Consider the following 144,179-nt stretch of genomic DNA (forward strand, 5'->3'; position numbering starts at 1 on the left):
GGCCCCCCTATCGACCTCAAATGCCTTTCAATACTCAATTTCCATTCTTGGCTACGCTGGAATTGTTAGATGTGTCTAGACTCACGAATGAACCAATTCTTCATTCGCCATACTCGCGTCTAGTTCCATCCAATATTCTGAGCAATTGTCCAAAGTTTGAAGGAAAAGAAAAAGGAGATCCTCAAGCCCACGTGATGGCATATCACCTCTGGTGCTCCTGGAATTCTTACGTCGATGACTCCATTCATCTTTGCCTTTTCCAAGGAACTCTTACAGGGGTTGCAACCAACTGGTATATCGAGCTACCTCAGAATACCTATCATGACTTTAACACTCCCGCCATGGCCTTTCTCACACATTTCTAGCTGTCGGTTCACTATGAAATTAGCACCCATCTATTAAAATCACTCAAGAAAGTCACTGCCACTCACATCTTAGATCATGTCCATGAATGGAGACGTAGGCATCGTCTGATTATGTTTGAAATTGCTGATAAGTTGTTGACTGAGTGGTTCACCAAATCATTCATCAAAAAAATTGTTGAGGACATTGTAATCGGTAGATGCGTCACTAAGGAACAAGCCATCGCGCGTGCCCAGTATCTAGACCTTGTGTGTTGAGAGTTTGGCACATTATATGATGTGTTACATGATTCCTCCAGAACATCATCTGATTTGACGACATCTAAGTCTCTTGCTACCCCTCCTGTTGATGGAGTAATTGGTTCAGTGACTTAGACCCCTGCAAAATATTCTTCCAAACATAAGTCGGTCTCAAACACTGCTCCCAATGATTCCTCTCGTAATGCATCCGAACCTGGTAAAACCTCAGAGGTTCGACTATCTAGTCTACCACGGCGAATAAATCCTCTAAAGGTAAGAAGAATGGAAAATGAAAGGGTAAAGTCGATGCCCCAAAATAAGGTCCTCCTAAGTCATCTGGTGGTGAAGCTTCCCAATGCAAACCCAAGTATCCATGCCTCATTTGTGAGGAGGATCACTATACTAAGGATTGTCTTAACAGTCTAAAGTTAGTTTTTTACTCAAAGGGACCCCAAATGTCTTGAAAGAGCCCTTCTCATCCCAACAGACTCAAATGTTATACTTCCCTTAGTCATCCACTTCCTCGGGTTCACAAGTGTTCATGATGAGTACCTTGATCAATGTGGCTACTAGGTCAAATGATTATCAAACTCCTACCCCGCCGGCAGGGAAAGAGAAAGAAGATACCCCTTCTTCTTCCGCCCCGTCCAGTTCTGGTCCTCTCCATATAGTGCGACCTAATCCTAATTCCACCATTCACCCACCTTCTCGAGGTGTGCTTTGAAAGTCATCGTACAATCCCATTGCTCGAGCCGCTCACGATTATAACATTGTTGAAGATTTGGCTCAAGTTCCATCAACTATGTCTGCTCTTGAGGTCCTTCAAAGCTGTCCTTCTCAATGAAAATCATTACTTTTGACCATTGGGGGTATTGATCCATCTGACTCTAATCTCATCTGTTTTGACCTGGAAAACCACTTTCTGCATTTACCTTGTCAAATTTCCTTTCTCATTCAGGTAAATTATAAATGAGAAAACCATTCATAGGATTGTCATCGATGAAGGTGCTTCTACCTGCATCATGTATGTCACTTGTTGGAAGGAAATTGGTTCTCCTACTCTGAACCAGTCCCCTAACATTCTTGAAGCTTTTGACGAGTGTGATTCATGACCATTCGGAGTCCTTCCCAACCTTTCCATTATGTTGGAGGGAAAGATGGTACATGTCGAAGTAGAGATTGTTGATGCTAATCTCAACTACAATCTTCTACGCGGATGAAGCTGGACACATGGCATGCATGCTGTCGCCTCCTCCCTTTTTTGCGTGACTCAGTTCTCCCATCAAGGGAAGATAGTCACAGTCAACCAACTGTCCTTATTTTCCTCTTCCTCCTCGGGTGGAAATGTTCCACATGTCAAGCACACAGGTTCTCCTTATGAGAGTGTGGGTGCAAGACTTTTCAAAGATCCTGCCTTGATGGGCATATTTCTGCTCCCACCTCTTCATGTTGCCTCTATCAACATGATTTCGGTCAAGTCTGATTCTTGGGTCATTCCTTCGATAGATCTTGTTGACACATGGGGTGAGGTTACGCCGTTAAGTCCGACCGAAATTGATTACATGGAAATTTTTTGGGCTTCACCATTAGTATCCTCTGATCATCTTGTTTCGAGAACATATCTCGATACGTATTCTCAGTCCCTGAGGCTTGGTTCTTTAGAATCTCTCGATCCCTTAGCCGAGACATTTCTTTCTGATGAGAGTATCATGGAAGCAATGCCTCTGGAGAAAGTACCTTCGAAATCCACTCATTATTGTTCCTTGTTTCTTCTTGGCCTGGCGGTCATGTCTATGTGTCTTGAAAATTTCTCTCCTCCACTGCCTATTGACATGTCATTTTCTCCTGACATTGTCAAGATCTTTCAACTACGGGCACCTTTATCTCTTCATGGATTCAAGTTTTTTCTCCCTCCCTGAGTTTTTACCGATTTTCCATTCTCACAATGGGGTTGTCACCTGACTCGTAACCCTCCCTAGACCAGGGGAGATGGGGGCACAACCTTATATGAGCTCCACTCTATTATTTGGCCGAGTTGATGCTTACTCATCCTGATAATGGTAAAACTCTGGTTTTAATTTGTGTTGATTGATTACCCAAGTCGGATCATGGGATCCCTCAAAAAGTACTATGGTTAGGTCATCTTGCATGGTTACTTTTGTACAATAACATGCTATTCATTTTTGTACAGTGTGGTTTGGTGTGTTATTTTGCAAGCAACTTTCCCGTTTATTATGTTTTTGCCTGCTTTGAAGATTTCAGTGTCTCCTCACATAGGTTTCGTTGATGGTGCTTGCCGTAGTACCTAGAATCCGTAATTCGTGGCATGGGCCATTTATGACCCCCATGCTAAGTTGATTGATCTTCAAGGTATATGTCTAGGTCGAACAACTAATAACATCACTAAGTGTAGCGCGGTTATCGAATTGTTGTCAGAAGTTCTCACTCTTGGCATATGGGAATTGGTTGTCAACCTTGATTCACAGCTTGTTGTTCTTCAACTTAACGGGAAATGTTCCGTCAGAAACCCTTAGATATTGATAAATTGCCTACATATTCATCTTTTAGAAATAAATTTTGATTACATTAGATATCATCATATTCCTAGACACATGAATACATTAACAGATGCATTAGCTAATTATGTGCTCGATAGACATTTGTGAAACATGTAAAAAATCAAAAAACAAAAACATTTGTACCATAGTAAGAAAGGAAGTACAACATATATATATATGTGTGTGTGTGCCGGTAATGTTTGTCATACATCAAAACCTCAAAAAATAATATGTGTGTTCAAAATACATCAGTGGCTCGCAGGCCTTATACATTCGTGGATTGCAAGCCTCAAAAATATGGAATGCTAGACCTATGCACTAAACAACATGATGCTCATGATAGCATGTAACTTCTTGGACTACGTAAGTCAACAGTTGGTGGATCCGATATGACACCCCCACCGTCTGCCTCTAGTACTGGCGTGGGACATCACCCATCCGGGCATACTCTAGGATCCCATGGGTCAAACCCTCGAGATTCTGCACGATCTCCTCCTCGTTGTCACTTCCCTCCTGATAAGGAATGATATCTAACTACTAAACAACGCGCCTGGAAATCGGGGACATCCCGGCAAGGCGTTATGGTCCAACATTTGCATTCATAAAATAAGAATGTAATGAACACATATATCTCAAAAACAATAAAAAACATCAACACTTAAAATATGTTTGCTTTCTACCTCCATCATCATAATACTCCCCCTCTGAGAGCGGCATATCTAGATCTCCACAGAAGTCAGAACTGCGGTAAGGCCAATCCTCCTCTATGATCAGTTGTCATTGTAGCCACGAGAAAAGGCAGTCTTATATGACATCTACTGGCCCGCGGTAATCCTAGGCATCAACTCACTCCAATGGACTATCTGTAGGTCTCGTGGCATCGGCGGGTCCACCTTAGCTAGTTGGTAGTGAAATAGTGGAACCCTCTCCAGGAAGAAGGTCACTAGTACAAACCCGAAGGAAAACTTCTTTAGGTTTCTCGCCTTAGTTTTTGATAGTCAGCGCTTCATGTTGACTTTCATAGCTTCAACCCAGTTGAAGATAGTGGGCACCGTGCAGTCAATAGCATACTGAAACTTCAACTTGTTGGTCTCATGCAGTGCTTGGGACCCAACCACTTTGTTGATGGTCAACAATAATACTCTCAACACAATATCTCAAACTGTCATAATCTTGATCTTGTCACCTTTTGATTTGAGAGCTTCTGGGCAATGTTTGGCAAGTAACATGGTCACACTTTCCGTAATCGGCCTCGACCCATATAGATTGACTAGCTCCCCTCTCCGGTATAGTCCTGTGATGAAATAAATGTCTGAAGTTTCCAATTCCAGCTCTTGGTCACCAATGATGAAAATTTCTTGATTCATGTCCCAGAGACTGATCAGGGACTGTAACAATTCGAGTTGAGCCTATAGACCTAGTGTACGGAAGGATTTGAGGTTCCCATAGTTCCTCAAATCATCCAAGCAATTTGGGTCAGCCATTGCTTGAGTGTCAATATCCTCATGCTCGCGTTCCTTCCAATCCACCATTTTCCACGATTTTTTCCTTGCAAAAACCATATAATCAAGTCAATAATCATCTTTGGCAAGAAAAATTTGGTTTCAAACAATCGAATTGAAAAAAATATGAAAATTCTTTATTCATGGTGCTAGTGCAACTGTTTTAAAAATAGTATCCCCGATGGCGTGGTTGAGAGTCTTAGCAACCCTTGATCCGCACGATTCCATCCCTGGAAATCACGCTGACCGAGGGAATTTTTTTTCCTAAACCACCCCATGAAATTCAAAAAATGGATAAAACCAGGTGAGACAAGTATCAAAATGGAGCTTAAGGTCTTGGCTCTTACCTGCAACTGACGGCTCGGTGAATGACCTCTCAGATCTCCCGCAATATGCTTAGGAAAAATTAGGACACAAGTGGGAAAAAGGCTTTTCACACAAAGGTAAAATGGTAAATCGTAAAAAATAATTACTTTTGCCTCATTTTACTCATTTTTTCATGAAATATTAGGGTTCTTGAGCATTTCTGACCTATTTTTCCTTAAAACTATATAATGCATTTACCTTTTTTGTGCAACGATAGGGGACAAATTGTCAATGATGGTACTGGAGTCACATATCCTCTCTTTTCTCGACTGGTAAAACTCGAGTGAAAAGATCGCCATGTATTGTTCCCTTTTTGACTCGTAAAAGAGAATAAAATGGGGGGTCTGCTTTCAAGCTCTTTTCCGACTCTTTAAACATGAAAAGGTTGCCAAGCTCTTGTCATTTTGAACTCGTTAAAGGCTGCGAATTGTTGTTCACCCAGTATACGTTTACCCCTTTTGCGGGCTGGGATGCACTATTTACGAAAATGGTACTCCTTGACTAAAATGTTCAAGCAGTTATCTCAAGTATCGTTTTCTACCTTTTTGGGCTCGGGAGACACAAATATACAAAAAGGTACCATGTGGAGTTTTATTTTCCGTGTCTTTTTCAAACTCTCTAAAAATGAAAAAGATATCAAGTTACCCTTTTATCGGACTATTTAAAAAATTAAATGACATTGGATTCATCGCCATGATGAACGTGAGCTTGTCCTTGCTAGGGTTCATTAAAGTTACTAGGTCGGATTCGTCCGAAGGATGAACTTACATGGAAAGCATATGCTATCCCCTTCAAGCTTGCAAATAAAAAATAATTAGGGTACCTGCTAGAAAAGGTGGGGGAAATTTTGGAAATTTTATCAGTTGTGTTGGCAGCTCACTCTTGAACATGAGGCTTTCTGCTTCATGACGGGTGGGGATATCCTACTATTCATTTGACCTTCCTGGGTTGGGCCGCTCATTTTTTCCTTCCATTTGATCTTTGCCACATCATCATGACCACCGATCCTATGGATCCAATAACTGCCAAACTCCAGAATCATGTCACTGATATGTTCAAGAGTTAGTCCCTTTGCAGTTACACTTACTCCTGATTCTCTGTGTCATTTGAAATCATTTGCATCCCTTTGTCTTGTGTTAATAATGTGGGATACATCATGGCCCTCCTTTGACACAATTGCTTCCTATCAACTCCAACTCATAATCCAAGAAGTTGATCGAGAGACTCCCTTCCACTACCTTAGATCTTGCATGCCCTAATGTCAAGTTCTTTCCACTCGACAACAAGCTCACATCATTGGCTTTCGATCGGGTGATTTCATGGGTGTTCGACATCAATTCCTTTATTCAAATTTCATGAAATGTGCTGCCAGTACCTTGAGAGCCATTGTCATTATTGGTCGTTTCTCTCGCACTTGTTAATGGTTCACATCATTGACCGATAATCAAAGTGACTTCCTAGCATATTCAACTTCAACACATTCATTCACATGTTAGGATTTGTACTTTGATCGGGTCGTTTGGAGCGTAAGACCCTGGGCTAAGATTACACAAATTCAGGTTGTGAGGCGATGTGACATGGTCATGTTAATATACATGTCCCTTTCAGATTGACGGCTTCGACCATACCATGAGTTGTTCTATGTGATCCTTCTCATTATTGGATGTTTGTGACCATAACTTGGTTTCGTTATGATCCTTTCCACTAGATGGTTGCGCCCATGCCTTGGATCCATTTACATGATCATTCTCTAGATGGATGCATCCATACCACGATTCATGTATCATTATTCAATGTTTTCAGAGATGTATATATATCTATGCTTCGTTTTAGGTTTTCTGATGACAGACTCTAGTTCTCCGCATCCACTTGTAAAGCATTTCACCCCTCACTCTAGTTCGGCCTTCACTCTTTACGGGGCATCTCTTACACAACATTTTGTCATTGTCCCTGTACTCCCCATCTATGATCTTGGAGGACCTCTATAGTGTACCCGACATGCTTTCCCATCATTAAGAAACTCCCAGTATGTGCCTCTTCATGAGAAGAATAATTCCCCTTTACATCATTTCCCAAAAATATTCCTTCTATCCCAGTTTACAAGACCCTCACTACTGACCAGTTTTCTCTTCAAGCCAATTTACAGAGGTTAATACTAGTCCTTGTGCCATTCGGATTGACTGAGCCCTTTTCCAGTCCCTCCAATCCTCGTTTGGAAGGTATTTTAAATAAGGAGTCGACGCTTCTATGTCTAGAAGCTTTGTAATGAAAGTATGGTAGATGGTTGGGCCAAGTAGAGCTGAGGAAGTTAGTTTGGGCTCCTTTCCCCTATTAGGATGGAAAAAACTTAGGATATAAGACCTTCTCCTATGATGAAAGGAACCATCTCCTATCGATACAAGATATATAAACCTCTCTTTTTCCCAAGCAAAAGCTAGCTGGGGTTTTGGAGCAAGTTTGAATAATCAGTAAGTCATCTATAGCTTGTAGCTTTCTAGTGTATGTTTTAGGGAGAATAGTGTGATTTTGGTTTGGTTTGAAACTAGAGGGAAGGAGGCCTTAAAAATTCTATTGTTAGGGCTATCCATGAAGTGCTAGCAGAAGTGTGGCAACCCAGATATGTCAGAGGAGACCAACAACATCAAGGCAGCAGTTGTAATCTCTTTCTGATTTATATAAATGCAACTATTTATTGATTTCCTACATGAAGTGTAATTTTATATCTTTATGGCTTAATGTTCCATGACCTATTAAGTAGGTTGAATACAATATTGTATGTTATCACGTTTGTTTTTTTTTGTTGTTTGCTTGTTTCAGGTATTCGAAGGAAGGAAACGGAACATAGCTAGAGTGAGGAAGTAGGATCATCACCAAGCATAATATCATTCTAAGAGGTAGCCCCTCTTAATTGATTATAGCTTAAGGAGATTTTCCATAGATTGTTTGTTTACGGCTAGACCTGCTATCTCAGGCTAGAGGAATTGTTTGTGTCCTCATTGATAATTTACTTGCACCACAAGGACCCATAGTGTGCCACATGGCTTCCTAGTGAGAAGGTGGGAACCAAAGCCTCAAGTATTGAAACCTAGCATTCCATCATTGGCTCATTTCCCTACAAAGAAAAACGAACAAAATAATATTAAATTTCAAAATAAAACTAAATTATTTAAAAATATATATATAAGCACATAACAAAAATCATATATATTAAATGTGGTTATAATATCCAAATAAAGACAATACATTATAAACCCCATTTCCAAATAACCAAATACACTATTGAAATTATGAAATGTTTATATATTATGGGTCGTTACAAGACATATGGTTATAACTAACCATGGTGCCAAATTAATGTGGTGCCTAACATATGTTTGAAAAAGAGAGGTTCATGGGTTTGACCATGTAAACTCCAACCACCAAGTACCAAACATACCATGGGCCAGCCAATGAGCCAATGAATCTTCTTGTAATATTCACCCAAATGAATTTATTTAAGGTGATGAAATTCGACCATGGATGGAGCATCGAATCATAGAGGGGCACGAAAGTTTAATGTATTGGAACAATGCATGAGTGAACAAAAAGCATTATGGAACCATGAACATTTGTCTTCTTGGAGATCATATTTTAGATAATATTGTAGGGGAATATTTTGAGAATCTTTTTTTGCAGAATCATGAGAAATCTAAGAGATTCCCTTAGAGCTGACTTTTTACTGTGGTAGAATCATGAGAACATTATACTCATTTTACTCAGAATTTTTCCATGAGCCTAATGGTGTTGTTGGTTTTCTTATTTGAGCAACATATATTTCTAAGATAGACTGATGAAGGCAGAACCACGATGCAAGAATCTGCATGGAATATAAAAGATTCCCTTAAGGGAAATTTTTTAAGGTTACAAAACCATGTCGAATTTGTACTCATTCTTCTCAGTTCTTCATAGGGAACATGATGGTAGAATTAGTTTCCTCATATGTGCAGTAGAATTTCATTCAATATATAGAACATATTCTTTGTGGAATCATGAGGAATCTAAAAGATTACTTAAGGGCTAATTTTTTATAGTTTCAGAATCACAACAACTTTATAGTCCTTTTACTTAGTTTTATGTAAGGAGCATAGTGGTGAAGTCATAGTTTTCATATGACCAGAAAACTTCCAGTCAAACAGCGAGATGGAATCTTTGAGATTCCTGAGGGTCTAGATTTCGACCGAAGTAGGAAGGGGTTGAGTTTATAGTCATTTCACATGATTTCACACCAGGAATTCAATGGTACAGTCCATTTCTTCAATAGAGGTATGAATTTTCAAGCCATCCCTGGAATTGTAGGTATAAGGTATCTTTTGTACATGTATGTAATTTGATTTCGCTGAATATTAATGAAAATGCCTCCCCACATTGAGCAGGACTTGGAGACATAACCCACACTAGGTGAAATCCATTATCAAATTGTTGTGTCTTTGTTTCTCATGGTCATATTTTATTTCTACTTATTTTATGTGTATTCATATTATGGTTACATTCTCTTTTAAATGCAATTACGTATGCATCTTTGAAGCAAAAAGATCTGGATCAAGTTTGGTAGTAGAGTGGGTCTTCTCTTGATGTGAATTGCAAGTGTATGATAACCAAGTAAAAGCTACAAAGAGGTGAAGGAAAACATAAGTTCTTTAATCCAGAAGCGGGGTGTGTAGCACGAATAAAGAAAATGGCAGATGAAGGTGCTCGGTTGGAGGAAGAGAAAAATTATCGCAAGGCCTTCTATGAAATGAAAACAAAAGTGGGCAAATTGTTTCCAGAGTATGAGAGGATAATAGAATAACTAGAGAAGAAGGAAGGACCACATGATCATGCCTCAGTGAATCATGAAGGAGGAGGAGAAGAACCTCCTAAACCTCCCTCTCCATCTTCTAGTGGAAGATATTTTTCTTCCTTTTCTCATCATTCTAGAGGTAGAAAAACTCATAGAAAGTCCCTTTTCAAGATGGATGTCAAATTTAATTTGCATGTTTTTAGTGGAGAATCTAATCTAGAAAAACTAGGTAACTAGATCAGATAGGTTGAGGTATGTTTCTGCATACAATGAATTAAAGAGGATGAAGCCAAGATCCATCTATTATCCCTTTGATTGAGTGGAATTTCTCTCATCTTGTGGGAAGGAAATATGTAGAAAAGTGGTAAGAGTAGTCATAAACTTCTTTCATCTTGGTCTAAGTTCATTTTTGCTTTAAGAGGACAGTTTTAACCATTGTTTTACAAACAAAAGGCGATGATGGAATGGAAAAATTTGAAAAAAGGTAAGGATCAAAATGTTTAAAATTTTATGGAGGAGCTAAGGAGACAAGCATTAGCATTGAATGTTCCAGTAGAATCTATCAAAACATTGATGAAATAAATTTTCTCTTTGCATGGTTCTTTTCATCATTCATTGTTATTATTTGAACCTAAAACTCTTAATGAAGCTAGTGTGAAGGTTGTACATATTTAAAGCAAGGGAAATGATGACCAAGATGACCACCTAAAGAGGGAAGTAGTAGCTAAGAGAAAAGAAGAAAATCCCTCTTTGTACTCATTGTGAGAAAGAAGGGAATGATGAGGAGCATTGATGGAAATTGCATCCAGAACTGACTCCAAAGAGGAATGACAGAAAGGAGAAGTAGAAGAGAGTTGCAACAATGCAACAAAACCAAGAATATGAATCAAAGGATGATGAGAAGATCACATCTGCAATATTTGCAGGTGTTGGACTAGTTGACCTAGGTTCAAACTTAGGTGGTGAAATGAAGATTGTAGATCGTGGGATTGAAAAATATGGACCTATCAACTTGGGTTCTGATTTGGACAACGAGATAAATATTTCAACAAATGTTATGCCAAAAATATGAAGGGAACCACATATTGCATGGCTCCAAGAAATCGAATAAATCAACCAAAGAATTCAAGAAGAGAATGTTGAAGTAAGACGACTCCTACAAGAAGCAAAGGAGGAGAACAAAGGTTGTAGCGTCTGTTACAAGCCAAGGAGGAGGCCTTGGAAAAGTTGTAGCATAAAACGTCTCAGGTAAAAAGATATTCTTCAATTTCATCTTCCTTTTATGATGATCATTTCACTAATTTTGAGAAACATACTACAATAATTGGATCAAAGTTATTGAGGAATTTGGGGTATCAAGGAAAGGCCCTCGACATTAATGGTGAGGGAATTGTGAATCCCATCGAAATGGAGGAATTGCCTCCTTATGCAGGACTTTGGTATATCATAAAATAGGATGGATAATTCTCCAAGCCAACTAGTGACCAACTAACGACATATGATGGCAGCACCTCATCACATTCCAATGATAGTGAGGATTTCATGGGCACTTATTAGAGGCACACTAGGAATAAGCATTCCAAGATGATCTACAGAGTTTGGAGAAAAAAGAATCATTGTAGTTACTACAACGAGGATGGACACCAGAGATCCACGTGTTAGATAATCGATGCCCAGAAAGTACCTGTGAAGAGACTAGCTGGTGAAGATCTTCTACAAGCAAATTAGCCACAGGGAGATGACCCATTCATTTTGTTGAGTGAGAGATGATTTTATTGGATACAGTAGCTTGTCATGGCCACATTTTGTAATTGATATGTTGTAAGATGATTGTAAAAGTGATGATGTGTTTTCCATCATTTATGATATTTCAGTATTTTTTTGATAGCTGGGATATTGGGGTTTGTTATGATGTAAAATTGACCAAAGATTGTGTTATAAAATCTTGGCAAGTATGGGGTTCTTTGATTCATGTTTGGCCTTGTAGTATAACATGTAGTTTGTAAAGATTGTACTACAGGTGTTGGTTTGTCACTTATGGATTTCAAGTACAAAAAAGGAAGTGTGACTTAATAGGAAACGTGCAAGATGTAGATTGTGTTCATACTTTTGGAGGACCAAAATGTCCTCACTGGGGAGGAATGATACAAGAGGCTCCGAAAATGCTTAGAAATCAAAGAGGGATTAGGAAAGTCTCAAACACATATTATTATTATTATTATTATTATTATTATTATTATTATTATTATTATTATTATTATTTTATGGAAGCGAAACCAAGACCAAGTTCCAGTGCTCATTGATACCATTTGAGTGGTGTAAACAACACTCAAATCCAAGTTCGTATGATCAACTTATTGCAGTTTAAATTTTGACAAGATAGGGAAAAAACAGGGCCCATAGTGTGCCACATGGAATCCTAGTCAGCAGGTGGGAAAAATGTACATGGAAGCCCATCAAGCATGGACACTGAGCACTATATCATTGGCTATGCATAAAAAAAACAAAATAATATTAAATTTTTAAATAAAAAAAAATTATTTAAAAATACATATAACCACATAACAAAAATCATATATATTAAATGTGGTTATCATATCCAAATAAAGACAAAATTGTAAACCCCATTTCCAAATAACCAAATACACCATCGAAAATATGAAAAGGATATATATTATGGGTCCTTACAAGACATGTGGTTATAACTAACCATGGTGCCAAATTAATGTGGTGACTAACTTATGGTTGAAAAAGAGAGGTTTGTGGGTTTGACCATGTAGCCTCCAATCAAGAAGTGCAAAACATACCATGAGCTAGCCAATGAGCTAATGACTCTTCTTGTAATATTCACCCAAATAAATTTATTTAAGGTGATGACATTTGACCATGGATGGGGCATTGAATCATGGAGAGGCACAAAAGTTTGATGTATTGGAACAATGCATGAGGTAGCCAAGAGCATGATGGAACCACAGACATTCACATATTTTAGAGCATATTTGAGAGAATATTGCATGGGAAGATTATGAGAATATTGTTTTTGCAGGATCATGAGGAATCTAAAAGATTCCCTTGGCACTGATTTTTAACACTGGAAGAATCATGCAAACTTTATGTTCTCTTTACTCAAAATTTCGCGAGGAGTTTAATGGTGTTGTCGGTTTTTTGATATGAGCAACGAATTTTCCTAGGACATATTGATGAAGGTGGAACCATGAAGGTGGAAACATGATGCAAGAATCTGCATGGAATCTAAAAGATTCCCTGGAGGCCAATTTCTGAATGCGACAGAACCATACATATTTTATACTCATTCTTCTCAATTTTTCACAAAGAACATGACGGTAGAATTCGTTTCATCATCTGAGTAGCAGAATTTCAGTTGATCTATCAAACAAATTCTTTGTGTAATCATGAGGAATCTATAAGATTCCTTAAGGGCCAAATTTTGATAGTTTAAGAACCAAGCTGAATTTATACTCTTTTTACTCATTTATTCACATGGAGCATAGTGCCGAAGTCAAATTTGTCATAGAAGCATCATAATTCTAGTCAACCAGCGAGAAGGAATATTTGGACAATATTTGAGATTCCCCATGGTCGATATTTTGACCAAGGGAAAAAGGGGTCGAGTTTACAATCATTTGGCATGATTTCACACTAGGAATTCAATGGTGCAATCCATTTCTTCAGCAGAGATGTCTGCTTTTAGCCGTCTCGGGAGGTAGAGGTATAAGGTGCCCTTTTTACATGTATGTAATTTGATTTCACTGAAGGTTAATGAAAGAGACCTCCCCACATTGACCAGGGCCCAGTGGCATAGCCCACACTGGGTGAACTTCGTTATCAACATGTTCTGTCTTTGCTTATCATGGTCATCATTTATTTCCACTTCTTTTATGTGTATGTATATTATGGTTATATGCTCTTTTAAATTTAAGTATGTACACATCTTTGGAGTGAAATGATTTAGATCAACTGCAATTTTATATTTTACATAAAAACCCTTGGAGGGTTGGTGCATTGCTTGAGGTTTTGAAAAACACTCCTATGTACGGACTAGGATTCCAGGAATTCTTGTCATCTCAAATATATAGAAACTTTTCTTTATACGCAAAGTTTCATTGTGGTAACCCCAAACTTGGGGTTTGATATCATAATTGTAATAATGTTGATAAATGTTTTCTAAAACTTTATATATCAATAATAATATTTTTATTTTTGTTCATTTTACTTATTATCAGCTTGAAAGCTTTCCTTTGTTTGTTGATTTTGGGGTTCAACCATGTTCTTTATGAATGTATATATAAATGGCCGATATTCCTTTGTCTTAAGTAAAGCTTAGTTTTGTGGTTGAAGTGCAATGCTCTTAATTATAGTAATTCTGTAACTAGTGTTGTGTTAGGGTTTATGCTAAATTTTTTTGGTGAAATTCCTATTACTGTTATATGTATGTCTTTATCGTCATTCTTAAGCTCTTTCTTTCAGTTTATTTAACAACTAATGTTATGTTTATTCTAGTTATACCTACTTTCCTAATACTTCGACTAGTACTGCAAAGCAGAGGGAACCTGACCTTCGTCAGGATTTGTCCCACCTAACCCTTGGTACATTTGGTAATTATTAAGAATTGGGAGAGGGACTTCTCTCTGTTTTGGGCCTTACTTCTGGAAGGAAATCTAACCTGCTTCCACTGAGAAGTACTTCACCAACACCGACTTATCTTTCCCAAATTTTCTTGATTATGACATTGTTCAAATGCTCACTTCACTTGTTCCAATTTTGTATTTTCTATTTCCCGAAATAAATAAAATTATTAACTTCTTTTCGAGAGTCCTTACCCTGATTCTGTTTAGTTTTTTGTTCTACAATGATGCATAAATGATTTTTACTAGTAGGGTCGAGGTTTCCTACCTTTTCTTAGACCTGTAAGATTTTATCACTCCGATATCAATTCTTTGATTATTGTCCCTCTTTCCTTAGCATAAGGGAGTTAACTAACATCTATTCGATAACCCATCATACCGATTTTCTTTATCACAAGAAGAATATATATACCAGTCAACACTCATCTTGTAACAATAACATTTCTATTTTCTGTTCACATAGGAATATTAGACTATAACATTCTTTCTTCATAACACAATGGTGATGAGTTAATAAACACCAATATTATTTAAGAGTAATAGTAAGTCACTATAAACCAACATGATTTCTTTTAAACATAATGATAACATATCTAAAACCACAAGACACTTATCTCCATCATTTAACTTGTAAGGGAATTAATCATGAAAGAAGACTCCTCCACCCAACTCTGAGATTAGAAATTACATCCAATTCTCGCCCCCAAGTCTCTTTAATTTCTATAACTGCTTACAGACAATATTTTGTTGTTCGACCTCACGAGTCCCAGTCCATTCAAGAATGTTAAGCTTCAAGGCTTCCACTGGCTCTTTGTCTAGCTCAAAAACACCCTTAGAAGTTTTCAACTTTTCCTTAGTAGCATCTGGCTCAAAGTTTCCTTCCCTCCTCTTTCTTGCCTCAGGTCTCTCTTTAGGTTTCATTCTCTCCTCTTTCTTGCCTCAGGTCTCTCTTTAGGTTTCATTCTCTCCTCTTTCTTGCATGAGGCCTCTCTATTTTTTTTCTTTCTTTTCTCCTACACTGAAATGTTTTATTCTCTAAGGAAAGAGAAAATAACCATCTCAACTACTTTGAAATTAAAATTATTTTTTTTAAAGTGTTCTCCCGTAATTCATGACTTAGTATACTAACTTTTTATATATATAAAACATTCAAACTAATTTTAACTTTTAAGTTTACCAAATATTACCCAATAAAAATAAATGACAAATATTTACGCTATCTGTATGGTTGTTACAAAATTTTTAACTTGAAATACTATATATACATACAATATTTAGATCATTAAAATCATAAAACATTAGGTTAACCGTTTAACTATTAAAATAGTATTTTAATCATTCAACAATAAAACCTTCCTATCTTAACACAAAAGCATATTTGAGGTATTAGTAAAGCCTTCCCGTACTAGGTATCTAACATACGTAATGCATCATTTAACGTAGATTTGTTTCTCACAAGAATTACTTTTTCTCTCCCATTATATATAGATTTTATTATGCAAAGGCGAACTAAAACAACATTTTCTCTTATATTTTTGTTTTATTTAATAAGAAATATTTTCACACTTAATAACTTTGACCTATTCATCATCACTAATTAAATCTTAATAAAATAAATATCTTTTTTTAATACAATATGATGTAAAATAATTATTATAAAAATATGACTCGCCTGTAGTCACAATATATAATAATTTTGAATATTATCAATATTATATATTTTATGAATAAATTAAAAATCTATTATTTTTGAAATATTAACTGAAAAATGGTTTAATGTGATAAATGATTATATTTTAAATTAAAGAAATGAATTTTTATTTGGAATTTTATTATTTGAAATTCTACGATAAGTTTTCCATAATTTAGGATATAAACTTCATTTTACTTTCTTGGAATTTTGTTAGGGGATTGATTTAACTTTTAATTATAATTAAGTTTATTTTATAATTTTAATTTATTATTAATAATTAGATGAAAGACAAATAATATGTATTTAATTTTCATAAATAATAATTAAAATAGAAATTGATATTTATTTTAAGATAATTATGGTTTTTAATTCTTTTATTTATTATATATATATATATATATATATATATATATAATATTTTTTTGACGTAATATTGATAATTTATAGTTTTTATTAATAATTTATAGTTTTTTTGGGTTAAAAATGGTATAATAAAATAATTTAACTATTTCTCTAATAAAATAAAAATAAAATTCTATAATTAAAAATATCATTACATATTTTAAACAATATATTAATAATTTTATAATTAAAAAATAATAATTTAAGATAAAATTATAATTATGTTAATTTTTATGGCTTTTTAAATTTTAATCATATGAAATAACCATGTAAAATATATTATAAAATATTTTAATTTTTATTATAATTAATTTATAGTGACTTTTACGAACCATCCATTTAATTTAAATAATTAAATTAATATAAGTATAAAGTATAAGATATTTAAAATAGTGTTATATGCTCTCCACTTAATACACAACATTAGAAATTCCAAACTGTTATTCAATTTGTGATTATGAACACAATCTGATATATACATAATTATATTTTATATTTATAAAAATATTTAATCTATACAGAATTACATTTAGATAAAAATATTTAAATAATAGAAATCATAAGTGTTAGATAATATATTAAAATAATTCAGAAAATTATAAGTTTTACGCTCATGTATATAATTTTAATTGTTATCGTACAATAATTATGTTTATGATGTTTAAGTTTATATATATATATATATATATATATATATATATAATAATGTAATAGTACCTTTTTTTAGTTTAATAAGTGTATTTATAATTGTAATATTTTATTTTATTTTTACGGAATATATCTACTTTTAAAGTTATAAGTTATTTATGTAATCATGAAATCTCAGTAAGTCATACTTTGAAGCTGATAAGTTATATTTGAAGTTGGCGTTGCCAAAAATAATGGCTCGACTCTCAGTTAAATTACCTTGTCATTACCATTTGAAATTAAACCGAGAGATATGCCCGAGGGGAGAAGAACTCGTGTGACTTGCACAGTGTCAACATGTTAGGCATTTCTTAAGTGAATCATGCCAAATTTTGACAAGAATAAAATTGGTTTTCAGTCAATCTTATAAGAAGGAAGGGAAAAGATCCCCCAACTTAATTGGAAGTATAAACATCTCCTGCTCTTATAATCCATAAATATTGACTATGATTGAAATATTTTGCACCTTCACATTACCAAGACAAAGTGATCTTTATATAAACAAGGGAGGCTGCATCGCAGCTAGTCCTTGCCTTTTGCCTGGTGAGGTTTATGAAGGAAAGAACATATGACGTGCTTTACTTAACAGTCTAAATGCACATAAGAATAGGTTTTTAGCTAGATTTGCTTAAGATCATGAAAGTAAAATAACTTTGAACATCGAGGAATAAGATATATACACTTCATAGCATGCAGTGAATAAAACCGTGTTAGCTAAAGTATCCAACAAAAGACGAGTTACTTTCACAAAATACCTCAGAAAGCTTTGTTTCAACTGATTTTCGTTTAAAAACATATCATAAAAGAGATAAAGAGGCTCATCTCTGCTACAACCAACTTGCGGTGAACAACTTGTTTTCTTGTTGCGTACCACTCTTCATCCTTCCTCAGCGAAGTAAGGGCTGGAATCAGCCTTAAGTTCCCAGTATTGATATAGGTTGGGCACAAATTGATAAAAGTTAAACATTTGAATAGGATTTCCGAGTGTACTGAGTTTCCACTCTTCCGAAAGTTTTTAATAGAGATGCTCAACAACTCTATTCGGAGGAAGCAACAAGTATTGTTGAGATGTGGCGGGGTAAACCAGGGTGGTGTATTGCGATCCATCAATAGTCGGTTTGCAACTTTGCATGATGGCCACCATTGTAGATGAACGGCTTAGAAGATAGTACGAAGAACGTCCACTCAAAGCAATCTCTATGTTAAAGGGACAAAGTACAGAATGCATAAAATAGTCAGGAGGAATTTACAGAAGGACGAGAGGAACAGAAAGTAATGCAGGCGCTTGCCCTTGTTAAGACAACCAATTAGAGATCTTAGTGTACTTTCTTCGGGGAGAATACTGATATAAGAAAGTAGAAAACACTTAGTTTTGCTGAGTCTAAGAAAGGTTAGTAATATTTGAAAAGCACTGTCCTGAGAGAGTAGAAAACACTTAGTTTGCAGAGTCTAGGATAAAGTCATACTATATTTAAAAAGCACTTGAGTTTAGCTCGGCCAAATTTAGGAAAGCTAAAGAACCAAAGCATTCAATCTTCACTTGCAAGAAATTAGTTGTTACCAAAACAATAGAATTGGCCGCATACTTAAATTTGTCGGCTTTCTTTTTTAGGCTTCTCAAGCTAAATTTTAGCGGAAATTTTATTTGTCCACCATGTCATGAAAGCCAAATGAAAAAGTAAATGAAATCTACATGCATTGTCTCTATCTTACTTTGTATTTGCTCGCAGAGTCCATACAAAGATCTGCCCAAAAATGGAGATTAAAGTTTTCAGATAGTTAGAAAAGCAAGAGAAATCCGTCTTAAACCAAATAAGAAACGTTAAAAAAAATTATTAAAAGCATTTTATTTTATTAAAGATTATTTATAATTTATATTTATTCCTATCATATATAAGATTTTTAGTTATCATTTAAACACAACCCGTTCTTTATTGACATTCTTTTTTAATATACTCTACAAAACTTTGCATAGTGGCAAATATATGTAAAGTATCAAAGATTTCATGTATGTCGAGGAGTGCGTTAATAAAGTTAAAAAAAACCAAGTAGGAGTTTGCATGCATTTGACATGTCAGTAGCAGTGCATGCATTTCCCACTAGGCCAAAGTAACCGGAATTACGTGTGATTGCATTTGAATCCCTTGAGTCTGCATTCCGGTAAGCAGGATAGGATCCGGAGGCATAGGAGTTGAATTAAGACCAAATGCTAGCGAGCACGAATCCTTTGTTTGTTTAGTCACGAATCCCCCTTTTTTTGTGTTAATTGTGAATCCCTTCTTGAAAGCCTTCTTCCCTGCTTCCTCAACCTAGAAGAGAGCAAGAGCTGCAACAGAGGGTTCCAAAAGGGGAGGGTGGCAACCCTTGAAGAAAGAAAGCATGTTGATGTAACCATTCTTAATCAAAGCAACCAGATCATGCATTGTCAGGTGAGAGCCATTGCTTATAGTTGGAGTTGTTAGGTCTCGATTTTGTATGGGGAGAATAGCTCAGTTCAGAGGGAATCGCTCTGGAATGACATTGTATCTTAGGCCTCTGTGGTGAGGGGAAATCCATTGATGATTACTGGGGATTTTCATGCTATCAGAAATCACAACGACAGAGTAAGTGGGTCGAGTGATTGAGAATGAGCCGGGCGAGAGGGAGGGTTGTTAGCAAGTTAGGCAATTATGGGCCAGTTGTGGATCAAGCAATAAAGAAAGGGTTGAAGGCGGGGCTGGTATTAGTGCTTTAGGGCATGGTTACAGGTAAGCGCACTTCATGCATGTGTATCGAAACACTACAATGGTATAATGAAGTTCTGGTTCCTCAATTTTATATCCAGTTACTGTATATATCCATTATTTTAATAATATAAATTCCATTAACAAATTTTATTGTATATATCCATTACAACATGCATAGGACAATATCAATTTGGGTTATGTACTGGTTGGTGTACAGCGGACTGTTCCAATATTAACTCAAAGTAATTGACTGCCTTTTATTCATATTGATCGATTATGTAGCTGCGAAACTATAGGTAAGTAAATCTAAAAGAAAACTCATTTAAATGTTGTAGGAATTAAATGTAGATCCCAATTTTATTAAATATTAAAATTTAAAACTTCTTTCTTTCACAGCTGCTTACTGCTTCTACTAAGCCGTCTAGCGGATGAGATACGGGCTTGCTGAGAGGATATGAAAGGAGATAAAAGAATAATAATGTGGGAGATATACCTGAAGGTTTAGCGAAGGCAGGGCGGCAGCGGGCGGTATCTGTGGAGATGCTTATACTGTATCATTTGCCTTAAAGAGTTTCACTCATAGAAGTCAAGTTTCACTTAAAGAGTTTCACTCATAGTAGCCCGTCTCGGACCGCCGATTGCCAGAGCTCAAGAAATGGCTGGAAGAGGCTCGCCCCTCTCTCGTCAGGGGCTTATGCAGGAACAATCATAAAAGAACAGGAGTACAACCATTATGCGCTGACTTCCACTTCCATACTAGAGGATACGGTTTCGACAAAGGCAGGGGTGTGGGATTTCATGAATAAGTAGAAAGACTCTCTGTCTCATCCACTCTGCGTAGATTGACTAAACGCAAAAAACCTGATTTCGTACCTGTAGTCTTTTTATCTCATTAGTAAGGGATTGGACATCTGGGAAATGGCAGTGTGACCACCATTATTTCCTGATCCGTTTTCATTTTCTTGGATAGACACAAGCAACCCAGGCAAGACCTCAGGATGCAGCTCAACTCGTCCATAAGCAGCATCAAATTCCAATCACATTCGTGCGAAGCATAAGTAGATAGAAGTCGTTTGGTGCCTGGAAAAGTTAAGCGCTGCGTTCGTCCAGTTCGGTGCCCGGTGTAAGTCCTACCGAAGCGTCCTAGCTTCTGTAATAAAATGAATTACTGTGCTTCCTGTTATCTCTGGCTTATATCTTAGCAAACAGGTGGTGGCATATTAAACAGGCGGTGGCATATCGATGAATGTATGACACATATACGACACATGTTTAGATGTAAACGAAGTGGTGGATGTAAACAAGTGCAGGCATGCGTACATGCAGTGGCAGTGCATGCAGTGGCGGTGCAGTGGTAGATAATATAGTTACATGTATTGTTGCATATTCATAACATTTAATGCCTTAAACTAATATTAGAATTAGTTTACCTCCCTCAAAAATTCTCAAAAATGCGAAAGGAACATACTAATATATGATATGATTCTAGCCTCCCCGCCTCAGGAAGAGGCTAAATAAGATGATTAAATCGATTGCCTTATAAAAATACACGGTGATCCTTAAAGAGTTCAGATAAAGTTAGGTTATCCATGAAAATGACCAGCTAGAACTAATGCTATCTCACAATTTTCGATTGCTATAGTCCCTGGCCATTGCTAGATGGCAGGGACTAATAATCGATCTTTTGTTATTATTTTCAATGATTACTATTATAATCGATACCGTTGCATACTTCTAACTTCGAAAAATTATCAACGTGCACAGTGCAGAGAGTTGGGTTTTCCTCTCGTTCCAGTGACATTTTCCACTGCATGTCGATATCTTGTTCATGGGAGTGGCACTTTCTTTTATTCTCCTCGCTATTTTCCTCGCGTTTCTCCTTCATCGATTCCAGCGGCTGGCCTTCATCCACTAGTTTTGCATCATCAACACGTGGGCTCTTTTTGTTGCAATAAAAAAAAGTATAAAACCATCTGAACCAACCCTGAAGGCAGTCGTACAAAGTTTGGTGCCTGCTCAGTATGAAGTACACGGACAACAACAAATCATTAAGTGAGAGATTCAACGATATATCTGTTCTTACTGGGTGATATAAAATAATCACATATAGCCATATGTTAAAAGGGAAGGTAAAATAATTAGTAAATATAGCTATTCATGAATATTCGTTAGAGAAGGTAAAATAATTAGTAAATATAGCTACTCATGAATATTTATTGGATTTTGATGATGATGAATTTAGTGAAATTGAATATTTCAAACATTTTTACAATTACAGTGTGGTGAAAAGTCTCCATATGAATGGTTGTGTGGATAGTTTAAGTGATGAAAATTGTAATTATTTTATTTACTGTAGTGAGACAAAAAAAGAGATATTATTATTATTATTCGACTTTATGGATTTAATATTTTATAAGTTATGAATGAAACAATTATGGAGTGTTAACAAATCTTGTAATTCTCTCATATCAAGTAACTACTTTCTAGAATATGAATTCTCCAAGAAATGGATAAAGAGGGTAATCTTTGAGTACCTGACATAACAAAAGTAGAAAAACGGGAATGTCTTCCATGTTGGAAGATTAGACCATTCTTGTAAGGTCTTCGTTTATGTCGGGCCGCATGACGGTTGAACGAGGGCACAGGCACGAGCGCGGGCATGGGCGAGCACGCGGGCGAAGGCGCGGGCGGGCCTGCGAGTCGGGCTGCACGTGGGCGGGCACGCGGGCTGGCGCGTGCAGCGTGGATGAGCTAGCCTGCACGACGGTGCGACGTTCGGGCGAGTTTTGTGTGACGAAAGTTTTGCGATATTTACGACACTTGTAAACAACGCTTGAAATGAGGACGATAGAAGGGAGCTTATACCCAATGAAGCATCGGCACGTTGGAGGGCTGGCCGACATATCCTATGGGTGTTCAAGCCTTGTGAAAGGGGTGTGTAAACACAGTTTAGGTGGTCGGCTGGGCGAGCCACCACCCACACTTGCATGCGTATATATTGGAGCGTGTAAGTTCATTTGGCATAACGCAATTCGATCAAGATTCTTCACTCAAGGCGCAGAAAAGAGTGCGCACTAGAGACAAGAGGAAAAGTGCACTCCTCATGCACTTAAGGTTGTCTTGTGTGCAGGTTTAAGATCGCACTTGAGATGAAACGAAGGGTGGGCAAGGTGTGCCCGTGACTTGGTGGAAGTGTAGATTTGTGTGAGAATTGAGGAGGGAGTCTTGGTGACTCAGGTGAGCACCCTCCTACCGTGCAAGGTGTGCACAAAGGTTTTAAAAGGCTGTTTTGCCTCTATTGTAAAATTGGCTAAGTATAGACTTGGATTTTGCCAAGGATATTTGTGAAGCTTGTATTATTGAAGAAAGATTGATTAATATATATTGTTGGGTAGACTCATTGTTCAGGGAGTTGCCTCTCCCTTTATACTGTGCAATTGTTATTCTCTTTTATAATTGGTGATGATAATGAATGAGTATGGGTGTTCATTAGTATAAAGGTTATGCATAATAATACTTGGTTGCGAAACACAAACTAAGTAAGAGAAAGTGAATTAGGCGTAATCCATGAACATTAGTATTGGTGAAAAGAAAGTGTTCAGTGGTGCCGCACCTCGCCAAGAGCGGTTGGAAGACTACCGCAGGCCTGGGGGCGTGACAATTTTGGTGGCGACCAGATAGTTGTGGATGTTGTGACTTATAAGTCTTGCAAGAAGGGATATGTCTTGTGAGCAAAAAGCTTGAGGGAGACTTGGACTTGAAAGCAAGTCTCATGGTTTAGAGGATAAATCTGATAAATTATAGTTGTGACTACAACAACCTACTCTCATGAGGACTGATTTAAATTACCATGTTTATTTTGGCTGTGAAATAGTATAGGAAAAAACTGAAGGTTGAGGAATATTAACACGACCAAATAAATAAGCGTGGACTGTGGTTTATACACCTACATATTATAGGAAACAAACATAAACTTTGTGAATAGTAGAAAAAGAAAATAGTGCAACTTTTAAATATGGAAAACACTAAGCGAGGAATTAAGAAAGTCTTTTTCTTTAGATACATTTATTTATTAATTAAGAAAGAAAGTATTTTTCTTTAGATACATTTATTTATTAAAGAAAAACAAACTGCTAAATAGTGGCTTTCTGCAAAATGGTAATGGAGAGTTAAATATAATTTCTCAATTAAAATACACTTGCTCCAATCCGGGTAACATTGTATCAAACAAGAAAATCATTTAGTCAAGGGGACACAGTGGCCTCAAAACCCTGTAATTGCCAAAACTGGATTAAATACACAAAGAACCATAATAATCACTTTATAGGTACAGGGCGGGTTGCTATAAATAGAGTAAGCAAAAGGGCATGCCAACCTCAATTTACCTGCACCCCAAGAGATTGAAAACCCTCAAAACTTAAAACCCATTTCCATAAGGATAGCAATACCAAATACTTAGGACTTTAAACCCATTTCCATAAGGATAGAAATACCATATACAAGTCGAAAACACTCTCGTCGAAACGAATATTAGACTGCATGACGGAACTAGAGCCCAGAAGTAGAACCTCCACCAGAATTTTGAAAAACTAAATTGATAATTGCCAAAGGAATTCTACAAGAACAAACGTAAGAATCTAAAAGACAGATTGCTAACTGAGATATAAATTCAGAACACAGTAAGCTAGTGGACCATCAAGTCTCAAATGCATTGAATGAGTTCGTTAGGGCCTGAAACAAAACTTAATCACTGTACGGGAAAATCTATAGCAATAACTATAAATGGAAAATTCATCATCTGCACAAGGGAAATTGCAACAAGAAGTCCCGAACTGAAATTATTAACTGTATATGCAAATTTACAGTGCAAACTTAGAATTGGCATGCCATAGCTTGTAACAAATAAATAACGAGTTCAAAAAGGGTTTGGAACTCCATTAAAGCAACTTTAAGGGGTTTAATAGTTAACAACTTCACTATGAACCTGAAGAAGAACCCTCGATACTGTTACAATAATTATAACTTAAAACATCAACGCAGGCTTGCCCAGAAGAGCGAAGCTATTCCACATAGAGAAAAACTTCATTAAGAATTTTAACAATGTAATGATTAGGCATGAACTCTGCGGAGGGTACTCAAAAAGAGTCCAAAGCTAAAGAAAAATCCATAACCAAGTCCATTCACACTATGTCGCCTATAGGATACCAGAGGAAGAAAAGATTCTTTCACATACCCAAGGAACAATCCTTCGCTAGAACAAAAAGCCATGACACAACACGGGAAGCGGCGCCTTGCAAAACTAACTTTAGCACCAAGGTGCCTCCGGAGGAACTTGAAACAAACAAAAGAAAAACATTACCATGATAGCCGAAACACGAAATAACATTTCATTGTTGGGTATTTTAGATGGGGAAAATACCAAAACCAACAAAATATTCACCACAGAGACAATGCTCTGTTTCTTCTGTCCAGGATCTTTTGCAGAGAACCTCTTTAAAAAAAACAAATTAACTCAGAACACAGTCCATTACACAGTCACAACACATTTCTATTGATTTAAAACAAAAAGACTGATACATATTTCATCCTCTGTGCAGAGAGGGATTTACAAAACAAACTCTGTCTCTTTCTCTTTTTTTTTCCACTGCTGTGGATGTTACATAAACAGCCCTCTGTTCTTCAATGGCTAAATCAAGACATTACATTCCAATTTCTATATCGCACTGCTGTGCATTTACAAAAGAAAATCGCACTATCGTGCGTAGCCACCACTCACAACACAAAAAAAATTACGCAGAACTACTGCTGCACACCACTTACATAACATATATATAAAAACATATATAAAAAAATAACATATGGGACGTATGCCCATCACCACATTAAAAGCCGCCACCTAATTCTACGTAGACACATTAAATTTCATGACCTTTCTTCCGCGGCGGTCAACCAAAAAAAATTTCATTTTGACGCGGGCGGGGTCGGCTGACGTCACTTCGGTGCCACGTGTCGCCACCTCATTCGTCGGGCCCGGTCGTTAAAGTCCGCGCAGCTTCGCGCAGATCCGAGCCTCCTGACCCGATCCAACGCAATTCGCACGTCAAGGTCGCGCAAACAAAACGACCTTTAGCGGCCGGGGAGAGGGCGGTTTTCGGCGTCGTACTAGGGACGCGTGGCGGAGTGTGATTGCGGCGGCACCCCCGCTACGGAAACCGCCTTCGCCGAAAGGTGGTGCGGGGAGACCGGGGTGGTTTTCCTGAAGCCGCCGCGCTGTTCAAAATTAGAATTTAACACTCCCCTTTAATTTTAACAGCCGCGCGTTCGGTCATTCCCAAGCATTTTCTCAAAAATTCAAAACTCTTCTGAACCAGTGGCTTTGTCAAGATGTCTGCAACCTGTTCCTGGGTCCTGCAATGTTCTAGGACGATTTCGCCATTGTTCACCAATTCTCTGATGTAGTGAAACCTTGTATCGATGTGTTTCGTTCTTTTATGAAACACAGAATTCTTTGACAAAGCAATAGCTGAGCTATTGTCACAAAAGACCACTGTCGCTTTTGCCTGCTCTTGGCCTAAGCTTCTCAACATCCTTCTCATCCATACTGCCTGACATGCTGCTGCTGTCGCTGCCACATATTCTGCCTCTGCTGTAGATAATGCTACAATGGATTGCTTCTTAGAAGCCCATGAAATGGCTCCTGAACCCATATTAAAAACATAACCGGAAGTGCTCTTCCGATCATCTACACTTCCAGCCCAATCACTATCAGTGTATCCTATTAAATCTGAACTTTCTGAGGCATTATATAAAATTCCAAACATTTTGGTACCTTTGACATACCTCAAAATTCTTTTTGCTACCTGCCAGTGTGCCTCCTTTGGCCTCTCCATAAATCTGGAAATCAAACTAACAGCATACATAATATCAGGCCTAGTTGCTGTTAAATACATAAGACTGCCTACAACACTTTTGTACAAACTAGGATCAAAATCCTTGCTGCTGTCCTCTCTGCTGAGCTTTAATCCCATCACTGTGGGAGTGATGGCTGCCTTGCATTCTTGCATGTTAAATCTGCCCAAAACTTGATTTACATATCTTGCTTGAGATATAAAAATTCCTTTTTCATTTTGATCTACTTCTATGCCTAAGAAGTATCTCAACAAACCCATGTCAGTCATTTCAAATTCATCCTTCATGACTGATTTAAAATTCTCAATAAGATAAATATCATTTCCAGTGAAAATAACATCATCTACATACAAGACAACAATTAAAATTTTACCATCCTTTTTCTTGATGTAGACTGTGGGTTCTCCTTCACATTTGTCAAATTCATTATCCAATAGATATGAATCTATCCTGCTGTACCATGCTCTTGGCGCTTGCTTCAGCCCATAAAGAGCTTTCTTCAATTTGCACACTTTGTGCTCTTCTCCTTTCTTCTCATATCCGAGAGGCTGTTCCACATAAACCTCTTCCATTAACACTCCATTTAGGAATGTTGATTTCACATCCATTTGGTATACTTTCCATTTGTTTTGAGCTGCTATGGATAGCACTGCTCTCACTGTTTCCATTCTTGTAACCGGTGCGAAAGTCTCCTCATAATCTCTCCCATATTGCTGCTTGTAGCCTTTGACAACCAGCCTTGCTTTATGCCTTTCAATCTTGCCTTCAGCATTGCTCTTGGTCTTGTAGACCCACTTCACACCAATGACTTCTTTGCCTTTTGGTAACTCAACCAAATCCCATGTTTTGTTTCTCTCTATGGCATTGATCTCCTCATCCATAGCTTCTATCCATTTCCTATCTTTGATTGCATCCTCGAAATGAATAGGATCATCAACATGACAATACAAGGCAAATAAGGAATTCATTCCTTCATCATAAATATCACTTAGATTTCTAAACTTCTTACCTCGTTCATTTGGTGTGCAAGTGCTTGAAGATGCACTTGAATTTCCTCCTTGTGGTGTGCTTGGAGAAGCACTCTCATTGATCCTCAATGGTGTACCTTGCTGTTCTTGTGTTGGTGCTACTGTTTGGGGATTCATTTCAGCCACCTCCTCTTCATCCTCATCATGAGACAAACAGTTTATAACATTCACTGTTTTCTCTATGCTTCCATCCCAAGCTTCCTCTTCAATGAATTGAACATCCCTGCTAACAAAAAACTTCTTGGTGGATGGGATATACAGCCTGTAGGCTTTGGATTCCTCACTGTATCCAATGAAAAGACATTTCTCCCCTTTGCTGTCCAACTTCCTCCTTAGCTGATCTGGAATGTGTGCATAGGCCACACATCCAAAAACTCTCATGTGGGTGACTCCTTGGTTTCTCCCACTCCATGCCTCTTCCGGCACTTTGTTCAACACTGCCTTTGTAGGACACCTGTTCAAAATATAAACTGCACAATGTACAGCTTCAGCCCAATACTCATTTGGCAAATGCTTTGCCTTCAACATGCTCCTTGCCATCTCCATGATGGTTCTGTTCTTCCTTTCAGCAACTCCATTTTGCTGTGGGGTGTACCTGGCTGTAAACTATTTATGAATTCCATTTTCTCTACAAAACTTTAGGAATTCATTGGAGATATACTCACCTCCTCTATCAGTTCTCAAAACTTTTATATGCAGCCCGCTTTGGTTCTCCACAAGTGCTTTGAAATTTTGGAATTTCTCAAACAATTCACTTTTGTTTTTAAGGAAATATGCCCAAGTTTTTCTTGTAAAGTCATCAATGAATGTTAAAAAATATAGGCTTCCTGCTAATGTTGGAGCTTGCATCGGTCCACATAAATCTGAGTGGATGATCTCTAAGGGTGCCTTTGCCCTTATGCTTTTACCTGATGGAAAACTTTCTCTATGTTGTTTTCCCAATATACAACCTTCACATAGGCTGTCCGGTTTCTCTATCAATGGTAATCCTTTCACCATTCCTTTCCTGCTCAACAAATTTAGACCTCCAAAATTTAGATGCCCGAATCTCAAGTGCCATAACCAATTTTCATCCTTTGGCACGCTTTGGAAGGCCTCTTGGGTGACTGCTGCAATTTCTCCTTTGTTTTTCAAATCTGCCCTGATCCGGAGAGGGAACATCCTGTTCCTCGTCATCTTCACTTCAGCAATGCATCTTTTGCTGGGTGGTATATCCATGATGGTGCATACATCATTCACAAAAAAGACATTGTAACCCTTTTGAATAAGTTGTCCAATACTCAAGAGGTTACATCTCATTCCGGGGACATAGTAGACATCTGCTATGGTTTTCCTTTCTCCTTGTTTTGAAAATATTTTTACTTCTCATTTTCCCATAACAAACACTTTACTATCAGTTCCTAGTGTGACCTCTGACTTCAAGTTTTGATTTAAGGCTGAGAAGAGGGCAATGTTTCCTGTCATATGGTTGCTGCAACCTGAGTCTAAAAACCATATGTCTTCACTATGTGTTTCAGCCATGTTACAAGCTAACATGACATTTTCATGACTACTGTTTTCTCTTGTAACATTTGCATTTTGTCTACTGTTCATATCATGCTGTTTCTTTCTACAATCACTTGCATAATGTCCATACTTTTTGCAATAATAGCATTGAACATTAGATTTATCATACCTTTGTCCTTGAGCATGATACTGTTCTCTTTGTTGGCTGTTGCCTTGGCCTTGGTTCTGATTTGTATTGCTGCCTCTTCCTTGTGCATTTGATGGGCTGTTCCTTCCACCTCTGTTCTGGCTTCTGCCTCTTCCTCTTCGGTTTCCTCTTCCTTGACCTCTTCCTCTTCCAAAGGACATCTGGGTCTTGAAGGCTTGCTCAAGAGATGAGTTTTCATTCCTACTCAACCTCTGCTCATGTGTTATCAGTGATGCATGTAGCTCATCAACTGAATAGTTTGAGAGATCCTTTGTCTCTTCAATGGTGGTGACTATGGCATCAAACCTTGAGGGCAAGACCCTCAATATTTTCTCCACAATCCTTCTATCTTCAATGGTTTCTCCATGAGTTCTCATTTGTGTGATTACACCAATCACATGAGTGAAGAATGAGTCAATGTTATCTGACTCCTTCATGTTCAAGTTCTCAAAATCCTTTCTCAGCAATTGTAGTTTTGTTGTCTTCACTCTCTCCATGCCTTGATAGGCTGTCTTAAGGGTTTCCCATGCTTCATTTGATGTCTTAGCTGCTGCTAACCTTGGAAACACACTCTGGTCTACTGCTAGATACAACAACACACGGGCTTTTGAATCCTTCTTCCTATTGCTCTTCAGCAGATCCTTCTCTCCTGGAGTTAATCTATTAAACTCATTTTCATCTGCTGGTTCTTCAAAACCATCTTCAACTATTTCCCATAAATCTTGAGAGGCAAACAGGGCTTTCATAGTTATTGCCCAATACTCATAGTTTTTCCCATTAAACTGTGGGAGCTGGGTGTTGAACATACCCATGCTTGTGCTTGCCATTCCTTGCATTCTGAACTATGGCTTTAAATCCTTGACTGTGGTTTTTTTTTAAAACAACTAACTGTCTTCAGCAATAACAAAAGAAATGCTTTTGAGGAATACCTGAATCCTTCGCTGTCTGAGTCTTCTAACTGCCTGAGAAGTTTTGCTGCAGCTACAAACCTTCTCCCTTCAGCTTCTTTAACTCATTTAAAGAGCCTGAGCCTGCTCTGATACCACTGTTGGGTATTTTAGATGGGGAAAATACCAAAACCAACAAAATATTCACCACAGAGAAAATGCTCTGTTTCTTCTGTCCAGGATCTTTTGCAGAGAACCTCTTTAAAAAGAACAAATTAACTCAGAACACAGTCCATTACACAGTCACAACACATTTCTATTGATTTAAAACAAAAAGATTGATACATATTTCATCCTCTGTGCAGAGAGGGATTTACAAAACAAACTCTGTCTCTTTCTCTTTTGTTTTCCACTGCTGTGGATGTTACATAAACAACCCTCTGTTCTTCAATGGTTAAATCAAGACATTACATTCCAATTTCTATATCGCACTGTTGTGCATTTACAAAAGAAAATCGCACTATCGTGCGTAGCCACCACTCACAACACAAAAAAAAAATTACGCAGAACTACTACCGCACACCACTTACATAACATATATATAAAAACATATATAAAAAAATAACATATGGGACGTATGCCCATCACCACATTAAAAGCCGCCACCTAATTCTATGTAGACACATTAAATTTCATGACCTTTCTTCCGCGGCGGTCAACCAAAAAAAATTTCATTTTGACGCGGGCGGGGTCCGCTGACGTCACTTCGGTGCCATGTGTCGCCACCTCATTCGTCGGCCCGGTCGTTAAAGTCCGCGCAGCTTCGCGCAAATCCGAGCCTCCTGACCCGATCCAACGCAATTCGCACGTCAAGGTCGCGCAAACAAAACGACCTTTAGCGGCCGGGGAGAGGGCGGTTTTCGGCGTCGTACTAGGGACGCGTGGCGGAGTGTGATTGCGGCGGCACCTCCGCTACAGAAACCGCCTTCGCCGAAAGGTGGTGCGGGGAGACCGGGGTGGTTTTCCTGAAGCCGCCGCGCTGTTCAAAATTAGAATTTAACATTCATAAGGATCAAGTTTGACCGAAAGATGGAAATATATGTGAGGGCCACAGGATGGGAGGCGGTTGAAATAGGAACAAAGTCATTGAGCCACTCCTTAGCCGTATAAGCATAGTATAGGACAACTTGCAACGAATCCATGGAGTAAGCAGGTCATCGAAAGCCCAAACCAAGCATTGTAATGCTAGCAGCGCACAATGAAACCTCACCATTGTGCAATCGAAACTATTAGTATAAGACTCTGCTGTTGGATGACTTCAAGCACGAATAACCATCAATGGAGCAGAGTTGTCGAGGCTGGAAGGACAACTCGTGAGCAGACGGAAGGAATCCAGAGACCTGCTCCGGCCATCGCTCGAGAGGATAGAGAAATTGTAATAGTTAAATGACTTTCCGTAGAACTTCAATAAAAATCCAAAACAGTGTACAGAGAATTAAATACACGAGTTAATAGATCCGTAATGGAGTAATGTATTGGCATGTTGTAAGAGAATTATATATATATATGATTTCGGATTTACATCGTATGCACTTAGAACAATGTTACCATAGTTCAATGCTGTGGTTTTTATATTTAATTTAGAGTTAACATAGATCCGTAATGGAGTAATGTATTGGCAATGTATTGGCATGTTGTAAAAGAATTATATATATATATATATATTTTCGGATTTACAGCGTATGCACTTAGAACAATGTTACCATAGTTCAATGCTGTGGTTTTTATATTTAATTTAGAGTTAACATAGATCCGTAATGGAGTAATGTATTGGCAATGTATTGGCATGTTGTAAAAGAATTATATATATATATATATTTTCGGATTTACATCGTATGCACTTAGAACAATGTTACCATAGTTCAATGCTGTGGTTTTTATATTTAATTTAGAGTTAACATAGATCCGTAATGGAGTAATGTATTGGCATGTGGTAAAAGAATTATATATATATGATTCCGAATTTACATAGTATGCACTTAGAACAATGTTACCATATTTCAATGTTGTGGTTTATATATATATTTATATATTTTTATTACTATGCGGAGACATGACAATTTACATTGTAGATCTAGGGAAGGATCCATGTGGGAGTGAAGTTATGCATCAACATAGTAAGTTGTTTAGTGATTGACTTTGACTTCGGTGGATCCATGATTTGGGAGTTGGAGAGTGAAACTCGAATCCAACTTGTTCATGGAAGTTGTAAATCATTTAAAAAATTATTATGAATTTTTGTTGTTTATGGATGGTTAATAAATTTTTTTTGTAATGTAAGTATTAAAGAGAGAGTTAGAGTTAATATTTACCTTCTATATTTATTTTGTAATGTAAGTATTAAAGAGAGAGTGAGTTAATTCTTACATTTTATATTTAAAATTTTAGTTTGTGAGTTATTAGTGATAATTTGGGAGTTGGAGAGTGAAACTCGAATCCAACTTGTTGTTCATGGAAGTTGTAAATCATTTAAAAAATTATTATGAATTTTTGTTGTTTATGGATGGTTAATAAGTTTTTTTTTGTAACGTAAGTATTAAAGAGAGAGTTAGAGTTAATACTTACCTTCTATATTTTGTGATGTAAATATTAAAGAGAGAGTCAGAGTTAATTTTTGCATTTTATAGTTTGTGAGTTATTAATGATAATTGAGAAAATCTCTCAATTTCTCCTCCTAAATTAAGAATCAATTAGATCAGAGAAACTCTATTTTATAGAGTAATGATTAAATGTAATTATTGCAGGTTAACACATACATATATTTATGTAAAATGTAATGTTTGCTTTTAGTCATTCTTTCTTTATCTAAAATATCATATTTCATTATTTCGTTGATTGTGTTAATCCTATAATATTTCTAATATGAGATTTGAGAATTTCTTTTCACTGTTGGGACTGCCCGCGCAATTGCTATAGATTGATATGTATGGACTCTTACCATTTGTCCATTTAAATTATATAGCTATTTTAATATAAAGTATAAAACATTTAAAATTACATTGAATCTACTCTACATTAAGAAACACCGTTGCAAATTCCAAAAGGTTATTAAATTTGTGATGGAGAAGCACAATCTAATGTTTAGATAATTATATTTATATAAACATATTTAAATAACAGAAATCACGATTGTTGTAGAGCATGTTAAAATACTTTTGAAAGCTATAATTCTGAGAACTGTATAATTTCAAATTAAAATTTATTTTCTAATGTGTGTTATAAAATGTAATAATTACGACTATCATATTTAACTCTCGTTTTTAATAACACAAATATTATAATACTTAATTTGATATAATTTGATACATGTATTTATGATTGTAATATTTAATTCTTTTATTTAATATATGTACGTTTAAGGGATAAGTTAGTTATATAAACTTCCAAGTATACCCTCGTTTACTTATCTATTCGCATTTATCAACCATCCATTATGGAGTTAATTTAATATGAGGTGGCCAAAATAATGTGTCAGTTAATTTACCTTGTCATTATAATTTGAAATTAAAACGAGAGATATTCCAGAAGGAAGGAGAATTCCTGTGACTTGCATCGTGTCAACATTTTCGGCCTGCGTATAACCGAAGATTTAAGTAACTTATGTGGAAGCATAAACATATCGTGATCTGATACTCGGTAAATATTAACTATGACTGAAATATTTTGCATCTTCACATTAACAAGAGAAAGTGATTTTACATAAGTAGTCGATGTTTTCTTAATATTTTCGGAGATTACTGTTATAAACACAATACTTGAAATAATTATCAACAAGCACAGTACATAGAGTTGTGTTTGCCTTCGGCTCGCAGTCATACTTGCATTTCGATATATTGTCCATCGGAGTGGCACTTTCTTTTATCCTCCGCACTCTTCTCCTCCGACACATCTTTCATCGGTTCGAACGACTGGCCTCCATCCACTAGTTTTGCATCTGCAACATGAGGGCTCTTTTTGTTGCGATAAACGCAGTATAAAACCATCTGAGCCAACCCTAACGGCATTCCTACAAAGTTTGGTGCCTGCCCAATATGAAGTACACACAAAGAATCAAATCACTAAGCGGTGGCTTCATTCATATATCGGTTCTTACTGGGTCATATAAAATAATCACATAAATTTTGTCGTATAGACTCGTACGAACAAGCTAATTATTACATTACCATGATGACAATATCTCTGCTGAGAGCGCCATACACCATCCACAGCACACTTCCGAGGAAAGCGAACAACGAGAAATAGAAGCTCGGCATGAATTCCACGCTCTTCGTTTGGATTACCATTCTCTGAATAGTAATAAACACATCAAAAAGACATTAGCAATGGGCACTATCAGTAGCAATATTAGATACCGAAAGCCATTGAGCCTTCCGATATTTTTTATTCCACCACTGTTATAGTGCACATAATTATAAATATTAGACAGTAGGGTAAAGCTTACAATCACTGATAACGGCGAAGCGTAGAGAATGACAGTCGCTACCATTCCTGCAGTTCCTACAACGACCTTCTTATGCTTCTGCTCATATACACCACAAAATGAAGCTATCGCAATAGTCCCAAACACCACCAACGCACAGGCGACCATCACAGCCATTTTCCTCTACAAACAATTTATTGAAAGCCAGACAGTAAGTACAGTCCCTCCCGGTTGCATTAATTTTACCCAAGGGGCTCTTCCATAAGTATTTACATTAGGGGAAATATGTTGAAATTAAAATATTACCTTGGGTTTGGGTGGAGCGAATATAAGATAGATGCAAACGAAGCAGCACTCGAGGAGGAGGCCAATGGCATTCACAACCATGACTACGATGTTATCCCACCCATTGCTGATTAGGGGCGACCCATATAACGTGTAGAGAAGACAATTGAAGAGGGCTATTGTATACGGTAACCCCGAAAAGCTCTCCGTAGTTCTCTTTTCTATCACCCTCTTGAATGTTGTACTGTTCATCAATATCGCAGAAAATAAATTACTCTTACACCCAACACGGCGGTTTATTTCTAGTTGAATTTTATTCTATTATAATATACAAGCTGGAACCATGGAGTGAAAATGATTTACTCACATTGGTGCACCATACATAAGCAAAGCGATGGCACTTCCTGAAATGTCATGACAAGTCAGAAAAGTCAGTGGACAGGATTAACATCTTTGTTCATATATAAGAAACACGACTATCAATAGACACATAAATTAATGCTATGCTTATAGAAGACTGTGACATAGCTTAAAATTTAGAGATATGGTAGCGTCTAGGGACCTAAAATTCCAACCCCCAAGCGTATGAGGTTGTTCATCATTTCTTTGTTTTCACACCGCACGTTCTATATCTGCGTCGCGAGGAAAATAAGAAAGAAAGCAATGCCTCTCAGCGAGGAGGTGGCCCAAAGTCTTAATATGCTTATTGCATTTGCAGTGTGAGCCAGAGTGGCTGTACACTTATACCCGTTTCCCTACTTCTGATATTACTTCGATTTCTTTCTGCCTCTGCGCGGATATTCTCTCACTTGGTGGAGGCCAGTGGAAAAGGCGTCATGCAACATGAGAAAATCGCAAGGCAGACTTATTCTACTTGATCACAGTAAACAAACAGAAAATTAATGTTATTCAAACTGATTTTGTTGATTCTATCTCTGAAAAATGCATCTCATCGTTAGGTTGCTTTCGTTGCAACTGTGAAAAATACAATATTGCGTCACTGCGACAGTAAAAACACAACGTTTAATATTGCATTTCTGACCCACAGGCCTACATATATTTATTTAGTATTAGGAAAGTGTCACTGCCTTTCTTTTTGTTATTAACTGCATATGCCGACTATTCTCTCGATGTCTAGGCTCCTGTCTGAGTTGAATCCTTCCTCGAGCTGCATTATAGCTATCATGGATAATTTCCATAGGTATCTGGGATTCACCTTGAAATAAAAAAATGTGTTTTAAGTTGTTGCTGTCAGTTTCGATGTAATTACCTTTAAAGCATCGCAATTATTTTTTTAATCCAACTTTTTATTATACGGTGCATAAACATCATTCATTAACCACTCATTTTGCTCACTTCTTTATGTGGAATCTTTTCTTACATCATGATTATCATTGATAGTCTGGGACCATTTTAATACTAAAAGGTCTATGAAGTGCTTTTGACTCGATGGTGTAAATGACTTCATGCTTTACACTTTATTTTATCGAACTTAATTATATAACTTGCACTTTGACTCCAATCAACTTTTTATTATATAGTGCATGAATTTAGTACATTAGTCCATGTGGCAGAAGCATATAGCAGACATAAAATGTGATCTTTTGCAGGTTATATTTCAAGCTTATTGCCATGAAAATATCAATGCATTCTATATTCTTAAATTTTTTATTAACTAATCTATATTTATTTTAGTCACATATTTATTAAATTTTTATAGTTGATTTTTTTTTTTTTAAATGCCAAGTTTAAAAGGTTTGTAATGGTAAATATTTGATCTTATTCTAAAATTAAGATTTTAATTGGAAGGATTTAATCTTATTCTAAAATCGATAGATCCAAGGTGATGCATCTATATTTATACACACACAACATGTAAATCTTCATTGTTTAAATTAAAGTTTCGAAAGTTAAATGGATTGAATGGCTTGAAATTTTTTGTTGTATTTGCTACAACACCCTCAAAAAATTCACTATATTCAAATTTTGGAGCCTACTTGACCATTGTATTTAGTGTCACTTTGGTTGTGAAGTGTTGTTTCAAGTCATTCTTTGTGTTTCAAGTGCTTTTGCTCATACTTATGTCTCAGCACATTGATTGGAACATCTTCAAGGCATATCATGGTCGAAATACCATAGTTGTTGTAAAACAACACTTTTGGGTCACAGTCGTACACACTTCACCGGTCGTACTTGGGGAATGCATATGAAGTGGCCTTTTGATGTATATTTATACTTGTTTAAGCTTGTCTTAGTTTTCTTGATGAGTTGGTATGTGTCACACATTTATGTTTCAACTCGTCCTGTTCACCCCTTGCTTTATATTCCAAACTTAGACAATTTTTTGTTGCAAAACGAACCCGTTGAGGTAAAAAAATGCATCAGAGCACTCTTAAGCCTCGATCAGGAATCCTTTGTTCTTCAAAAGTGCACCATGCAACCTCTAAGAGCACATAGGGCACTCCTCAAGAATCATTCCCCTTCCTTGTTCTGAACTATTCCCTTGAATAACCAAGCCTTCCTTTGAGCTCATTGCTTCAAATCAAAGAAGTGTGCCCTCCTTGAATTCATGAGCGGACCCCAAAGGCCTTAAGCTCCCTCCTTCAACATTCCATAATGTGCCATGTGCCCTCTTGACCCTTTGAACACATGATCACACTCTGAAGGCATGAAGATTCATCCTTCAACCTTCATACTTGCGTCATGTTCCCTCTTCTGTCCCTTGAGCGCATGAGCACAAACCGAAGGCACAAGGATTCATCCTACAACCTTTAAGAGTGTGTCATGCACCCTCCTTCTATCCCTTGAGCACACAATGCACTTGGAAATCCCGAAGCCTCCTTATTCTTCCTTTGGACATGCGCCATGTTCCCTTTGTTGAGTTCCTCTCTCCCTTGAGAGCATGGGCACATCCCAAAGCCTTGAAGTTCCTTTGATTCAACCCTTCAGCATTTTGTACTGCGCCCTTGCACCCAAAAGCTCTCTGGCTCCTTCCAAGTGCAATGTTAAAGCATAAACAAAATATTTGCACAAAACATGGTAGAATAGGAGATTTCCAGGCTGATGGTTGCTTGTCATGAGTGGTTGCAGTTACAGATATCTCAAGAACACCATGGAAAACATGCATGAAGAAGATTAGGCAAAGAAGGCAAACAAAGGAAGCATTAAAGAGAAATAACCCATTGAAAGCTTGATGATCGAAGCACCCTAAAGACTCTAACATCAAAGACCCTTTGGAGGGTGAAGGCATCAACAACTCAGAGCTACTTGCAAAAAAAAAAGAACATGAGTGACAACCATGTCACTCTTTGAAGAAGATTCATGTCATCATTCACTCTATTTTCTAGTCACCGAGAATACTGACTTATCATGTCCCATCAAATGATAACGTGGAAATTATGATGTAATGATGTAATCATTTTAAAGAAAATAAGTGGACTGCCAAGAGTAATGTATGGAAAAAAGAGCCATGGAAGTCCAAAGAACATGTAATACGATAATTCATATGTAATTCCAAAGGTCATTTGAAAGTCCAAGGGTTGTAGAAGTCCAAAGGTCACTAGGAGTTGGAAATTCAAGAGTCATGAGGAGGTGGATGGTCATGTCTCAAGTTACAAAAGGATTCTCATTACGTGTGTAAATGAATTTTAACCTTGTCTTCTCCCATAGTAATTAGAGAGATATAGTTAGTGCTTTTGGGTAGCAAGTAGTGGCTCTATCACTCTACTATTAGAGCTAGTGGTGTTCATTGTACTTATGTATCTTGGAACTTTTTCTTAATACTTGAAGCCTTCAACCAACACATTTTAATACATGGGTTGTGAATGTTTTAAGACCAATATTTGAATGTTTATGATTCATGCTCGCTTTCACATGTACTGAAGTAATTGAACTCATTCCATGAATTTGGTTCTTAACTTATTGGAAATGTGTTGTAATGTATGTAACAATTGTCACATCTATGTGAACTATTTCTCTTGATTTTAGTCGATTCTTTTTCATATATGTGTGTGTCACCATTAGGGTAGTACTAGTACTTCTCTATTAGAGGCTCACTTTATTCCCCCTCTGCAGTGAAAGAACATTGATACATATGCAATTGAACAATCACAAGCGACACTCTCTTGCTCATTCAAAAGAAGAATTTCACTTATCTCTCATGCAAACAACTATAGAAAAGGGTTCAAATCTTCAAGTAAATGGTAGTTGGGCTTCATTCCGAATGGGACTTATACACCAAATGGTGTGAGGTCTAACTGGGGCCTCATATCCCAGAGATCCACAGTATATTGGTGGTATTCAGCATTGTCATCATTCCGAAGCTAGAAGGAGGGAAGCCAATTTTTTTATGGTTGATAACTCCACACATCCTAACCATTCATCTTCTCAATAAGGTAGGAATATCTCAACCACCATCCCAACTCTTATTCCTGAAGTAGGAGGGTCTTATCAGCCTAGCCTGGAGTTGGAATATGAGGTCACTTATGAACAAATATGGTCACCTTGAACTATTACCTATTGGTTTGTGAAAGATACCAATTTACTTATTGTCGTTGATAATCTCTTACATCACTCTAACAAGAAAGCAACAACTCGTACTAGTGTATTAGTTGCATCAATGGAAGATTTGGTTTTGGCCATTCTTGAAGAGTTAGAATATTCCTCAGAAGAAACAGTTTAGCAAGAGCCAATTCCACCCATCCATGAAGGGTACAAGGAGGGCATTGTTCTTTTTAAGGGAGAGCACCTGGAATCTGATTTTTATTTCAACAAAGGCATGAATAGGGATGGAGAAGGCTCGTTAGATTCTAAAAATGACGAGGAACCCAGAGATGAAGACATGGCCAACCATGACCTAGATTAGATGGCCCAAGGGCCTCTTGGTATTAATGATAACCTTAATAAAATCGCCAGACATCTGGAAAAGTTGTTATCAAAGTTTGATCCAGATAAGTAGACAAAGGAAGAAGATCACATCGATGACTTTTATATGCATATGTGGATGATGGATGTACAATATGATGATGTTTCTTGTAGGTTATTTCCTTTTACATTAGAAGCTAGAACACCAACATGGTACCATAGTTTTCCTGTCAATTATGTCCACAGTTGGAGGGAGTTTAAAAATTTATTTTTGGAAAAAATCGTTGATGACCAGACTCCCGCCATGTTATTGAAAGAGCTCAGAAATAGTAAGATGGGGAAAGGAAGAGAGTAAAATATTTCAATCAAAATTTCAATGACATATTGTACAAATTTCCCCATGCATGCAACCTCATTATTCAATTACTATTGATTACTATATAGTTGCCTTTGCCACCAAGATTTTCTCATTCATTAAACAACCTGAAAGGAAAGATTGGCACTAAACGTTGAAGAAGAAATCTTTTTGGAGAAATACTTGCATGCTATAAAAGTTATTACTAATGATGATGAATCAAAAGACTCCAAGGAGACTGGTAGGAAGTCTCAACATTTCTCCAGTAAGGCCAAGGAGAAGGATTCATGAGATATTAAAATATTAGCCCAAATATAGAAAGAACTTTCCAACGAAATTTCATAATTAAAGAGGAGTTCAAGAAATACTTCTACCAATAGCAAGCCCCGTGAGTATTTTCCATTCCGAAGAAATAATAACATCAACAATAATAAACCTACCAAGTCTGCCCAAAGTTCGAAGGTTGTGATGAATATTGAATGTATGGGCATGGATAACTATTTCTCTTTCCACAAGGAATATCATTCAGATAAGACATGCCCACAATGGAACCCCAACATGAATGCTATGGCCACACACATTGTGGATACCTTACTAGCAGATGAGCATTTAGAGAAAATGGTAGAAATATAAAAAGTTGCAGCGGCTGAAGAAAGTATGAGCATTAGATATGTAGTAAATGAATTTGATTGCATCCTCAACGTTGATGAAAGGAATATTGACGAACCCTCTCAAAGTGAGCCCCCCCAAAGAAGAAAAATGGTCGATATAACTTGAGGAGCCAAGCACCCATTTATGAATAAGAGGTGATGAGACACAAATTGAACGGGAAATTGTGAAGAAGGATCTCACTACTAGTCAACCCTTGTCATAATTCACATAGCAAGTCCGGAAATGCAACTGCTTCTAAGAACATTTCCTCCAACAATAAAAGTAAGACCATCACTCTGGAAGTGTGAAACAAATCTACTCCTCCATACACTTTAGCCCTACCTACTAGGGGAGAAACAATTAATTATAAGACAATTGGATATTTAAAGAGAGATGGAGCCAATATTTCCATTTTTCTGCTCCTGAAGATAGCAAGATTACGTGAACTACTTGCTTAAACCTTTTCATAGCTTTTTTCAAGTGATAAATCTTCCTCCTCTCAAAAGGTGTCTGGGAACTATTCTAGTTCCCTTGAGATAATGGTTAATGTTGTAATATTAAATTCTGACACTCTTCCCCCCCCCTTTTTGTTAACTTTCAAATTTTTAATTACAATGTCCATAATTTTTTAGTTGATTTTGATGTATCTGTGAATGTAATGCCATTTTCTATTGATAAGGAAATTAACGCTAAATGGGATAAAACTGATGCACAAATCATTCAATTTGACAAATCTCTAGCCCAAGATATTGGTGAACTAAATAATGTTCTTATTCATCTATCGTCTGATAACCGACTTCATCAATGTATAAATATCATGATTATGGACAACCCCTAAGCCTACAATGTATTCTTGAGTAGAGACTGCTCTAGTAAATTACAAGGGTATTTTGCAACAGATTGGTCACGTTTATGGATTCCATATAAGGGAAAAAACAGCTAGATTCAAGTGGAAAGTAAATGATATATGAAATACACTATGACACCACTTAAGTGCCACAATGAAAGTGTTGAATTTGCTGATTTAATTTTTTGAAATTGTTTCTTAGAAACCGATCATAGGTTTTATCAAGCACAACCATCACTCATCCCACCATAACTAGATTTCCTTCCTTGCTCTCAAGCCGGTGCAAATGAATCTTGTAATATAGATGTACATAGTAATAGTAATAATATTATATGAGGCACTATAGTAGCTAACAATATTTGGACTTTATACTTTGATGATTCAAAGCCATAGGATGGCTCTGGAGCTAGTTTCATACTTATAGACCCATGTAATAAGAAGCATGTCCTATCATTTTGTTTGGAGTTGGAGTGCAAAAATAATACTTCCAAATATGAAGCACTCGTACTTGGACTAAAGAAAGATGTTGATCTCAAGGTAGAGTTCCTCAAGGTAATCAATGACTCAAATTTGGTCACTCATAAGGTACGAGATATTATCCACTGTGTTTCACTGAATCTTGAAAACTACGAAGAGGAGGTATGGCATTTGATTAATCATTTTAAATTTTTTAATATCATTTCTATTCCCAGGGTTATAAATTTTACAGAAGATGCATTATCGAATGTAGCCACCAGGATGTCTACTTTGAGAAATGTTTTCTCTATCATTGAGGTTATATATAAACTAGCAGTGTTTCATAATGTCACTATTTTCATGTTTTCAATGACGACCAATAGATACTACATTTCATGGCTAATGTAGATGTATTCAAAGATATTTTCATAGAAGAGGATGAACACGATAAGGTGTTGTAGGAGACATTTAATGCAATGAAAGGAAACACTATGCCTAAAGGTGTGGTGTCCCTCAAAAAGTTATACAACCTGCAAAACTAATTTAGAATACTAATCAACACTAAGACTCAATGTTCGAAGTTGTCATCTAAACAAGTCAATCTAGGAACCCAAGAAGATCCAAAGTATGTAAACCTCGGTACATGTTGTTCTCCACAAGAATGACAGGCATTCATCCTCTTTTTAAATCAGTGTCATGATATGTTTTCATGGACATATGGTGACTTAAACACATGCGATTCTCATATTATCTAACATGTCATTACCATCAAAGAAGGGGTAATACCTTTCTAGTAGAAGCTAAGGAAAGTTCGTCCAATCGTGGATCCCCTCATTTAGAAAGAATTGAGAAAGTTATTGGATTCCTAGATCATTTCTGAAGTCATACACTCCACTTGGATTTCCAATTTGGACTGAGTTAGAAAGAAGTCTGGTGAGGTAAGGTTATGTGTATAATTTTGCAATCTCAACCGGGCATCTGATAAAGATAATTACCCAATGCTATCCATGGAACAAATACTCCAAACAATATCTGGGTCTAACATGTTTTCATTGTTAGATGCTTTCTATGGTTACAATCAAGTGCTAGTGGTGGAATGACATCATTTGAAGACTATCTTCAAAATAATTCCATTTTGGATTATCAACGTCAGTGCTACATTTCAAAGAGCAATGGAAATCGATTCACACGATCTGATTAATCAGAGTGTAGTGGTGTATTTAGATGATGTTACTATGTTTTACAAAATATGATTAGATCATGTACATCATTTGAAACAAATGTTTGAGCAGTGTCGGAAATATGGGATTTCCTTTAATACTAAGAAAAGCATCTTCTATGTGTGAGAAGGGACTCTCTTAGGGAACATCATTGCAAAGAGTGGAGTTAAATTTTATCCTGAGAGGGCCGAATCTATAACTCAAATGTCGTTCCCGGTAAACAAGAAGGCTATGAGGTCTTTCATAGGAAATATTAATTTCCTGCAAACTTTCATCATTGGTTATGCTTAGATAGTAAATCCTTTACAAGAGATGATTAAGAAGAATTCAATTTATAAATGGGAAAAGAGAGAAAGGGATGCTTTCTCTCAAATAAAAAATGCTATCGTTGATGTACCTACACTGTTCCGTCCTGATTATGGAAAAGATTTCATGCTTTAGAGCTTTGTTTTATATTCATCTATTGCTGCTGTACTAACTCAAAAGGATATTAAAGAAATGAATGAAATATCTCCTTTATGAGTGCAAACTAATTTAGGAGGATTCTAAAATGGAAATTTTTCGAAGTCCTCAAAATGTAGCGAAGCCAATCTCAAATTGAAGAGCTTGTCATTCTAAATCCAATGGCATGAGCGACACCTCAAATGATCATCACATGATGAAGTTATCGCCCACTGAAGTTTTTCCAAAACAACAAAAAAATTTGTAGGGTATGGAACATAGTGCCACATGGCATGATGCTATTAGTAGTATGGATGTTGACATCATTTATATAGATTATGATGTCATTAGGGCGATGTGGCTAGACAGCCAGAGGACAACCAATCATAGGGCACCATGTGTCATTTGACGTCAGTAGCCCAGTCAACCTTACACACCAATCAACAAGCACCACGTGGAAGCCCAATCAACTTGCCATATTTTCACGAAGGAGGTGACAAATTGGACTAGTTCGGTGGTCGGCGGAGGAAAATTTGTCGCCTTCTTAAAATATATAATGTCCCTAAAAAAATCGATGGAGAAAAATGGTCTCCTAGGCTTTTTTATATTAAAAAACAAAAAAAACATATATTCATTGACAAGTGGTTGGTCAAAATCCATTGGCTAGCCTAGTGGAGGTTACCACGCAAGATATACAACAGCCAACTCATGGAACCATTAAATGACCAACAAAAATAGTCGCAATGGTTAGATATTTTTAAACGGTGGGTTTTGTTTTCTTACAAGTTATGTTATCAATGGGTATGGTTGGTAGGCCAGTGGGTTTGAACCCATGGCCTCTGCCACCAAATATAGATTGCCACTAATCGACCACTGTGTGGCAGTTGGCAATTAGGACACCAAATTTCATTTATAAACCTAATTGTCAACAAACGGGACAGAGAGGGGAAGTCGTCAAGTGTGCTGAAAATGTGGAGCGAAACTATTACGAGTGATAGAACCGTGATCTCCTGCGGACAAATTTCGAGAGGGAATATTTGAGGAATATTCTCTACAAATATTCCATGGAATCATGTAGGGAATATTTAGATTCCTTAAAGGCTCAGAATTCACCAGAGCAGAAATAGGTCGAGTTTATTCTCATCTAACTAGATTTTCCACCAGGAACACAATAGTGCAATTTGTTTCATCATTTGAGTAGCCAAACTCCAGTCAACCCTTGGGAGGGAATCTTTGAGATTCCTAGGGGCCAAATTTTGATTGAACTAGAATGGTGTCAAATTTATAGTAATTTGACACGATTTCATGCCATGAATTCAATGGCATTGTCCATTTCTATAGCAAAGTTTTTAATTTTTAGATCATTCCAGAAAAATGTTGGTATAAGATGTCATTTTGTAAATGATTATAAGTTGATTTCACTATCGATTAGTGAAAGAGACCTCCCCACATTGAGGAGCGGCCAATGACGTAGACCACATTGTTTGAACTATGCTATCAAATCGCTTTTGTGCCTTTTATCTCATGGTTTCTTTTGAATTCCGCTTCTTTTATGTGTTTATGCTACTTGGTTATGCTTTAAATGCAATTTTTTATGCATACTTGAAGTAAAAGGTCTGGATCAAGTTTGGTATTAGAGAAGGTCTTCTTGAGTTCATTTGCATGATTCAATGCTAACTAGGCACAAGCTTTAAAGAGAAGAAAGAAAGCTCAAATCCTTTGATCCCGAAGCAAGGCATGCAACAAGAAGACGAAACATGGTAGACGAGGAAGCTCAAATGGAGGAATACTAAAATTATCACAAAATATTCTTCACCATGGCAGAGAAAGTTTACAAGTTGTTTTCAGAATATGAAAAGACAATCAAGCCTAAGAAGAAAGAGCTAGATTCTCATGCCTCGGTAAATAAGTTGGAAGAAGAGAGCCTCGTGAACCGCCTTCTCCATCCTCCAGTGACAATTCTTCTTCTTCCTCTTCTCGTCATTATAATAGGGATCATAGGAATGAATCTAAGAAGAAATTTTTTAAGCTAGATGTAAACTTTGATTTACCCACATATAATGGAGAATGTAATGCAGAGAAATTAAATAATTGGATTAGATATATGGAAATTTATTGTCGATTTCGGCAGATTGAGGAGGCTAAGGTCAAGATCCAATTAACATCTCTTTGGCTAAGTGGCACCATTATTGTTTGGTAGGAGAGAAAGTTGCAGAAAGGTAGCAAAAACTTGGGTAATCTCCTTTCTTCTTGGTCCAATTTTATTTCTACATTAAAAGATCAGTTTTAGTTTTTGGGTTATCGACAAAAGACTTTAATGGAATAGAAATATTTGTGACAAGGGAAGGGTAAAAATGTAAAAATCTTCATATAAGAGTTTAGAAAGTAAGCCTTGAATTTGGGCATTTGACTTGATTCACCAAAAACTGTAAAAAAGTATATTGGTGCTTTACATAGTTACGTTAGGCATTCTTTGCTATTGTTTGACCCTACTACTATTGATGCAGCTAGTGTGAAAGATATTCACCTTGAAAGCAAGGGAAAGAATGACAAAGAAGATCAAGCCAAGAAATCATCTTTCAAACCTCTGAATGGAAATTTCAAGGGAAAAGACAAGGGAAAGAACAAGAAGGCAGCTAAAACCAAGAAGGAAGGAGCAAAGCTATCTTTCACATATTGCAAGAAGCGAGGCTATGATGAATAACATTCTTGAAATTTGCATTGAGAGTTGAAGCCAAAGTGATTTGGTGGTAAGAGAAAGCAAAATAGAGTGGCAATCATACAACAAGGCCTTGGGTCTAACTCCGATGATGAGACACATATCACATAAATGGGCATACAAGTTACCCTTTCTCTTCATGCTAATGAAAATGCTGAGTTACATGCAAATACATGTTCTTCAAATGAGTATCTTCTTAACGAACAAAATAGGATTTAATGTGAACTGTTCCACATTAGAGTTGTGATGAAACATACTAAAGTGAAAACCTTGTTTGATCTAAGCTCACAAGAAAACTTGATTTCAGAATCCTTCGTTAAGAAATTAGGGTTAGAGACCAAGCCTCATCTAAAACCCTAGCCTCTTGGTTGGGTGTGTGACAAATCCAAATTACATGTAACCAAGTAGTGTAGAGCTAGATTTGTGATTGCATCTAAACTAGTAGATGAGGTTGACTTTGATGTTTTACCTTTGGATATATATGATATTGTATTGGGGAGTCCATATTTGTATGACAGGAAATAATGTTTATTTTTCTATGAAAACAAGTATCATCCCACGAAATATGAGGTGGAAGAAATTGTTAGAGCTCATCACGCAAAAATCAATACCAATCTTGTAAGTGTCGGTCAGATGAAGAGAGTGGTCAATTCCCACAAAGGCTCCATGTTCATGGTTGTGAGAGCAAAAGATGTGGGGAAATCTGAAGCTTTCCATGGTTGTGATCCCACTAATAAAAAAGAATTGTATGAAATTATTTCTAACTATAATGGGGCTTTTCAGGAACCAAGTGGGTTTCCTCTAAAGGGTGAGATTCAAAATGAAATTCACTTGCAGCATGATGCTAATGTTGGTATGTACAAGTTTTCAGCCACTGAGATGGAGGAGATAAAGAAGGTGTAGGAATTGTTGAACCAAGGGGTTATAAGGCCAAGTTCTTCTGAGCGGTTCACCTATTGTGTTGGTGACAATGAAGTATGGCACATGGAGGATGTGCATGGACTACATGACACTCAACAAAATAATGGTGAAGAATCAATGCCCTCTCCCTCGTATTGATGATTTATTATATCAATTGAAAAATGTTGTTTATTTCACAAAACTAGACTTGCACAGTTGCTATCATCCATTTTAGATTGCAGAACATGATGTATGGAAGACTGCATTCAAGAAAAAATAGGGGTAGTTTGAATGACTCGTGATGACATTCGGACTATGCAATTCTCCAGCCACATTCATGTTGGTGATGAATGATATCTTCAGGCCTTTTCTTGATGATTTTGTACTTGTTTATCTTGACGACATTCTTGTTTTTAGTAGGACATGAGAAGATCATGTGAATCATGTTAAAAAGGTTCTTTATGTTTTGCAAAAAGACCTCTAAATGTCTAAGTGTGAATTTGGTAAGACCTCTTTGGTTTACTTGGGTCACATTGTTGGAGGTGGAGAATTAAAAATAAATCCTTCTAAAGTTGACGTGATTATAAAGTGGCCTAAACCCACCAATTTTACAGAGGTTCATAGCTTTTTGCGTGTAGTACAATACTAGAGAAGGTTCATTGCCAACTTCTTCATTGATGCATCCCCCTTGCATGCATTGACAAGTGTGAAGAAAACCTTTCAGTGGGGAGGAAAGCAGCATAAAGCCTTTGATACATTGAAAGAGAATATTACTACCACACCAATTTTAGCCTTACTTGACCTCCAAAAACCTTTTGAGATTGACACAAATGCTAGTGGGGACACAATGGGAGCAATGTTGATGCAACATAGGAATCTTATATGTTACCATTTAGATACATTCTCCCAAGTTTTTGTGAACTATCCCACATATGACAAGGAGTTGTATGCCTTGGTTTAAAGTTTCAAGAAGTGGAAGCACTATTTGATTGGAAAGGAGATCATCATTCACACATATCACTAGCCTTTGCAGTACCTCCATTTGCAAACCAAGCTTCAACAAGCACATCATTTAATATGGATGGAATCCTCTAGAAATTTCACTTGGTAATAAAATACAAGAAGGGCACCAACAACAAAGTCGCAGATAATCTTTCTCGCCCTCCTATTTTTGCATCTATAGTTTTTCAAGATGCTTCTTTATCTTTTGAAAGTTATATTGAAAAATATGTTGATGACGAAGATTTTAAGAAGATTTATGCAAAGCTGACTCATGGATTGCAGGTAGATAATTACCATTTGCATGGAAAATTGTTGTACCATATTGGCAAACTTTGTATCCCCACCAATGAAAGAATACATGTAATTAGAGAGGCACATACGTCTTTGTCCCAGGTCATTTTGGTGTAGGGAAAACTTTGTGTCATTTCATAGGTTTTTCTTTTGGCCTCACATGAAAAACATTGTGACTTGAAATGTAATGGGATGTATGTTGTGTTTAGTTTGCAAGCCCACTAATAGAAAACTGGGGCTCTACACACCATTCCTTGTTCGAAGTCGTCCATGGGAAAGTGTGTCAATGGATTTTGTTAGTGGTTTTCCTTTGTCTAGGAGAGGTCATAGCTATTTGTATGTTGTTGTCACATATCGATTTAGAAAAATGTGGATCTTAATGCCTTGTGGAAAGAGGATCAGTCAAGATCAGATTGCTCATCTCTTCTTCCAATTCGTATGGGTCTACTTTGGGTTACCCACATCCATTTTGTCAGATCAAGAATCTCATTTCCTTGGAGAGTTTTGGAAAAGTCTATTCGCAATGATGGACACCAAGCTGAAGAGGAACATGACATTTCATCGTCAAACGAACGGAAAAACAAAGGTTGTCAAGTGCACCATGATACATTTACTCTGGAGCGATTGTGGAAAGCATGGAGCGATTGTGGAAAGCATTCCAAGTTGTGGAAAGAGAAACTTCTTTATATACAACATGGATACACCAAAAAGGTACCTACCATTCGAGTGGTTATTGTCGATCCTATCTCTGCAAATGAATTTCATCCCTACATTTCTTTCCTTACCAAAAGTCAAAGACAATTCTTATTGCATTCCTATCCCATGGCAAACACATTTTTTTATTATTCAGGTGTTACCAGCTTGCCTATTTATTATTCTGTATGTTAATCTCAAATATTATCAATTAGTTACTGCAAACAGTATTGCTTAATTTTCATATCAACGCTTTTATTATTATGTATTATGCATAAGCATATGACCCTTTCAATATGCCGTGACATTTTTATTTTTTAAATATCACAATGAAATGCTTCTCTCCATCGCTGTCAGTTGAATTTTATTTACATCATGAGTATCTTGGGCTAATTTTCAGTGATATCGGATTCAGTTTAGTTTTAAAAATCAAAGAAACACATTAGTCAAAAGGATTGAAAAAAAGTTTAATATACTTCCGTCTTTTTCAATTGGTGTCGGATGCATTTTAATTTAAAAAAATTAAAGATACCGATTAGTCAAAAGCCTTCAAAATAGTTTAATTTACTAACATATCATGAACTAATTTTTTATTGGCATCCTGATTCATTCAGTATTAAGAAAGGACTAAGATATTTATAAAAACATTGGGAAAGATTTATAAGATAAAAACATTGTTTAATATGTTATATCAATAAACGCATCTTTTTATATGTTTTTGTTGTTTTTTTTTATACACTTAAAAATCATCTTCATAACAATAATGAGTTGTTATCTTTTGAATTTATATTTTAAAAGAAAATAAACATTATAAATATATATTTTTTTAAATAACAATTTTATTTTATTTTATTATTATTATTATTTTAAATTTAATATTTTATATTTTAAAAATAATTTTATTAATATTATTATAAAAACATTCTAAAACATCGAATAAAAAGTGTATATCTATATATATATATATATTATAAACAAATAATTAGTTTGAGGGAATTGTATTATGAGCGTTTTTCTAATTTTATAGTAGAGGACTGTTTTTGTAATTTTATATTATAAGAGTGTTTTAGATTTAGTCACTTGTCATCTCATAACTTTGCTTTAAGATACATTAGTTAGATGTAATACCGAGTCTTATGCAACTTATATCATCCAATAATTAATACTTAAATATATGCTCCATCACAATCTTTAACATCCTATTAAAACTTATATTTAGTCCATTTCAAAACATAGTCAAAATAATAGTACAAAAAATACTAACATCCATTACACATGAGACAACCATCAAACCCAAGTATAGACATGGAAAAATATAAAATTTTTAGCTCTTAATTATATAAGGAATGTTGCAAGTATAATAGAGGAGCATGATCAATCTATTTGTGATTCATTTATTGATGATAACTATAAGGACAAGAATCTAGCTAATTGGTCATCCAATCCTTGAAGCATCTAAAAAAAATGACACCTACAAGTTATGTTTTGTCTCTTGATCATTTATCCATTGCGATTTAATATACAATATCTAACCATGAACTTTTCTACTATAAAAAACATGATAACTCTTAGTTCCATTCCTTAGATCAAAGTTGAGTCCATTGACTTATATTGATCTTCTCATGCACTTGGAAATCCCCAAAATGTAGTGTTGAAACAAGTTCACATCAAGCCAATCATCTATTAATTCATTCTACCTGATCTTAATTTTGCACCCAAGTCATCTCAATCATGCTTACTCATCTTATCTAGCTACGTTGTTATGAATTTCTAGTTCATATCATCCACTAATTCATCTAAATCCCACCAAGGTTTCCTCTTCATTCCATCCATCGACACCCAAGTGTGCCATAAACATGACCAAGTGGGGTAACATGTCTAGTCACATCTCAATTTATATGAAGGTAACTTTCACATTTTATGAGATAATTCACTAGTTTAGATTTGCGAATATATCTATTGTGCCCAAGGAATCCTAACATTTGGATATAAGTAACATGAATGTGTTACCCCTTCATTCAAACATTTAAGAAAACGTTTAAGAAAATGTGCCTAGTGTTCCATCCACCTACAACAACCTTTTCTGCCTGGCATAGCAATGTGTCTACTGATATTAATCAGTGAAGCTCTTACGTCCTCCCCCACTAGACTTCTTGTTATCCTAACAATATTCAATAAATAAATACACCAAATTGATATATTTGAAAGTCTTGGAAATTATTTTCATACTACCATAATTCTTCCTAATTTTCACAACCCTCTTGAGTATATCTCTTTAGGTGACAAAGCATTCATGCCTTTGGTTTTCACCCAATAAGGAATAAGGAGGTGAAGTGCGCAAGTATATCCTTGATTTCTAACCCTATTTTATTTGTAATTTAGATCAATTTCATATTTGTTGTCATTACATATTATAAAAAATAATTAATTTATGTATATAGTAGATTTATTTTGATTGTGAATTTAGTATAATTTAAGTATTTGAAGGAGAAATTTATATCATTTTTATAGCATAATATATTTTGACAAATTATATTTCGAGCTATGCTTATAAATTAAGAAAAATAAATTACATTATTTTTAATAATAATAATAATAAAATTTTAAGGTCATGATTAAGTAAACATAAAATTTGCGTACGAGATCATTTTGTTTATCTATCACTAGTTTTCATTTTCTCTCTATAATTTAAACCTGTGACCTTATAAATAAATAAAAAAATACATGTTCTTAACTATTAAAACCATTTAAATTATAAAAATACAAAAATTCAAAAATTAAATAAAAATATTATTATAATTTTTAAATAATTGATTAGGATGCTTATGTGAAGAATTAACCAGGAGAAAGATTCGTATAAATATTTTGGAGGTGCAAAAGTGTTTGCTCATATACAAATATTCTAGTTTGGGTGAACATATGTGCATATTTATGAGTGTTTTAAAAGGAACTGATTTATATTTTAGTTGTTGATATGAAGTTTGTTGATTTTGTTCTTTGTGCATATAGTAAAAAATATATGGTGTAATGGCTTTCATCACTTCAAGAGCCTTAGAAACAAGGCTATTGAGAAAACTCTAGCACCGAGAGAGATTTGTTAGTAGTTGTGGAATTGGAAAACATATCCTTCTCTATGGTGTTGGCTATGGGCATATCTTTCTTGATCTTGTATAGAAGAATGTAATTATACTACATTAACCATGAATCTGCCAACATTCAAGGCACACTTTCCATCACATTTGTAGAGAAAATTATGATAGAGTATCACACTTTTATTATCAGATCTAAATGCTCCTATATGCAACAATGATGGGTTTCATCACCTCAAGAGATATAAAAACAAATCTATTGAGAAAAACACTCTAACATTGAGAGAGAGTTGGTAGCAACTATGGAATTGACGAACATTTCTTGCTCTATGGTGTTTTCTATTGAGCATATATTTCTTGATCTTGTATAGAAGACTGTAAATTTTCATTTAGCTGATGCTTCATTAACAATCAAAATGCCAAAATTAATGGCACACTTTCCATCACATTTGTAGAGAAAATTACAATAGAGTACCACACTTTTCTTATGATATCTAAATGCTTCTATATGCAACAACTACCTTATGCCTCATAGTTTAAATTTGTGCAAGGAGTATTAATGTGCAATCTAGAATAAGACAAGGGGAAGCTAGATTGAGGTGTATGAATAATCTTTTTTGGGATTTGAGATAGATTAATTATAGGCACATATAGAGTAGATCTTAATAATAATAAAAACTCATCGTACTTTGACTTTTGTTTATCGTGTCTACATTGGGATTCATCATTGTTGGTAGTTACCTTGTTGTGATCTAACTACAAGTCCCATCATTATCTCCATAATGAACTGGAGCAAGAAAAAAGAAATATATTTTACTATTAGCGGTGACCATCTAATGTGTTTAATGAAGGACACGAGCTAGGGGTTCGTTAGATGTGTAGTGGAAATAAATGTAGATTTTGGGAAAGGAATAGCCATAATGGTTCTAACAGTTAGTCAACTATATATGAGAAATAGAGAGGAAGAGAAGTGGAGTTAGCCACTCTCATTCCTCATTGAATTCCTTACCGGCAAAGTCTACCTGCAAAAGAAAAGTAATACAACTTCAAGAATAGGAAAATTTTTAAAAGAAAGAAAGGGTTTTCGCATAACACAAAATGTTATTTAGATAAATGGTTTAAAAAATAAATAAATGGTTTTTCACATCACATCCCAATGCCTTGGACCATGATACACTCTAGTTTCTTCAACTTTTATATGGACTTCGAAATATTTGAGAGTGGGGAATAAAATCGTAACTCTAGTAACTGCAACTACTAGTGAGAAAAAATCCTCTTTTGTAAAACAAAAATCCTATCGCCAATTGACAGTTGGATGAAACTAGAATGTAAATAAGGAAACAAGATTCAAAAGATGGAGAAGGGTCGAGTCAAGGGACTCGTTGAAGAAATTTAACAAGTGGAAGGGATGAATACCTTACCAATGAAGTATCTGAAATATGTTCATGGGATATAATAAATATCAACAAGTTGAACGGATGCACAAATCAAGATTCAATTAATAGCAAAAGTAGTGGGATCTAACGCGGGAAGAACTTTCAATAGTCTAACATTGGACCTGATAGTGCAAAGGAGTGAAAAGTAGGGAGCTTTCTTCCTAAAAAAATACATTACCATGCAATTATTCAAAATATACCACCATATTCATGTAATAATAATTTGACCTTCTAAAATAATAAATATATCAATTTTTCATAAACATAATAAATATAAATTATTTAATATCACATAATAATAATAATATATTGAATTCAAATTTAATTCTCTTTCAAAAATAAAAATAAAAAACATGAATGACATGTTGCATTTTGATGTGAGAAATCAATAACCATTTTTGAATGGATAACATTCATCTGAGGTATCAATAAATGAAAATGAACTATAAATAATATAATTAACTAACAAAATCACTATATTTTAAGTTATTCAAACTTTTATACATTAGTTGATAAAAATATTAACTATTTTGTAATTATTAAAATTTAATATATGAAATAAAATAAGAAAACATAAATTAAAAAATAATAATCTAAATTATATATTAAAATTATATATATATATATATATATATATATATATATATATCAATTCAATAACATAATTCATAAGAAAATTTCAAATATTAGTATTATAAATATCTAAGCATAAGTATAAATATGTGGAAAATTATTAGCCTTCATTGATTGGGTTTACATTAGGTGGATGGGAGGAATGATTAAGACCATACCAAGCCAAGTTTGATTCTCATTAGTGGTATGATGAGATTTTATTTTATGTGGATGTCATGAATGATGAGGAAAAACTCTAACTAAACATAAGAAAAATGAGTAACACAACAACATGCATTCACATTTTGGAAACACTAAAATCTAAATAAATTATTTTTCAAACGCATGTTTTAAGACAGTGAAAAATAAATTATATAAAGTTCATTACTTCATAAATTATGAATTATATAAAGTTAAATCCATAGTACTAATTTCTTTTAACTGAAACATGAATTTATGGAGAACCTGTAACTTCTAAAGATTAGTTTCCATGTGACTATTACGCTAGATATAACTATTTCATAAATGCAACTATTAGATTAAATACAATTATTTCATAAATGTCACAAACTAGTGAGCTAGGAAAATAAATTGTTCACCAAAAAACTCTAGTTAAGATCCTTAATTTGCAATACTAATTCTAATAAAAAGTCCGATTTAAAAAATATTCAATTTTGATATCTCATACTATTTTTTTTTCATACACATGAATTTATGCATGTATCATAATATGTTAAATGAAAAATTAATTTTTTTTCGAAAATCATAATCTTTCATTATGTGGAAAAATTACATGTAGTAGATGCCCAAGGCATATGCATGTCTGTTGGCCCATGGCCATTTCAAATAAACATTTTCAGTAAATTTGTTGGGATAAGCCACTCACTGTGGAAATGTTCAGTAAAAGATTTCTTGTACATATTATCCTTGCAGAGGTATTCATTCTGTTGTGCCACATATCATCAATAAATATATAGTTCTATGAAGAAAATAACAAACGACAACTGAAAGATAAACACAACAAAACTTTAGGGCCTTTCCACCCTATGATATCCCTCATCTATATAAGGCTGGTGATGGTATTGATAATGCTCAACTCCTATCTATTATGTGATCAACCACAAGCCTCAAGGTAGTAGCGTGCCCTCCTTGGAAATTATGTCAGCACCTTCATTATATTCCTTGTATATATGATGACAAGAAATCGTGTTATAATTTGCTTTGTAGGTGAAAACTTCATCCAATATATTTCACAGTGAAATAGCATGACTTTGATTTTTATTTTTGAACTAGTTGATAATGATTTTTGAATCCCCAATAATCTGTATGGAAGTGCAATCATGAGCTAAAGCAAAATGCATCAGAGGTCTGAGAGTAATTAGCTCAACATAGTTGTCTGTCCCCTCCCCCAATCCCATTTGAACTTTGAAAAAGTGCTATTTAGAAATATATAAGATGAAGCCCCCTCCACATCCATGGTTTTGAGCTACTCCGTTGAAGAAAGACCATGGTCGAGATTTGTCAATCTGTCTAGGGGAGGTAATTTGGTGCTTGTAGGAGTTTTCAACTTCCGAGATGTCATTATAGGCTGCCACAGCCCTGGCTATGATGAGAGGCCATCAGGCAGTTGCTTCATTAAAGATGAATTGGTTCCAGGTGAGCCATATGGTCCAACAGAGGATGAGGGGGAGACATTGTTTTTTTTAGCCCTGGTGCACTGCAGTCCAAGTGTTCCAAGCTTGTAGAATTGAGGGTCCCCACCATGTATTCTAAATGGAGAGTTGCTGAGTGATAGCTCACCAGAGTAGGACAACTATAGGACAGAGTAGGAATAGAGGCTCATTTGATCTAGAGTCTTGTTTGCACAAGACACACCAATTCGGATCATGTATAGATCTATGCAAGAGAGAGTCTCCTGTGGGTGTTTTATTGCTGACAACACTCCACATGAAAAGTCAAGCCTGTGGTGGTGTTTTTAGCTTCCAAGTCTGTCGCCATCAATCTTTTGTGATCTCTGGTTTGCGGTCCGAGAGGAGGGTGATATAACTAACTTTTGGGGTATATCTACCATGCTCAGCTGGTGTCCATACGAGGTCATCAGGGCCATATTTTATACGCACATGCGCCTTGGTCAAAGCATTGAGATACACTTTCTAGGTTTATTTCCACTAAATAGGGATACCCACCTCTTGAGATGACCTTCACTTCTGGTTAAAAATAGTATTGTGTTCACGGACAGCAATTTGTTCAATCACTTTAATGTTCCTTTATTGTAACCATTTGGTAAGGTCAGGTGGAAGTTGGTAACTTTTCCCCCCCAATCTAAGGATCAATACTGATGCGCTTTGAGTTTCCATCATTGATGCACTAGGCCAGACTAGTTCTGATGAAAAGCATTGTTTGTTGAATTGTTTTCCAAACTATAGAGATGCCCAATCAAGGCCAAACTGGTAGGCGAACCCAGTCCAGGATTTGTTGTGGGCAGATGTATTTATGGTCTATAATAGTAGTCCAAATATTCTGTGTAGTGAGAAGTTTCCAACTCATATTAGCTGCAAGAGCTTGAGGAAATACAGACAAATCATTTAGTCCCCATCCCCCAATTTTTTTGGTAGGGCAATTTTCTTCCAGCTTACCCAAGCAAATGTTTTTCCTTCTTTTTGTCCATTCCATAGATATCTGCAACATATCTGCTAGATACATAAGAGTATTCCTTGAGGGATCCGGGTCAGTGACATCCAGTAAACAGGTGTTGCTTCCAATACCGATTTTATAAGGACAAGGTGCCCTACTTTGGACAGAAGTCGATGATTCCAAATTTTCAGTCTCTTCTCAGTTTTGATCACTAACCAGATCCAGTCAGCAATCCGGTAGTTATGGGGTTTGATCTAGAAGCCCAAGTATTTTAGGCCATTTTCGATATTATGCAACTGATAATGGAAGAAATGGAGGGCAGTTATGCCTTCCTTAGGGGAGGTGTGAGTCAGAGTGATAGTAGACTTGGACTAATTTGTGACCATACTAGTGGCTTTTTCAAAGAGAGTAAGGATGTCATGGAAGGTAGTAGAGTCCCTGATGCTGCCATCCAGGAAGATCAGGACATCATTAATGAAAAGGAGGTGGGTAAGGTGGCAGAGGTCACTCATTTTTTGTCCCTTGAAACTACCTTCCCTTTTTGTAGATTCGATGAGCCTACTAAGCCCGTCCATCACTAATAGGAACAGAAGGGAAGAGAGAGGGCTTCCTTGTCAAAGACCCCGTTCTGCATGCAAAACATTGGAAGCAGATCCGTTTATGAGGAAACTGAAGGATGCCGAATTGATGCAACACATGATCCATTCTGTGAAGGTGACAGAGAAACCTAGATGGATCAGAATCACCTTTATGTAGAGACAACTAACAGGGTCAAAAGCCATTGCAAGGTCAACCTTGAGAATGATTCTTTTCATAAGTTTTAATTTTATAGAGTGAATGGCTTCCTGAGTAGTTCCTATGGCCTCATGGATCTGACGATCTTGTAGGAAAGAAAATTGCTCTGGAGAGATATGGTGGGAGAGTATGGGACAAAGCCAATTTGCAATGATCTTAGCAATGATTTTGTAAAGGGTATTGCAGAGAGAGATTGGTTGAAAGTCATTGAAGGATGAAGGGGAGTCGGATTTAGGAATAAGGGAAATGAAGGTAGAATTGATAGCCTCATACATTTTTCCTGAGATCCTGCATTCTTCAACTACATTGAGGAGATCATTCCCAATAAGATCATAAAAGGCTATATAGAATTCGATAGTCCATCCATCTGATCTAGGACTCTTTTCTTTGTTGAACCATTTTAGTGTCCCTTCAAGTTCATCTACAGTGACAGGTGTAGTTAACTCTTCTGCGGATTCCAGGTCTACAAATCTTGGAAAATGCCCTGCTAATTGAATAATATCAGCAAGGTTTGTAGCTGGGGGCTCCTTATAAAGTTGTTGAAAGTGTGAAATGCCCAGCTGGGAGAGTTGATTGAAAGTATTAGCTGTGCCTCCATCCTATGTGGGCATCTTCTAGATAGTGTTGGAGGCTTTCCTCCCCTTGGCAAAGTTCTAAAAGTAACTCATGTTCTCATCTCCTACTTTTAGCTAGAGCGCTCTGCTCTTGAGTCACCAAGTTTCCTCTCTTTCCTTCAGTATTTTGGCCCTTTGATTTTCTAATTTGATAAGATGTAACTTGGCTTCTATAGATAAGAATCCCCTGCTCTGTTTGTCCATAAGGTGGGCCAAAGTAGACTCAATAGTGGCGAGGGTATGGTCATCCTTTTGAGATTTTTCCTTTGCCCACTTGATAGTTAATTTCTTAAGATGCAAAATATTATAATAGAATCCTTCAGCTCAGGTGTGACCTCGAGTGGGGGGAGTTTCAAACCAGAAGTCTCAGACCAATTTGGAGTAGGAGGGGTCATGAACCCAAGATGAGTTGAATTTGAATGGATCCTTGGGCTTTGAAGATGAACTGGTGATCTGTAGGTAGATAGGTGAGTGGTCAGAGATACCTCTAGAGACAACATATTGCCTATAGTGGGATAAGCGTTGAATCAATGAAGCCTTTAATATGAATTTGTCCAGCCTTCTAGCTAGTGCTGCCTCCCCAACTCTCCTATTCCTCCAAGTGGGCAAAGGTCTGTTCATGGGGATATCCGTCAAATGTGCCTGATCTAGTAGGTTTTCCATGGTATCAGAGAGCAGATCGATCTGAGCCGATGAACCCCAAGACTCACTATATCCAATGGAAAAGTTTAGGTCACCGCCCATAATGAGGTTATCTGTCGAGGTGATGGAGAGGTTTGGGAGCTGATTCCAGAAAACCTCTTGCCCCTGGAAAGGCCTATAAACATTTATGACTCGGAGATCCATTCCTAAATTATCCACAAAAATGTCTATCCCAATGAATCCATTTCCTCTCGAAGTCGAAATTAGGTTGATGGAATGGGGATTGTAACCTAGAGCCAGTCCTCCAGACCTCCCGTCTGCATCTAGGGAGAAAAATTCCCATCCTGGGTTCAACCTCCCCAGAATATTGTTAATGTGCTTAGCTTCACCGAGGGTTTCTTGAAGAAAAATAATGTCAATAGGCTTGGATTCGAAGAGCCTTTGAAGGGCTAGCTTTTTGGGAAAGCTAGCCATGCCCCTACAATTAAATGAGAGGCACTTCATGGGGGTAACATATCCTGGGAGTTCGCTACTCTAAGAACCCGATCTAAGGAGGATTGTCTTCCAGAAGCCACCTCAGCCCCTGCCCGAAGTATAACACACGAGAGGTAGGATTTGTTGCCACAGAGAGGTTTAATGGGGATTGAGGAAAAGGATAGGCCAAGGCCTAAGAGATTGGATGGAGAGTTCACTATGAGGCAACGGGGGCGCAAGTTTTAGGCGTAGAGAGGGGCCGAAGATGTTGAGGATGGATTTGTGGCTGCCTCTGGTTGAAGGAACGGGGATGTAGTAGAATAAACCAATTGATGGGAGTACAGAGGATAGGGGACATGGGGGGAAGGTGGTTTTATATAATACATATGCATTATGCAGATGGTGTACAGAATATGCATAAGTAGAAGATAAAACATGTAGAGCAGGAAGAGAAATACACGAGGTGCACGCTTCTTCAATTGTGGCCCTAGATTGAGTCAGTGACAGAGATGGAGGTTGCGAGGAACTTGTTGGAGTTGGCTAAGCTTGTTGTGCTGAGGTCACCTTCTCGGGCGGAGAAGGTTTTGTTGATGGAGTCTTCCTGGGGGTGTCTGCAGAGGCCCTTCCAATCCCGTCCTCTTTTTCCATAGTCGCTTCCGGGAGTTTTTCGACCAGAGGGCATTCCTTATACAGATGGCCGACCTTGTGGCAATGACAACATCTAAATGGCACTCCCTCGTAGTCAAGAATTTGTACCTTGGTAAAATTTCGCCATCAGAGAAATATTTTCCTCCAAACCCTCCCGTGTATCCAGGTGCACAAGGATGCGAGCTAGGGTGCGATTCTTTAACTGAATAATGGATTTTTCATAATCCATAAAAGTGCCGAAGGTGTTCCCGATTCACATAAATACTTCTTCTGACCATTACTGAAGGGGTAAACCAGGTAATCACACCCATAAGGGTCTAACACCGATTTGTTCTCTTTCTGGGTTGAAAAGAGGGCTCCATTTTTTGAGCAACACAGAGGCCATTTCAATATGCCAATACTAGGCAAGCACCATGTTTGTGTATTCTTTGAGGGTGAAGTGGAGCACAAACCATCCTCGTGGGAGAATCTGTACTTCAGGGAGCTATATGAAGATATTCCCCTAGATTTCTTTTACCCATAACACTAGTCGATTCGCCGAGTAGGTTCTTCGACAAACCCTACCCACTAGGACTTTCCCTGCCTTGTCTGCAACTTCTCCCATGGTGAGTTCTTCCCCAAATTCGATGGTGTAGTTCTTTTCAGAGGCCTTTACACACCTTGTTTTTCTTTTTCCTGTTCTCGGCATAGTAGGATGATATAGCAAAGGGTCCGAGGGACTCAGACTTTTAGGCTAGGATTGTTGAGCTGCTTATCTTACCGTGATTACAAGGGTTTCGAAACATCCTAAAAGAGCAACCAAGGCCTCTGTCGCCATGCAGCTGTTGGGGATGCCATGATTTATTGGTTGTCTTGTTTACCATTGGAATCTCACAACCCAGGAGAGTTGAAGGGTTTGTTGAGAAAAGACGATCCACAGGGGGTGAGGGATTAAAAGGAGGGGATGAGTAGGTAGCGAGGAGGATGAGGGTTTCAGGAGATAGCGGGGGACAATCTAAAGTGGGAGAGTCAATGAAGAGGGTCCCAATGTGAAGATTGGATGTTGTAAACCCTGGGAGGGAGACAACCGACGATGGGTTCAAGCATGACAATGTTGTGGAAGGAACGGGTGCCGACATAGGGTTTGGGTGGCAGAAAATGAGTTGCTCCAGGTAAGCGTTTGACGAATAATCCACCGCATCCAAATCCATTCCTTCCATGTTGAGCCTGGGAATGGTAGACTGCAACCATTGAAAGTTAGGAGCAGGTGCAGACAAGGGCAGCAGGTAGCGGAGGGAGTCCAGGAGGTTACGGCATCAACAGTTAGCTGTAATCCGAGTTACGACTAGGGTAAAACCAGACGAGCGCCATTGTCTACTATCTCGAGCAAACAAACTCCTTCATCAATGAAAAAATAATTAAATGAGAAATATTCATAAATTAACGATTCTATGTTATTACTAAATTAATCATACGTTATAGTATCAATTTGTCATATTCAAAATTCATAAAATATACATTTAAAACGAAATTTTAAAATTTTAAAATATTTAAAATAAATATAATAAATAAAAACTCCAAAGTGAAAATTGAAATGACATAAATCGATGGTAAGTTTATAAAAATCTGATTACATTGAAAGAGTAAATAGAAACATAAATATAAAATATTTTGTTAAACATGACTTTTTTATAATATATTCTTAAAATAAAAATAAAATGGTTTTATAAATATTCAAATTTTTATTAAAATATATATTTTTATTTAAAATATTATTAAATTAGGAAAATCTATTTTTGAAAACATAATAAAATAGATAAATAATTTAGTGAAATTAAATTTAAAATATAATTTTAATATCATTAAATTTGAAATATAAATCTTGTTAATGTGACTATTAAAATTAGCGTATCAATAAGATGAACTTAGAAAACATTAAAGACTAGAAAACATTAAAGGCTTCATGAGACTAAAACAATTAAAATATTTGATCATATTAGATTCAAACTATTGTTTCTTAAAAAACTAGAGCAAGTATTGTTTTCAGTTTTGGTTATGTTATTTTTATTTTAACATATTATTCAAAATTTAATATACAAATAATATATTGTTCAAAATTTAACAAATATAAAAAACCTTATTATAATGTGGGTATTGATTTTGGCTTAATCTAACTTATAGGTATCAATTTTTATGTTATAAGAGATTCATATAAATAAATATATTAATAAACAAATTATTAAATTTAGATTATTCAATAAACCATGTCTTTATATCATCTTTGAATAGAAATGGGTGGTTCTAGATTCTATACATTATAACATATCACACTTTCTCACATATCACACTTTCTCTCAGTTACTTTATGTTAGATTTTGTTTATAATATGTTCATTTCCTATAATACATGAATCGAATAACACAACGTTAATAATTTGCATGGCCTTTCACTTAAACATAAGAAAAATCATTCAAGTTTTAGAGATAGTAAAACCTAAATTATTTTCCACATGCATCTTTTTGAGACAGTGAAAACTAAATTCTATAATGTTCATTTCTTTAGGAAATAGAATAACAGAGTTTATTTCTTGTAAAACATGAATCAAGGAACACAGTATTAAGAATATACACGACATTTTTCTTAAACATAAAAAAAAAACCAGTGACAGAACAATGTCCATTCACCTTGGTAAAATCTAAATTATTTTCGAAAGACATGTTTGGGAGACAATAAAAACTAAATTATTTTCGAAACGGTACAAATAAATAAATTTCATTAATTTGGGAAATAGAATAACAAATCAAACCAAGACAACTAAAGTCGAGGTTCCTCCATTCCAGTACAGAGAGACAAAAGGTTGTAAGGGGATATGCTTTGACAGACTTACTTTCTAGAAAGTAGACGAAAGAAAAGTCCTCCCCATAGAAAACCCTTCTCACTATGAATCCATGCCACGAGTTGTTTATATCGTAGGTTTCTATGAATAATCCTTTCGAGTTGTTTATATCGTAGGCTTCTATGAATAATCCTTTTAGGAAAGGATCATGCAAATAAATTAGAGGCGGAATAGGTGTATACTGCAATAATCGATGTGGTTTCTAGGAGTTTTGATAGTTCCTTCAAGCTAAGCTCTGTATCCTTTATTCTGGTTGTGAAATTCCAATTTCATTCCTTCAATCCATTATTGAATTCAAATGCAGGAAGTCAGCGATTGCACACAGTCTGCATAAATCAGTCGAATGAACCTAGAACAGAAACAAGTAAACAAGATTCAGAAGTACCTACAATATTTTTATGGCTTATAATAAAGATTAACAAGTTGAACGATTTCACACATCAAAATTTAATTAACAGCTAAATTAGTGAAATCTAATAGTGGAATAACTTTCAATCATCTAAAATTAAATCTGAGGGTGCATAGGAGTGCTAAGTGACAATGGGAAGAGTTCTTTGGAGAAAAACACTAAATGCCTTACAACGTAATTATATACTTAAAACATCTTGTAAACAAATTCATAAATGATTATAATTTTTTTAATGAAGTGGGTCATTGAAATTTGATATAATGCGCCAAGATAACCATACATGTGCTGGAAACATTTTTTTAATGGGAGGTTTCCTCAGGGTTTTGTCTGGATAAAGCGTATGGATGCACGACATGTATGAAAAATTGTGTTGTATAGACTTTCATCTCCTTTACCTATTACACACCATCACGTCCTATATTTTTGTTGTCTATTTCTCAAGCAGACTGTAAACATGGTGTCGGGCATGTGTCTAATACCCGAGTATTTACTGTTGTTGCAATGCATGTAAACACTACTAATATGCCAAATAATCCATGATAATGTGAATACGAGTCTAATAGAAAACCCTTAAATTATTTTGTTTTTTAATATTTTATTGTGTTTTTTAATTTTAACCGAAGTTTCAATCAAATGTGTAATATTTCTATTTTTTACTAAATTTTTAGTTTGTTTGGAAATATTTTTCTAATTTTTTATTGGCTGAATGAGTTCTTATCAGACATAATTCCTAGGAAGTGCATTCTACAAAATACCCAATAATACCAGAACTGACATAGTTGTAGGTGGAGCTTTCCTTGTGAGTATGCCAGAACTGACATGATTGTAGGTCCTTTATGTACCTAGGAAAGGGCTGGTGGGTGAGGTTGTTTGTCAAGAGGAAGCTCAAATGTTGGTTAACTCATTTCTTCTATGCTGTGAATCTAAATACAATTTTAAATTCTATGCCACGTCTAAAATGGGATCAAGTGACTTTTCCTAGCTATAAAATGTTTTTGCAAATAGCATGGCTGACCACTCAAATGATTAACGCATGGCTGACCACTCAAATGATTAACTGCAATTATTTTTCAAATGATTCGCTGCAATTATTTAAAAGAAATTAACACTATTTTATCTCAATGAACAGAATAAAACATAGATGAAAATCGAGTAGTAAATGTTAGAAATATGTGTAATAACACAGTTGTATATGACAGTAAGGCTTGCTTTTCAAAACATTCACAGTCTGCGACAAAAAAAATGGAATAAAATAATGTTTTTTCTGCTCGTGTGTGATTTCAATTTGTTAGATGGGAGGCCTAACCTAGACAATACTAGTAGAAAGGTGAGAATCTATGACTGCGAGTTTGGGCACATCACAAAAGAAAATCCCATTTCTTACTTCCAATCTAAGCGAAAAATGTCATTAGGATTAAATTCCATAATTCTATCCTTCACATTGCTCAAGCTACAATATTCTCTTACAATTGTGTTAACTACTCAATTTCATTAAATTCCTTCTATGGACAAACATTGGAGTAATTTCTCATACGTACTATTTAAATTCTCTTGTGTCATTATTCGATGTGTTTATTAGTAAGTGTTTATATCTTCATGTTGCTTTGCATAATTGCATAACTATGTGTGTGTCAATGGTTTAATATGAAATTTATGGATTTAATTTCCATGGTAACAACTAAACACCTCGGCATTTCCTTATTCAGTTTACACATTGAGGCGACGATTGTAATTATGTACACAAGAAATCCAACCTCTATTTATTTTGAATAGTCTTCTATTCAATCTATATTTCCCCTCTCTCTCTCTCTCACTATATATATATATATATATATATATATATATATATTACATCAACCAACATATATATATATATATATATATATATATATATATATATAGTACATCAACCAACAACATGCACGCGCGCGCGTGCACACACACACACACATATATATATCCAATTTTAAGGTCACGACCAAGCCAAACACCAAATTGGTGTATGAGACCCCCTTGTTTATTACATCAACCAACATGCACGCGCGTGCGTGCACACACACACACACATATATATATATATATATATATATATCCAATTTTAAGGTCACGACCAAGCCAAACACCAAATTGGTGTATGAGACCCCCTTGTTTATGGAACAAGGGACCGACCTTTGTGGAGTGATTTGACTGCTAAGTCTATAAAGGCATACATACTCTACCCCCTCTGGTTTTGAACCTGTGACCACTTAAGAGGAAACACATGCTCTTAACCATTAGGCCCACTCAAGCCATATATATATAAGTAATATATAGTCAATTACACCAACTATATATGAACAAGAAAATCAATAACATCAACAGTAAATTTAAACCAGTGTTGAAGGGGGTTCTCCTACGGAAGTAGGTTCTCTTTTGAGTTCAAACCAAAAGAAATAAGAGGCAAATAAACACCGCTATAATGGTTAATTCACAGGCAAGCTACAACAACCAAAGAAGAAGAAAACCTAATATTCAATTTCATGGTCTTGAGAATGAATCAAGTAGAGCAAGCTCAATTTTCTTTTTGAGCATTGCCTTTTGATGATTTCCCACTTCCTTTGTCCACTTCACTGAAAAGCTTGTCCCATCTACATGTAAGTTTTATGCAGAATAATCGTACACAAATTTCCAAAGAGTTGGTGGAAACAACCATTCGGATTGGATAGGATACGATTAAGATTGGTACCGCCATAGATCCATCTTAAATACAGATGTAACATGAGCAGAGAGGGATCCAATTTCTTCATGTGCATTTTTTTTTATGAACTGACATTATTTAAATATTTTGTATAGTTATTTAATTTTTTCACTTTTTTTAAATTTATATTTGGGCTAATCCACTCCTCTCCTAACCATTTAAAACTTTTATTACATTAACAATCATATAAGCGTAAGAATCTCAACATTAATAATACATTAACCTCCTAAGTAACTAAAAACTTGGAAGAATTAAATAAAATAAATTTATTGCATAAACAATTCACTTATACTTAAAACCAATATAAATAATGTATTCAAGCAATTAATAATACTTTATAATATATCCAATAAATAAATAAATAAAATAAAATAAAATAAAATTACAATTAATTATAAATTATAAATTATAAATAATTAATTATAAATCACAAACAATTATAAATTACAACTAACACTAAACCAAACATAAACCATATATTCAAGCAAGTAATTAATTAATTAAAAATTACAATTAATTATAAAGAACTTTAATTATAAAAGAACTTTATAATATATCAGAAAAATTGCAATTAATCATAAATTACAATTTATTAAAAATTACAATAAATTATAAATTACAAATAAATAATTATATATCACAATTAATTATAAATTACAATTAATTATAAAAGAACTTTATAATAAATCAGAAAAATTATAAGAATATAGTAAATAGTAAAAATCTAGTTCATTCAAACCATAGGTTAGTCAGCTCACATGATTGACATCTCACACAACCATAACCATATTTATCACTACTGTCTCTCTTCTTTGTAAATCAAGTCCTGATGATGAGTCTTGTTCTAGACTCGAAACGTCGACAAAGTAAAAATGAAAACTATGGAATATCCGAATTCAGATTCCAAAAAACCACACCACAGAAATCTACAATCCATTAAAATTTCAACTTTGATGATGGATGGACAAAGTTACACATCACATTGGTTGTAGAAGCCTCTCGGCCTAATGAATTTTTTTTAATTTGGAATACAGTTGGCAGTATACATCTTAAACATTATATATATATAATTTTTATTTTTACTATAACAATAATGTTTCCTTCTACACAAGTTCTTCCAATTCATTTTAAAATTTAAATAATTGTTAATAACTTTCATAACAATTTTAAAACTGCAATTCACTAATTTTTTTTCCCCTAGGAAAAAATCGTAATTTTATTCATATTGATAAAATTACATTTTGTAGATGCTAGAAGCATATGCATATGGCTGTACCTGTAAGAACAGGCAGCTAAACAGAATATAAAAATCTCAAAAGAGAAAAAAATGTTCCTGTGATGACAGGAATACGGCAGAAAATTAGAATATCTACGGACCTATGTTCTCCTTCCTTTTTTCTTCTCTACTTTACGCCAGACTCCAGCATTTGGAGTGGGAACAATTATGGCAAGTTGGTTTTCCTCTGTGTACACCAGTTGTTCCTTTTCTGAGTCCGATCCTTCGGAGCTATGTGCTCTTTTGGCCCCGCTAATTTCCAGCTGTAATTCTTGCTGTCGTCCCAAGTTATTTGGTTCCAATTTGGGTCCTTCGGTGTTCTCCTCCTGCAATTTTTCCTGCTTGCTTTGTGCATTCAAGGGATCCGTGTTCAGCGCATCCTCCTCCAGTGGTTCGGTGTTCTGCCAGCCTTTTGGCTTTTGCTGTTGTTTCTTGTTCCCTTTGGGCTCCTTAGGAGACAGTGGGCATGCATATTGTAGGTGCCCTGTCTGTAGGCAGCCTCGACATCTGAATGCCGTGTTCTCGTAATCAAGTTGCTGCGTCCACAGTGAATTATTAAAATTCAATGTGACGTGATCTGGGAGTCCTTGAGTTAGATCCACCTCTACACATATTCTGGCATATGTGAAAATTCCCCGGTTGGCTCTGTCATCATCTATTTTAAGGTGTTTCCCTAAAGAATTCCCAATGGCTGTTAATGCTTTTCGATGCCAAAAGTGCAATGGGAGGTTATGTAGCCTCACCCATACTGGCATCGTCGATACTACCATGGTATTGGCATTAAAATCCGGGAACCAGGGGGTGATAAAGAGGCCAGCATTGCCCCAAAACCAAGGCCCATGATTAATGGTTTTGTCCCGTTCCAGTTTTGTGCTAAATCTGACTATGAAGAATCCTTTAGGGCACAAATATATTTCACAATTGGGTGTCCATGAAGCATATACCCATTGATGCAGTGCATCTGCTTTGGGCCAATAACCGTTGAATCTGCATATAACAACATTTTGAGTTAAATCAGTGTATAGATCTGTTACCTCCGGCAGTGATATTGTAATCAGAGGTGATTCTGGCCTCTGTTCCACAATGTATGGCCCTGGAAGCTCTGGTGTGGGTTCTGATCTGTGTTGCTCTGGTTCCTTTCCTTTGACGACATCACGGAAGGAGCCTGTATTCTTTGAGCTGGTTCCCTTGCAGCCGCCTAGAAGCCTCAGATTGAGGGTGATGGTTGAGTCCTTAACAACTCCATAGTGCTGGAGAGTGTGCTGGTCCTGCATGCACAGACCTGAGAATAAAAGATTTTGACATGTTACCAGAATTCCCAGCTTGGTCTGGATCTGATTTTTTAACTCCAGAACCTACATCCCTTCCTTGATTTGTACACAATAATGTCTTCCTTCTACCGATCTGATGAATATTGGTTTCAGATCTGACAGATCTGCTTTGATCCGGCCCTGATCTGCATGTTTGTTCTCTGGATCTGGCGACTCGTTGTTGGTTCTGGAGTTTGTATGTCTTTCTTCTGCGTATAAGGGCTTTCTTTTTACCCTCAGATGCACCCATAGCGGCTCCAGATGCAGCCACAGTAATTCTGCTTCCATTTTCGAGCCGCCCAACGTAGGTAAATACTCAGGCATCAAGACTATGCCTCCCCTCCTTATCCCGATCGATTGAAGAGGAGCCCTCTTCTGTTTGTCTTCTTCCTCCGCAGTTACTTCTGGGCAGATCACTTTCATCGTGCCCTTATGCTGAGTTAAAGGCTCAAGATTGAGTTGGTTCTGCGTTTTTGGATTCGGATCTGGGCGTTGGTGGCCTGCTCCGACCGTGCCATGCTCTGCTATATTAAAGGAAATCGTCGCCCTGTGTGAAAACCCCTGGAGCGGATATTGGGAGCTCGTCCGAGATCTGGAGGAGGCTTGATCTGTCGCCGAGGGCTGAATAATTGCAGAGGGAAGCCGGATCCATGGATCGATTATGCTTCCACGCGGGTTCATGCAGGGGTTCCCTGCGCTCACTGTTCCTTCGCTGGATTTTCTTGTGTCGGCGGCACTGAGGGTTTGAAGAAACCTAGCCATCTGTTCTCCCGAGCCGCAGAGACCTCCGCTTGTTCTATATAACCTATGTTATACTACTTTAAGATCCTGCAATTCACTAATTAAAAACCCAATCACACTTATTAATTATCGCCAAAATCATTGTAATTTTCAAAACTCAAAATTATATCCCTTGAAAATTTCATATCTCATATAATTTTTTTTTTATTTAATATATATTTAAAAATTAAATATTTATAGCTCAAAAGTAGATCCTTTCGTAGTTTCAAATTTGTAATGTTATTTAAAATCCTTTTTAATTGATACATATTTAAAAACTAAATATTCAAACATAAATGTAAACATATTTTAAAAATCAATAACATTTTATAAAATTTGTTAAATTTCAATTATATTTTATAAAATTTAGTCTCAAATCATTTACTCAATTTTGTAAAACCTTCAAAGAAACTGAATTTTTAATCTACAATTAGTTTCCTAGTTTCTTTTCCTTGTTTCAAATTTCTAATGTCATTTAAAATCCTTTCCAATTGATACATATTTAAAAAAATATATATATTCAATCCTAATATAAACATATTTAAAAAATCAATATTTTTTTATAAAATTTGTTAAATTTCAATTACATTTTATAAACTTCAAAGTTTAGCCTGAAATCATTAACTCAATTTGTTTAGTCAATTTGGTGTCATAAATTGCTTGCATAAATTATCAACTGAGGTTTGTAAACCAATGAAGTGTGGTGCACTATATGTGCTTAGTTAACCTTTCTCTCACTTCATTGTTTTGTATTTTTATGTTGTTTTTGGGGGGTTTATGTTCTTTGATGTCTAAGAATGTACAACTTGAAACTATGGGAAAATTTAAGTGAATCTAATTAATTTTAAAGAAAATGTAATGTTCCTAAGTTAATCTAATTTCCTAGAAATGGACCAAGAACTATTGGCTAGTTAGAACTTAATAAAAAAAGAGCATCTAACTCATCTTACCATTAGTCCTAATCTATGGATTTGATTCTTAAAACCAAGAATGAAATTGATGCAGAAGGTAACTCAATAATTGCATTCATTAAACATTCAATCATTCAATTTTGCAATATGATTAAATCAATCTTCTTGAAATGATTTTTTGGAATATCAATGATGCAACTAAGTGAGGATATGAAAGCAAAAAGGTAAAATAATGTAAAACTAACTATAAACAACTAATGTATTTTTGACTTTGTCCAACATTCAAATGTGAAGCATTACCCTCTTGGAGTGTTGTGGAAGAAATCAATTATACCTTAGTTCCTAAGTTCCTAAGAAAATAATAATGTATTGAGTAAAATTCAATCAATGTATGAATTAGACATTTAGAAATTTAGTTTAGGATCATCATCATCTTGAAATGGCTTTTGAAAACATCCATTAACATAGTTAATTGATGATAATCTTTTAAGAAAATGAATGACAAAACAGTAAGATATCTAAGAAAAATGTGTATTCTTATTACTTCAATCTTAATTTGGTTTGGAAACAAAGTCATTTTTCTCCATGCAAAATCTTAGAAGAACAAGGTTGCATAGTTGTTTCATCATTATGCTATTGATTAAAAACTAAAATGAAATATCATCCTAATTTAGAAAATAAATCTGCTGAAAACAGATTAATGGAAACTGATTAAAAACAACAAATGAAAAACCTCCTTCAATGCAAGGGCCCTCTAAAACTGATGTGGCTGGAATGCTAGTTAATTAAGGATGCACTTTAAATGATCATTAGAAACACGAAGTTTGTATTATGAACAAAACGAAGTATGAATACAGAGTATCAACAAAAAGCCTGAACTTAATGTAATTCCTTCTAACTTCTAACTACTTCTTGGTTCCATGCAACCAATATTTATAGGAATGTGGCATAACTATTTATGAGATAAACTTGCTACAGGTGGCTAATTCGAATTACAATATGATTGTTTAAACTTTGATCAACTATAGGTGGCTAATTCAAATTAAATTTGCAACAGAACTGTTAGAATCTTTATTAGCTACAAAAGAGCAAATCAAGAGTCCTACTGCTTCCAGATAACAACTTTGACTCCATCTTTGACCATGACCTTAGGCTTTCTTTTCTGTCGATCTAGATTGAATGAATATGATAGAATCCATGTGGAGATGATTGTAGAAATGCCCATGTGGCCAAATTCTTCATTTGACACCTGAAACCTGCAAAACCATGAGAGTAGCTATGGAATCCACAGTTAGCTGGAAAATAGGCTATGTTCTGTAGCTAAATTGAAAAAATATATTGAAATAGCAATAACATGAAAATATAATATGGTGATCATTTTAATGCTTTCCTTAAGACGAAACCTAGCATTTACCCTTGATTGGGTCTGTAATCTTATGAGAAAGTGAGGGAAAAAGGTGAGAAAAAAATGTCAAGGAGAGGGTAATTCTGAGGTTCAACATACCCCCACTACAAAATCATTGCATGTCCTCATGCAATTTTCCCAAAATGTGAATTCGTCCTCCCTAGTGCATTGTCTTAGACACCTCTGCTAATACATCTAATTTCCTTCTTTTTCTCTTCTTTGAAGTGACTGTCATTCTTGGCTTTCTCATAAGAAGCTTGTACTTAAGGTTACTGACTGCTCTGTTCAAAATCTTATTCTTTCTTTTCAATTTCCTTTTTTTCTTATACCACAGTCCTAGATATAGAATGGTATTATCGTGAATTGCCTTGTCGAATTTACTTTGTTCCTTCAAGGTCTCATTCTCTTGTTTGATATGCCTATTCAATATCTCTAGCTCATAAATTTCCTACTTGAGAGCGTCAATTAGAGGTTCTTGTGGATTGACAGAAGGTCTTGGGTTCATTGAGGCACTTCTCTTCTCCTGTGATTCTACATAGTCATATATTTGTTGCTACATTGGGTCTATGCTTGGAGATCTTCTGCTTGGGTTTCCCTCAAAATGATGAACAGGAGAATTTTGAGGACAGTGTGAAGAAGAGATGTTAAAAAGAGATGGTTCTCGGGTTTGCTTGTCTAAATTTATAAACTTTGACCCTTTTTATGATGTTTTCTTTACCAAACCTTGGAGACTAGAGCTCCTTCTAAGTTTTGGAGGACTTACATTCTCCTCATTTGTGACCTTTTTCTCATTTCTTATCTTCCCTCTTGCCTTTATCTACTTCCTGATTTCTATCAGTTCCTCAGAGATTAATTTTTCATCATCTTTTTGCAATGAAGACTCGGGTCTGTTTTCAGTAGTTATACCAATATTCTTTCTTCTATTTCTTCTGACATTATCTTCTTTAGGTGACTAGTGCTTCTTGGAAATGGTTTCTAACAAGGAAATTCTCCCAGGAATCTCCTATGGTTTTTAAATGAAACTCAATCAATATATTTATCGGTCCATGATGATACAAGGTTGTATCTATGAACTGTATTCTCTTTTGCACATTTGAGGCCATCCTTCTTGAACTATTTAGCAGAAAGAAAGGAATATTGATTTCTCTATTTTCTAAGAAATTCATAAGTAAATGGATATGATAGACATACATGCAACCAAACCTCCCCTCACAAGTGATAATTTCTGTAATACTAAGAGCATGTTCCTCCACTTACTTTTAAAAGCTGAAATGGGAATTCCTTTTCTAAAAATAGAGACATCCATACCTGGGTTTTTGAGTATTACTTTCCATGATTCATTGCGAAACTTGTTCTTGAACCATATTTCACCATGCCTTGGAAGTTCTGTAGCCTCGGTCATGAATGACTCAGTCACTTCAAACTTGATATCTCCAATTTCTACCTCTGTGCCATCAAAAGATCGAGCAAAGGATTTTGTAATATCCTTATGAAAACCATCAAATTTCTCGATGAACATAAGCTATTCAGCTTTTTGCAACATTTCTTTGAGCTGTGGGTATCCTTCCATGTACTTTTCTCCTATCAGCTCTAATCTGACAATTAGCTCCATGCCTTCCACTACGTAGAGTTCTCAACCTTCAAAATTACCCTTCCTGGTTTTACGAAATGAATTGCCTGCGAATATGGTGAAAATAACTATGGATTTGTATGAAATGAATAGATGGTAGGGGTTCTGGAGATACATAGACAAGTATCTCATTTCATAGTCATGACTGTTAATAATCAACGAGGGAGTTAATTATGTACCATTATGTGACAAAATACAGAGGACGTGGTGGATATGTAGTATGATGGAGATTTCAATCAAATCAAATGATGATTCGTGAAGGAAACATATGAATATCCATATTATATATGATTTATGTTTTAACCTTGCTATTTAAAATATTTTTTTGCAATTTACTTTTTAGAAATTAACTTTTTCATTTGTTGTTTTCTTTGGTGTTGATTCATAGGTAACCTTTTAGCATATTGGTCTTCAAAACAAGATTCTTCAATTTCCTGCAATCATCATTTGTTTGTAAGTTGTATAATTATGCCAGAACTACTAAAACGAGATATGGCTCCAAAATGGAATTAGCCACGGAACGCGTTAGAGAATGAAGTATGGCTATGGAACATGAATGTGAAATGAAATAGAAATGGAATATGATAGTGAAATGGAATAAAAGTGGGGTGAGATGGAATGAAATTGTAAAATAAAATGAAAATGGGGTGATATGGAATGAAATGAAATGAATTTGTAGATTATGAACTACAAATAAATGTAGCTTTATGTCACTACTTATTACAGAAAGGAAATGGAAAATATAGGATATCAGAAATCTCTGATTTTCACCTGCATTTTCTATATAAGTATGCCAATTAATGATTGGTTTTCATACTTATACATTTTATTATTATATTTTATTATGTTTTTTTTATGATTTTTTATTTTTATTATATATATATATATATATATATATATATATATATATATATATAGATATATATATATATATCTGTGGGAAAAATACAAGCTAAGTTAGTGGAGAAGAAGAATTCTTCTTCACCAACTTCATTTCAATGTTATCTCGAATAATCTTGATAAAATCCTCTCTTGAAACTGGTTTATGATATTTCTTCAACCGATGACCATTCACAAGAAGAGGTACCTTTTTTTCATAAATTGTCCTTATTCTCACTGCTCCAATATTAAATACTTCTTCAATCTCATATGGCCCAAGCCAATGAGTTTGAAACTTTCCTTGAAAATCTTTGAAATTTGAATCGAGCAAAAGTGCCCAATCCCCTACTTGAAACTTCTTCTCCTTGATATACTTATCATTACATTTAGCCCTTTGTTGCTGGACTAAACTGGTTCTTTTAACTGCATCTTGCGTGATTTCTTCAAGCTCATTGAGTTGCTCCAATCTATGTTTCTGTGCTTCTAATAAATCCAATCCTAATTGGACTGCCATCTTGAATGTTCTGATTTGAAACTCTATAGGGAATAGGACTTTCTTCCCATAAACAAGCTCATAGGGATTCTTCCCAATCTCTTATGTGTAGATGTACAGTCTTAGTCAGAATTCCTTCAATCACCTTATTGGTAGATTCAACTTGACCATTTGCTTGTGGATGATAAGGAGTAGACTTTTTGTGTTTGATCTTATAATCTTCCACAAGCCTTTCCACCATTTTAGATGCAAATTGAGATCTTTGATCTGTCACAATTTCTCTTGGAACACCAAAACGAGTGAAGATGTCCTCAAAAAAAATTAACTACAAATTTTTTATTAGCAAAAGGTGATGCTTTAGCCTCTACCCATTTAGTGACATAATCAGTGCATACCAAAATGTACTTATTTTTTTTAGATGGAGGATTAATTGGTCCAACAAATTCCAATGCCCATTTTTCAAAAGGTTCAATGGGTACCTGATTTTGTAGTGGCATTTCATCTAAATGAGTAGGTTTTCCTACCCTATGGCAGTTATCACACCTTTTGACATATTCTTTTGCATATCTAAACATGGAGGGCCAATAATATCCTAAATGAAAGATTTTATAGGCCGTCCTATTGTGAGAAAAGTCTCCACCACAAGGTTCATCATGACATGCCTTAAGAATTTTAGCCATTTCATCTTCTTGAAAACATCTTCTGATCATGAGATCTGGACCTGTTTTATACAATTCATTAGTAATCCATGAGTAACTTGCATTTGTTTGATTTTTCTTAGGAAACAAATGTTAAGGTAATTTTCCTGTGACTAAGTAATTGGGAATATCTACAAACCAAGGGGTCTGAGTAGTTACTGCAAAAAGATATTCATTAGGAAATTTATCTTCAATTGGAGTGTCATCTTTGATATTTTTAATTATAGACAAGAAATCAGAAACTATGTTTTGTTTTCCATGTCTATCTAGGATAGTGATGTTGAATTCTTGTGGGAGTAATAACCATCTTGTAGCTCTGCCATTAGTAATAGGTTTATTCATTAAGTACCTAATTGCAGAGTGATCTATATGAACAAAGGTATCATAGCCTGTTATGTAATGTCTAAACTTTCTGATAGCATGAACAACAACTAAGAATTCCTTTTTAGTTACAGTGTAATTTAACTCAGTGGGAGTAAAATTCTTGCTTCTGTAATAGATGGCATAAGGGATCAAATTGTTTTATCCTAATACAACTCCGAGAGCTGTATCCAAAGCGTCTGTTGAAATATGAAAAGGTAGTTTCCAATTTGGACCTATTAAGATGGGTGCTTCAAAATATTTTGCTTTTAAAGTCTCAAATGCCAATTGGCAATCAAGATTCCAATTGAATTCACAATATTTGGTGAGTAGTTTGAAGAGTGGGGATGCTAGTTTAGTGAAATTTTATATAAACCTTCTACAGTATCCTATGAATCCTAGAAAACTTCTAACATCCTTTTGAAAACATGGAATTAATAGTTTAGAGATGACTTCAACTTTATATTTATCAACTTTAATTCCATCTCCTGAAATGTGATGTCCTAAAACAATCCCTTCTGTAAACATCATAAAACATTTTTCATGGCTTAGTGAAAGGTTTCCTTCCTTACATCTTTTAAGAACTTTTTCCAAATTTGCTAAAGCTTATTCAAATGTATTCCCATAAACTGTAAAGTCATCCATATACACCTCTACACAATCATGTATTAGATCACAAAAAATTCCTAGTACTGCTCTTTGGAATGTTGAAGGTGCATTGCACAATCCAAAAGGAAGTACTCGGTAGGCATAATTTCCCCATGGACAGGTGAATTTGGTTTTATCTTGATCTTTAGGCACTACCTAAATTTGATTGTACCCATTAAAACCATCCAAAAATGAGAAATAATTTTAGGGTAGATTTAATCAATTCTCGATAATCAATACATACCCTCCATTTACCATTCTTTTTAAGCACAATCACTAGAGGAGAAACCTACTAGCTGTTTGAAATTGGGTAAATGAAGTTTACATTCAGCAATTTTTGCAACTCCTCTTTCACAATTTCCCTAAGATTTGGATTCATCCTTTTTTGAGGTTGTCTGATAGGTTTAAAATTTTCCTCAATCTAGATGTGATGTATAGAAGTCTTAGGACTAATTCCTTTCATGTCAGTGTATTCCCATGCATATGCAGAATAATATTGTTGTAATGTTTCTATTAGCTTTTCCTGTTGCAATTTTTCCAAGTCATTGTTTATGTTCAATGTTTTCCCTAGAAATATTTCAACCGTAGAGCTACCAAATTCTTCCATAGAATAAAGAGACATCTGCATGGATGACAAATATTCAATGTTGGATTTTTCTTGAAATTCATCATGTTCATATTCTAAAGATGATTTAAAATTTTCCATTGTATTTAAGATTTGACTATCTTCACTAATGGTTGAAATAGTAAAGAGAGATTGAATATCATTTTCATCATCAATCCATTCTTTGTCATCTATCTCCATGATTGTTCTTGTTGGAGGATATAGAGTGAATTTCTTAGTTGAGTTACCATCAGAGATATACATATCACCAGATATGCAGCTAATGAAAGCATGAACTGTAGCCAGCCAAGGCCTTCCTAATATAAGTGGATGTCCTCCTAGATTGTTCTTAGGGGTTAAGATCATAAAATCAACAGGGTACTCCCAAGAGTCTAAGGACACTGAAATATCTTCTAACGCACCATCTAGTTTGATTATAGATCTATCTACCAATTGCAGTAATGTAGGTGTATAAAGAAGATTAGGAAGCTTGAGCTGTTCCATGGTTTGTTTTCTCATGATGTTTATTTTTTCTCCTGACTCAATCAATGTATTCGGAATTTCAACTCCATTGATTTGTGTTTTTACAACTGGAGTTCCTAGATCTACATATTTTTGTATTGCAATTTTTCCCAACATTATGTATGCTATTTTTCTTGCCCGCTGAATTCTTTTTATTTCTTTTGTTTTTCATCCTGGTCTATTCATACTCAACTCCTTTATTGTTTTAGCTAGAATTGGAATCTCCTTAATGGCTTGTAACAAAGGGATTTTGACACAAAAAGTTTTCAATTCATCTAGAAAATCATAATTAGGCAACATAATATGCTTTTCTACCCCTTTATCAACTTGTAATCTTTCAGGAAAAGGAGGTATAGAAGTAGATACTAGTAGTTTCTCTTTGAAAGGAGTTGAGTTTATTGGTACTTTCTGTTTTTCATTTTCAGTATTCTGGTTTTGAAGATATTTTCCTTCAAAAATTTTATTTGGTTGTAGAGAATCTTCCTTAGAACTGTCTTGTTCTTGAATAACTACATAAGGCTTTTTCTTTTCTTGAATTGTGCAATTACACCTCGTTGTTCCTTTTTTAGAAGCCTTGTCATATCGTTAGAGCTTATTATCTTGCACGGTTTCCCCACAATACCCCTTAATTTAACTTCCTTTCCTTCTGCATAAAATTTCATGAAATGTTCTTGAAAGTTAAAAGCTATTGTAGCCAAGGATTGTAGCCATTGGACTCCTAGTACAACATCAGCACCTTCCATAGGAATGGAAAGCATTGAACTTTTCAATACATATTCTCCCATGGATAGCTTGATATTATGGCACTTTCCAGAGAAAATTATCATTCCTCCATTTGAAACCATCACTTGACACTCTGGTGCTGGATATAGGAAGCAGTTCAATTCTTTTGCTATGTTACAATAAATAAAATTGTGGGTACTTCCTGAATCAATCAACACTATTACCTTTTTTTTCTTGATTTTTCCTTCTATCTTGATGGTTTGAGGAGTGGTAATTATAGCCAATGCATTACAAGATATGGTCAGATTCATTTCTTCTTTATGTAGGCTTTGTTCCTAGAGTATATCCTCTTCTTTTGACCTTTCTTGCTCCTTTTCTTCTTCCTCTTCACAATCTATGTAGAATAATTTCTTCTCAGCACACTTATGACCTTTAGTGTATTTGCTATCACAACTGTAACAAAGCCATTTGCTCTTTTTTCTTCCAATTTTTGTGGTGTCAACCTTATAGGTTGTGGAAGGCTAGGCCCAACAACACTTCCATATTTATAGTTGTGAGTGGTATGCTTCCTGGTTGCCATAATTTTGCTTTCCACTTTTCTTGCTAACCTAAATGCCTTCTCTAATGAATTAGGTTCCCAAAGGCGAACATCATTTTAGATATTATCCTTTAAAGTATTTATGAACACATCAATCCTATGCTCGTATGGAATATTTTTTACCCTTATGTTCAATTTTTGGAACTCCTCAATGTGCTCCATTATTGAACCCTTTTGTTTGAGACTTATCAATTGGCTAAAAAAAGTGTTGCTTTTTGTATCCTCATAATGTGTTGTCAATTCTTTCGTAAAAATTGCCCAAGTGATAATTTGTTTACGAGAGCAAAGCCATTGATACCATACAAACTGATTTGGTTCCAAATATAAAGTCGCAATACGTACCTTTTGTGTGTTTTGCACATTATTGAGATCAAAAAATTTCTCCATCTGTAATATCCATGTTGCGGGATCCTTGCCATTAGACTTCCTCATATCGATTTTTGGAATATGGTGGGTCTTAGATCCAACATTAGAGTCTATGAAATCATGATTAACATTTCTTTTGTTCTCATCATGAGTTTCATTTACTACCCTTTCACCATTAGTGACCATTTCTTGTAGCAACTTATTCAAGTATCTTCAATTCTTCCATTTTATCATCCATGCCATCCATTTTAGCATCCATGCCATTCATCTTAGTGTCCATGCCATCCATCTTAGCTTCTATGCCTTTCTTTAAACAATCCATCTTAGCTTCTACACCTTTCTTTAAACCATCCATCTTAGCTTCTACATCTTTTTTTAAACCATCCATCTTAGGTTTTGTTACTTTTTGTGCAAGTGACCCTTGTTGCTCTTGGTCTTGTAATTTTGATATATCATGTTGCATTTCTTCCTCTTCTTCATGAGTCATGCTAGAGCTTTCAGGTTGCTTACTAGGTGTTTGTATTTTTCTTTCCTCGGGGCATCAATTACAGATAATAATTCTTTACTATGCCCTTTGAATTCCTTCAAACTAATTTTTCAAACCAAGCTTATGCCAAAAAAAAAAACTACACACCTTTTTCACTTTGTAGGAGCTTGATATTGAATCTGGTGTATCTCTGTAATTTCGGATCACCCAGTTCTGAAATTCTGACCTATAGTGGCCATCTATTTCCTCTTTCCAATGCCACCAGTCTGATCGAATTTAGATTCTCCAAGGTAGAGCTATGCACAATCTCCCAAGATTACCTGATTATAGACCTTTCCAGAAGAGAAAACTTGTATGCAGTGCCACGTCTCACTGTTTCGACCTTGGCTCTAAAAAATATATACAAGAAACTATAGTATGTCCTCTTTCTGTACCTTCTTATGAAATTTCAATCGGATGCTCAGAGAGAAAGTTATGATGATTTTCCCTAGGTCACCTGTTTGGAATATAATTCAGGAGTTTGTAAAAAGACCAAATACCTCAGCTCATATCTCCACAAATATAGCACGAAAATCTTTGAAATTTGGAACCGAGGTTCAGTGTGATTTCATCTCAAATGGGTTTTTTTTTGCTTTTGAAACCTCACAAAAAAAAAGTTATAGCAAAAATGCAACGTTGACCTATTTGGTGCAGTGAAACCCTAGAATCCAAAGCTTTGATACCAAATGTTATGAAACCAGCTCACAAAAATATAGAAAAGATAGTTGAATGACTTAGAATTCAGCCTCTTCGAGGGGGAAACCTCCTTTACATTACAAAAAAGAACAATTCCTGGATGATTAAAATGACAAAACCTCCTTTCTATATATAGGAGTCTAAGGGGTCACAATATAACCAAGCCGACCTAACAATAATAATATAAAGGCACAAAAATAACAATAGAGGGATTCTGTGGGGCACAGTAATAACAATATGGGGACAATAGGGGCACAACAATATTAATAAGGGATACAAATACGATATTAATGGGGGCATCACTAGTATTATAGGGACCTAACATCTTGTTTTTTAACTTAAGGGTGTCTATCTATTCACTAAGGCTCCCTAGAATATCTTTTTTAAATTCATCAAGAATGTTTCCAATTTCTGCCCTACTCACTGATCGAGTTGCCGATTTATTCACTCTAACAAGAGAGGGTTCTCTTGGACCTTTCCCAGTTTTGAATTTTCCTCTTGAGAGATGAACACATAATTCTCCAATGTCACTTAATGGGAGTTGAGAGATATCTCCCTTCCCCATCATGTTAAGGATGTCTATCCACTCATCTCTAATGGCTTTTAATAAAATATATTTTAAAGTATCTTGATCTGAGTTATCCATTTTTTCTCCTTTTAAGTTATATTTGAATCTTTAAGTTAAATTCTCCAAATTTTAATCCTCTCTTTGCATCATTTTAAACATTGCATCTTTGTGATTTATAGGCATGCAATAATCCAAATACTTGTCCAAAAATACTTTCTTCATGTCATTCCATGTTCTAATAGACTGAGTGACCAATCCCATGAACCATTTTAAAGCAGCTCCTTTCAATGTTGAAGGAAATATTTTATGTTTTTGAGAGTCTTGTAAATAATCATAAGTTCTACACAAGACTTCAAATTCAAATAAAAACATTTCAGGATCTTCACTTTTTAATCCATGAAAATTTGGGAGGGTAGAAGGTGAGATATTTTTCATTATGGCATTTGTTTCTTCATCAACTATATGGAATCCAGAAGAATTATCAACTTCCTTGTTTCCTCTACCTTCTCCATTATTTCCTGTACCTCTTCCTCTACCTCCTCCTCCTCCAAATACTGTAAATTCTCCATTCATAACTCCCTCTCCTTCATCTTCTCTTCCTGCCATTATAGATTCTTTAGGGTTAATATAAGATTCAACCTGCAAAGTTAATTTCTCTTCCTCTGGTTCCTCTATAAATGGTATGTGGAAGAAAGTTTCTACTTCTCCCTCTCCTCTAGGAATTTCTAATTCTTCAACTAAAATATGTTCCCCTGTAGAGGTGAAAAAGCCTACTCCTTCTGTTGGAGATCCAAGATTTTCTTCTTCTAGGGTTGCCTCAGTAGATGAAGTAGGAGATCCTCTTAATTGGATTTTTGACCTTAGAACTTCAGAGAGTCTATGGTTAGTGAAATTTTGAATATGAGTTTGAGATGGAGGTGTGTCTCTTACTAGTCCTGGTGGAGTAAGTGGTGTTCTAGGAATTAAACTCCTACCTCTAGCTATGAATCTACCCCTAGAGTCTCTTTCTCTACGCATATCATTTTTTTGATGTAAGAAATGAGGTTACCTAATTACATAGTTACACTTCCCCAGAAATGATTCCAAAATGTTTAGTCAATTTAGTGTCCTAAATTGCTTGCATAAATTATCAACTGAGATTTGTAAACTGATGAAGTGTGGTGCACTATATGTGCTTAGTTAACCTGTCTCTTACTTCATTGTTTTGTACTTTTATCTTGCTTTTGGGAGATTTCTGTTCTTTGATGTCTAAGAATTTACAACCTGAAACTATGAGAAAATTTAAGTGAATCTAAAGAATTTTAAAGGAAAGGAAATGTTCCTAGGTTAATCTAATTTCCTAAAAATGCACCAAGAATTGTTGGCTAGTTAGAACCTAATAAAATAGAGCATCTATATCATCTTACCATTAGTCCTAATCTATGGATCTGTTTCTTAAAACCAAGAATGGAATTGATGCAGAAGGTATCTCAGCAATTGCATTCATTAAACATTCAATCATTCAATTTTGGAATATGATTAAATCAATCTCCTTGAAATGATTTTTTGGAATATCAGTGATGAAACTAAGTGAGGATCTGAAAGAAAAAAGGTAAAAGCATGTAAAACTAACTATAAACAACTAATATATTTTTTACTTTCTCCAACATTCAAATGTGAAGCATTACCCTCTTGATGTGCTGTGCAAGAAATCAATTATACCTTAGTTCCTAAGTTCCTAGGAAAATAACAATGTACTAAGTAATTCAATCATTGTATAAATTAGACATTTAACCATTTAGTTTAGGATCATCATCACCTTGAAATTACTTTTGAAAACATCCATTAACACAGCTAATTGACAATTTTGTTCTAAGAAAATGAATGACAAAACAGTAATAAAACTAAGCAACTATGTATTCTAATTACTTCAATCATAATTCAATTTAGAAACAGAGTCATTTTTCTCCATGAAAAATCTTAGAAGGACAAGTCTACATGGTTGTGATTCATCATTAAGCTATTGATTAAAAACTAAAATGAAATATCATCCTAATTTAGAAAACAAATTTGCTAAAAACAAAGTAATGGAAATTGACTAAAAAGAACAAATGAAAAACCTCCTCCAGTATCGGGGCCCTCTGCAACTGACATGGCTAGAATGCTAGCTAGTTAAGGATGCACTTTAAACAATCATTTGCAACACAAAGTTTGTATTATGAACAAAACGGTGTCTGAATATAGAGTATCAACAGAAAGCTTGAACTTGACGTAATTCCTTCTAACTTCTAACTACTTCTCGGTTCCATGCAACCGATATTCATAGGAAAATAGCATAATTGTCTATGATATAAACTTTCTACAAGTGGCTAATTCAAATTAAATCCAACATGATTGTTTTTGAGAAAAACTTGCTACAGGTGGCTAATTCGAATTACAATAGGACATTTTAAAATTTTGATCAGCTACAGGTGGCTAATTCTAATTAAATCTGCAACATAATTGTTAAACTCTCCATTAGCTATGAAAGAGAAAATCAAGAGTCCTACCACTTTCGGATAATGTACTTTGACTCCATCTTTGACCATGACATTAGGCTTGCTTTTCTGTTGATCTAGACAGAGTGAATAGGACAGAATCCATTGAGATGATTCTAGAAATGCCCATGTGGCCCAATTCTTCATTTGACACTTGTAACCTACCAAACCATGGGAGTAGCTACGGAATCCATAGTTAGCTGCAGAATATGCTGCATTCTGTAGCTAATTTGAAAAAATCTATTCAAATAGCAAGAACATGAAAATATAATATGGTGATCATTTTAATTCTTTCCTTAAGACAAAACCTATCATTTATCATTGATTGGGTCTATAATCTTATGAGAAAGTGACGGAAAAAGGTGAGAAAAGAATGTCGAGAAGAGGGTAATTCTGAGGTTCAACATAACTTTGTAAAACCTTCAAAGAAACTAAAGTTTAAAACTGGCAAATTTCCCCTTCGCAAATAGTTTCCATTTTGTATATTTCTATTTCCTAGTTGCCACCTTTTCCGCCATCTATTCTGTGTTAGGAAGACACTTCACTTACCACAAAAATGACCAATTGTGTGTTAGGCCATTAGCTACCATGGAACGACTCAAATTATTATGGAATAATATGATGTACGAATCGAATTATCGAATTTCATATTTTCTTTCCGAATTAAGATGTAATTGGTAACTATAGTGACAACACTCTTGCGCCTTTAAATCTCACCACCCATAGCATATGTTGAAAATAACAACAAGAAATGTTAAAAATAACATCAAGAAATATCCTAATTTAATTTGTCCTTGAATTAAATTGGGAATAAAATTGTAATTTCACATCTCATGAAAACTTGTAATAGTTAACTAAGTTAATTTGACTTATTTAGCTAAGTTAATTCCAGTTGAGGTTATAACTAGAGTCATGTAGAGTGTCTGCTATAATTAGGAGCATTGGTTCAATTTATTTTGAGTTGTAACTATTTAACTTAGTCTAAGTTAAAGTCAATAAAATTAGGTCCAACTAATTGATGAATTACATGGAAATCCAGTAGTCGGGTGTAACCAATGGTAGTGGGCCGTAACCAACACTGCTCAACCAACAAACCGAATATTCACTCATAATTAACTTTGCATATTAGATCAGAGAAATACCTAGTTGATATTAGACTTTAGGGACAATGTACTATTAGTTGTAAAATCATCTAAATTAAACAGATGGTGTATGTAGTCGAAGAAGGTCTAAAATAAATCATTCCTTAATTAGAAAACTCACTAATTTTAACCCTTCAAATTGCCTTTAAAAGGAGGAATGAAGGCACAAGTGTAATAATTGTTTTTTTTAGCACGAGTTGATGAGACCAAGCAATTGGAAGCACAAATTTTTGTGTAGAGCTTGTGAGGGCAATGATGTAGGAGATTGGGAGGCTAGGAATTTGGTTAAGTATTTGGAAAAGGCAGTCAGTGAGTCAAAGGATAGAAAATACTTGTGAAGGTTGAGCTCAAGGTTGACCATAGCATATTACATTCATACAAGACTTGTGTAGGAAGCAGTGAGATAGATAGAGATAGTGCAAAGGTTGCTAGGGATTGAGAAAAGCATTGTAATATTCTCATATTTTCTAACTAATGCAATATACATATAGTGGGGGTTTTTAGCTCTGGATTTCCATATGGAATCATTGTGTAATGTGTTGACTGAAATGTTTCTCTTGTAGGATTCATGATCATTTAATTGTTTCCGCTAATGAGTAGAGTAGATTCAAGTCAATTGTTTTAGAATATTGCAATCTGTAGTTTCAATCTATAAGGAATTTTCTACATGGTATTAGAGGTAGATTTGTAGAAATTTATACAGAGTATCAAAGCTAGATTTTTATAAATATCTACATTGTATTGGAGCTGAAATCAAGATAGAAGAGAGGAATTCAAAGATGTCCTTACAGACATAGGCAGTGCAAATTGCCTAGTTGCAGTATGCAGGTGCAATTCCATTAAGGAGATTCCTAGCATAGAGCTCTGCAATCCAGTTTTGAGTGCAGGAGGATAGTACAAGTTTCTAGGAGGGAGGAAAGTGATTTCCCATAGGTAGATCGAGATTCAAAAGGAGTCTAATTTCAAAGGGAGTGGCCCTATGGAAGCTAGTACTTCAAATATATAGGGATATCAAACTCGTTATTGTAGTAGATGCAGCATCAGTGCAGAAGCAATAGTAGAGGAGTAGCAACAATAATATGAGTAGATAATATTTTGCACATGCATGAAAAGCGTTGAGGAGCAAGGAAAATGTTAGAGACTTGGTGGTTGACATAAATCATAAAGTACCTCTCAATATGCAACCTCATAAAATTATGGAGCAGCCACAATTGGATAAGAAAAGAGGAGACCGATTTGAAACATCCATGCAAGAAGATACCTCCAATAGGGGCGAAGTGAAGAAATAGTCCCAAGAATGCAGAAATTTGGGCAGGATCCATTGAGGTGTTTTTTGTCTTATGGATCATTACCTTGCTACGGGGGCCCACAATATTCAGTAGAAGGAGGATCAATGTAAGTAAGATACAAAAGAGTGCAGAACAATGTTGACAGCAGAGCAGGAGGCTCAGTAGCAGAGTCAATAGTAGCACTATTCTCCTAGTAAATGGTTGTAGATATAGTTGATTGAATTTACTTTGTTTTTTTATGCTTTTCTGTTGCAGATGTTGCAGCAACAAAAACATCAGTGGAATGTGTTACATGCAGAACATTCCAAACGTATTGGATCAGGATTGATGTGAATTCATTTCTTGTTGAGAGGAAGTGTTTAAAATAGAAACAAGAAATGTTAAAAATAACATCAAGAAAGATCCTAATTTAATTTGTCATTGAACTAAACTGGGAATAAAATTGTAAATCCACATCTCATGACAGCTTGTAATAGTTAACAATCTAATTTGTCTTAGTTATCTCAGTTAATTCGAGTTAATGGTCTAGTTGGAGTCATGTAGAGTGTATCGTACAACTAGGAGAATTAGTTGAGTTTGTTTTGAGTTGTAATTATTTAATTCAGTCTAACTGAGTTAAAGTCAGTTAAACTAGTTCCAACCGCTGGAGGAATTAGTGGGAGATCTAGTAGTGGGGTGTAATCTGCAGTAATGTGGTGTAACCAACACTACTCAACCAATAAAATGAATATTCAGTCATAATTAACTCATGCATGTCAGATCAGAGAAATACCTAGTTGAGAATGGGGTTCAAGGACAATGTATTATCAGTTGTAAATTCATCTAAATTAAAAATATAGTGGATGCAGTCATAAGAAGGCCTAAAATAAATCATTCCGTAATTAGAAAACTCACTAATTTTAATCATTCAAATTTTCTTTGAAAGGAGGAATGAAGGAACAAGTTTAATCATTTCTTGGTGAGCACGAGTTGCTGTGACCAAGCAATAGGAAGCGCAAGTTTGTGCATGGAGCTTGTGAGGGCATGGAAGTAGGATATTGGAAGGATAGGAATTTAGCTAAGTATTGGTCAAAGGTAGTCAGTTAGGAAAGGGATAGAGAATACGTGTGTAGGTTGAGCTCAAGGTTGAGCAGAGTATATTGTATTCATCCAAGACTTGTCTAGGAAGGAGTCAGATAGATAAAGATAATAGAGAGGTTGCTCGGGCTTGAGCAAAGCATTGTAATCTTCTCATATTTTTCTGACTAATGCAATATAAAAATAGAAGGGGTTTTTAGCTATGGCTTTCCCCAGGAAGTCATTGTGTAATGTGTCTATTGAATTCCTACTCTCGTATGATTCATGATTTTGCGATCATTTAATTGTTTCCACTAATGAGTAGAGTGGATTCAAGCAAATTATTTTAACATATTACAATCTCTATTTTGAATCTACAAGGAACTTCTACACAATATTTGACGAGAAATATTACTGTAATTTGAGAAGAAAAAAGGGAAAGATTCACTCCTATCAATATCTATTTCATGGAGGTTCTATGGATTCTGAGGTCACTCCCTACAACAATAGTTAGAACAAATTCTTTATGGAACTTCTGCACATTACAAGACTTTGACGATTATGAAACTTGACTATTATAAAAAAAGTGGAAACTTGTATTGAAAAAAGCTTTCATTGTGGAGAGATGCATTAAATTTCAATTAACATACAAATAAAACGTTCAACCACCATTTATTTATTTAATATTGGTGTGAAGAAAATGTGGAAAAAGTGTTGTTATTGGCACCAAGGCCGAAAGAAGACGCACTATGCCTCATGCATTATGAAAACAATCTATTAAATATGAATACACCTATTCCAAATGCTTGTGTGGAGCTTTTCTTGTGCTAAAAGCTCTGCACAAGCAGAGCTCCACACATTTGTTGCTACTAGTTCAATGTTTAGTTACAAGTTTCTCACAGGTGTAATAGCACAGTTGTAAATGACATTAATGCTTGCTTTCCAAAACATTCACAGTCCTCGAAAAAATGGAATAAAATAACAATATTATTCTCATGTATGATTACAATTTGTTAGCTGGTAAGCCCAACATGGACAGTATTGCAAGGAAGGAGAGACTGAACTTGCAAGTTTGAGTGACATTTTCTGATAAAAGAATCTTTTGTTCTCTTAAGATTTCAATTTCTTCAATAAAGTTTTGATTTAGGTTCTCCTACTTTGATGTATGATCATTCTTTTGAAGTAATTCTCAATTGATCGCTAGAGTCTTGTTTCTTGCATCTACAATCTGTGATAGATGTTCAACTTTATCTAGTTCCCAAACTTTATGTGTTGCCTCTGATTCTTCAGATATCTCCTAAATTTTGTGCTAATACACCTGTAATTGAGTCTCAACTTTTGAGATAAAAACTTCATGTTTTGTCTCTTTCTTTGAAAGTTGTTTTATCAATTCTTTCTCAACTTTCTCCAATGCATCTTTGATTTTACTTTCAGCTTCAAAGTTTAAACTCATTTGAATGAGATTTTATGAGAAAATAGTATTTTCATCTTTTAAGCCTTTTATTTCGTGAAGAAGGATTTGATTGAAATTTTGCAACTTTTACATCTTTTTGTCTTCGTTCTTTTAAGAGCTCCCTTCCTTAGAGGAAGCTTGTCTATTTTCAATCTTGACATTCATTCTATGAGATGACCTTTTTTGTCTATTTGTTTCATTCATTGGGGAGATCTTGCTACATAAATGATGAAAAACACTTATTATTTTCTTATCACATAGGAATATTCAAAAATAAACCCAATGAATCTCTCTCCCTCTCTCACACACACACATGAAACCGAGTCCTGCTACTGAGTCTAGTGAATCACATAACTTTGTGTTTATTTGTCTTTTTATATTACTAACTTCTAATAAAGAATGGAGAGAAATCATGGAGCATATATTTTTCTTCTGAATATTCAATATGGCGAAATAGATTACATAGAAAACATTAACAATAAATGATTGGAGTGGAACTCGACTAAGCTGAAGTATTTTGACCTAAATATGGCACCTATCAAAAAACATAATAAAATGTGATGACACCTAGCAGATAGTGAGATTAATATGTCAACATCCACTCCTAATCTCAGTTTGTATAGGTAGAGGCACTTACAATGCATAATTTCTCTCTTTGAAATTCAAATACATTTTTTCCCAATGGAAATGGGAAAATAACTGCAAGTTGATCTTTGACACCACAAAAAGAATGTACTATGTCCCCATATTGACAAGATCATGGATGAAATGAAAATGTGTGTCAATGTGCTTGATTGTTTTGTGGAAAACATGAGTTTTTGATAAAGATATTAATGAATTGTTACCACAGTAAATAGGAGTTGTCTCCTTTTGAACATTTGAAATATATTTCAATAATCTTCTCAACCACCCAACTTAACAAGCTGCTGAATTTGCTGCTACATATTCTTCCTCTACAAAAAATATTGAAATGAATGACTATTTCTTGGATGTCCATGAAATCAAATTGGTTCCAAGATGAAAATCATACCATAAGGTGCTTTTGCGATCATCTAAACTCCCTAGATAATCATTGTCTATATGAAAGTGAACAATTTTCATAATGTGTTTAGAAAAAACCATAGCATATAGTCCCTTCAATGTATTTTCATATCCTTTTTGTATCCTTCCAATGATAAATATTTAGTGATTACATAAACCTGGAGACAAAACTAGCAGCAAACATGATATCAGGTGTAGGTGCAATGAGATACAACAAACTAAAAACTAGACTTTTATACAATGTGGGATGAATTGGTGGTGCTACAACTTCTTTTCTCAGTTGCTTGATACCTTGAGAAATTAGTGTATAAACTAGTTTAAAATTAGTCATTCTGAACTAATGGATGGTTTCCTTGGCATATTTTTGTTGACCAACAAAAAATCGATTAGAAAATTGTTGAATTTCAATGCCTAAGAAATATTTCATGACCCCTAGATCAGCCATATCAAACTTTGATTGCATTACTACTTTGAAGTATTTTAACATCATATTTCCTATATAAAGGAGATTATCTACGTAAAGGCATACAATGAGAATTTCACCTTCATGAGTTTTGGTATATAAAGTTGGCTCATGGTTGCTTTTGTAAAAACCACTTTTCATGAGATAAGTGTCGATGCAACTGTACCAAGCTCTTGGAGCTTGTTTCAAACCATACAAATATTTCTTCAATCTATATAGCTTATTCTCTTGATGTGGAACTTCAAAACCAGGAGGCTACTCTATATAAAATTCTTCTTGCAATATACCATTTAGGAAGGCATATTTTACATAAATCTAATAGATTTTCCGTTTGTGTTGAGTTTTTGTGGATAAAATGGTTATAACAGTGTCAAACATTGGTACTAGAGAAAAGGTTTCACCATAGTCAACACAAAATTGTTGTCATAATCGTTTGGTAACTAGCCTTGCCTTATCTTTCTCAATTTATCATTTTTCATTCAGCTTGGTATTATATACCCATTTTACACCAATTTTAGTTTTATCTCTTGAGAGATCAACTAATTCCCAAGTGTGGTGCTTATCTATGGCAACAATTTCTTGGTTCATTGCATCAACGAAATGATTTTCTTTAACTTCTTCTTTAAAATGGGTTGCTTGAGATGAAATAAATGAAAACATATTATGATGGTCAAACTCATGCTCCTGCTCATATATTTCTCTAATGGTTCTTATTTTCTGTCTGTCTTCTAAAGATGTTGAATCACTGGTGGATTCACTGACTGAAGATATACCATTTTCATAATTGTACGGCTCTTCTTAAACCTACAATCATGGTAGTTGTGGTTGATAAAAAGGTAGATTTCAATATTCATTAACATGATGAGACCAAGATTTATTTTCAAAAAATTTAACATCTCTTCTTAAAACAAACTTCTTGGTAACTATATTGTAAAGTGTGTAGGCCATTGACTACTCAATATAGCCTAAGAGAATACATTTTTCACTCCTATCATCAAACTTCTTTCTTAACTACTTTGGAACATGTGAAAAATCTACTGATCCAAAAATTCTAAAGTGAGATACATTTACCCTTTTACCATCCCATGCTTCTTGAGTTACTATATCTTGGAGACTAGTTGTGGGAGATCTCTTGAGAAAATACATTGCTAACAAAGTTTATTCATCCCAATAGTTTTTTGAAAATTGCTTCTCACAGAGCATACATCTGGCCATGTTCATGATTGAATGATTTCTAATTTCTCCTACTCCATCTTGTGGTGGAGTATACCTTATTGTGTTCTACATGATGGTTGTTTTTTGTTCACAAAAAAATTTGAAGTCATTAAATTTGCATTCTCCTCCTATGTCTGACCTAATTACTTTTAAAGGCTTTTCAGTCTACTTTTTTTCTTCTCCTTTGAATTCTTTGAACCTTGAGAATGTATCTAATTTATTTTTGAGAAAATACACTCATATATTCCTGTTATAATCATCAATGAAGGTTGTAAAATAAAGAATACCACCAATGGAATGTGTATGCATTGCACCACATATATATCTATATATACTAGCTCTAAAGGCTCTTTTACACTAGAGGAAGCTGTGGGAAATCTATCTCTTTTGTGCAACTAATAAAGAGCAAAGGCCTTGAGAAGTTGAAGCTCTACAGCAGAGACCCTCCAGTTCTTCATGTTCTCCATGCATTAAGTGGTACCAACATTAAAATCACTATTTCTCTTATTAATTACGTCAAAAGTGGCATTCTACAGCCGCACATTAAAATCACTATTTCTCTTATTAATTACGTCAAAAGTGGCATTCTACAGCCGCATTCTAGCCCAGTATGACAACGATGTGTAAGTATGTCATATCCAAGAATAAAAACTAATGTCGGCCAATCTTAAATTATATATAACGTTTTAATATTATTAAGGGACTAAGATTAACTATTAAAATATATCTATGTATATGAATGGATAGTAAATCATCTCATGATTTTAATAGTTCCTTTATCATATATGTGAATTTGAATGGATAATAAATTTACCTTTAAGGAATTTTTTTTACCACATTAAAATTCCAAATTAATTAAAACTTTAAACAATCTTACTCTTTACTAAAGTCAATGTCATTTCTTAAATCAAAGGGAGAAGGCTAATTACCCACAAAGGATCGAAAATCAATCTAATTATTATTATGTATAAACAAAATATAAATTTAAAATATAAAGACGTTTACGAACACTCAAAAAAGAGACATTGTAAATAAATAAAAATATAAATAATGTGGATGTATGGTAAAAAAATAAAACCTCTTTTTATACTTACTCCAGAGATATGGTAGATAAATAAAAATAAAATTAAATGATAAATAAATAAAACATCTTTTTTATATTTACTCCATAAACCTCTTTATATTTATGAAAACTCAAAAAAAAAATTATTTAGGTGAAGCTGGGCCAAATACCATTTTAATACCATGGGATAAATACCATGGTCCCAATACAATATTTATATGGTAAATAAATAAATAAATATAAAAGAGGTATAAATATGTATGGTAAATAAATAAAAATATATCAAATAGGATTAGAAATCAACATCTAATTATATACCAAGCCTATGGGCCAAATTACATGGTAAATAAAAGAGCTATGGTAAACAAATAAAAATATAAATAAACCTTTTTTATATTTACTCCATAATCCACTTTATATTTATGGACACTTAGGAAAAGAGGTTTTATTTAGGTGAATCCTATGGACCAAATTATTATTAATACCATGCAAAAAAAACTATTAACCCTAATATTATTACTAAATTTAATATTCCTATTAATATATTATAATATTAATATTATTCAATTTAATAACTTCAGTTTAATACAACATTAAATTTGTTATATTATAACACATATTAATATATCATGATATATATTAACTCTAGATATATATGGGAGTGAAGAACAAAGACATAGAATGATAGACATGGAGAGTAGGGGAGTAAAGGAAGAGATAGAGATAAGCTAAGTAAGAGGGGAGACAAGGAATGAAGGGAGAAAGAGAGAGAGGAGTGAGAGAGGTAGAGAATGGATAGAGAGGGAGAGGGAGGCACAAATATGGACATGGAAGAGAGAGAAGGAGAGAGGGAGGGAGATAATGAGAGGATTGGAGGGAAGAGAGAGAGAGATAGAGATGGGGAAGAGAGAGGGAGGTAGGAGAGAAAGGGAGAGAGAGGAAGGATGAAAGAGAGGACTTAAGAGAGAGGAGGATAGAAGGAGGGATAAAGAGATGGAGTTGGAGGGGGAGAGAGGGAGGGAAGAATAAAGACATAGAGTATAACAAGTGGAGCGAGAGGCAGGGAGTGACAAGGGAGAGATGGAGAGAGAGTGTGTATGTTTAGGGAGATAAAGAGACAAAGCAAGGGAGAAGGGGGTAGAGATGGAGAGAAGGAGAGAATGAGGGAAAAAGTATCATAGAGAGAGAGAGAGAGAGTGATGGGGGAAGAGAAAGGAAGGTACGAGACAAATGGAGAAAGAGGAAGGATGAGATATAGGAGGAGAGTGATGGGGGAAGAGAGAGGACTAGAGGGCAAAGAGAGAAAGAGAGAGATAGAGAGACTGACAGGGGAATAGAGAGCAAGGTATGAGAGAAAGGGAGAGAGAAGAAGGAGGAGAGAGAAGAGGAGACATGGAGAGAGAGAGGATCAGAGATGGATGGATAGAGAGATGGAGTTGGAGGGAGAGACAGGGAGGGAAAACGAAATACATAGAGAGTGAGAACTGGAGAGAGGGAGGTGGTGAAAAGGGGGAGATGGAGAAAGAGTATATGTTTGGGGGTGAGATAAATAGACAAAGAAGGAGATATGGAGAGAACGGGGGAGAAAAGTTGAGAGAAGGAGAGAGGGAGGGATATATTAACAGAGTTGGATAGTAAAGAGAGAGAGAGAAAGGCATGAGAGAGAGGGAGATAGAGGAAGGAAGAGAGAGGAAGGAAGAGATAGGATGTGAGAGAGTGGAGAGACAGAGGGAAAGAGAGATGAATTTGGAGGGGGACAGAGAGGGAGGTAAGAAGAAATACATAGAGAGAGAAAGGTGGAAACAGAGAGGGAGGGAGTGATAAGGAAGATGGAGAGAGAGGGAGAGAGGATTGCGAGAGGAAAGAGAGAGAAGTAGGGAAGAGCGCGAGAAGGGGAAAATAGAGAAAGAGAGAGGGAGAGGAGGAGGGAGGGATATGTACATATATTGGAGAAATAGAGTGTATGTTTTTGGGGGTGATATAGAGAGAAAAATGGAGATAGAGATACTAATGAAAGGTGAAGAGAGGGAAGAAGAGAGAGATGGAGAGAGAGAGGGATAGATAGATTGATAAATATGGAGTGAGAGAGTGTGTGTGTTTGGGGGGGTGAGATAGAAAGACAAAGAAGGAGAGATGGAGGGATATATATATATATATATATATATATATATATATATATATATATATATATATATATATATATATATATATATATATGGAGGGGGAGAGAGGGAAGAATATTTCTTACAATAGATGCATTCATTTTAGTGTAGATTGCAATTTCTAATCCTATTTGATTTCTTCAACTAGCTGCATTGATTTTAGTATAAATATTGATTTCTAATGATATTTGATTGCTTGCACTAAATGCATACATTTTAGTGTAGATTGGGATTTCTAATACTATTTTATTTCTTGCACTAGATGCATTGATTTAAATGTAAATATTGATTTCTTGCACTATATGCATTCATTTCAATGTAAATGATTTCTAATCCTATTTGATTGCTTTCACAAAATGCATTGATTTTAGTGTAGATGGTGATTTCTAATCCTATTTGATTGATTGCACTAAATGCATTGATTTCAGTGTAGATGTTAGTTTCTAATCCTGTTTGCTTACTTGCACTAGATGCATTGGTTTGAGTGTAGATGTTGATTTATAATCTTATTTGACTGTTTACATTAGATGCATTGATTTCAGTGTAGAAATTCATTTCTAATCTTATTTGATTGCTTGCATTAGATGGATTTATTTCAGTGTAGATGTTTATTTCATATTTGATGTAATTGGATGTATGACGTTACATTAATTTTAAAGTGATTGGATTAACAATGTGCATTGACTTCAATGTAAGAACAAAAAAATATTGACAATGTACATTGATTTTTGTGTTATAGTAATTCAATCTATTAATATTGGGGAGCAAGAGAGACAAGGTATGGTGTTTAGTACAACAAATCGAGCTAAATATTTAAATGCTTTACAATTTCAACTGTCCTTTTCATATATTTGATACGAAAAGATGAAAAAAATAATAAGGGTGACAATAAGAATAGTAGAAGAAAATAGTTTGAGATTTATCACAATAAATAGTATTTGTAATTGACTACATTCTTATTATTCACATTTTCTATCATTCAACACTACTACATTGTCACTTTGCATTCAAAATTATTATTTCATCATTTTTCATCATTAACATTATTAGCAATATTTATCATCTCAACAAACTGAGCTAACTAAGAAAATTTAAAATTAAAATAATCTCATACATATTTAGCATATCTCAAATGATTATATTAATATTAGATGTATTTACATATTATTGATAAAATTAATCATATCTTCGACAGATTCTCCATGGCCGCAGATGACTAAAACTAGCCTAGATCCATTTTAACTTCAGATCTATCAAGTCCCATGAGGGATAAAATATATCAAGGTGCAAACCTTTCCTCAAATTTTGCACTAAAAAATGAGGTTTTCACCTCGAGATATTTGATCCATCTCGGCACTTGATAGTTCTGGAGTTAATATGGATCTAGCATGGTAACTAGCTCTACTATGTCTCTTTTCATCTTTTACGAGCCTACACCTTAGTCCAGAACAATGTCTTCACATATATTTTAGGCACCCAGATCACGATGATAATTGTCTGCAATGAAGTCTTCTTCAATCCCAATAGTATCACCTCCTAACTTGTGCCTTCCGTGACGAATATTCATAGGGCTCTGTCAAACCCAACTTCAATAGAATTGTTAAGGTGCCAAGCCCCATTGCCACAAGCGTAATTGGTGTTTGGGGTTTTTTTCAAATTGGGTTTGTTGCATGATGAAACATTTGTTTGGGAGGATGTTAAGAAATTCATCTAAGTTATGCTTTTTTTACTTTGAAATATTAATTAATACAAACCTACTTAGGCATGTCAATGTGGACACATTCATTGTCTTCAAATGTCTGACCCCACTGCATGTAGCCATGAATGATGCTGCAATCGAGAAGAATCCATGGCCTTCTAAGTATAAATTTTATGAGACTAGTGTTTATATTACGTGGTGTAGTTGGATATGTCCCAACTAATTCAAGAATTACACTGAATTCATATACATTGCATTATCCATAGACCTCCTAAGTTAGCCTACCCATGAATTGGAATGTGGAAGTTTGAAATGCGATCCCAAAATTGTGAGATTATATCCCAGCGGAATGGCCATTTCATTTTCACGTATAGAAGAATAGACACAAGGGAATGCCAAATTCATCATTCAGTGAACCTTTTGACCTAGAATCTAGTGGAAACTTGATGATAAAATTGAAGGAAACTTCTATGCAAATAAATGACCAAATTTATTCTCATAACTTGGTTACTTTTGTCGATTCCAGTGAGCCTGAGGTAGTGCTAGAATTAGTGTTTTTCTCTATATGAGTTGTTAATGCATAATATATCACAGAGATTCTCTGCATAAGAATTAGGAGTCAGTACAAGCCATTTTGATGGAGGCTAAGTGGGAGCTTCATTTTGAATGAGTTTGTGTGGAGAATTGTAATGTGAAGAGTGTGGAGGCGTAATGGTGGATCACATGCCATGTAATTTCTTAGACATAGAATAAAGCCAATGCTATAATTCTTTAGCAAGTGAGATCTTATGGAGTGTATAGCTCCACACAATGGAATCCACACCTTTGTGTAGAGGCCCCACCCCCTCATTTTTCCTCGACACTCTACACATTCAGGCCCCACTTAGTCACTTCTACCTCAGCACATCGCACTCCCATACATTCAAGCCCCACCTCCTCGCTTGTTAGAATGTGGTCAGTGACCATGTTACACTATGAAAGAGCTTCTACCTCCTCACTCCACACATATGCACATTCAGCCCCACCTCCTTGCTGCATAAAATGCAGTCGATGATTACTCTTCCACCCCAACCACCTTTGTGTATCAGCATCTCAACAACTAGGCAACCTTAGAAGGACCATCCAAGACGTTGTCTATTGTTAATTTCGAGGTTGATTCTAGTAAGATTCAAGTGACATTAGACTATGCATGTAGAGAAGGGGTTGTGGATTGCAAGGAAATTTAGCTTAGAGTGACTTGCTACAACACTAACACAATAGAAGCCCATGTTTTGTATTCTTTTAAAAATTATTATCAAAAGAACACGGAGAAGACTAGAACTTACAAGTTCAAAGGTTTTTCTTATGTCATTATCTAGTCTCCAAAGAATTGGGATTTCAAATTCCCGAAACTCTACTAGTTTACAATCGTCTCTTGTGAACTTTCTCAAGTGCCTGCGGGGATTGATTTTAGTCTGTTTTGTATGTATATGAAGGGGCATATAATTCTTATTATGAAATCAATGTTCTTATAATTTAAAAAAAAAATTGAGCTAGGAATATCACAAAAAATTTTAAGGATGGAAGTTTATCTTAAAGTTTGGAAACCTTGGGAAATCTTATTAGCCCTAACATTTAAATTATAAAAGGTTTGGCTAATATTTTGTTAATATATTCAAATTTCTAATTATTTTTTACCATATTTGTAAAGTTTTGGGAAATTTTAAGGTAGAATAATTTTATACAATAAAATTTGGGTGAATCAAATTTAGAAAAAATGGAAATTGACGAACATTATTTCAGGAATAAAACATGGAAAATTAGCGCACCTACGAATATTAGCACCTAAAATTTTCCATGGGGCCTAGGATTTTACTTATCTAATCTCTATTATTATCTAATACCTTAATATAAAGAGCTAGGGAGGTTTTATCCTAACCCTTACTAATCTACGCTTTCTAATCGACGTGTTTCTCCTTATTATTGAACACCCTGTTCACATAGTACTGCTTATTTGAGTATTAGTGCTCCTTCTCTTGACTCTTAACTTTGAAATCGAGCCTCTCTATTTTAAAGATATTTATTTTTGTGTATGTCAATTTCATATATAATATGGCTTAATTGCTTCAAAATTGAAAAATAAAGCAAAACCCACCAAAGTTACTCTATTGTTACTATTTCATATGCTCCCATAGTACTCATAAAGGTATATATTACATCTTGCTGGGGTTGAGCCATCTGTCATTTGCGGAGGAAGTATGTGCGAAGGACATTATGCGAAGATAGTGGTGCAAAGGAAGCAAGTGTGGAGGAAGTATGTGTAGAGGAAGTTGTGTAGAAACAAGAATGTGGTCCTTGATTATTTAGCAATAGAGGCAAGGACTAAGCTGCATTACAACTATTCCTCTTGTATTAAAACACTTTATACTTTTGTATATTTTTGAGAAGTTATAAATTTTTATTTTATAGAAAATGTGAACATTTTTTTTTGTTTACTTCATTTTTAATTATAAAAAATAATAAGAATAAGAGACAACCAAATAAAATAGAAAAAATATTTATTGAATATTATATATTTAAATATTCAATAGGGTTTCATATTTATAACTAATCTGGATCTATCTTAATTTTAGATCTACAAAGCACCTAAAGGGATCAAATAACTTGAGGTCCAAATCTCTTTTGGAGTAGAAAGAGATTTGATCCCTCTAGGTTCTTGGTAGATATAGAGTTAAGATGGATGTAGATTGATTTAAGTATTAGTTTTTATTGAAGTTGTTATGATATGTATCCATAAATTTCTCTTCATTCTATATTTAAAACAATTTTAAAATTTTCTTTAGAATATATATTTATGAAAAAACACCAATTCAATTCGAACCTGGTACCAAGTAAATATGGTATAAATTATACAAAACTTATTTTGGGTGGTGATAGAGCAGTCATAAACTAGGCTAAATTTGAGAAGAATATAATGGGAAAAATCATGGCTTAAGAATATCACAAAAAAACCATGGGTTATGCATACTACAGGACAAATTGTGGGTTGTCAAAACCTAAAATCTAAAAACTGCTAATTTTTACATAATGTAACAATATTTCATCCATAATGGGCTACATAGCTCCTCTAAGAACAATAATGTGATCGATAGAATAGATAACCATAAAACTAAATTTTATTTTATTTATGTATGGTTACAACTCACACTTTTGGAATAAAACTTTAGAAGATAAAACAATAAAGAAACAAACAATACATTTCTCTTAACAACTCTTCCCTTAATGTAGAATTGTTTTTTCTACAAAACCTAACTTTATTTCATCTCCATTACTGATGTCTTCATTAATACGTTTTTCTCTAGATAATATTATATGACGAACCTTCTCATCAACAAAATCTATGTCTTGTCCAACTTGGCATAAACAAACATTTCGAAAATGTTGACATCCATATAAATGAAAAATTTGTACATTGGAATGCATGGGTAACCAATTGTTGCAACCATGAGTCTAGTAGGTTCTCCTTCCTGTACATAGTTCAATCAACCACTATTCCATTACATATTCTCATACATGTATCTTTAACTCTCATTACATCATCATTATCTTGGGTTTTCCTTGGCTTGCCCATAACCACACTATGGCATTACTCCTATGGGTTTTTTTTGCATGACCCTCAACCATGACACTTCCAGTGCTTTCTTTCTTACCACAAACATCAAATCAAATGGTTTTAGATAACCAAAAACCAAACATTGCATGAGTGGTTTCTTTATTATAACTAATATTTCCCTATCATATGGTTTCTAGTTGGAAATGAACCTTGCATTACAAGATGAGTACGAACTACATGGGGTTACACACTGCCTCATAAATTTTACATCTCATACACCATCTGCATAGATACTAGATGTACTCTTCACATCAAGTCAAACATGACACCATAAACATTCTTAAAAATAGAACGACTAACTGAAATCCACAATAATCACAAGCTTTATCTTTTATTGTCCATCATTATTTGTTCTCATCTACTTCCATTTTCATTTCTACTGAAAGACTTCCACATATATTGTCATTAACTTTTCATCGTATTCAGTTGAGCTTCATCCTTGAACCTTTTTTTGTTTAATTTTTGTACATACAAAAAACAAACTTTTTATGTCCATAAAAAGTAGTGCATCTCACTTTTTTATATAATTCAATCTCATATTGTCCCCCTTAATCAAAGATTCAATTTATCTGGTTAAACATCAATTTTGCATATGATAACCATCGTACCTGTCCAAGTGGTTAATTGCACAATGTGATTCCATATCCTCTCTACTTAAGAAGGAGATGCATGCTAGACATCATGCATGTAGGCCTCATTCAACAAGTCTTACCAAATACCTAGGGAAATGAACTCACACTACCTGGACCAAAACTCTATGATGTAATCTATAACCAATTGTGAACCCCTTTCACAATATTTCATCTCATGTACTACAATTTTCCATCACTCTTTTGCACCAATTCATATGCCAAAATATATAAGCTCATCTCATCTCCACACCACTTCCCAATTTTATATTTTTCTATGTACTTGTACTTGGACCTCACTCACTTATCTTTTCTTTTCAATTTTTTTTTGGTTTACCATGAACCATTATAAGAAAATTTCCTATAACCATAATTTCCTTAATGACAAATCACTTTTGGAAGCACAACAAACTCTTGAACTTTCTACAAGATATATTATTGTATATTGGAAAACTTAACCTTGTAGAATCCCTTCAACATAAATGTAACTTTCCTCCTTTCATTCAATTTTATCCAACTATAGTGTACAAATATGTGAGGCTTTTACAACATTTAAGTTGTACACGCCCTTTTGTAATATCATGATTACAATATTGTTCTTCCTTATGCACTTGATTTCTTGCATTTCTAAGTAGGTGACTCAATTGTTACCATGAAATTGACAGCTGTATTAGTTGTTTGAATTCCATAAGTTCTTCATTTCTTCTCTTACACATATTTGTACGATCTTGTGAATACCTTAACCATTTTTTTCTGAACATTTTCATTAAAACCCATTGTGTTCAAAAGTTTGAAATCAATTCCTTTTATGTTATTTTAAGAAAAAGCTAGTTCATCACCTTCAAGAAAAGATTCGTGATCAAAAATATCACGACGGTGATCATTCTAAGCCTCATAGCATGAAACGACACATCAACATTATTCTCATCAACCAAATCACAAATATCACAAGAACTACCAATTTCTTAGTTAAGACATTTATATTACAAATTGCATCCTTTACTTTATCATGTTTAACTATTTTACTTCATTTTCTTTACTAACAACACATTTTAATTTTCCAATCAGTTCTACAAGATTTTCAAGTTACCCTTTTCAACTGATTTTGAAAAAGTGACTTTGTCTGTGATCGATGACCAAATTTCCTCCATTTGATAATGTTTGTGCCTGGTAACCTTCAATGTCCTTAGATTTCCATTATCGAATCGATTATTCCTAAACTAAATGTCTTCTAAAGAGAAAAATTTTTCCTTGTGAGCATGGTATTCCAAATTTCCATTAAATTTGCAGATTTCATAAAGCATTTTTTAAGATAGCACACTCCAATAGTGAGAGCATTGTTATTATTATCTTTAGTCTTCCTAGTCAAAATTTGCCTCCAAAATTGCTTATTAAATTTTCACACCTTAATCCAAATAGTTTTTTATATGAAAAAAATTATAGTTACATTTTAATTTGGTAAAGAAATTTGTTACTAAAAAAAGTAAATATTTAAAAAGTAATGTTCCTAAGTTAATCTAATTTCCTAGAAATGGACCAAGAACTATTGGCTAGTTAGAACTTAATAAAAAAAGAGCATCTAACTCATCTTACCATTAGTCCTAATCTATGGATTTGATTCTTAAAACCAAGAATGAAATTGATGCAGAAGGTAACTCAATAATTGCATTCATTAAACATTCAATCATTCAATTTTGCAATATGATTAAATCAATCTTCTTGAAATGATTTTTTGGAATATCAATGATGCAACTAAGTGAGGATATGAAAGCAAAAAGGTAAAATAATGTAAAACTAACTATAAACAACTAATGTATTTTTGACTTTGTCCAACATTCAAATGTGAAGCATTACCCTCTTGGAGTGTTGTGGAAGAAATCAATTATACCTTAGTTCCTAAGTTCCTAAGAAAATAATAATGTATTGAGTAAAATTCAATCAATGTATGAATTAGACATTTAGAAATTTAGTTTAGGATCATCATCATCTTGAAATGGCTTTTGAAAACATCCATTAACATAGTTAATTGATGATAATCTTTTAAGAAAATGAATGACAAAACAGTAAGATATCTAAGAAAAATGTGTATTCTTATTACTTCAATCTTAATTTGGTTTGGAAACAAAGTCATTTTTCTCCATGCAAAATCTTAGAAGAACAAGGTTGCATAGTTGTTTCATCATTATGCTATTGATTAAAAACTAAAATGAAATATCATCCTAATTTAGAAAATAAATCTGCTGAAAACAGATTAATGGAAACTGATTAAAAACAACAAATGAAAAACCTCCTTCAATGCAAGGGCCCTCTAAAACTGATGTGGCTGGAATGCTAGTTAATTAAGGATGCACTTTAAATGATCATTAGAAACACGAAGTTTGTATTATGAACAAAACGAAGTATGAATACAGAGTATCAACAAAAAGCCTGAACTTAATGTAATTCCTTCTAACTTCTAACTACTTCTTGGTTCCATGCAACCAATATTTATAGGAATGTGGCATAACTATTTATGAGATAAACTTGCTACAGGTGGCTAATTCGAATTACAATATGATTGTTTAAACTTTGATCAACTATAGGTGGCTAATTCAAATTAAATTTGCAACAGAACTGTTAGAATCTTTATTAGCTACAAAAGAGCAAATCAAGAGTCCTACTGCTTCCAGATAACAACTTTGACTCCATCTTTGACCATGACCTTAGGCTTTCTTTTCTGTCGATCTAGATTGAATGAATATGATAGAATCCATGTGGAGATGATTGTAGAAATGCCCATGTGGCCAAATTCTTCATTTGACACCTGAAACCTGCAAAACCATGAGAGTAGCTATGGAATCCACAGTTAGCTGGAAAATAGGCTATGTTCTGTAGCTAAATTGAAAAAATATATTGAAATAGCAATAACATGAAAATATAATATGGTGATCATTTTAATGCTTTCCTTAAGACGAAACCTAGCATTTACCCTTGATTGGGTCTGTAATCTTATGAGAAAGTGAGGGAAAAAGGTGAGAAAAAAATGTCAAGGAGAGGGTAATTCTGAGGTTCAACATACCCCCACTACAAAATCATTGCATGTCCTCATGCAATTTTCCCAAAATGTGAATTCGTCCTCCCTAGTGCATTGTCTTAGACACCTCTGCTAATACATCTAATTTCCTTCTTTTTCTCTTCTTTGAAGTGACTGTCATTCTTGGCTTTCTCATAAGAAGCTTGTACTTAAGGTTACTGACTGCTCTGTTCAAAATCTTATTCTTTCTTTTCAATTTCCTTTTTTTCTTATACCACAGTCCTAGATATAGAATGGTATTATCGTGAATTGCCTTGTCGAATTTACTTTGTTCCTTCAAGGTCTCATTCTCTTGTTTGATATGCCTATTCAATATCTCTAGCTCATAAATTTCCTACTTGAGAGCGTCAATTAGAGGTTCTTGTGGATTGACAGAAGGTCTTGGGTTCATTGAGGCACTTCTCTTCTCCTGTGATTCTACATAGTCATATATTTGTTGCTACATTGGGTCTATGCTTGGAGATCTTCTGCTTGGGTTTCCCTCAAAATGATGAACAGGAGAATTTTGAGGACAGTGTGAAGAAGAGATGTTAAAAAGAGATGGTTCTCGGGTTTGCTTGTCTAAATTTATAAACTTTGACCCTTTTTATGATGTTTTCTTTACCAAACCTTGGAGACTAGAGCTCCTTCTAAGTTTTGGAGGACTTACATTCTCCTCATTTGTGACCTTTTTCTCATTTCTTATCTTCCCTCTTGCCTTTATCTACTTCCTGATTTCTATCAGTTCCTCAGAGATTAATTTTTCATCATCTTTTTGCAATGAAGACTCGGGTCTGTTTTCAGTAGTTATACCAATATTCTTTCTTCTATTTCTTCTGACATTATCTTCTTTAGGTGACTAGTGCTTCTTGGAAATGGTTTCTAACAAGGAAATTCTCCCAGGAATCTCCTATGGTTTTTAAATGAAACTCAATCAATATATTTATCGGTCCATGATGATACAAGGTTGTATCTATGAACTGTATTCTCTTTTGCACATTTGAGGCCATCCTTCTTGAACTATTTAGCAGAAAGAAAGGAATATTGATTTCTCTATTTTCTAAGAAATTCATAAGTAAATGGATATGATAGACATACATGCAACCAAACCTCCCCTCACAAGTGATAATTTCTGTAATACTAAGAGCATGTTCCTCCACTTACTTTTAAAAGCTGAAATGGGAATTCCTTTTCTAAAAATAGAGACATCCATACCTGGGTTTTTGAGTATTACTTTCCATGATTCATTGCGAAACTTGTTCTTGAACCATATTTCACCATGCCTTGGAAGTTCTGTAGCCTCGGTCATGAATGACTCAGTCACTTCAAACTTGATATCTCCAATTTCTACCTCTGTGCCATCAAAAGATCGAGCAAAGGATTTTGTAATATCCTTATGAAAACCATCAAATTTCTCGATGAACATAAGCTATTCAGCTTTTTGCAACATTTCTTTGAGCTGTGGGTATCCTTCCATGTACTTTTCTCCTATCAGCTCTAATCTGACAATTAGCTCCATGCCTTCCACTACGTAGAGTTCTCAACCTTCAAAATTACCCTTCCTGGTTTTACGAAATGAATTGCCTGCGAATATGGTGAAAATAACTATGGATTTGTATGAAATGAATAGATGGTAGGGGTTCTGGAGATACATAGACAAGTATCTCATTTCATAGTCATGACTGTTAATAATCAACGAGGGAGTTAATTATGTACCATTATGTGACAAAATACAGAGGACGTGGTGGATATGTAGTATGATGGAGATTTCAATCAAATCAAATGATGATTCGTGAAGGAAACATATGAATATCCATATTATATATGATTTATGTTTTAACCTTGCTATTTAAAATATTTTTTTGCAATTTACTTTTTAGAAATTAACTTTTTCATTTGTTGTTTTCTTTGGTGTTGATTCATAGGTAACCTTTTAGCATATTGGTCTTCAAAACAAGATTCTTCAATTTCCTGCAATCATCATTTGTTTGTAAGTTGTATAATTATGCCAGAACTACTAAAACGAGATATGGCTCCAAAATGGAATTAGCCACGGAACGCGTTAGAGAATGAAGTATGGCTATGGAACATGAATGTGAAATGAAATAGAAATGGAATATGATAGTGAAATGGAATAAAAGTGGGGTGAGATGGAATGAAATTGTAAAATAAAATGAAAATGGGGTGATATGGAATGAAATGAAATGAATTTGTAGATTATGAACTACAAATAAATGTAGCTTTATGTCACTACTTATTACAGAAAGGAAATGGAAAATATAGGATATCAGAAATCTCTGATTTTCACCTGCATTTTCTATATAAGTATGCCAATTAATGATTGGTTTTCATACTTATACATTTTATTATTATATTTTATTATGTTTTTTTTATGATTTTTTATTTTATTATATATATATATATATATATATATATATATATATATATATATAGATATATATATATATATCTGTGGGAAAAATACAAGCTAAGTTAGTGGAGAAGAAGAATTCTTCTTCACCAACTTCATTTCAATGTTATCTCGAATAATCTTGATAAAATCCTCTCTTGAAACTGGTTTATGATATTTCTTCAACCGATGACCATTCACAAGAAGAGGTACCTTTTTTTCATAAATTGTCCTTATTCTCACTGCTCCAATATTAAATACTTCTTCAATCTCATATGGCCCAAGCCAATGAGTTTGAAACTTTCCTTGAAAATCTTTGAAATTTGAATCGAGCAAAAGTGCCCAATCCCCTACTTGAAACTTCTTCTCCTTGATATACTTATCATTACATTTAGCCCTTTGTTGCTGGACTAAACTGGTTCTTTTAACTGCATCTTGCGTGATTTCTTCAAGCTCATTGAGTTGCTCCAATCTATGTTTATGTGCTTCTAATAAATCCAATCCTAATTGGACTGCCATCTTGAATGTTCTGATTTGAAACTCTATAGGGAATAGGACTTTCTTCCCATAAACAAGCTCATAGGGATTCTTCCCAATCTCTTATGTGTAGATGTACAGTCTTAGTCAGAATTCCTTCAATCACCTTATTGGTAGATTCAACTTGACCATTTGCTTGTGGATGATAAGGAGTAGACTTTTTGTGTTTGATCTTATAATCTTCCACAAGCCTTTCCACCATTTTAGATGCAAATTGAGATCTTTGATCTGTCACAATTTCTCTTGGAACACCAAAACGAGTGAAGATGTCCTAAAAAAAAATTAACTACAAATTTTTTATTAGCAAAAGGTGATGCTTTAGCCTCTACCCATTTAGTGACATAATCAGTGCATACCAAAATGTACTTATTTTTTTTAGATGGAGGATTAATTGGTCCAACAAATTCCAATGCCCATTTTTCAAAAGGTTCAATGGGTACCTGATTTTGTAGTGGCATTTCATCTAAATGAGTAGGTTTTCCTACCCTATGGCAGTTATCACACCTTTTGACATATTCTTTTGCATATCTAAACATGGAGGGCCAATAATATCCTAAATGAAAGATTTTATAGGCCGTCCTATTGTGAGAAAAGTCTCCACCACAAGGTTCATCATGACATGCCTTAAGAATTTTAGCCATTTCATCTTCTTGAAAACATCTTCTGATCATGAGATCTGGACCTGTTTTATACAATTCATTAGTAATCCATGAGTAACTTGCATTTGTTTGATTTTTCTTAGGAAACAAATGTTAAGGTAATTTTCCTGTGACTAAGTAATTGGGAATATCTACAAACCAAGGGGTCTGAGTAGTTACTGCAAAAAGATATTCATTAGGAAATTTATCTTCAATTGGAGTGTCATCTTTGATATTTTTAATTATAGACAAGAAATCAGAAACTATGTTTTGTTTTCCATGTCTATCTAGGATAGTGATGTTGAATTCTTGTGGGAGTAATAACCATCTTGTAGCTCTGCCATTAGTAATAGGTTTATTCATTAAGTACCTAATTGCAGAGTGATCTATATGAACAAAGGTATCATAGCCTGTTATGTAATGTCTAAACTTTCTGATAGCATGAACAACAACTAAGAATTCCTTTTTAGTTACAGTGTAATTTAACTCAGTGGGAGTAAAATTCTTGCTTCTGTAATAGATGGCATAAGGGATCAAATTGTTTTATCCTAATACAACTCCGAGAGCTGTATCCAAAGCGTCTGTTGAAATATGAAAAGGTAGTTTCCAATTTGGACCTATTAAGATGGGTGCTTCAAAATATTTTGCTTTTAAAGTCTCAAATGCCAATTGGCAATCAAGATTCCAATTGAATTCACAATATTTGGTGAGTAGTTTGAAGAGTGGGGATGCTAGTTTAGTGAAATTTTATATAAACCTTCTACAGTATCCTATGAATCCTAGAAAACTTCTAACATCCTTTTGAAAACATGGAATTAATAGTTTAGAGATGACTTCAACTTTATATTTATCAACTTTAATTCCATCTCCTGAAATGTGATGTCCTAAAACAATCCCTTCTGTAAACATCATAAAACATTTTTCATGGCTTAGTGAAAGGTTTCCTTCCTTACATCTTTTAAGAACTTTTTCCAAATTTGCTAAAGCTTATTCAAATGTATTCCCATAAACTGTAAAGTCATCCATATACACCTCTACACAATCATGTATTAGATCACAAAAAATTCCTAGTACTGCTCTTTGGAATGTTGAAGGTGCATTGCACAATCCAAAAGGAAGTACTCGGTAGGCATAATTTCCCCATGGACAGGTGAATTTGGTTTTATCTTGATCTTTAGGCACTACCTAAATTTGATTGTACCCATTAAAACCATCCAAAAATGAGAAATAATTTTAGGGTAGATTTAATCAATTCTCGATAATCAATACATACCCTCCATTTACCATTCTTTTTAAGCACAATCACTAGAGGAGAAACCTACTAGCTGTTTGAAATTGGGTAAATGAAGTTTACATTCAGCAATTTTTGCAACTCCTCTTTCACAATTTCCCTAAGATTTGGATTCATCCTTTTTTGAGGTTGTCTGATAGGTTTAAAATTTTCCTCAATCTAGATGTGATGTATAGAAGTCTTAGGACTAATTCCTTTCATGTCAGTGTATTCCCATGCATATGCAGAATAATATTGTTGTAATGTTTCTATTAGCTTTTCCTGTTGCAATTTTTCCAAGTCATTGTTTATGTTCAATGTTTTCCCTAGAAATATTTCAACCGTAGAGCTACCAAATTCTTCCATAGAATAAAGAGACATCTGCATGGATGACAAATATTCAATGTTGGATTTTTCTTGAAATTCATCATGTTCATATTCTAAAGATGATTTAAAATTTTCCATTGTATTTAAGATTTGACTATCTTCACTAATGGTTGAAATAGTAAAGAGAGATTGAATATCATTTTCATCATCAATCCATTCTTTGTCATCTATCTCCATGATTGTTCTTGTTGGAGGATATAGAGTGAATTTCTTAGTTGAGTTACCATCAGAGATATACATATCACCAGATATGCAGCTAATGAAAGCATGAACTGTAGCCAGCCAAGGCCTTCCTAATATAAGTGGATGTCCTCCTAGATTGTTCTTAGGGGTTAAGATCATAAAATCAACAGGGTACTCCCAAGAGTCTAAGGACACTGAAATATCTTCTAACGCACCATCTAGTTTGATTATAGATCTATCTACCAATTGCAGTAATGTAGGTGTATAAAGAAGATTAGGAAGCTTGAGCTGTTCCATGGTTTGTTTTCTCATGATGTTTATTTTTTCTCCTGACTCAATCAATGTATTCGGAATTTCAACTCCATTGATTTGTGTTTTTACAACTGGAGTTCCTAGATCTACATATTTTTGTATTGCAATTTTTCCCAACATTATGTATGCTATTTTTCTTGCCCGCTGAATTCTTTTTATTTCTTTTGTTTTTCATCCTGGTCTATTCATACTCAACTCCTTTATTGTTTTAGCTAGAATTGGAATCTCCTTAATGGCTTGTAACAAAGGGATTTTGACACAAAAAGTTTTCAATTCATCTAGAAAATCATAATTAGGCAACATAATATGCTTTTCTACCCCTTTATCAACTTGTAATCTTTCAGGAAAAGGAGGTATAGAAGTAGATACTAGTAGTTTCTCTTTGAAAGGAGTTGAGTTTATTGGTACTTTCTGTTTTTCATTTTCAGTATTCTGGTTTTGAAGATATTTTCCTTCAAAAATTTTATTTGGTTGTAGAGAATCTTCCTTAGAACTGTCTTGTTCTTGAATAACTACATAAGGCTTTTTCTTTTCTTGAATTGTGCAATTACACCTCGTTGTTCCTTTTTTAGAAGCCTTGTCATATCGTTAGAGCTTATTATCTTGCACGGTTTCCCCACAATACCCCTTAATTTAACTTCCTTTCCTTCTGCATAAAATTTCATGAAATGTTCTTGAAAGTTAAAAGCTATTGTAGCCAAGGATTGTAGCCATTGGACTCCTAGTACAACATCAGCACCTTCCATAGGAATGGAAAGCATTGAACTTTTCAATACATATTCTCCCATGGATAGCTTGATATTATGGCACTTTCCAGAGAAAATTATCATTCCTCCATTTGAAACCATCACTTGACACTCTGGTGCTGGATATAGGAAGCAGTTCAATTCTTTTGCTATGTTACAATAAATAAAATTGTGGGTACTTCCTGAATCAATCAACACTATTACCTTTTTTTTCTTGATTTTTCCTTCTATCTTGATGGTTTGAGGAGTGGTAATTATAGCCAATGCATTACAAGATATGGTCAGATTCATTTCTTCTTTATGTAGGCTTTGTTCCTAGAGTATATCCTCTTCTTTTGACCTTTCTTGCTCCTTTTCTTCTTCCTCTTCACAATCTATGTAGAATAATTTCTTCTCAGCACACTTATGACCTTTAGTGTATTTGCTATCACAACTGTAACAAAGCCATTTGCTCTTTTTTCTTCCAATTTTTGTGGTGTCAACCTTATAGGTTGTGGAAGGCTAGGCCCAACAACACTTCCATATTTATAGTTGTGAGTGGTATGCTTCCTGGTTGCCATAATTTTGCTTTCCACTTTTCTTGCTAACCTAAATGCCTTCTCTAATGAATTAGGTTCCCAAAGGCGAACATCATTTTAGATATTATCCTTTAAAGTATTTATGAACACATCAATCCTATGCTCGTATGGAATATTTTTTACCCTTATGTTCAATTTTTGGAACTCCTCAATGTGCTCCATTATTGAACCCTTTTGTTTGAGACTTATCAATTGGCTAAAAAAAGTGTTGCTTTTTGTATCCTCATAATGTGTTGTCAATTCTTTCGTAAAAATTGCCCAAGTGATAATTTGTTTACGAGAGCAAAGCCATTGATACCATACAAACTGATTTGGTTCCAAATATAAAGTCGCAATACGTACCTTTTGTGTGTTTTGCACATTATTGAGATCAAAAAATTTCTCCATCTGTAATATCCATGTTGCGGGATCCTTGCCATTAGACTTCCTCATATCGATTTTTGGAATATGGTGGGTCTTAGATCCAACATTAGAGTCTATGAAATCATGATTAACATTTCTTTTGTTCTCATCATGAGTTTCATTTACTACCCTTTCACCATTAGTGACCATTTCTTGTAGCAACTTATTCAAGTATCTTCAATTCTTCCATTTTATCATCCATGCCATCCATTTTAGCATCCATGCCATTCATCTTAGTGTCCATGCCATCCATCTTAGCTTCTATGCCTTTCTTTAAACAATCCATCTTAGCTTCTACACCTTTCTTTAAACCATCCATCTTAGCTTCTACATCTTTTTTTAAACCATCCATCTTAGGTTTTGTTACTTTTTGTGCAAGTGACCCTTGTTGCTCTTGGTCTTGTAATTTTGATATATCATGTTGCATTTCTTCCTCTTCTTCATGAGTCATGCTAGAGCTTTCAGGTTGCTTACTAGGTGTTTGTATTTTTCTTTCCTCGGGGCATCAATTACAGATAATAATTCTTTACTATGCCCTTTGAATTCCTTCAAACTAATTTTTCAAACCAAGCTTATGCCAAAAAAAAAAACTACACACCTTTTTCACTTTGTAGGAGCTTGATATTGAATCTGGTGTATCTCTGTAATTTCGGATCACCCAGTTCTGAAATTCTGACCTATAGTGGCCATCTATTTCCTCTTTCCAATGCCACCAGTCTGATCGAATTTAGATTCTCCAAGGTAGAGCTATGCACAATCTCCCAAGATTACCTGATTATAGACCTTTCCAGAAGAGAAAACTTGTATGCAGTGCCACGTCTCACTGTTTCGACCTTGGCTCTAAAAAATATATACAAGAAACTATAGTATGTCCTCTTTCTGTACCTTCTTATGAAATTTCAATCGGATGCTCAGAGAGAAAGTTATGATGATTTTCCCTAGGTCACCTGTTTGGAATATAATTCAGGAGTTTGTAAAAAGACCAAATACCTCAGCTCATATCTCCACAAATATAGCACGAAAATCTTTGAAATTTGGAACCGAGGTTCAGTGTGATTTCATCTCAAATGGGTTTTTTTTTGCTTTTGAAACCTCACAAAAAAAAAGTTATAGCAAAAATGCAACGTTGACCTATTTGGTGCAGTGAAACCCTAGAATCCAAAGCTTTGATACCAAATGTTATGAAACCAGCTCACAAAAATATAGAAAAGATAGTTGAATGACTTAGAATTCAGCCTCTTCGAGGGGGAAACCTCCTTTACATTACAAAAAAGAACAATTCCTGGATGATTAAAATGACAAAACCTCCTTTCTATATATAGGAGTCTAAGGGGTCACAATATAACCAAGCCGACCTAACAATAATAATATAAAGGCACAAAAATAACAATAGAGGGATTCTGTGGGGCACAGTAATAACAATATGGGGACAATAGGGGCACAACAATATTAATAAGGGATACAAATACGATATTAATGGGGGCATCACTAGTATTATAGGGACCTAACATCTTGTTTTTTAACTTAAGGGTGTCTATCTATTCACTAAGGCTCCCTAGAATATCTTTTTTAAATTCATCAAGAATGTTTCCAATTTCTGCCCTACTCACTGATCGAGTTGCCGATTTATTCACTCTAACAAGAGAGGGTTCTCTTGGACCTTTCCCAGTTTTGAATTTTCCTCTTGAGAGATGAACACATAATTCTCCAATGTCACTTAATGGGAGTTGAGAGATATCTCCCTTCCCCATCATGTTAAGGATGTCTATCCACTCATCTCTAATGGCTTTTAATAAAATATATTTTAAAGTATCTTGATCTGAGTTATCCATTTTTTCTCCTTTTAAGTTATATTTGAATCTTTAAGTTAAATTCTCCAAATTTTAATCCTCTCTTTGCATCATTTTAAACATTGCATCTTTGTGATTTATAGGCATGCAATAATCCAAATACTTGTCCAAAAATACTTTCTTCATGTCATTCCATGTTCTAATAGACTGAGTGACCAATCCCATGAACCATTTTAAAGCAGCTCCTTTCAATGTTGAAGGAAATATTTTATGTTTTTGAGAGTCTTGTAAATAATCATAAGTTCTACACAAGACTTCAAATTCAAATAAAAACATTTCAGGATCTTCACTTTTTAATCCATGAAAATTTGGGAGGGTAGAAGGTGAGATATTTTTCATTATGGCATTTGTTTCTTCATCAACTATATGGAATCCAGAAGAATTATCAACTTCCTTGTTTCCTCTACCTTCTCCATTATTTCCTGTACCTCTTCCTCTACCTCCTCCTCCTCCAAATACTGTAAATTCTCCATTCATAACTCCCTCTCCTTCATCTTCTCTTCCTGCCATTATAGATTCTTTAGGGTTAATATAAGATTCAACCTGCAAAGTTAATTTCTCTTCCTCTGGTTCCTCTATAAATGGTATGTGGAAGAAAGTTTCTACTTCTCCCTCTCCTCTAGGAATTTCTAATTCTTCAACTAAAATATGTTCCCCTGTAGAGGTGAAAAAGCCTACTCCTTCTGTTGGAGATCCAAGATTTTCTTCTTCTAGGGTTGCCTCAGTAGATGAAGTAGGAGATCCTCTTAATTGGATTTTTGACCTTAGAACTTCAGAGAGTCTATGGTTAGTGAAATTTTGAATATGAGTTTGAGATGGAGGTGTGTCTCTTACTAGTCCTGGTGGAGTAAGTGGTGTTCTAGGAATTAAACTCCTACCTCTAGCTATGAATCTACCCCTAGAGTCTCTTTCTCTACGCATATCATTTTTTTGATGTAAGAAATGAGGTTACCTAATTACATAGTTACACTTCCCCAGAAATGATTCCAAAATGTTTAGTCAATTTAGTGTCCTAAATTGCTTGCATAAATTATCAACTGAGATTTGTAAACTGATGAAGTGTGGTGCACTATATGTGCTTAGTTAACCTGTCTCTTACTTCATTGTTTTGTACTTTTATCTTGCTTTTGGGAGATTTCTGTTCTTTGATGTCTAAGAATTTACAACCTGAAACTATGAGAAAATTTAAGTGAATCTAAAGAATTTTAAAGGAAAGGAAATGTTCCTAGGTTAATCTAATTTCCTAAAAATGCACCAAGAATTGTTGGCTAGTTAGAACCTAATAAAATAGAGCATCTATATCATCTTACCATTAGTCCTAATCTATGGATCTGTTTCTTAAAACCAAGAATGGAATTGATGCAGAAGGTATCTCAGCAATTGCATTCATTAAACATTCAATCATTCAATTTTGGAATATGATTAAATCAATCTCCTTGAAATGATTTTTTGGAATATCAGTGATGAAACTAAGTGAGGATCTGAAAGAAAAAAGGTAAAAGCATGTAAAACTAACTATAAACAACTAATATATTTTTTACTTTCTCCAACATTCAAATGTGAAGCATTACCCTCTTGATGTGCTGTGCAAGAAATCAATTATACCTTAGTTCCTAAGTTCCTAGGAAAATAACAATGTACTAAGTAATTCAATCATTGTATAAATTAGACATTTAACCATTTAGTTTAGGATCATCATCACCTTGAAATTACTTTTGAAAACATCCATTAACACAGCTAATTGACAATTTTGTTCTAAGAAAATGAATGACAAAACAGTAATAAAACTAAGCAACTATGTATTCTAATTACTTCAATCATAATTCAATTTAGAAACAGAGTCATTTTTCTCCATGAAAAATCTTAGAAGGACAAGTCTACATGGTTGTGATTCATCATTAAGCTATTGATTAAAAACTAAAATGAAATATCATCCTAATTTAGAAAACAAATTTGCTAAAAACAAAGTAATGGAAATTGACTAAAAAGAACAAATGAAAAACCTCCTCCAGTATCGGGGCCCTCTGCAACTGACATGGCTAGAATGCTAGCTAGTTAAGGATGCACTTTAAACAATCATTTGCAACACAAAGTTTGTATTATGAACAAAACGGTGTCTGAATATAGAGTATCAACAGAAAGCTTGAACTTGACGTAATTCCTTCTAACTTCTAACTACTTCTCGGTTCCATGCAACCGATATTCATAGGAAAATAGCATAATTGTCTATGATATAAACTTTCTACAAGTGGCTAATTCAAATTAAATCCAACATGATTGTTTTTGAGAAAAACTTGCTACAGGTGGCTAATTCGAATTACAATAGGACATTTTAAAATTTTGATCAGCTACAGGTGGCTAATTCTAATTAAATCTGCAACATAATTGTTAAACTCTCCATTAGCTATGAAAGAGAAAATCAAGAGTCCTACCACTTTCGGATAATGTACTTTGACTCCATCTTTGACCATGACATTAGGCTTGCTTTTCTGTTGATCTAGACAGAGTGAATAGGACAGAATCCATTGAGATGATTCTAGAAATGCCCATGTGGCCCAATTCTTCATTTGACACTTGTAACCTACCAAACCATGGGAGTAGCTACGGAATCCATAGTTAGCTGCAGAATATGCTGCATTCTGTAGCTAATTTGAAAAAATCTATTCAAATAGCAAGAACATGAAAATATAATATGGTGATCATTTTAATTCTTTCCTTAAGACAAAACCTATCATTTATCATTGATTGGGTCTATAATCTTATGAGAAAGTGACGGAAAAAGGTGAGAAAAGAATGTCGAGAAGAGGGTAATTCTGAGGTTCAACATAACTTTGTAAAACCTTCAAAGAAACTAAAGTTTAAAACTGGCAAATTTCCCCTTCGCAAATAGTTTCCATTTTGTATATTTCTATTTCCTAGTTGCCACCTTTTCCGCCATCTATTCTGTGTTAGGAAGACACTTCACTTACCACAAAAATGACCAATTGTGTGTTAGGCCATTAGCTACCATGGAACGACTCAAATTATTATGGAATAATATGATGTACGAATCGAATTATCGAATTTCATATTTTCTTTCCGAATTAAGATGTAATTGGTAACTATAGTGACAACACTCTTGCGCCTTTAAATCTCACCACCCATAGCATATGTTGAAAATAACAACAAGAAATGTTAAAAATAACATCAAGAAATATCCTAATTTAATTTGTCCTTGAATTAAATTGGGAATAAAATTGTAATTTCACATCTCATGAAAACTTGTAATAGTTAACTAAGTTAATTTGACTTATTTAGCTAAGTTAATTCCAGTTGAGGTTATAACTAGAGTCATGTAGAGTGTCTGCTATAATTAGGAGCATTGGTTCAATTTATTTTGAGTTGTAACTATTTAACTTAGTCTAAGTTAAAGTCAATAAAATTAGGTCCAACTAATTGATGAATTACATGGAAATCCAGTAGTCGGGTGTAACCAATGGTAGTGGGCCGTAACCAACACTGCTCAACCAACAAACCGAATATTCACTCATAATTAACTTTGCATATTAGATCAGAGAAATACCTAGTTGATATTAGACTTTAGGGACAATGTACTATTAGTTGTAAAATCATCTAAATTAAACAGATGGTGTATGTAGTCGAAGAAGGTCTAAAATAAATCATTCCTTAATTAGAAAACTCACTAATTTTAACCCTTCAAATTGCCTTTAAAAGGAGGAATGAAGGCACAAGTGTAATAATTGTTTTTTTTAGCACGAGTTGATGAGACCAAGCAATTGGAAGCACAAATTTTTGTGTAGAGCTTGTGAGGGCAATGATGTAGGAGATTGGGAGGCTAGGAATTTGGTTAAGTATTTGGAAAAGGCAGTCAGTGAGTCAAAGGATAGAAAATACTTGTGAAGGTTGAGCTCAAGGTTGACCATAGCATATTACATTCATACAAGACTTGTGTAGGAAGCAGTGAGATAGATAGAGATAGTGCAAAGGTTGCTAGGGATTGAGAAAAGCATTGTAATATTCTCATATTTTCTAACTAATGCAATATACATATAGTGGGGGTTTTTAGCTCTGGATTTCCATATGGAATCATTGTGTAATGTGTTGACTGAAATGTTTCTCTTGTAGGATTCATGATCATTTAATTGTTTCCGCTAATGAGTAGAGTAGATTCAAGTCAATTGTTTTAGAATATTGCAATCTGTAGTTTCAATCTATAAGGAATTTTCTACATGGTATTAGAGGTAGATTTGTAGAAATTTATACAGAGTATCAAAGCTAGATTTTTATAAATATCTACATTGTATTGGAGCTGAAATCAAGATAGAAGAGAGGAATTCAAAGATGTCCTTACAGACATAGGCAGTGCAAATTGCCTAGTTGCAGTATGCAGGTGCAATTCCATTAAGGAGATTCCTAGCATAGAGCTCTGCAATCCAGTTTTGAGTGCAGGAGGATAGTACAAGTTTCTAGGAGGGAGGAAAGTGATTTCCCATAGGTAGATCGAGATTCAAAAGGAGTCTAATTTCAAAGGGAGTGGCCCTATGGAAGCTAGTACTTCAAATATATAGGGATATCAAACTCGTTATTGTAGTAGATGCAGCATCAGTGCAGAAGCAATAGTAGAGGAGTAGCAACAATAATATGAGTAGATAATATTTTGCACATGCATGAAAAGCGTTGAGGAGCAAGGAAAATGTTAGAGACTTGGTGGTTGACATAAATCATAAAGTACCTCTCAATATGCAACCTCATAAAATTATGGAGCAGCCACAATTGGATAAGAAAAGAGGAGACCGATTTGAAACATCCATGCAAGAAGATACCTCCAATAGGGGCGAAGTGAAGAAATAGTCCCAAGAATGCAGAAATTTGGGCAGGATCCATTGAGGTGTTTTTTGTCTTATGGATCATTACCTTGCTACGGGGGCCCACAATATTCAGTAGAAGGAGGATCAATGTAAGTAAGATACAAAAGAGTGCAGAACAATGTTGACAGCAGAGCAGGAGGCTCAGTAGCAGAGTCAATAGTAGCACTATTCTCCTAGTAAATGGTTGTAGATATAGTTGATTGAATTTACTTTGTTTTTTTATGCTTTTCTGTTGCAGATGTTGCAGCAACAAAAACATCAGTGGAATGTGTTACATGCAGAACATTCCAAACGTATTGGATCAGGATTGATGTGAATTCATTTCTTGTTGAGAGGAAGTGTTTAAAATAGAAACAAGAAATGTTAAAAATAACATCAAGAAAGATCCTAATTTAATTTGTCATTGAACTAAACTGGGAATAAAATTGTAAATCCACATCTCATGACAGCTTGTAATAGTTAACAATCTAATTTGTCTTAGTTATCTCAGTTAATTCGAGTTAATGGTCTAGTTGGAGTCATGTAGAGTGTATCGTACAACTAGGAGAATTAGTTGAGTTTGTTTTGAGTTGTAATTATTTAATTCAGTCTAACTGAGTTAAAGTCAGTTAAACTAGTTCCAACCGCTGGAGGAATTAGTGGGAGATCTAGTAGTGGGGTGTAATCTGCAGTAATGTGGTGTAACCAACACTACTCAACCAATAAAATGAATATTCAGTCATAATTAACTCATGCATGTCAGATCAGAGAAATACCTAGTTGAGAATGGGGTTCAAGGACAATGTATTATCAGTTGTAAATTCATCTAAATTAAAAATATAGTGGATGCAGTCATAAGAAGGCCTAAAATAAATCATTCCGTAATTAGAAAACTCACTAATTTTAATCATTCAAATTTTCTTTGAAAGGAGGAATGAAGGAACAAGTTTAATCATTTCTTGGTGAGCACGAGTTGCTGTGACCAAGCAATAGGAAGCGCAAGTTTGTGCATGGAGCTTGTGAGGGCATGGAAGTAGGATATTGGAAGGATAGGAATTTAGCTAAGTATTGGTCAAAGGTAGTCAGTTAGGAAAGGGATAGAGAATACGTGTGTAGGTTGAGCTCAAGGTTGAGCAGAGTATATTGTATTCATCCAAGACTTGTCTAGGAAGGAGTCAGATAGATAAAGATAATAGAGAGGTTGCTCGGGCTTGAGCAAAGCATTGTAATCTTCTCATATTTTTCTGACTAATGCAATATAAAAATAGAAGGGGTTTTTAGCTATGGCTTTCCCCAGGAAGTCATTGTGTAATGTGTCTATTGAATTCCTACTCTCGTATGATTCATGATTTTGCGATCATTTAATTGTTTCCACTAATGAGTAGAGTGGATTCAAGCAAATTATTTTAACATATTACAATCTCTATTTTGAATCTACAAGGAACTTCTACACAATATTTGACGAGAAATATTACTGTAATTTGAGAAGAAAAAAGGGAAAGATTCACTCCTATCAATATCTATTTCATGGAGGTTCTATGGATTCTGAGGTCACTCCCTACAACAATAGTTAGAACAAATTCTTTATGGAACTTCTGCACATTACAAGACTTTGACGATTATGAAACTTGACTATTATAAAAAAAGTGGAAACTTGTATTGAAAAAAGCTTTCATTGTGGAGAGATGCATTAAATTTCAATTAACATACAAATAAAACGTTCAACCACCATTTATTTATTTAATATTGGTGTGAAGAAAATGTGGAAAAAGTGTTGTTATTGGCACCAAGGCCGAAAGAAGACGCACTATGCCTCATGCATTATGAAAACAATCTATTAAATATGAATACACCTATTCCAAATGCTTGTGTGGAGCTTTTCTTGTGCTAAAAGCTCTGCACAAGCAGAGCTCCACACATTTGTTGCTACTAGTTCAATGTTTAGTTACAAGTTTCTCACAGGTGTAATAGCACAGTTGTAAATGACATTAATGCTTGCTTTCCAAAACATTCACAGTCCTCGAAAAAATGGAATAAAATAACAATATTATTCTCATGTATGATTACAATTTGTTAGCTGGTAAGCCCAACATGGACAGTATTGCAAGGAAGGAGAGACTGAACTTGCAAGTTTGAGTGACATTTTCTGATAAAAGAATCTTTTGTTCTCTTAAGATTTCAATTTCTTCAATAAAGTTTTGATTTAGGTTCTCCTACTTTGATGTATGATCATTCTTTTGAAGTAATTCTCAATTGATCGCTAGAGTCTTGTTTCTTGCATCTACAATCTGTGATAGATGTTCAACTTTATCTAGTTCCCAAACTTTATGTGTTGCCTCTGATTCTTCAGATATCTCCTAAATTTTGTGCTAATACACCTGTAATTGAGTCTCAACTTTTGAGATAAAAACTTCATGTTTTGTCTCTTTCTTTGAAAGTTGTTTTATCAATTCTTTCTCAACTTTCTCCAATGCATCTTTGATTTTACTTTCAGCTTCAAAGTTTAAACTCATTTGAATGAGATTTTATGAGAAAATAGTATTTTCATCTTTTAAGCCTTTTATTTCGTGAAGAAGGATTTGATTGAAATTTTGCAACTTTTACATCTTTTTGTCTTCGTTCTTTTAAGAGCTCCCTTCCTTAGAGGAAGCTTGTCTATTTTCAATCTTGACATTCATTCTATGAGATGACCTTTTTTGTCTATTTGTTTCATTCATTGGGGAGATCTTGCTACATAAATGATGAAAAACACTTATTATTTTCTTATCACATAGGAATATTCAAAAATAAACCCAATGAATCTCTCTCCCTCTCTCACACACACACATGAAACCGAGTCCTGCTACTGAGTCTAGTGAATCACATAACTTTGTGTTTATTTGTCTTTTTATATTACTAACTTCTAATAAAGAATGGAGAGAAATCATGGAGCATATATTTTTCTTCTGAATATTCAATATGGCGAAATAGATTACATAGAAAACATTAACAATAAATGATTGGAGTGGAACTCGACTAAGCTGAAGTATTTTGACCTAAATATGGCACCTATCAAAAAACATAATAAAATGTGATGACACCTAGCAGATAGTGAGATTAATATGTCAACATCCACTCCTAATCTCAGTTTGTATAGGTAGAGGCACTTACAATGCATAATTTCTCTCTTTGAAATTCAAATACATTTTTTCCCAATGGAAATGGGAAAATAACTGCAAGTTGATCTTTGACACCACAAAAAGAATGTACTATGTCCCCATATTGACAAGATCATGGATGAAATGAAAATGTGTGTCAATGTGCTTGATTGTTTTGTGGAAAACATGAGTTTTTGATAAAGATATTAATGAATTGTTACCACAGTAAATAGGAGTTGTCTCCTTTTGAACATTTGAAATATATTTCAATAATCTTCTCAACCACCCAACTTAACAAGCTGCTGAATTTGCTGCTACATATTCTTCCTCTACAAAAAATATTGAAATGAATGACTATTTCTTGGATGTCCATGAAATCAAATTGGTTCCAAGATGAAAATCATACCATAAGGTGCTTTTGCGATCATCTAAACTCCCTAGATAATCATTGTCTATATGAAAGTGAACAATTTTCATAATGTGTTTAGAAAAAACCATAGCATATAGTCCCTTCAATGTATTTTCATATCCTTTTTGTATCCTTCCAATGATAAATATTTAGTGATTACATAAACCTGGAGACAAAACTAGCAGCAAACATGATATCAGGTGTAGGTGCAATGAGATACAACAAACTAAAAACTAGACTTTTATACAATGTGGGATGAATTGGTGGTGCTACAACTTCTTTTCTCAGTTGCTTGATACCTTGAGAAATTAGTGTATAAACTAGTTTAAAATTAGTCATTCTGAACTAATGGATGGTTTCCTTGGCATATTTTTGTTGACCAACAAAAAATCGATTAGAAAATTGTTGAATTTCAATGCCTAAGAAATATTTCATGACCCCTAGATCAGCCATATCAAACTTTGATTGCATTACTACTTTGAAGTATTTTAACATCATATTTCCTATATAAAGGAGATTATCTACGTAAAGGCATACAATGAGAATTTCACCTTCATGAGTTTTGGTATATAAAGTTGGCTCATGGTTGCTTTTGTAAAAACCACTTTTCATGAGATAAGTGTCGATGCAACTGTACCAAGCTCTTGGAGCTTGTTTCAAACCATACAAATATTTCTTCAATCTATATAGCTTATTCTCTTGATGTGGAACTTCAAAACCAGGAGGCTACTCTATATAAAATTCTTCTTGCAATATACCATTTAGGAAGGCATATTTTACATAAATCTAATAGATTTTCCGTTTGTGTTGAGTTTTTGTGGATAAAATGGTTATAACAGTGTCAAACATTGGTACTAGAGAAAAGGTTTCACCATAGTCAACACAAAATTGTTGTCATAATCGTTTGGTAACTAGCCTTGCCTTATCTTTCTCAATTTATCATTTTTCATTCAGCTTGGTATTATATACCCATTTTACACCAATTTTAGTTTTATCTCTTGAGAGATCAACTAATTCCCAAGTGTGGTGCTTATCTATGGCAACAATTTCTTGGTTCATTGCATCAACGAAATGATTTTCTTTAACTTCTTCTTTAAAATGGGTTGCTTGAGATGAAATAAATGAAAACATATTATGATGGTCAAACTCATGCTCCTGCTCATATATTTCTCTAATGGTTCTTATTTTCTGTCTGTCTTCTAAAGATGTTGAATCACTGGTGGATTCACTGACTGAAGATATACCATTTTCATAATTGTACGGCTCTTCTTAAACCTACAATCATGGTAGTTGTGGTTGATAAAAAGGTAGATTTCAATATTCATTAACATGATGAGACCAAGATTTATTTTCAAAAAATTTAACATCTCTTCTTAAAACAAACTTCTTGGTAACTATATTGTAAAGTGTGTAGGCCATTGACTACTCAATATAGCCTAAGAGAATACATTTTTCACTCCTATCATCAAACTTCTTTCTTAACTACTTTGGAACATGTGAAAAATCTACTGATCCAAAAATTCTAAAGTGAGATACATTTACCCTTTTACCATCCCATGCTTCTTGAGTTACTATATCTTGGAGACTAGTTGTGGGAGATCTCTTGAGAAAATACATTGCTAACAAAGTTTATTCATCCCAATAGTTTTTTGAAAATTGCTTCTCACAGAGCATACATCTGGCCATGTTCATGATTGAATGATTTCTAATTTCTCCTACTCCATCTTGTGGTGGAGTATACCTTATTGTGTTCTACATGATGGTTGTTTTTTGTTCACAAAAAAATTTGAAGTCATTAAATTTGCATTCTCCTCCTATGTCTGACCTAATTACTTTTAAAGGCTTTTCAGTCTACTTTTTTTCTTCTCCTTTGAATTCTTTGAACCTTGAGAATGTATCTAATTTATTTTTGAGAAAATACACTCATATATTCCTGTTATAATCATCAATGAAGGTTGTAAAATAAAGAATACCACCAATGGAATGTGTATGCATTGCACCACATATATATCTATATATACTAGCTCTAAAGGCTCTTTTACACTAGAGGAAGCTGTGGGAAATCTATCTCTTTTGTGCAACTAATAAAGAGCAAAGGCCTTGAGAAGTTGAAGCTCTACAGCAGAGACCCTCCAGTTCTTCATGTTCTCCATGCATTAAGTGGTACCAACATTAAAATCACTATTTCTCTTATTAATTACGTCAAAAGTGGCATTCTACAGCCGCACATTAAAATCACTATTTCTCTTATTAATTACGTCAAAAGTGGCATTCTACAGCCGCATTCTAGCCCAGTATGACAACGATGTGTAAGTATGTCATATCCAAGAATAAAAACTAATGTCGGCCAATCTTAAATTATATATAACGTTTTAATATTATTAAGGGACTAAGATTAACTATTAAAATATATCTATGTATATGAATGGATAGTAAATCATCTCATGATTTTAATAGTTCCTTTATCATATATGTGAATTTGAATGGATAATAAATTTACCTTTAAGGAATTTTTTTTACCACATTAAAATTCCAAATTAATTAAAACTTTAAACAATCTTACTCTTTACTAAAGTCAATGTCATTTCTTAAATCAAAGGGAGAAGGCTAATTACCCACAAAGGATCGAAAATCAATCTAATTATTATTATGTATAAACAAAATATAAATTTAAAATATAAAGACGTTTACGAACACTCAAAAAAGAGACATTGTAAATAAATAAAAATATAAATAATGTGGATGTATGGTAAAAAAATAAAACCTCTTTTTATACTTACTCCAGAGATATGGTAGATAAATAAAAATAAAATTAAATGATAAATAAATAAAACATCTTTTTTATATTTACTCCATAAACCTCTTTATATTTATGAAAACTCAAAAAAAAAATTATTTAGGTGAAGCTGGGCCAAATACCATTTTAATACCATGGGATAAATACCATGGTCCCAATACAATATTTATATGGTAAATAAATAAATAAATATAAAAGAGGTATAAATATGTATGGTAAATAAATAAAAATATATCAAATAGGATTAGAAATCAACATCTAATTATATACCAAGCCTATGGGCCAAATTACATGGTAAATAAAAGAGCTATGGTAAACAAATAAAAATATAAATAAACCTTTTTTATATTTACTCCATAATCCACTTTATATTTATGGACACTTAGGAAAAGAGGTTTTATTTAGGTGAATCCTATGGACCAAATTATTATTAATACCATGCAAAAAAAACTATTAACCCTAATATTATTACTAAATTTAATATTCCTATTAATATATTATAATATTAATATTATTCAATTTAATAACTTCAGTTTAATACAACATTAAATTTGTTATATTATAACACATATTAATATATCATGATATATATTAACTCTAGATATATATGGGAGTGAAGAACAAAGACATAGAATGATAGACATGGAGAGTAGGGGAGTAAAGGAAGAGATAGAGATAAGCTAAGTAAGAGGGGAGACAAGGAATGAAGGGAGAAAGAGAGAGAGGAGTGAGAGAGGTAGAGAATGGATAGAGAGGGAGAGGGAGGCACAAATATGGACATGGAAGAGAGAGAAGGAGAGAGGGAGGGAGATAATGAGAGGATTGGAGGGAAGAGAGAGAGAGATAGAGATGGGGAAGAGAGAGGGAGGTAGGAGAGAAAGGGAGAGAGAGGAAGGATGAAAGAGAGGACTTAAGAGAGAGGAGGATAGAAGGAGGGATAAAGAGATGGAGTTGGAGGGGGAGAGAGGGAGGGAAGAATAAAGACATAGAGTATAACAAGTGGAGCGAGAGGCAGGGAGTGACAAGGGAGAGATGGAGAGAGAGTGTGTATGTTTAGGGAGATAAAGAGACAAAGCAAGGGAGAAGGGGGTAGAGATGGAGAGAAGGAGAGAATGAGGGAAAAAGTATCATAGAGAGAGAGAGAGAGAGTGATGGGGGAAGAGAAAGGAAGGTACGAGACAAATGGAGAAAGAGGAAGGATGAGATATAGGAGGAGAGTGATGGGGGAAGAGAGAGGACTAGAGGGCAAAGAGAGAAAGAGAGAGATAGAGAGACTGACAGGGGAATAGAGAGCAAGGTATGAGAGAAAGGGAGAGAGAAGAAGGAGGAGAGAGAAGAGGAGACATGGAGAGAGAGAGGATCAGAGATGGATGGATAGAGAGATGGAGTTGGAGGGAGAGACAGGGAGGGAAAACGAAATACATAGAGAGTGAGAACTGGAGAGAGGGAGGTGGTGAAAAGGGGGAGATGGAGAAAGAGTATATGTTTGGGGGTGAGATAAATAGACAAAGAAGGAGATATGGAGAGAACGGGGGAGAAAAGTTGAGAGAAGGAGAGAGGGAGGGATATATTAACAGAGTTGGATAGTAAAGAGAGAGAGAGAAAGGCATGAGAGAGAGGGAGATAGAGGAAGGAAGAGAGAGGAAGGAAGAGATAGGATGTGAGAGAGTGGAGAGACAGAGGGAAAGAGAGATGAATTTGGAGGGGGACAGAGAGGGAGGTAAGAAGAAATACATAGAGAGAGAAAGGTGGAAACAGAGAGGGAGGGAGTGATAAGGAAGATGGAGAGAGAGGGAGAGAGGATTGCGAGAGGAAAGAGAGAGAAGTAGGGAAGAGCGCGAGAAGGGGAAAATAGAGAAAGAGAGAGGGAGAGGAGGAGGGAGGGATATGTACATATATTGGAGAAATAGAGTGTATGTTTTTGGGGGTGATATAGAGAGAAAAATGGAGATAGAGATACTAATGAAAGGTGAAGAGAGGGAAGAAGAGAGAGATGGAGAGAGAGAGGGATAGATAGATTGATAAATATGGAGTGAGAGAGTGTGTGTGTTTGGGGGGGTGAGATAGAAAGACAAAGAAGGAGAGATGGAGGGATATATATATATATATATATATATATATATATATATATATATATATATATATATATATATATATATATATATATATATATATGGAGGGGGAGAGAGGGAAGAATATTTCTTACAATAGATGCATTCATTTTAGTGTAGATTGCAATTTCTAATCCTATTTGATTTCTTCAACTAGCTGCATTGATTTTAGTATAAATATTGATTTCTAATGATATTTGATTGCTTGCACTAAATGCATACATTTTAGTGTAGATTGGGATTTCTAATACTATTTTATTTCTTGCACTAGATGCATTGATTTAAATGTAAATATTGATTTCTTGCACTATATGCATTCATTTCAATGTAAATGATTTCTAATCCTATTTGATTGCTTTCACAAAATGCATTGATTTTAGTGTAGATGGTGATTTCTAATCCTATTTGATTGATTGCACTAAATGCATTGATTTCAGTGTAGATGTTAGTTTCTAATCCTGTTTGCTTACTTGCACTAGATGCATTGGTTTGAGTGTAGATGTTGATTTATAATCTTATTTGACTGTTTACATTAGATGCATTGATTTCAGTGTAGAAATTCATTTCTAATCTTATTTGATTGCTTGCATTAGATGGATTTATTTCAGTGTAGATGTTTATTTCATATTTGATGTAATTGGATGTATGACGTTACATTAATTTTAAAGTGATTGGATTAACAATGTGCATTGACTTCAATGTAAGAACAAAAAAATATTGACAATGTACATTGATTTTTGTGTTATAGTAATTCAATCTATTAATATTGGGGAGCAAGAGAGACAAGGTATGGTGTTTAGTACAACAAATCGAGCTAAATATTTAAATGCTTTACAATTTCAACTGTCCTTTTCATATATTTGATACGAAAAGATGAAAAAAATAATAAGGGTGACAATAAGAATAGTAGAAGAAAATAGTTTGAGATTTATCACAATAAATAGTATTTGTAATTGACTACATTCTTATTATTCACATTTTCTATCATTCAACACTACTACATTGTCACTTTGCATTCAAAATTATTATTTCATCATTTTTCATCATTAACATTATTAGCAATATTTATCATCTCAACAAACTGAGCTAACTAAGAAAATTTAAAATTAAAATAATCTCATACATATTTAGCATATCTCAAATGATTATATTAATATTAGATGTATTTACATATTATTGATAAAATTAATCATATCTTCGACAGATTCTCCATGGCCGCAGATGACTAAAACTAGCCTAGATCCATTTTAACTTCAGATCTATCAAGTCCCATGAGGGATAAAATATATCAAGGTGCAAACCTTTCCTCAAATTTTGCACTAAAAAATGAGGTTTTCACCTCGAGATATTTGATCCATCTCGGCACTTGATAGTTCTGGAGTTAATATGGATCTAGCATGGTAACTAGCTCTACTATGTCTCTTTTCATCTTTTACGAGCCTACACCTTAGTCCAGAACAATGTCTTCACATATATTTTAGGCACCCAGATCACGATGATAATTGTCTGCAATGAAGTCTTCTTCAATCCCAATAGTATCACCTCCTAACTTGTGCCTTCCGTGACGAATATTCATAGGGCTCTGTCAAACCCAACTTCAATAGAATTGTTAAGGTGCCAAGCCCCATTGCCACAAGCGTAATTGGTGTTTGGGGTTTTTTTCAAATTGGGTTTGTTGCATGATGAAACATTTGTTTGGGAGGATGTTAAGAAATTCATCTAAGTTATGCTTTTTTTACTTTGAAATATTAATTAATACAAACCTACTTAGGCATGTCAATGTGGACACATTCATTGTCTTCAAATGTCTGACCCCACTGCATGTAGCCATGAATGATGCTGCAATCGAGAAGAATCCATGGCCTTCTAAGTATAAATTTTATGAGACTAGTGTTTATATTACGTGGTGTAGTTGGATATGTCCCAACTAATTCAAGAATTACACTGAATTCATATACATTGCATTATCCATAGACCTCCTAAGTTAGCCTACCCATGAATTGGAATGTGGAAGTTTGAAATGCGATCCCAAAATTGTGAGATTATATCCCAGCGGAATGGCCATTTCATTTTCACGTATAGAAGAATAGACACAAGGGAATGCCAAATTCATCATTCAGTGAACCTTTTGACCTAGAATCTAGTGGAAACTTGATGATAAAATTGAAGGAAACTTCTATGCAAATAAATGACCAAATTTATTCTCATAACTTGGTTACTTTTGTCGATTCCAGTGAGCCTGAGGTAGTGCTAGAATTAGTGTTTTTCTCTATATGAGTTGTTAATGCATAATATATCACAGAGATTCTCTGCATAAGAATTAGGAGTCAGTACAAGCCATTTTGATGGAGGCTAAGTGGGAGCTTCATTTTGAATGAGTTTGTGTGGAGAATTGTAATGTGAAGAGTGTGGAGGCGTAATGGTGGATCACATGCCATGTAATTTCTTAGACATAGAATAAAGCCAATGCTATAATTCTTTAGCAAGTGAGATCTTATGGAGTGTATAGCTCCACACAATGGAATCCACACCTTTGTGTAGAGGCCCCAACCCCTCATTTTTCCTCGACACTCTACACATTCAGGCCCCACTTAGTCACTTCTACCTCAGCACATCGCACTCCCATACATTCAAGCCCCACCTCCTCGCTTGTTAGAATGTGGTCAGTGACCATGTTACACTATGAAAGAGCTTCTACCTCCTCACTCCACACATATGCACATTCAGCCCCACCTCCTTGCTGCATAAAATGCAGTCGATGATTACTCTTCCACCCCAACCACCTTTGTGTATCAGCATCTCAACAACTAGGCAACCTTAGAAGGACCATCCAAGACATTGTCTATTGTTAATTTCGAGGTTGATTCTAGTAAGATTCAAGTGACATTAGACTATGCATGTAGAGAAGGGGTTGTGGATTGCAAGGAAATTTAGCTTAGAGTGACTTGCTACAACACTAACACAATAGAAGCCCATGTTTTGTATTCTTTTAAAAATTATTATCAAAAGAACACGGAGAAGACTAGAACTTACAAGTTCAAAGGTTTTTCTTATGTCATTATCTAGTCTCCAAAGAATTGGGATTTCAAATTCCCGAAACTCTACTAGTTTACAATCGTCTCTTGTGAACTTTCTCAAGTGCCTGCGGGGATTGATTTTAGTCTGTTTTGTATGTATATGAAGGGGCATATAATTCTTATTATGAAATCAATGTTCTTATAATTTAAAAAAAAAATTGAGCTAGGAATATCACAAAAAATTTTAAGGATGGAAGTTTATCTTAAAGTTTGGAAACCTTGGGAAATCTTATTAGCCCTAACATTTAAATTATAAAAGGTTTGGCTAATATTTTGTTAATATATTCAAATTTCTAATTATTTTTTACCATATTTGTAAAGTTTTGGGAAATTTTAAGGTAGAATAATTTTATACAATAAAATTTGGGTGAATCAAATTTAGAAAAAATGGAAATTGACGAACATTATTTCAGGAATAAAACATGGAAAATTAGCGCACCTACGAATATTAGCACCTAAAATTTTCCATGGGGCCTAGGATTTTACTTATCTAATCTCTATTATTATCTAATACCTTAATATAAAGAGCTAGGGAGGTTTTATCCTAACCCTTACTAATCTACGCTTTCTAATCGACGTGTTTCTCCTTATTATTGAACACCCTGTTCACATAGTACTGCTTATTTGAGTATTAGTGCTCCTTCTCTTGACTCTTAACTTTGAAATCGAGCCTCTCTATTTTAAAGATATTTATTTTTGTGTATGTCAATTTCATATATAATATGGCTTAATTGCTTCAAAATTGAAAAATAAAGCAAAACCCACCAAAGTTACTCTATTGTTACTATTTCATATGCTCCCATAGTACTCATAAAGGTATATATTACATCTTGCTGGGGTTGAGCCATCTGTCATTTGCGGAGGAAGTATGTGCGAAGGACATTATGCGAAGATAGTGGTGCAAAGGAAGCAAGTGTGGAGGAAGTATGTGTAGAGGAAGTTGTGTAGAAACAAGAATGTGGTCCTTGATTATTTAGCAATAGAGGCAAGGACTAAGCTGCATTACAACTATTCCTCTTGTATTAAAACACTTTATACTTTTGTATATTTTTGAGAAGTTATAAATTTTTATTTTATAGAAAATGTGAACATTTTTTTTTGTTTACTTCATTTTTAATTATAAAAAATAATAAGAATAAGAGACAACCAAATAAAATAGAAAAAATATTTATTGAATATTATATATTTAAATATTCAATAGGGTTTCATATTTATAACTAATCTGGATCTATCTTAATTTTAGATCTACAAAGCACCTAAAGGGATCAAATAACTTGAGGTCCAAATCTCTTTTGGAGTAGAAAGAGATTTGATCCCTCTAGGTTCTTGGTAGATATAGAGTTAAGATGGATGTAGATTGATTTAAGTATTAGTTTTTATTGAAGTTGTTATGATATGTATCCATAAATTTCTCTTCATTCTATATTTAAAACAATTTTAAAATTTTCTTTAGAATATATATTTATGAAAAAACACCAATTCAATTCGAACCTGGTACCAAGTAAATATGGTATAAATTATACAAAACTTATTTTGGGTGGTGATAGAGCAGTCATAAACTAGGCTAAATTTGAGAAGAATATAATGGGAAAAATCATGGCTTAAGAATATCACAAAAAAACCATGGGTTATGCATACTACAGGACAAATTGTGGGTTGTCAAAACCTAAAATCTAAAAACTGCTAATTTTTACATAATGTAACAACATTTCATCCATAATGGGCTACATAGCTCCTCTAAGAACAATAATGTGATCGATAGAATAGATAACCATAACAACTAAATATAATTTTATTGTAATAATATGTTAGTGGTTACAACTCACACTTATTGGAATAAAACTCTTTAGAAGAATGCATTGGAACAATACATTTCTCTCAACAACTCTAACACTCTCCCTTAATGTAGAATTGTTTTTTCTACAAAACCTAACTTTATTTCATCTCCATTACTGATGTCTTCATTAATACGTTTTTCTCTAGATAATATTATATGACGAACCTTCTCATCAACAAAATCTATGTCTTGTCCAACTTGGCATAAACAAACATTTCGAAAATGTTGACATCCATATAAATGAAAAATTTGTACATTGGAATGCATGGGTAACCAATTGTTGCAACCATGAGTCTAGTAGGTTCTCCTTCCTGTACATAGTTCAATCAACCACTATTCCATTACATATTCTCATACATGTATCTTTAACTCTCATTACATCATCATTATCTTGGGTTTTCCTTGGCTTGCCCATAACCACACTATGGCATTACTCCTATGGGTTTTTTTGCATGACCCTCAACCATGACACTTCCAGTGCTTTCTTTCTTACCACAAACATCAAATCAAATGGTTTTAGATAACCAAAAACCAAACATTGCATGAGTGGTTTCTTTATTATAACTAATATTTCCCTATCATATGGTTTCTAGTTGGAAATGAACCTTGCATTACAAGATGAGTACGAACTACATGGGGTTACACACTGCCTCATAAATTTTACATCTCATACACCATCTGCATAGATACTAGATGTACTCTTCACATCAAGTCAAACATGACACCATAAACATTCTTAAAAATAGAACGACTAACTGAAATCCACAATAATCACAAGCTTTATCTTTTATTGTCCATCATTATTTGTTCTCATCTACTTCCATTTTCATTTCTACTGAAAGACTTCCACATATATTGTCATTAACTTTTCATCGTATTCAGTTGAGCTTCATCCTTGAACCTTTTTTTGTTTAATTTTTGTACATACAAAAAACAAACTTTTTATGTCCATAAAAAGTAGTGCATCTCACTTTTTTATATAATTCAATCTCATATTGTCCCCCTTAATCAAAGATTCAATTTATCTGGTTAAACATCAATTTTGCATATGATAACCATCGTACCTGTCCAAGTGGTTAATTGCACAATGTGATTCCATATCCTCTCTACTTAAGAAGGAGATGCATGCTAGACATCATGCATGTAGGCCTCATTCAACAAGTCTTACCAAATACCTAGGGAAATGAACTCACACTACCTGGACCAAAACTCTATGATGTAATCTATAACCAATTGTGAACCCCTTTCACAATATTTCATCTCATGTACTACAATTTTCCATCACTCTTTTGCACCAATTCATATGCCAAAATATATAAGCTCATCTCATCTCCACACCACTTCCCAATTTTATATTTTTCTATGTACTTGTACTTGGACCTCACTCACTTATCTTTTCTTTTCAATTTTTTTTTGGTTTACCATGAACCATTATAAGAAAATTTCCTATAACCATAATTTCCTTAATGACAAATCACTTTTGGAAGCACAACAAACTCTTGAACTTTCTACAAGATATATTATTGTATATTGGAAAACTTAACCTTGTAGAATCCCTTCAACATAAATGTAACTTTCCTCCTTTCATTCAATTTTATCCAACTATAGTGTACAAATATGTGAGGCTTTTACAACATTTAAGTTGTACACGCCCTTTTGTAATATCATGATTACAATATTGTTCTTCCTTATGCACTTGATTTCTTGCATTTCTAAGTAGGTGACTCAATTGTTACCATGAAATTGACAGCTGTATTAGTTGTTTGAATTCCATAACCGGGTTCTTCATTTCTTGCTCTTACACATATTTGTACGATCTTGTGAATACCTTAACCATTTTTTTCTGAACATTTTCATTAAAACCCATTGTGTTCAAAAGTTTGAAATCAATTCCTTTTATGTTATTTTAAGAAAAAGCTAGTTCATCACCTTCAAGAAAAGATTCGTGATCAAAAATATCACGACGGTGATCATTCTAAGCCTCATAGCATGAAACGACACATCAACATTATTCTCATCAACCAAATCACAAATATCACAAGAACTACCAATTTCTTAGTTAAGACATTTATATTACAAATTGCATGACACTTTACTTTATCATGTTTAACTATTTTACTTCATTTTCTATTACTAACAACACATTTTTATTTTCCAATCAGTGGTGCTACAATGATTATATCAAGTTATCCTTTTGAACTTGATTTTGAAAAAGTGACCTACTCTTTGATCGATACCAAATTTTCCTCCATTGTGATAATGTGTTGTGCATTGAGGCCAACAAATTCATTATAGATTTTATTATCTCATGATTTCTATGTTGGCACGTTTCGTATTATAGAATCAATTTTCTCCTATTTATTGCAAAGTATCATCAAAATTTTGGTGGAATAGTTCAATTTCCTAATTAGAATTTTGAAGTTCCATTCCACATTTTTCCCATATATGATGCAGATTTCAAGTCTGTAGTTTCTTTATCAAATGACATTATGATCCATAGAGGACTCGACTCTGGTCATCATTTTTCCCGTATTATGATGCAGATTTCATGTATTTAGCTTCTTTATCCAATGACATTATTATACGTAGGGGACTCGACTCTGGTCCCCACACTATTTTTATAGTCAATTAGGATATTCTACTTCCTTGGCTCCTCACGCTCCTCCGGATCGATCATCCTTTGGAAACTCTTGTATCATAATTTATTCCATCCACTTACAAACATCTTACTCTTGTTATATGCTCCTCTCAAATAGGATCAGCCGCTCTGTTCATCAAGTCAAATCGGAGCTATATTTCCTTTGAACTCTTGTAATCTACTCTGAAAAGCACCCTCCTTTTCTTTTCCTTTTTCTAATGTACCAGAAGCAAATGAGTAATAATTTCTATATATAAAAATGAGCAACAAAATCAATACAACAAGGATATCTCGTGAATCTAATCGTCATCCACTCTATGAAAAGTAGAATAATACAAAATAATGCGAAAAAAACAAACAATAATCTAAATTCCAACTCACAAAAAAAAGATATACATCAACTGTAGCTCTATGATTAAAAAAAATAATAACTCCACACGTGCACACACGAAGAATCCATGCATGTGTTTTTAAATAAAAAACTACTCTACTGTTTGTTTAATCACTACCACAATTAGTAATCTCCTCGTTGCTATTCCAATGCTTATCTACTCCTCTGGTTACTATATATATATATATTTTTTAATGAAACGACTATACCTGTAAATGATGTTGATAACTCATTTTCGTTCAACACTATTTTGCACCATTGTGGTTTGCTTTACTCCTTTTTGGAAAATCTTATCCACATGGAACTAGTAGATCTCTCACTGATTGTAAATCGAATAGGAAGATTTCTTATTCAAAATTCGTAGAATTCAATTTTCGCCTAGAAATTCATGATTTTGGTTTCTTCAGTTCTTATCATTAAGAACAGAGAAATCATTGGTGGATCGGCTAAATCAGATACGGAAACCTTTCACATTGACAAATCTGTTGCTTTCCTTGTATAGGGGAAGCTCCTTTGTTGTACGTAGATTCTCCTACTTGCGAGATGCATAGTGACATATTCACATGCACATATCTTCAAACTAGGGAACACTGACATCTATAGTAGGCTGTGGCTCTCTTTTTCATTACTTATGTCTGCTGCAAATCATAGTTACTAAATTCAAAGTCGAATACGAATTGGAATTAAATTTTATTGGATACTGACAAATTTGAACGGTCTAAAATTTAATCCTGAAAATTTCGAAAGTATAGATTTTATAAAGAATAACATATTAGTATTTTTATAAAATTTTTGAAAAATTGAAATACTTTTTTCAATACGATATTTTTTTTAATTATTTTCAATATTAATTATTTCTGTACATTTAAAATATTTAAATAAAATTTAATAATATGAATAAAAAAAGCTAAAAAAAATTAAAATAATAATAATAATAATAATAAATATTAGTCAGCTTCAAATGATCTCCTAGTATGAAGAAATTTATATGTCAATCTTCTCCTAGTATGAAGAAATTTATATGTCAATCATTATAGTAAATCGGCCATTTCAAAAAAATTAAATGATGGGTTGGAATTAAGGAATATATATATTTTTTTTTATATTAAAGAAAATTTAAATAATAAAGTATATATTTTATATTAAAGAATAATACAAAGAATAATACAATTATGATGAAATTTGGTAAAGTTTTATTATTAATATAAAATTTAATATTTAAAATATTTTTTTATGTTATTTAATTTGATAAAAGATATTGTTAATATAAATTTTAATATTTAAATAGAAAATTTTATATTATTTGATGATGATGGTTAACGTCTTTTGAGACCAAACATTAGTCTATTGGACCTAAAGAAACAAATTATTTATTTTGATTTAAGATTTTATTCCTATGCTCAAAAAGTTTGGAGAGAAGGCCCCTCAGCTCACTATAATTTTGATATTGTAAAAGGCTAGGAAGGTCAGTATTGTAACAAAGATTGTGAAACTGAGATCTAATGTGGTTGTACGCTGGGCACTCTAAGAGGAAGTGGTTTTCATCCTCGATCTTCCCATTCTCACATATATGGCAGATCCTTTCCATCCATGGCATTTTAGGAACTGCCCAATGACCTATTTCACTATGGAGTTCATGACAATTCGTTCTAATCTTTGCTAAATTAATTTTCTTCTTTGACCTAGTTAAAATAGAGAGATACTTTTGATCTTCTAGGGTGGGGTTGATGAGCTTCTTATAATAACTTAATTTTCTTTTAGCCGCTAAATCTTTCTCACACCACATTTTTTCTTTGAACTTAGAAGTAACAATATCCTTAATGTTATTTATGTTTTGCAATGCATCATTCTCGTTGATCTCCCAATAGTTTAACCAGGCCCTTGTGTCTTTATGCCACCCCTGATTGAGCCTTAGTTGGTTTTGGCTGGAATTTAAAACTAGCTTAGGAAGTATATGATCGTCTATGTTATTGCGTTTGTGCTTGTACAATAAAAACCTAATCATAGCTAGGCTCTCAATAGGGGAAAGACCTCCTTCTGTAAGGAGAATAGGATAGGGTGTATTACTTTTAATTTTCAGGTTATAAGTTATAAAACGCTTTTGGATTTGCTCAATATTTCTCCATAATTCTCTGGAGATGCTACAACCCCAAACGTCACAGCCATATAAGATAACAGGAGTGACTAAAGTTTCAAAGAGGAACTTCTTTTTATCCCACATTATGAGGTTTGTTGTTTTACAATTATTTTCAAGACAAAAATAAGCTTTCCACCCCCCATTAATCTTTTTCTCAATGCTATGGTTCCAATTGAGCTTGTGATGAATATCAATTCCTAGGTACTTGTAAGAATACACTTCCTCCAAGTTATTATTGTCATACATAAAATTAGCGTTAAGTGTCCTTCTTGGATTTGATAATCATAACTTTTGTTTTATCAGTGTTAACAGTCATACCCATGGTAGAGCAAAAATACATAAGAAGCCTGAGTTGCTTATCAAGATCAGATGGGCACCTTGCCAAAAGAACAATATCGTAAGCATAGAGAAGAAGGATGACGACTATCCCAGCTAAGATCGTGCCATCACATCCTGCTTCCTCTAAATAGCCTTCAAGCTTATCGATGTAAATCCCAAATAGGGTAGGGGAGAGGGGGCAACCTTGTTTAACTTCGATGTTACACTTAATATCTTTCGACCACCCCTCATTGCTCTTTAGCTTGGCAATTACATTCTCGTATAACCTTATAGCGGCAGCTACCAACTCGAGAGGAACCTTTAGCTCTTCTAATCTATTCCAAAGGTTATATCTAGGAACCGTATCGAAATCTTTTCTAAAGTCCACAAAGCAACAAAATAAATTGGATTTATCATTACGACATTCCTCCGCAATGATCCTAAGCGTAACGAGGTGGTCTGTTGTTGAGTGATCCCTTCTGAAACCTACTTGGCCTTTAGCCCGCTTACCTTCACTTTCAAGCCATATGCTTAACTTCTTTTCCAAAATACTACCATATAACTTGGCTAAGAGAGGGCTGATCATAATTGTCCGATAATTGGAGGCGTTATTTGTATCCCCACTTTTAAAAATAAGGATAATGAGGCTCTCATTCCAAGGTTTAGGGAACCCTTGCTTCACTGCTTGACTGAAAAGCTTGTGAATGTGGGGATGAGGACATGACCTCCAATTTTTAATATTTCTGCCTGGTAACCTTCAATGTCCTTAGCTTTCCCATTAGCGAGGCGATTAACCCCAAACTTAATGTCTTCTAAAGAGAAAAATTATTTCGTTGTGAGCAGGGTTTCCAAATTATCCATGAAATTTGGAGATTCATAAAGCTTTTTAAGATAGGAACTCCAATAGTGAAGAGCAATTTTATTATTATCTTTAGTCTTCCTAGTCAAAATTTGCCTCCAAAATTTCTTAGGAGCTACCTTAAAAAAAAAAGTTTTATATGAAAAAAATTACAGTTACATTTTAATTTGGTAAAGAAATTTGTTACTAAAAAAGTAAATATTTAAAAAGTAAAAATAAAAATTTCTCAATTAACATATTTATTATTAAATATTAAGCTTTTTTTTTACCTTTTTACTCTAATCTAATCTATTTTACTGTTGTTTTTTGCCTTTAACATAAATTAAAAAATAAATAAATAAAAAATATTTTATTATTTTCAAAATAATTCATCAAGAAATTTGACGAGATTTGAAATATTTTTACTTTCACAACTCTTAAATTAACTTGAGCTGCGCATAATGTATATCCAAATCCATGTTATTTATTCTAAAAGGGTTATTGTTTTAAAGATAAACTTAAAATAAAGAAAATAAAAAAAATGAAATTTAATGTTTATGATATACAAATGATACTTTTTGGTTTCCCTACCATAACTTATTTTTTAAAAAACTTCAAAATAATATATAATAATGTAAAAATCTCGTTAAAGTTTAAATTAAAATATTAATTCAAAGTAATCTTAAAATTTCTATATCGAGGACAACTGAAAAACAATTAATAAAATTAAAAACATAAAACCATAGACTTCCACTTGTATATTTTACATATATATATAATTAAAATTTTAAAAGATATAGTTAGACTAATTTTATTTTTATTTTAAATAATTAAATATTTATACTTTCCGAATTATATATATATAAAAGTAGGTAGCATTTGATGTATAAGTAAATACATAAACATATTTGATATGAAAATTTTATAGTATTTTTTTATGTGTAAGTTATATAGGTTATTTATGTTTTAAAATTTAATATTTTTTTAAAAATAAAATACATATACACATAATTTTTAGTAGCACACTTAGTTTTATATATATATTAAAAACTCATTTTGATTTCTAAATTTTTAAATTTTTTTATAGTGTTTTTATATTTTTAATTTTTAAATTATGTATTAAATTAAAAAGATACAATGATATAAAAGCTAATTATATTATCCAAATGATATAAAATTTCCTTTGCGTAAAAATTAAAATATTTTTATTTTTTTAATCTTTCATTTTATGGGTCAATAATGGTTTTTTATTTTTTCCTTGCAATGATATTTGTAAACATATTTCAATTTTTTGTATTTAAATAAATAATTGTTGTTCAAATAATTTTTTAATATATTTTGATGTCTTTTATTCTTGTGCAATTTTTTTAATATATACTTTAATGTATTATTTTTGAAATATTTATTATTCTGAATTTTATTTATATTCATTATATTTTTCTTAATATATTAATATAACAATGTTTGTGTTAAATAGTTTTTAGGTTGTTTTATTTTTATTTAAAAAAAATAATGTTTACAAATTCTTTTATTAAAAGAATCAGAAATACAATATTCCTTCTGATATTAATCTAAAAACTATAAACTTCAAATAAATCTTAAAAAACCACTTTTCAATACTACTATGTAATAGATAAAATATGTTGCAAAGCAAATCTTATTTGTCTCCATGCTGAAGGCTATTTAAAATACTGTACATAGCTATTCTCTTATTTTTTTTCCCTTTACTATATCCCATCCCATTCCATTCCACTCTATTTTATGTACCATCCCATTAGAGGTAACACGAATGACACACTATGACTATATCCCATCCCATTCCACTCTATTTTAGGTACCATCCCATTAGAGGTAACACGAATGACACACTATGCAAATTAAATACCAAATATGTAATCAATAATTGAAATGTTAATCTTAAGTTTATTTTATATATATGTATTTCAGGATTTTCATAATTCACAAAATGAAAATGCAAGCTTTCACATTAGTGATTATTATTGACACAATATTGATAACATATGTAAGCAATTATAAAAATCAAACTTTAAAAACAAACACAAGACCCCAGCTTTAACTCTATTAATTATTTAAATACATACCTAAATGAATGGACATCGGGAATCATAATGCTTTCAAACAATGATGTATCAACCTTTATTAATGCTAACAGGCATCGACATATATTTATATTCCATGCTAAATACATGGAAATTAGTAGCATGGAAATTAGTAAGATTTTTAATGCATACTCATCGTCTAAGTGGCATGTCTTCTGTCAAAAACGACAAATATAGAAGGAATATAGATTTCACCAACTTTTTTTTTACAAATACCATGCAAGAAAATGAAAGATGTTATCTATATATTGCTTTGCGAAAAAAGAGACATGCATGTTTGGTCACTTGCATAATTAAAATTTACATTGCTTCCAATTCCTTAATACCATAAGGAGGATAAGTTTCTTCTCTATTTTAAGCATAACTCTAAGCATGCAATTTTTGGTGCACTGATATAATTGAATTTGTGCAAATATTACTTTTTATACAATATGCATATACATTTTATAAAGTAATATAATATTTTCTAACAAATTTGAGATAAATAAAATATATAGATTTTTTATTTTATTATATATAAGTTTGGTAAGACTATATCTTTCATTATGTCCAGTTTGTAATAGTGATTGGGGATTGCACATGATTTAGATGACCCAAGACTTCGGGTTTAATGAGACTTCATTTCCACAACCATTACCAATTAAATTACCTCAAATAAACTTTATATATATATATATATATATATATATATAATTTAAATAACATTAATGAAATAACTTTATATTTACTGATAATTAATGAGGATAATATAAATTACCTTTCATTTTATTTCATCTTAAGAACAAATTATGATTTGATATATAATAAAAAGTAACTCGCATTAGTATTTAAAATAAAAAATGTAAAAATATTATTTTTATGCTGTAAGGCGTTACCTGTGAAATCAACTCCCAGAACTTTCACTTTTTTTCAATTGTCTTTCGTCGATTCTTTGTGTTCTACCATCAGATTGATATCTCCCGAAAAATTGCAAAACCACCTAGTCCCTCAATCACGCCAGAAAAAATTGCAAGACTGTTGAGTGCCTCCATCACGCGGCATATCCGAAAAAACTGCAACACTGCTGAGTACCTCCATCATGCAACATATCCTGGCGTTTACTAACTCGCAAGCAGCGGTAACACTAAGGGTAAGTAATGACACTCAACCATTGCAGGTAGATTACCAGAAATGTTAAAATCCCAACCCTTTGTGATGCCCAAACCTCTTGCTTCATTCGTGGTTATTGTAGGTGCTATTGATCTTGTTGGGTAGGCGGACCCTTCTTCCAGATTTTTTGAAGAACAAACCATTAATTCTTGTTAAATGTTTTCGGGCTGTGGCAAGTGAATGCAGGGCCTGTGAATGAATAGGGTGCCTTATTGGCGTAAATTGAAAGGATCATGCTCTGGTTCTCTATCGTGTGTCAATACCACAAAATTTTATATCCCGGATCATGCAACAAGTTACTGACAGACTTCCAACGACCTCAAAACTACAAGACTATCGAGTGCCTCCATCATGCAATTTTTTTTACATATTTTCTATTTGTAAGTGAGGGATTTTATGGGTTGAATTCATATCTTATGTTGTGGCTTATTGGAAACATTGTGGCATGTGTGAAATGTATAAAATTTGATAATTATTCATTTTGTTTCCTAGGATTTTTTTGAGTTTGCGGATTCAGAAGATTTATCTGAAAATTCTTCTATGTTTTCACATTGTTCACTGCAGATTTCATTATTCATTATCTTATTTGTGCACCCATAATCTTATGATCCTTGTTTCTTCTGACGTTTTTCTGAATAATATATAAGCAGCAGGAGAGTGAGGGATCATTATTCTTCCACCTACATTAGCCAGGCATTTAAGAAACGACTCCGGTGAGAGACCAGAGGCCACGATTGCCTTGACCGTGTCATGAGCGGTCATACCATTTTTGTCACAAATATTGATATCCAGCCCTGGTGCAGACACCAATAGCTCCACAATCTTTTCATCATTTCTCTTTCCTGAAATTACAACGATATGCAGTGCAGTCCTTCCATCTCTGTTCTTACAATTCACAATGGTTTGCAAATTTAGGGTTTCATCTAAAGCCAATTCTTAATGACTTACATATGTTTGTCGAGGCTCTTGAAGACAAACGCTTTGAATCCCCCAACTTCCAAGTGCAGGACGATGTTCCCATCATTATTGATTGTAAGAAATAGAGGTGGAAAATGACATAGAATCTCCTTTATAACACCCCAGTGCATTATATGGTGCTACATGTAGCGCCGCATTTCCAGTGTCATCTTAAAAAGTTATAACGCACTTGGAGCTATCGGTAGAACCTCCTTCAATGCCTGCACCACCAAATAAATATGGTTTTCATGAATTTGAACTGAGAAGCCATGACTTTTTAAAGGTTGCCTACCACTTTTGTTTGTGAAAATACGTTATCGTCATTCTTAATATTTTTTTGTTTCAACATAAAACCCCACATTTGTGTTTCGTGCTGCGTTGAACTCAACAATTCTGCGTTCTGGTGTTTTGATTTGTTTAGCAATGGCAATACAACGAGTTCTTTTTGTTTTGTAGGCTAAACTAATACACACATAGAAGCTGGGAAGTTCAGTTAGAAAATATGGACAGCTTTGTATTCTCAACTAAGTACTAAAAATATGGGACGAGACTAGGTTTCATAGTTAACCATTCTAATTATTGCTTTCAATCTATTCATTTTTATGTAAAAGGGATAGTTGATTTAATATTTTTAATTAAGATGTTACTGAATTAATTGGCTAATATGAGATTAAATCTATTTATTTTTATATTTATTTTTATTTTTATACACGAGATAGAGTTGATTTTATATTTTTAACTTAAAAAAAATATTAATGTTATTCCTAAGGATAGAAGTTGCTTTTAAAAAAGTTAAATTATTTTATTAAATAAATATTTAGATAAATTAAATTATTTAATAAATTTGGAGATTAAAATTATTTAAATATTATCTGCATATAGTATATTAATGTTATTATCCAATTTTAAGGTCACAGCCAAGCCAGAGACCAAATTGGTGTATGAGACCTTGTTTTTGGGACAAGGGACCAACCTACGAGTAGTGATTTGACTGCTAAATCTACAAAGACATACATACTTTACCCCTCTACACTTGAACTTGTGACCTCTTAAGAGGAAACTCATGCTAGTAACAACAACTCACCCTTTAAATTTAAAAAAAAAAAAATATATTTATAATTTTAATATTTTTTTAAACCAAATTGTATAAGATAAAATAATATATAATAAACAAGAAATAAAATATTAATTTTGAACTACACAAAGTGTTTCAAAAAAACATACAAGAAGTGTAAAGTAGAATCTAGCTGGTTAGTTAAAATTTGTGAGTATTTATGAACGAAACCAATAATTACATCTTCCAGTTCCACCTCCAAAAACATCATAATGAAATGAAAATTAATTTTACCAAAAACCAACCACTACTACCACATTTTATGGAATAAATGAATTTTAATATTCATCCAATAATTTATTCTGAACTCGGTGGAGGAGTTATGGAAACATATCTTCACCTTTCTTTGCAATCGCTACAATCAACTGCAATTATGACTAAACTTTACTAAAACTTATAAAATTTATGGCACAACCTTTCCTTAATTACAATCAAATAGTTACAACACTTAATTTTGTGAATCGATTCTACTTTACACACTTTCTATCTGGCACAGAGTGCATACCCCGACATGATTATGGAAGGAATAGGTTTTGTATTTGCTCTACACATTTGAAGAAGAATCCACAAGAGTTGGATTTTATTGAATCTCGTAAATGGCTTCTTGCATTCTTAGGAGGCACTCACAACATGGCTTACATTAATTTAAGTAGCTACTTACACTCACCACATGAGTAGATGATGGGATCTTTAAGCTTTTGGTAAAGAAAGGATGCAATGAAAACAACATTGGATAAGCACTATATTAGTGTTATAGGCTCATTTCATATAATTGGAGAGGCTAGTTTACTACGAAGTTGCATCATTGGATTGGATAGGAATGTGAGTGAGCATTTTTCTACTCAAGGGAGTGATGACCTAGATCAAAATTATGTAGA

Source organism: Pinus tabuliformis, chromosome 6 (assembly GCF_031772625.1).
Source record: "Pinus tabuliformis cultivar Carrire ecotype Pingquan chromosome 6, CPIR1, whole genome shotgun sequence".
Taxonomy (NCBI): domain Eukaryota; kingdom Viridiplantae; phylum Streptophyta; class Pinopsida; order Pinales; family Pinaceae; genus Pinus; species Pinus tabuliformis.